Source organism: Pan paniscus, chromosome 18 (assembly GCF_029289425.2).
Source record: "Pan paniscus chromosome 18, NHGRI_mPanPan1-v2.0_pri, whole genome shotgun sequence".
NCBI classification, from domain to species: domain Eukaryota; kingdom Metazoa; phylum Chordata; class Mammalia; order Primates; family Hominidae; genus Pan; species Pan paniscus.
Genome location: NC_073267.2, coordinates 83875020 through 84016453, shown reverse-complemented (window position 1 = coordinate 84016453; position 141434 = coordinate 83875020). Strand labels below are relative to the sequence as shown.

The window sequence follows — 141434 nt, the reverse complement described above, 5'->3', positions numbered from 1 at the left end:
GCTGCGGCCTGCGCTGCGTGATGTGGGTCCTGCAGCCAAGTGCGTGCTTGCCATCCACAGCTGGATCTCACCTCGAATCCTGCTTTCCAGTCACACTGAGAGGTCTCCCACTCCCATATTTGCTCACTAAAATGCCTCCTGGCAGCCTTCCCCTGTGCTTGTGGAAAGTCGTGAATTGAGGATCACATGAACCCCCACTCCCCCAAGTTGTCCTGACAGAGACCTCCTGTCTTTCATTTGATTGATTGATTGAGATGGAGTTTTGTTCTTCTTGCTTAGGCTGCTGGAGTACAGTGGCGAGATCTCGGCTCACCACAACCTCCGCCTCCCAGGTTCAAGCAATTCTGCCTCAGCCTCCTGAGTAGCTGGGATAACAGGCATGCGCCACCATGCCTGGCTAATTTTGTATTTTTAGTAGAGACGAGGTTTCACTATGGTGGTCATTGGTCAGGCTGGTCTCGAACTCCTGACCTCAGGTGATCCACCCACCTCAGCCTCCCAAAGTGCTGGGATTACAGGCGTGAGCCACGGCGCCTGGCCCCTCCTGTCTTTCAAAAGCTCAGCCCAAGACCACCATCATTCCACAGTGGAGCCTTTCCTTCCCCAAGAGAATGGCCCCTTTGGGGTCCTCACACACCCGTTTCTGATGGGTCTTTATTTGGTTATCTGCCCTGCTCGTTCTGTAAGTCCCTCTGAGAAAGACTCGAATTCTCCCAAACTCCAACACCTCACGTGGTGTTTGGTGTTTAACAGATGATTAAATGAATGGGCAAAAAGTGGAGGGCAAAATCTTTAAAATGTCTTTTAAGATTTAAGGCTTTTAGGCCAGGTGCGGTGGCTCACACCTGTAATCCCAGCACTTTGGAATGCCGAGGCGGGCGGATCACCTGAGATTGGGAATTCGAGACCAGCCTGACCAACATGGAGAAACCTTGTCTCTACTAAAAATACAAAATTAGGCGTGGTAGCGCATGCCTGTAATCCCAGCTTCGCGGGAGGCTGAGGCAGGACAATCGCTTGAACTCAGGAGGTGGAGGTTGCAGTGAGCCGAGATCACGCCATTGCACTCCAGCCTGGGCAACAAGAACGAAACTCTGTCTCAAAAAGAAAAAGAGATTTAAGGATTTTAAATGTTTGATTTTTTTTTCTTTTTGAGATAGAGTCTTGCTTTGTCACCAGGCTGGAGTGTAGTGGCGTGATCTCGGCTCACTGCAACCTCTGACTCCCTGGTTCAAGGGATTCTCCCGCCTCAGCCTCCCGAGTAGCTGGGATTACAGGCACACGCCACCACGCCCAGCTAATTTTTTGTATTTTTAGTAGATACGGGGTTTCACCATGTTGACCAGCATGGTCTCGATCTCCTGACCTTATGATCTGCCCACCTCAGCCTCCCAAAGTGCTGGGATTACAGGCGTGAGCCACCGCGCCCGGCCTGAAAATTTTTAAATGATTGTTTGCCGACTTTACAACAGGACGATGTTGTTGTTCGCAGGCCAGTAGGTGGCGCTGTGGCACGTGATCTGAGCCTCCTGGATTCACACAACTGTTCATGTGGAGAACCCAGTGCCGGGACCCATTAGCACCCCAGTCAGGCTATGCGTCTCCTTCCCAAGGGTGCTCACCTGGTGTGGCCTTCATGGCACAGGGGGAGTGAGATGAGGCTCCTTTAGTACACCCTCCCTTGAGAAGAGCGACATGTGCTTACCCTCCAGTGGCTTGTTCTCATGAAAGGCTCCACAGTTAGGGACCTTCAGATGCTTAGATCTGGGGTGTCACCTGACTCAAGCCCCTCAGAATCCCAGATTGTTGTGGTGGGTCAAGGGCATGGGGCTTTGGGTTTACTGGCCTTGGTCTGAATGCCAGCATTGCCTCTTCCTTGGTGTATAGGACCTTGGGTGGTTACCTTTCCTAGGCCTCTGTTTGTTTTAAAATGGACAGTGATGCCTACTTTATAGGGTTGTTATGAAACTCAACTAATGAATATAAAATACTTGACCCAGACTGGCATGGTGGTTCACGCCTGTAATCCCAACACTGGGGGGCCAAGGTGGGAGGATCGCTTGAGCCCAGGAGTTCAAGACCAGCCTGGGCAACTTAGGGAGACCCCGTCTCTACCAAAAATAAAAAAATTAGCCAGGTATAGTGGTGTGTGCCTGTAGTACTAGCTACCCGGGAGGCAGAGGTGAAAGGATCGCTTCAGCCCAGAAGTTCAAGACTGCAATGAGCCGTGATCGTGCCACCGCACTCCAGCCTGGGTGACAGATCAAGGCCCTGTCTCAAAAAATAAATTAACAGGTCGGGCGCAGTGGCTCATGCCTGTAATCCCAGCACTTTGGGAGGCTGAGGCAGGAGGATCGCTTGAGCCCAGGAGTTCAAGACAAGCCTGGGCAACTTAGGGAGACCCCGTCTCTACCAAAAATAAAAAAATTAGCCAGGTAGAGTGGTACGTGCCTATAGTCCCAGTTACCCGGGAGGCTGAGGTGAAAGGATCGCTTCAGCCCAGAAGTTCAAGACTGCAATGAGCCATGATCGCGCCACTGCACTCCAGCCTGGGTGACAGATCAAGGCCCTGTCTCAAAAAATAATTAATTAAATACTTGACCCATTGCACGATCTTTCCATGCACGACAGCTGCTCTTCATTATTCTTCCAGGATGAACTGCACAGCCTGCCCCCTTGGGTTTCCAGGTTGTGGGAGATGAGCAAAACTCAATGACCTCAGTAGGCCAAGAGCAAAGGATGTGGGTCCGGACCTGGTGGCCAGTTGCTTGTGACAGGAGCTGGGCTGGAGTCCCCAAGTACCACTAGTGCTGACATCTTTTAACTGTGTTCATTGTGACTTGTTTATTTCTAAAAGTAACCACTGGCGCCTTGGTGCAGATGGAACTCCAGGTGCATGCGGTGAGTTAACCATGGTCTGGGGAGCTTTGTTTCCACGCCTAGGACATGCATCTCTGTGCATGGTATGTGAGCTGATATAGCCATGCCTCTGGTGATTTGAATGCCTGCGCTTCCCAGCTGCTTCAGGGCCCTGAACATCGCTGGATGTTTGTACTTCATTCCCTCCTCAGCCCAGCTGGTCCCACTCCGCAGCTGTGCTCTAGGCATTTCATCTCAACTGGGTGATATATTTGAATACAGCAATTATAAGAACAGCAACCTCAGAAGAACATCTGGCATCCAGACCTCCCCAGCCTAGTTCCACAAGGTACCAACTTCCGTAAGCCTTGAAGAGCTAAGTAAGTCATCCGGGCCGGGTGCGGTGGCTCCTGCCTGTAATCCCAGCACTTTGGAAGGCCAAGGCAGGCAGATCACTTGAGGTCAGGAGTTCAAAACCAGTCTGGCCAACATGGTGAAACGCCATCTCTACTAAAAATACAAAAATTAGCCGGGTGTGGTAGTGCATATCTATAATCCCAGCTACTTGAGAGGCTGAAGCAGGAGAATCTCTTGAACCCGGGAGGCAGAGGTTGCAGTGAGCCAAGACCGCACCACTGCACTCCAGCCTGGGCAACAGATCCCTTGGTATAGATACGGGGAGCTTGGGTGGTCTCATCACAGCAGAACCTCAGCTCTTGGCATGTTCTTTCCTTTGCTACCAGCTTTTGAAACTGAAGTGTAGCAGAGTCATGAACCAGACTTTGAAACATGAACCAGACAGAGAAACATTTTAAGAAGTAGCGGCTGACCAGGAGTTGGAGATTGCAGTGCACTATGATTGCACCTATGAATAGCCACTGCACTCCAGCCTGGGCAACATAGTGAGACCCCTATCTAAAAAAAAGAAAAAGAAGGGCCAGGCATGGTGGCTCATGATTGTAATCCCAGCACTTTGGGAGGCCAAGGCAGGTGGATCACAAGGTCAGATCAAGACCATCCTGGCTCACACAGTGAAACCCCATCTCTACTAAAGATACAAAAAATTAGCCAGGTGTGGTGATGGGCACCTGTAGTCCCAGCTACTCGGGAAGCTGAGGCAGGAGAATGGTGTAAACCCGGGAGGCGGAGCTTGCAGTGAGCCGAGATGGCGCCACTGCACTCCAGCCTGGGCGACAGAGCGATACTCCGTCTCAAAAAAAAGAAAAAAAAGAATAGGGCCGGGCGCGGTGGCTCACAACTGTAATGCCAGCGCTTTGGGAGGCCAAGGCAGGAGGATCGCTTGAGCCCAGGAGTTTTAGACCAGCCTAGACAACATGGCAAGACCCCGTCTCTACCAAAAATACAACTACCTGGGACGCTGAGGTGGGAGGATCACCTGAACCCCGGAGCCATGAGCACACCACTGTACTCCAGCCTGAGTGACAGAGTGAGACCCTGTCTGGAAAAAAAAAAAAGTAGCTGGGTATGGTGGCACGTGCCTATCGTCCTACCTGCTCAGGAGGCTGAGGCATGAGGATGGCTTGAGCCCAGGAATTCGAGGCTACTCAGAAATTATGGTACCACTGCACTCCAGCCTGGGTGACAAAGTGAGACCCTCAAATAAAACAAAATAAATTGGCCATAAATGTAAGTTTTTTCCTGTATTGTTCATTCTGTTCCCTTGATCTATATGTCTTGTCCTTTTTCCATAACTTATAGATGTGATTACTAGAAGTTTCATAGCAAGTTTTGAAATCAGGTAGTATACATTCTCCAGTTTTATTCTTTTTCAAATGTGTTTTGGTTATTCTAATTCCTTTGCCTTTCCATGCAAATTTTAAGATCCAGTTTTCAAATTTTTTTTGAGATGGATCTTGCTATATTGCCCAGGCTGGTCTCAAACTCCAGGGCTCAAGGGATCCTCTTGCCTCAGTCTCCCAAATAGCTGGGATTACAGGCACATGCCACCAAACCTGGCCTCTCAATTGCTTTAAAATAAACACAACAACAACAAAAATCTTTTGGAAGTTTGATGGGCATTGCATTGAATTAATAGACAAATTTGGGGAGAATTACCATCTATCTTAACAATATTGAGTCTTCCCCTGGCCAACATGGTGAAATCTGTCTCTACTAAAAATACAAAAATTGGCCAGGTGCAGTGGCTCATGCCTGTAATTTCAGCACTTTGGGAGGCCAAGGTGGGTGGCTCACTTGAGGTCAGGAGTTCAAGACCTGCCTGGCCAACATGGTGAAACCATGTCTCTACTAAAAATACAAAAAGTAGCCGGGTGTGGTGGCGGGCGCCTGTGATCCAAGCTACGTGGGAGGCTGAGGCAGGAGAATCACTTAAACCGATGGGGTGGAAGTTGCAGTGAGCCCAGATCGCGCCACTGCACTCCAGCCTCAGTGACAGAGTGAGACTCTGTCTCAAAAAAAAAAAAAAAGAAAAGAAAAGAAAAAAAAGAAATTAGCTGGACATGGTGGCAGGTGCTTGTAATCTCAGCTACACGGGAGGCTGAGGCAGGAGAATCACTGGAACCCAGGAGGCGGAGGTTGCAGTAGGAAGAGATCACACCACTGCACTCCAGCCTGGACGACAGAGCAAGACTCAGTCTCAAAAAACAAACAATAAAACAATATTGAGTCTTCTATTCCATGAATGTGAAATGTCTATGCATTTTTTTAGATCTTTAGTTTCTCTCAGCAATGTTGTTTTACAGTTTTATGTGTATGGATTTTTTTTTTTTTTTTTTTTTTTTTTTAAGAATGAGTCACTCTGTCGCCTAGTCTGGAGTGCAGTGGCACAATCTCGGCTCACTGTAACCTCCGCCTCCCGGGTTCAAGCAATTCTCCTGCCTCAGCCTCCTGAGTAGAGTAGCTGGGATTACAGTTGCCCACCACCACGCCTGGCTAATTTTTTGTATTTTTAGTAGAGATGAGGTTTCACCATGTTGGCCAGGCTGGTCTTGAACTCCTGACCTCAAGCAATCCATCTGCCTCGGTCTCGGAAAGTGCTGGGATTACAGATGTCAGCCACTGTGCCTGGCCATGTGTGGAACTGTTTCCTCAATTTAATTTTCGGATTGTTTATTGCCAATTTGTAGAAATGCAGTGGATTTTGGTATGTTAATTTTGTATTCTGAGACCTTTAGTCTAGTAGGGTTTTTTTTTTTATACATTCCTTCGGATTTTCTACAGTAGAATTATGTCATCTGCAAATGAAGATAGTTTTACTTCTTTCTTTTCAGTGTGGATGCCTTTAATGTCTTTTTCTTAACTTATTGCACAAATTGCGCATTCAATAGTACAATGTTTAGTGGGACCGGTGAGAAAAGACATCCTTGCCTTGTTTTGATCTTAGGGAGGAAAGTCTTTGGTCTCACTGTTAAGTGTGATATTAGCTGTACGTTTTGCGTAAGGGCTGTATTCGTTTGCTAGGACTGCCATACAAGGTACCACACACTGGGTGGCTTAAAAAACAGAATGTATTTTCTCAGAGTTCTGGAGGCATAAAGGCCAGGATCAAGGTGCCGGGGGGTTGGTTCCCTCTGAGGACCTCTCTCCTTGGCTTGTCTACAGTCGCCTTCTCCCTATGTCTTCACAGGATCTTCCCTCTGTGTGTCTCTTCTTATAACGAGGCCAGTCAGACTGGATCAGGACCCACCCCAGTGACCTCATTTAACTTTAATTACCTCTTTAAAGACCCTATCTCTAAATACAGTGACACGGAGGTAATGGAGGTAGGACTTCAACATTACTAATTTGGGGCTGGTTGTGGTGGCTCACGCCTATAATCCCAGCAGATGACTTGAGCTTTGAGACCAGCCTGGGCAACATGGTGAAGCCCCATCTCTACTAAAAATACAAAAATTACCTGGCATGGTGGCGCACACCCACAGTCCAGCTACTCAGGAGCTTGAGGTAGGAGGATGGCTTGAGCCTGGGATGTGGAGGTCAAAGCCCCAGAAGCAGAGGTCACAGTGAACCAAAATTGTGCCACTGCATTCCAGCTGGGCAACAGAGCCAGACTTCATCTCAAGAAAAATTTAAAAATCAAATAGACATGATTTTTTTTTTTAGACAGAGTCTCATTCTGTTGCCCAGGCTGGAGTGCAGTGGTGTGATCTCAGCTCACTGCAACCTCTGTCTCCTGGGCTCAAGTGTTTCTAATGCCTCAGCCTCCCAAGTAGCTGGGATTACAGGTGTGTGCCACCATACCCACCTAATTTTTGTATTTTTAGTAGAGACGGGATTTTGCCATGTTGGCCAGGCTGGTCTCAAACTTCTGACCTCAGGTGATCTGCCCACCTCGGCCTCCCAAAGTGCTGGTACTACAGGCATGAGCCACTGCACCTGGCCTAATTTTTTTTTTTTTTCTTGAGACAGAATCTTGGTCTGTTACCCAGGCTGGTGTGTAGTGGCACGATTACAGCTCACTGCAGCCTTGACCTCCCTGGCTCAGGCTATCCTCCCACCTCAGCCTCCCAGGTAGGTGGGACTATGGACACGTGCTACCACGCCCAGCTAATTTTTTGTATTTTTTTTAGAGACGGGGTTTCACCATGCTGCCCAGGCTGGTCTCAAACTCCTGAGATCAAGCAGTCCACCTAGCTTGGCCTCCCAAAGTGCTGGGATTATAGGTGTGAGTGAGCTACTATGCCTGGCCTGGACATGTAATTTTTAAAAGAAAATGTGGCCACAACTCTCCTAGAGTTAAATGTTGTTTTTTTGTTTGTTTGTTTGTTTTTTGAGACCATCAACAAGATTTCAAGGCTTTAAAGAAAGGAGCTGCTTCAGGAAGAGATAAAATGACTCGAACGCTATAACCTTCAAATGCAGACTGGGAGAAGTATCAGCTATGCATGAGCTGGAGAGGGGTGGGATAGATAGAGACACAGGTGATAAAGAAAAGTTAGCAAAATGTGAATCCTACAATCAGGGTGGTGGATGTAAACCCTGTAGTAGCCTCACCTGGGGAAAGCTGCCTTGCAAGAATGAGGCTGCCCATTCTCCAAACCCACCCCAGCCACCGAGCAGGCTCCACTAAAAAGTCTGAACCCAGGAGGGAGTACCATGGAAACCAAGTTGCAATGCCCTGGTTAGGGGCCCAGCAGAGGGGTCATCCCAGCTCTACGCCATTGGATACTGAGCTTCAGGAGTGGGAGTGCCATCCTCAGGGTCACACAGCGTGTCGGTTCCAGCCTAGGTCTTCCAGTGTCTCATTGATCTTTTATCCACTCAGCTTCTCTTCTGGCCCATGAACCTTGCTCTCCTGGGACTCTTTTTTTTTTTTTTGAGGGGTCGGGGGTGGGACAGAGTCTTGCTCTGTTGCCCAGGATGGAGTGCAGTGGTGCCATCTTGCTTCACTGCAACCTCCGCCTCCCAGATTCAAGCAATTCTCCTGCCTCAGCCTACCGAGTAGCTGGGACTACAGGCACCCACCACCCTGCCCAGCTAATTTTTGTATTTTTAGTAGAGACAGGATTTCACCATGTTGGCCAGGCTGGTCTCGAGCTCCTGACCTCAAGTGATCCGCCTGCCTTGGCCTCCCAAAGTTCTGGGATTACAGGCATTGAGCCATCACACCCGGCCTGGGACTCTTCTTGCAGTGAGCCAGGGCCATGGGACCCTTCAAAAGTTGCTCCACCCTAATCCCCAAAATATCTTTTTCTCCTGCCTGTCCCAAGTGCCTGGCATCATACTATATGGGTCAGCTGGCCGTGTTTGCCATGGAAGCCCAATTGTAGGAAGTGGGTCTTTTATCACCTGGCATAGCAGAGCTGTGGAAACTGCACTGGGAGAGATCAGGATGTGAATTAAAGCATTGGGAATGGGAAGGCAGAGACCTTGGATTAGCTGGGATGCTCCACGCACTCCCTGAGTGACCTTGGGCAAGCCTCTTAGACACCCTAAGCCCGTTTCCTCATCTACACGACGGGCATCCCATCTGCTACTGCACCAGGTTCTTGTGGCAATAACTTGAACTCACACATGCAAACAGGCTTTGTGAGCTCCATAAACACAGGTGGCTTGGCCAGGTGTGGTGGCTCATGCCTGCAACCCCAGCACTTTGGGAGGCCAAGGTGGGAAGATCCCTTGAGCCCAGGAGTTGGAGACCAGCCTGGGCAAGACGATGAAATCCTGTCTCTACCAAAAATAATAATAATAATTAGCCAGACATGGTGGCACACACCTGGTCCCAGCTACTTGGGAGGCTGAGGTGGGAGGATCACTTGGGCCCAAGAGGTCAAGGCTGCAGTGAGCTGAGATTATAACACTCCAACCTGAGTGGCAGAGTGAAACTGTCTAAAAAATAAAAATACAAATACATCAAAAAACAGGTAGCTATTAAGCATTGCTAGGACCCACACGCAGTGACCCTGAGGGTGCCGGGTTTCTGTTTGAGGGAGAAGAAACTCCTGAGCCCCTAGGTATTATGGGGGACACGCAGTTCCAGGCCGCCTTCATGGCCTGTATGCCTGGCCTCATCCCCATCCCTGGCACCCATGACGATAGCCACATTCCACTGGTGTTTCCCCAGGAAAGCCAACCCTACCTGCATCTCAGCAGAGCTTCCACGGAGTTGGAACCCTGCTCCGAGAGGGTATGGGCTCAGGGGCCAGGGGTCACACAAACTCCAGAAGGAGGATGTAGTTGGTTTGCAAGGCTGTCCTTTGCCCTGGTTGAATAACCTTCGGTCTGCCCCGAGAGGAACGTGAGCATTAGGCTGCAGCCCGCAGGAAGCCATGTATTTTCTGAGAAACTTGGCCCATGGTGCAGATCTGCTTCAGCTCACTCTGGTGGGATCACGCCAGCCACGGCCGGGCCACGGCACATCATGGCAACATGCTGCCCACCTGCTACGCCGCCTGTTTTTCTAGAGGCGGACGTGATCCCAGCAGGACTGGAGTCAGCCCAGGGCATCACATGCTCTGGTCCCCGCCTGCTTTGACTCCTCCTGCCTCACTCCCCCGCTGGCCTGTAGTCACGTGGGTGAGGGTGGTGGGCACCGGGGCTGGGCCCAGCCCCCGACCCTGCCCAGACAGACTTTCCTAAGGCACCCTTTTCCTCGTGCAGGTGCGGCCTCAGCCCGCCCCCCTTTGAGCCCACAGATTGCACCCCTCTGGTGTGCGGTTACCTCTTGCCTATGTTTAATTCATGGCTGGAGGGTTGGGATGAGCTTCCCAGGAAAGGAAAGAACTCCCCTGGGGTCTTGCCCAGTTCCTGCTCACCAGAAGGACCATAGCCGAGGTCCTCCTCCCAGGGCCCGGGGCTGGGGAGCAGAAGCCATCAGTGGGCTCGGAGGACACTGTCCCAGCCAGGACACAGCCATCGGTCACTAATCTGCAGCACTGGAATGTCCGCGGGCCAATCAGCGGGGTCTCTGGGAGCTCCCCAAGGGTGCTAATAATCCCACAATGATTAGCAGGGGCCGCGGGTCAGTGCACGCCACTCTGCCTGCTGTCGGGGGCGGGCTGGCCAGGCCGAGGCCGGAGCAGGCAGGCATCCCCCGGAGTTGTCTCTTTTCATGCCAGCGCCAACAGGAGGCTGTTTGGACACACTGATTACTCACTCACCAGTCTCCCTCTTTTGTCCACCAGCCCAGCCTGACTCCTGGAGATTGTGAATAGCTCCATCCAGCCTGAGAAACAAGCCGGGTGGCTGAGCCAGGCTGTGCACGGAGCGCCTGACGGGCCCAACAGACCCATGCTGCATCCAGAGACCTCCCCTGGCTGGGGGCATCTCCTGGCTGTGCTCCTGGCCCTCCTTGGCACCACCTGGGCAGAGGTGTGGCCACCCCAGCTGCAGGAGCAGGCTCCGATGGCCGGAGGTAAGGGACACCTGGTGAGGAGGTAGGTGGAGGCACCATTACGAGCTCTGAGGAGTGGGTGCTAGGAGACTTCTGGAAGCCCGGTCCCAGGCCTGAGCCCCAGGCCGTGCGGGTGGTTTAATGAGGAAGCCCTAGGACAGCCCGGGGGTGGTGAGGGGTGGATGCTGGACTGGGGAGGAAGGAGGAGGAAGGAGGGCCAGGGCTGGGGTCAAGGAGGAACGCCCGAGGAACGCTGTGGCTGGGGCCTGGAGAAACTCAGTGGCCCAGAGGAGCCCCAGACAGGGGCCTGCTGGGAGCCAGGGCTGGCCCCGCTACACCCAGCCCCCACCGCTGTTCCCTCCCACCACCCCAACCCCAGCACTCAGCCCACGCCTGCTGTACCTGGTCTCTCTCTCAGCCTCGCTCCATTGCTATGCCCCACGTTCCCTGCACCCACCACACTCCTCTCCCATCTTGTTTTCCAAGGGCAGGGACACATGCTTATTTTGTCGTGTGTTGGATTCAGGTCCCCCCATCCTCGGGCTGCCTGACCTTCTCTCTCCACCCCAGCCCTGAACAGGAAGGAGAGTTTCTTGCTCCTCTCCCTGCACAACCGCCTGCGCAGCTGGGTCCAGCCCCCTGCGGCTGACATGCGGAGGCTGGTGAGTACCCGACCCAGCTGGGCTCTGCCAGGGGGGTGGCCGGAGGCGCGGACCCCAGAGGGCGGCTCAGGAGGCCACGCCTGTCCAGGTGCCCTTCCACTTGACCAGGGTGGGCAGGCACAGCCAGCCACCTTGTCCCTGAGGGACGGAGGCCCTGGTTGCTGGGGGTCTCTGCAGTTTCTTAACCCCCCACCCTCAGTTCAGGAGGTCAGGCCCCTTGGCTCCCACTCGCCTGAAGGGCAGGACCTTGGGCCTTCCCTGGCATCTTGTTGCCACAGAGACCAGGAGCCACAGGAGGAGCCGGATCCCCTCCTCCAGGGAAGGGGAGCTTCACGAGGAGCCCTGCAGGATGGGCGGCCGGGCCAGGGAGGGAGAAGGTGGTGCTGGGCTGGGGAGGGGCTTCTGTGCGGCAAGGGCCCGGCGCCTCCTCCTGAGCTTATCTGAGCCACTAGGACGGGCCTTGCCCGTGTTCTCTGCTCACTCACTCGTCCACATTTTCCACATTTTCAGCAGGGGCCGGGGGTCGGGGGTATAGAGTTCCCCACCAGCCCGGCTGGGGCTGCGGGGTTGGGACTGTCATCTGGAGGCTCAGAAACGCTGCCCCCCATTGTCTGGGACCCCAGCAGCCCCAGCCCATGTTAGCAGGCCAGGGAGCCAGGGCAGGGTGGTGGGGGCTGGAGGGTTCCCCATGGCTGCTTCCCATGAACTCCTCCAAGGCAGGCGGCCACGGTGGCGACCTTGAGCACTCTAGGGTCAGTTTCCCAGGAGGTGGGGGTGGGGTGGCTAAATGCGGGGGGTCGCTTCTCCCCCATTCCCAGCCCTCAGTGGCTCTGCCTCTCCTCAGGCTCAGACCCTGGGCAACCAGGGGTGCTCCCAGCTGTGACCTCCGTGGTTGGGTACTCCTGCCTGGGACCCCAGGAGGGGTTGTGGTGGTCGTTGGCTGGCAGCTGGCACCCTTTCCAGGGCCCTTTTGTCAAAGTCCTAGAAAACTTCATTTCCGTAAAGGTGCAAATGGAGCTCCATGGCTCAGCCTCCCTCGTGGCCCGGCCCCGAGCACCCTCCGGGCCTCTAGGGCTCCAGGGCACCCCTTCTTTGGACACAGTGGAGACTGAAGGTCTTGTGGGGGTGGAGGGCTGCTGAGGGACCCCGGGGAGCCCCCAGCTCCTGGCCCCAGCCTTCATCAGAGGTAAAACCCCAATGGACATTAGTGCAGGATGAAGTTGGCTTGGGGTGCAGCCCCGAGGGGCCCCCCTCCCTGCATCCACTCAGTGCTTGTGAGTCCTATCCTGCAGGCACCTCCCTGCTCCGTTTACAGATGAGCTCAGGGAGTCTCGGGAGATCAGGGGACTGCACCAAGTCACCCAGGGGTGGTGATTGCCAGGCCCCTTGTTTAAGAAGAGGGAGGGGGCGGGGTCAGCTGTGCGTGGTGGGGAGCATATGAGGCCAGGCTCCTGGGGGCAGGAGACTAGGGCAGAGAGGCATGGCTGTAGGGCTTTTTGCATCACAGGAGGGCAGCATGGCCGGGTGGGAGCAGTGGAGCCTTTCTGACAATGGCCAGGGCCCAAACACGGAACCAGTCTGCAACGCGTGGGCACTGCTCACATGACCAGATGGGAGAAAGACAGCAGGAGCGGGTCCCACTGCCTGGGCAGGGCCGAAGGATGCCCACGACAGGATTTGGAGATGGAGGCTCAGTCGTGAGAGGAGCTGGGCTCCTCCTGGAGGGACATCAGACAACACCAGTGCTTCCTCCAGCAGGACTCCTCATCCGGTGCTCTCTTTGCCACCTGACCTGGCACCCGGTGGATGCTCAGAGATGGCAAGGGAGTTGAATCTTTGAGGCCTGGCCCAGCAGTCAAAGGCCTCCCACAGATGTCTGTTTGTGCTGCCCCCAGGACTGGAGTGACAGCCTGGCCCAACTGGCTCAAGCCAGGGCAGCCCTCTGTGGAACCCCAACCCCGAGCCTGGCGTCCGGCCTGTGGCGCACCCTGCAAGTGGGCTGGAACATGCAGCTGCTGCCCGCGGGCTTGGCGTCCTTTGTCGAAGTGGTCAGCCTATGGTTTGCAGAGGGGCAGCGGTACAGCCACGCGGCAGGAGAGTGTGCTCGCAACGCCACCTGCACCCACTACACGCAGGTGAGTGTGCTGCAGGTGAGGCCAGCGTGCCAGCTCCCAGATACAGACTTCCACTGGGCCATCTCAGAAGAGGCTACAGTTTGTCCTAAATGTTGGGATTCCTTTTCCTCCAATTGGTTTAGTTTTACTTTTTTTTTTTTTGATACGGAGTCTTGCTCTGTTGCGCAGGCTAGAGTGCAGTGGCGTGATCTTGGCTCACTGCAACCTCCGCCTCCTGGGCTCAAGTGATTCTTGTACTTCAGCCTCCTGACTAGCTGGGACTACAGGCATGTGCCACCAGGCCTGGCTAATGGCTTTATACTTTTAGTAGAGATGGGGTTTTACCATGTTGGCCAGGTTGGTCTTGAACTCCTGGCCTCAAGTGATCCACCCACCTCAGCCTCCCAAAGTGCTGGGATTACAGGCATGAGCCATTGTGCCTCGCCACATTTTTTCTTTTTTTGGAGACATGGTCTCACTCTGTCACCCCAGGCTGGAGTGCAGTGGTGTGATCTCAGCTCACTGCAACCTCCGTCTCCTAGATTCAAGCGATTCTTGTGCCTCAGCCTCACAAGTAGCTGGGATTACAGGTGTGCGCCTCTACACCCAGCTCATTTTTTTGTATTTTTAGTAGAGACAGGGTTTCACCATGTTGGCCAGGCTGGTCTCGAACTCCTGACCTCAAATGATCTGCCTGCCTCAGCCTCCCAAAGTGCTGGGATTACAGGCGTGAGCCACCATGCCTGGCCTAAGCCACTTTTTTCAATCTGAAATATAAATAATTACAAACATAAACGTATTTATTTATTTATTTGAGACGAAGTCTTGTTCTGTCACCCAGGATGGAGTTCAATGGCTTGATCTCAGTTCACTAGAACCTCTGCCCCCCAGATTCAAGTGACTGTCCTGCCTCAGCCTCCCAAGTAGCTGGGACTACAGGCACGAGCCACCACACCCCACTAATTTTTGTATTTTTAGTAGAGATAGGGTTTCACCATGTTGGCCAGGCTGGGTCTCAAACTCCTGACCTCAAGTGATCCACCTGCGTGGGCCTCCCAAAGTGCTGGGATTACACGTGTGAGACATCGCACCCAGCCTCAAACATAAATTTAAAACGGCCCCACTCTTACCCACTACCTAGGTTTAGAAGATGCTACTAAACTAAAGCCCTGCTCCTCCCCTTTTCCCGCTGTCCCTCCCTGGAGGGAATCTTCCCAAAGTTCAGGAGCATCACTGCCAAGCAAGTTTCCATTTTTTCTCTTCATTCAACAAATATTTGTTGAGGGTCTTCTACACACACCTGGCGCTCTTCAGATGCACTGAAAAACACGAGCAAAATCCCAGGAAATATTTAATACCTCCACTACCTGTGCAAGTGGGTTGTGCATGTTTAAATATTACACAAGGCTGGGTGCGGTGGCTCACGCCTGTAATCCCAGCACTTTGGGAGGCCAAGGTGGCAGGATTGCCTGAGCCCGGGAGTTCGAGACCAGCCTGGGCCACATGGCAAAAACCTGCCTCTACAAAAAAATACATAAATTACCCAGGTGTGATGGTGTGTACCTGTAGTTCCAGCTACTTGGGAGGCTGAGGTAGGAGAATTGCTCGAGCCTGGGAGGTGAAGATTGCAGTGAGCTGAGATTGCGCCATTGCACTCCAGCCTGGGCAGCAGGAGTAAAACCCTGGCTCAGAAAAAAAAGAACATGTGCCCCTACAACTAGGTGTTGCCAAAGTGCTTACACCAACTGTGCAGACCACCAAACCAGTTCCCACTTCCCGAAGATCTTCTGGCTCCTTAATTTTTTTTTTTTTTTTTTTTTTGAGACGGAGTCTTGCTCTGTCACGCAGGCTACTGTGCAGTGGCGCGATCTCGGCTCACTGCAAGCTCTGCCTCCTGGGTTCACACCATTCTCCTGCCTCAGCCTCCCTATTAGCTGGGACTGCAGGCACATGCCACCACACCTGGCTATTTTTTTGTATTTTGTTTAGTAGAGACAGGGTTTCACCATATTAGCCAGGGTGGTCTTGATCTCCTGACCTCCTGCCTCGGCCTCCCAGAGTGCTGGGATTACAGGTGTGAGCCACTGTGCCCAGCCTTGGTTCCTTAAGTTTTGTCAGACTCAAAGGTGTGAAAAACCTAACTCTGTTTTGTTGTTGGTGGTTGTTTTTTGTTTGTTTTGTTTTGTTTTTGTTTTTTTGATTCAGAGTCTTGCTCTGTTGCCCAGGCCAGAGTGCAGTGGTGCGATCACAGCTCACTACAACCTCCACCTCCCCAGTTCAAGAGATTCTCCTGCGTCAGCCTCCTGAGTAGCTGGGATTACAGGCGCCTGCCACCACACCTGGCTAATTTTTGTATTTTTAGTACTCCTGACGTCAGGTAATCCACCTGCCTCGGCCTCCCAAACTGTTGGGATTACAGGCTTGAGTCACCACGCCCAGCCTCTATTATTGTTTCTAATTTTCTTGATGTGAATGTTTAGATCATTAATTTTAAATCTTTTTTTGTTTCTACTATATACATTTAAAGCTATAAATTTCCCTTTAAACGATTTCAGCTGCATCCAATAAGTTTTGATGTTTTTTTCTATTTCCAATCATGATGTTGTTTTTGTTTGTTTTGAGACAGGGTCTGGCTCTATCGCCCAGGCTGGAGTGCAGTGGTGCGATCACAGCTCACTACAACCTCCACCTCCCCAGTTCAAGAGATTCTCCTGCGTCAGCCTCCTGAGTAGCTGGGATTACAGGCGCCTGCCACCACACCTGGCTAATTTTTGTATTTTTAGTACTCCTGACGTCAGGTAATCCACCTGCCTCGGCCTCCCAAACTGTTGGGATTACAGGCTTGAGTCACCACGCCCAGCCTCTATTATTGTTTCTAATTTTCTTGATGTGAATGTTTAGATCATTAATTTTAAATCTTTTTTTGTTTCTACTATATACATTTAAAGCTATAAATTTCCCTTTAAACGATTTCAGCTGCATCCAATAAGTTTTGATGTTTTTTTCTATTTCCAATCATGATGTTGTTTTTGTTTGTTTTGAGACAGGGTCTGGCTCTATCGCCCAGGCTGGAGTGCAGTGGTGCAATCTCAGCTCACTGCAGCCTCAATTTCCTGGGCTCAGGTGATCTTCTCACCTCAGGTCCAGAGTAGCTGGGACTACAGGTGTGTGCCACCATGCCTGGCTAATTTTTTGTATTTGTAATAGAGACGGGGTTTTGCCATGTTGGCCAGGCTGATCTTAAACTTCTGAACTCACATGATCCACCCAACTCAGCCTCCCAAAGTGCTGGGATTACAGATGTGAGCCACCACACCTGGCCATGATGTTGTTTTAGATTTTGAAGTGTATCTTTCAGTTTCTAAACTATGTTATCTTCTCTATTTACTTGTAAATTATTTACTTTAAATTTCATTGCATTGAATTCATAGAATGTGGCCTGTAGGATGTGCTGATTCTTTGCTATTTGTTGCAACTTGCTTAGTGGTCTAATGTGTGGTCCTCCTTTGTGGTTTGCAAAAGTCCCATGCATTCCTAAAAACGATACATATTCTTTAAGTGTTGGATACATGTATATGATCACATGTTCACATCTGCCTGCTACAAGCCAGTCTTGTACATGTCATTTTTAGTCTCTACTGGAGAGTTTGTTTCACTCTTCTTATATATTGCCCATTTGTGCTATTTCCAAACTGTTGCTGATTCTAAGACTTTAAACTGGTTTGCAGACCTGTATCCATTAGCTTTTATTGCATGACATACTACCCCAAAATTTAGCAGCTTACGATTCTGCAGGTCAGCCACTTGGGTTGGGCTCAGCAGGGAGGTTTTCTGGTCTTGGCTGGGCCCACTCATACACCTGCAATCAACTAGGGGGCTGGCTGGGAGCTGGCTGTGCAAAAAGGCCTCTAATGGTTCACCTCTGTTCCATGAGGCCTTCCAAACTCCATCAGGCTATACTGAGTTTGTTCATGTGGTGACTGAGCATGGTTCTATGAGAATGAGTGGAAATGGCAAGGTCTCTTAAGGCCTAGGTTCAAAATCGGCTCAGTATCACTTCTGTGGCATTCTGGTGGCCAAACCAGTTACAGAGCCAGCCAGATTCAAGGAGCAAGGAAAGAGACACCTCTCTTTGCTGCAAAAAGCTGCAGAGTCACATTTAAAGGAGTGGCCTAGTGCAAGAAATGAATGGTTGTGGTCACCATGCAGTCACAAGGCCCTTGATGTTCCAGTCTTTTTTTGGCTACTCCCCTCCACCCATCAACAATCTCCCCTCATTTCAGGTACCTCCCCTCTCCATCCCCCTCTCAACTAAGAAAGCCTTCCTAGGCCGGGCACGGTGGCTCACACCTATAATCCCAGCACTTTGGGAGGCCGAGGCAAGCAGTTCACCTGAGGTCGGGAGTTCAAGACCAGCCTGACCAACATGGAGAAGCCCTGTCTCTACTAAAAATACAAAAAAATTAACCGGGCATGGTGGCAGTCGCCTGTAATCCTAGCTACTCGGGAGGCTGAGGCAGGAGAATCACATGAACCCAGGAGGTAGAGGTTGTGGTGAGCCAAGATCAGGCCATTGCACTCCAGCCTGGGCAACAAGAGCAAAACTCCATCTCAAAAATAAATAAATAAATAAATAAATAAGCCTTCCTGAACTATTCCCACCCACGCTTCTACCCCTGCTCGGGACAGCTGCTGCTCCTGAGCCCTCGAGGAGGTAAGGGAGCCTTCTGTTCACCTGGATGATAGCGAAAGCTGTGTCCCCCTCCCCAGGGGTGGTTCACAATAGGGTTTCTGATCCCCTGTGTCTCCTGTAGCTCGTGTGGGCCACCTCAAGCCAGCTGGGCTGTGGGCGGCACCTGTGCTCTGCAGGCCAGACAGCGATAGAAGCCTTTGTCTGTGCCTACTCCCCCGGGTAAGCCCTGCTATACCCTCTGCTGGGATGTCTGGGAGACAGGGAGGGGTGCTTTCACCGAGGGTGAGATTCCCACACATCCACCCGAAAGTAGAGTCCCTGATGCCTTGCTCTGCACCCTTGGTGGGAGAGGGGAGGAGAGGAAAGGCAGAGGGTGCTAAAGATTCTGGCCACGCAGAAGGTGCTGCTCTGCGGATGTCCCTTCCTGGATACTGGTCCTGGTATCAGGGAGTTTGTCCAGGATTGGTTTGGAGGCCATCTCTTCTCTCCCAGGGAATCTCCCTATCTCACCCAGCTCCCTGACTCCCTGGCCTGGCCGCAGGAGCTGAAGGGGCCAGGGGGGCAGGCAGCAGGGCCCTGCCACTGCCTTGCCCAAGGCCAGGCCCTCCCACACCCTGTGGTGCCTGCTCGTCCTCACAGAGGCAACTGGGAGGTCAACGGGAAGACAATCGTCCCCTATAAGAAGGGTGCCTGGTGTTCGCTCTGCACAGCCAGTGTCTCAGGCTGCTTCAAAGCCTGGGACCATGCAGGGGGGCTCTGTGGTGAGTGCATGAGGGCTCAGTCTGGTGACCCTGGGGTGGGGGTGGTAGCATCCTACTGGGCTGTCCCAGAAGCCCTGGCCCTTAGCACCCAGGGAGGCTCCTGCCCGGCCTGCTGGGAGGAGACCCTTTTCTCAGAGTCCCCTCCTCCTCTGACCAGAGGTCCCCAGGAATCCTTGTCGCATGAGCTGCCAGAACCATGGACGTCTCAACATCAGCACCTGCCACTGCCACTGTCCCCCTGGCTACACGGGCAGATACTGCCAAGGTGAGGGCACTGGAGCCTGGGTGTGCCCAGCCCTGCTCTCGTGGCAGGTCCTAGGGCTGCTACACTTCCTGAGAGTCTCAAGGGTGTCAGAGGTGCTGACTGTGTACTCCCTGAGTCTGCCCACTGCATACATTCTTTCAACAAGCATTCACTGAGCACTAGCTGTTTGCCAGACCCTGAGCTGTGCAGGAGATTCAAAGTGAAATCAGGTTCAGCCCCTTAGGCTCTGGGAGGAGGACAGAATTAGGACCCAGAAGTGGATTCTTGCCCTACTGCCCCTCTACCCTAACCCACTCTGTGACCATGGGCAGGTCACCTCCCAAACTCCAATATGCCTCACTCTGCAATGGGGACCAAACCAAAGACACCAGGCGTGCCAGCAATCGGAAGCCTTGGTGGGTTCTGTCTCTGGGAGGGGTATTCTTGCTGTGGTTGGCATTCCCTGGATGTTCGAGGCCTTTGGGGGGCAGCATGGGGTCCAGAAGGCTGGGGGCTGAGCCTCTGCCCCACTGCCCTGCCCTGGCAGTGAGGTGCAGCCTGCAGTGTGTGCACGGCCGGTTCCGGGAGGAGGAGTGCTCGTGCGTCTGTGACATCGGCTACGGGGGAGCCCAGTGTGCCAGTGAGTCCTGCCCCAGGGCGCCCAAAGAGCCAGCTCCTCTCAAGACCCCCCTTCAATGGGGCATCAGCTCCCAGGAGCCTGCCGTGTGCCTCTCTTTCCAACTCATTCAGTGACAACACGTTGAGATCTTGAAACTGGCCACAGCATGGATATTTACACCAAAGAAATTGGCAAATGCTATAAACCATGGATTTTTTTTTCTTTTGAGAGAGAGCAAGCTCAATATTCCAACTTACCAGCTCACTCCTGACCCTCACCACCCACTCTTTTGGAGCAGGTGGCCAGAGGAAGGGGCACCCTGAGCTTAGCTCCCCGGCAGGGCAGGAAAGGGCAGGGATTCTGAAGTCCACACACAAACTCAGGCTCCCCTACCCCAGCCAAGGTGCATTTTCCCTTCCACACCTGTGACCTGAGGATCGACGGAGACTGCTTCATGGTGTCTTCAGAGGCAGACACCTATTACAGAGCCAGGATGAAATGTCAGGTGACAGTCACCCCTAGCTTCCTAGGAACCCCCTAGGGCCTCAAGTGAGGGTCTTAATGCAGGGACCCTGGAGTGAGAGGTGGTTCCTTCAATGTCTCTGACCTCACCCTATTCATCAGCATAAAGCAGGGGTCGTGGACTCCAAGGCTCATAGAAGCCAGGAGGTCACTTATTGACCTGAGGGGCCAAGGTCAAGACCAACCTCTATCTAAGGGAGTTCCAGCCACTGGTTGCCTTGCAGGAATGCAAGGTCAGGGTGGCCAGAGCTCGGGGTTGTTCAAGAAAACCAGCAACCCAGACTTCCACTGGCAACTCTCAAAACCACAATTAATTACTGGGGTTGGCAATCAACTCGGATATATTTAAGACACTGTGCAGGTGAAACAGAACCTCCTCAGGGGCCAGACCTTGCCTGGGCTTGTGGGCTGCTGGTCGCGCCCCTGTGCACAGGGAGAAGAGAAGCAGACGGGAGCAGAAGGGACCCCTGTTCTTGGAAGGGAGGCTGTGCGGGCTGGGGGTGATGATAGCCCGGCCAGCACACACACATGGCATCTTAGGCCATGGGCAGGGGTGGCAGGAAGGGGCAGCCTGGGCTCTGGGAGCCTTGCCTGTGTGACCCAGGGTGGGGTTACAGAGGAAAGGCGGGGTGCTGGCCCAGATCAAGAGCCAGAAAGTGCAGGACATCCTTGCCTTCTATCTGGGCCACCTGGAGACCACCAACGAGGTGATTGACAGTGACTTCGAGACCAGGAACTTCTGGATCGGTGAGTGCCCAGCTGATTGGGGGTATGGTGAGTAAGGGGTTGTGATGCCCCACCCTGCTGCAGGAACCCTGGGCCATGGCAGCTGCCAGCAGATGGCAAGGGTGTGTTGAGGGCCTGGAGCCCAGAGCGGGGCCAGCTGCTCACCCCCTTTCCTGGGGAGGGCACAGGTAGGGAGCACATGGGGACTGCCAGCGCTGGGAAGAGGGGCCAGAAAGGCAGCTGGCAGCAGACTCCAGGGTCTGAGTGGGCCAACCTTGACTACCCCGGCCCAGGGCTCACCTACAAGACCGCCAAGGACTCCTTCCGCTGGGCCACAGGGGAGCACCAGGCCTTCACCAGTTTTGCCTTTGGGCAGCCTGACAACCACGGGTAAGTGTGGGGTGCCTCCCTCCCCTGGGCCTCCTTCTCACTTGGGCCTGCCTGGTGGAGCCCCCCATCCCGCTGCCTGGCTGGGCCCTTTGAGGGTCTGATCCTTCCCTGGTGTCTGCCCAGGTGCCAGAGAGTTGTGGGCACAGCTGGTGTGGGCCGGTGGTGGGGTGAGGCAGATGCAAGCCGGAAGGCACGTCACGTGGGGGAGAGAGGGACCCAGGAAGCCTCCATCCATCTGTCCATCCCCAGTGTCCCCTGGCTGTGACTCCATCCCTCCAATTCTCATCCACTCACCCCTCCCTCTGCATGCCCTCTGCCTGCATCAGTTACACTGATGCCAGCATTCCTTAGCTGTCACCCACCTGCACTCATTCACAATACAACCCTGCACCTGCAGACCCACCAGCCATCCTGTAGCAAGAACCCTCTGGTCACGTGGCCCCACCCTGCTCTTCAAAGCCCAGCAATGCCCAGGGCCAGGGTGGAGGTGGTCCGGCTGCGAGGCCACCAAGGGCTCCAGCGATTTCAGCCAGCCCTCCTTGCCAACAGCCGGCCTGTGCCCCTGACCTGTTGCCTGGAGGAAGTCTGGGCCTTGTTGGGTTCCCAGGTGTACCTCTCAAGTGGGCTGTCTATTCCAGTCCCCACCATCCCCACAGGCTGGTGTGGCTGAGTGCTGCCATGGGGTAGGCAGAGCTGTTACCCCAGGAAGGGGCTTCCCTGAGAAGTGGAGCAGGGCTGGGGGCTTGGGGACGGGCCTGGCTCCCAGCAGCCCCATCGGCAGGTGGGGGCACTGGAGCCCCTGAGATGCAGGGTCCTGATGGGTGGAGGGCTTAGGCCTCTCCCAGATCCCTGACTTCACTCTTGCCTCCTGAGCGCCACACCCTGGCCTGCAGGTTTGGCAACTGCGTGGAGCTGCAGGCTTCAGCTGCCTTCAACTGGAACGACCAGCGCTGCAAAACCCGAAACCATTACATCTGCCAGTTTGGTGAGGGACTTCCTGAGGCTCCCCTTCTCTGATCCCTGACCTTGGGGGTGCTGCTGACCCGGTCCAGCCTGCAAGGGTATCTAGGTGGCAGGTTCAGGGTGGGTCTGGGCACACGGGGCCATAGAGGATGCCCTGTTGATGGCCTTGTACCTGTGGGCTCCTGAGCCCAGAGGGGCAACGACGGGCCCAGCTTCATATAGCAAGGCCATGCAGGAAGGACTAGAGCTACAGCTCTGCAGGGGATTTCTCCAAGGACCCTCTCCTGTCATGAAAGCTGCTGCCTGGGAACCTGTTGGGTTCCTTGGTGTTCCCGGGAGCCCCATGAACTGTGGTGGAGGCAGAGGTGAAAACTAGCATGGCACCAGCTCCCAGCAGCCTCTGCTAGGAAGGCCTGGAGCGCCACAGGGACCACGGCCATGGGCACTTCCAGACCGAGTGCAGCAGGGCTGCCATCTTGGGACTGCCTGGGCTGCCACCGAGCCCTGCTCTCTTCTGCTTCCTTCCAGCCCAGGAGCACATCTCCCGGTGGGGCCCAGGGTCCTGAGGCCTGACCACATGGCTCCCTCGCCTGCCCTGGGAGCACCGGCTCTGCTTACCTGTCTGCCCACCTGTCTGGAACAAGGGCCAGGTTAAGACCACATGCCTCATGTCCAAAGAAGTCTCAGACCTTGCACAATGCCAGAAGTTGGGCAGAGAGAGGCAGGGAGGCCAGTGAGGGCCAGGGAGTGAGTGTCAGAAGAAGCTGGGGCCCTTCGCCTGCTTTTGATTGGGAAGATGGGCTTCAATTAGATGCCGAAGGAGAGGACCCTGCCAGTGGTCCAAAAAGGCTGCTCTCTTCCACCTGGCCCAGACCCTGTGGGGCAGCGGAGCTTCCCTGTGGCATGAACCCCACAGGGTATTAAATTATGAATCAGCTGAACCTGTGCATGCTCATTTCAAAGGGAAATTCAGATGATCCAGGATGACCCTGGAGAGAACAGAGGGGGCCTGAGGCTTCACTGCAGCGGCCTCCACCCACCTATTCCCTTTCCTGGTCACCTTCATGGTCCAGGACACTCTGTGGAAGTTCTGGGTCTCCCCAGTAAGAGGAAGACCAGACTCTGCCTCAGTGAGGGGCAGTTCTCATGGCTGGGGCCCAGGCAGGCAGGGTATTAATAGAAGTTGCTCTGAATGTCTGGGAGACGACGCGTGTGTGTTGCCCCCACCGGCGGAGTGTCATCGCACCAGGGCCAATGGTAGTCACAGCCTGTGCAGTCCCGCTCCCTCACCCAGCTCCTCAGACATCACCCACAAGGGGTTATCACTATCCCAGTTTACAGCGGAAGAAATGAAGGCAGAGAGATTGAGTAACTTGCATAAGATCATACAGCTGGGAGTCAAACCCAGTGAGTCTGGCTGTCATTTATTTATTTTTTTTCTTTTCTTTTCTTTTCTTTTTTTTTTTTTTGAGACGGAGTGTCGCTCTGTCGCCCAGGCTGGAGTGCAGTGGCACGATCTCGGCTCCTTGCAAGCTCCGCCTCCCAGGTTCACGCCATTGTCCTGCCTCAGCCTCCCGAGTAGCTGGGACTACAGACGCCCGCCACCACGCCCGGCTAATTTTTTTTTTTTTGTATTTTTAGTAGAGACGGGGTTTCACCGTGTTACCCAGGATGGTATCGATCTCCCGACCTCGTGATCCACCCACCTCGGCCTCCCAAAGTGCTGGGATGACAGGCATGAACCACCGCGCCCGGCCCTATTTTTTTTCTTTTTTGAGACAGAGTCTCGCTTTGTCGTACAGGCTGGAGTGCAGGGGTGCAATCAGGGTTCACTGCAGCCTCGAACTCCCAGGCTCAAGCGATCCTCCTGCCTCAGCCTCCCAAGTAGCTGGAACCACAGGTCCGCACCACCACGCCCCGCTATTTTTTGTGTTTTTTGTAGGGACGGGGTTGCACCATGTTGCTCGGGCTGGTCTCGAACTCCGGTGCTCAAGCGATCCGCCATCCTGGGCCTCCCAAAGTGCTGGGGTTACAGGCATGCGGCCCCGCGCCGGCCCAGTCTTTCCCTCTCCCACTGCTTTCCAGGGCTTCGCCTGTCTAACCGGGCGCGGGCAGTTGTCCTGTGTCCTGGCTCAGCGCGGACCTACGCGGGGTGATCACACAGATGCCCCCAGCTCTCTCTACCTCCCGCGAAGGCGCTGAGCCCCCTGATCCCTGCCCGGGCACTGGCGCAAGGTCGCATGCGAGCGCCAGGCCTTCCTGCCCGGTGGGAGACGGGAGGGCCCTCTCTCCGGCTCGGTCTGGTTCCCGGGTCAGCCAGCAGCCGCGCCTCTTCCTCCCAGACCCGGGACCCGCCCCTTGGCCGGGGCCGCGGCCGCAGCGCCCGGAGGGGCCGCCCTGCGCATGCCCGCGGGAGGTGGGTGACCCGGGCGCGCGCTGCCCGAGGCCGGGGGGCGGTGGGGACAGCACAGGCGGGGCGGCCGAGCCGAGACCTTCCCACCCCGCCCCACGCCTGGTTGGGGACCTGACGCGCCGTCGTGAGTGGGGCGGGTGCAGGTGTCCCTGGGGGCCGGGGGCAGACACTGGTGCGGGACGACCTGCTCCCGAGGGGGTCCGCAGGCCACACCCAGAGAAACTGGGGCGCCTCCAGTCACCGCCGCGGTCCGCCCCGCCCGAGGCTTTGACCCCCTGAATCAGCGTCGGGGCAGGGATCCGCCTGGGGTGGAAGAGGCTGGGAAACTGGGGAGTCCCGGGCCTCCTCTGGAGCCGCCCGCCCTTGGCTGGCTGGTCCTTCTCTTCCGCGGCTCCCGCGGGGCTGGGCCCTGGGCCGCCCTCACTCCCTCCCCTCTGCAGCCTCCCTTGCGTTTGTCATTCACTCTGCCAGGCTCTCCTTCTGCCTCCGCATGCCCAACGATCCGGAGAAAAACACGGACCATGACATCAAAAGGCCTTGGCAAAGGAATCGTGATTATTGTGATACAAGATTCTGCACCTCAAAGGGGATCCCTGTAGTGAGTTTTGGAAAACGTACAAAGCCTGACTTACAATATGCCTGTTATCTGTGGCGTTTCATCTGGGGAACTTTCTTTTCCTTGATAGGGTAAACTATTCTCATCCAGAGTATGTCCCTCAGTCTGTAAAAGTCCATGGTGCCCTACAGCTATTAGGGGAGTGAGGAAGGGCAGTGGGCATTGGATCTGCTTCTTTGAAAGCCCCCACCTGTGTTTAGCTTCTGTTAGAGGCCTTTGAACCAGAGCAACTCCATCTTGAGTAGGCGCTGGGTAAAATGAGGCTGAGACCTACTGGGCTGTGTTCCCAGGCGGTTGAGACATTCTAAGTCACAGGATGAGATGAGAGGTCGGCACAAGCAGTAAAGAAGCCGCGGCCAAAACCCACCAAAACCAAGATGGTGATGCGAATGACCTCTGGTCGTCCTCACTGCTACACTCCCACCAGCGCCAAGACAGCTTACAAATGCCATGGCAACGCCAGAATGTTACCCTATATGGTCTAAAAAGGGGAGGCATGAATAATCCACCCCTTCTTTAGCATATAATCAATAAATAACCATAAAAATGAGCAACCAGCAGCCCTCGGGGCTGCTCTATGGAGTAGCCGTTGTTTTATTTCTTTACTTTTTTTTTTTTTTTGAGAGGGAGTCTTGCTCTTGCTCTTGCTCAGGCTGGAGTGCAGTGGCGTGATCTCGGCTCACTGCAATCTCCTTCTCCTGGGTTCAAGCGATTCTCCTGCCTCAGCTTTCGAGTGGCTGGGACTACAGGTGCCCACCACCATGCCGGCTTTTTTTTTTTTTTGTACTTTTAATAGAGACGGGTTTCACCACGATGGCCAGGGTGGTCTCGAACTCCTGTCCTCAGATGATCTGCCCGCCTTGGCCTCCCAAAGTGCTGGGATTATAGGCGTGAGCCACCGCGCCTAGCCCTATTCCTTTACTTTTTTTTTTGAGGTGGAGTCTCACACCTGGCCTCCAATATGTTTATTCATATTGCTGAAGCAGGGGATTGCTTGAGTCCAAGAGTTTGAGGTTGCAGTGAACCATGATCATAAGCTGTATTTCAGCGTGAGTGAGAGATTGAGACCTTGTCTCACAAAATAAAAGTTAAAAAGCCCTTATCTGGAGGTGAGAAAGCCAAATACAAAGGTCTTCTCAGTTGGTTCCCAATCTTCCCAGTCCAGCAGCCTCAGCATCACCAGGGAGCTGGTTAGGCAAATTCTCGGCCGCCCCAACCTACTGAATTGGACACCCTGAAGATGGGGCTATCTGAATTTTAACAAGGCCTCCAGGTTTGCATGCTCAAGATTGAGAACCACTGGCAAAAGCAAACAATTTGAATCTGAAGTCAGCCCACCTGCATTTGAATACAGGCCCTGCCGCTTAATAACTGTGATTTAGAGCAAGTTAGTTACTTAACAGCTAGGTTGACCAATTGTCCGAGTTTGCCTGGCACTGTCCTGATTTCAGCATTGAAAGTACTACATTATCGCTGTGGCTCACGCCTATAATCCCAGCTTCTCAAGCTGTCCCTGTGGAATCCTCAATATCGGTACATTCATCCCTATCTAGCATCCCCTTCCTCCCTCGCCCGTCCTGCACCCTCAGAATTCATTCTCAGATCAGCTTCCCAGATTTTTGCCAATATCAATTAAAAAAAATTTTTAGCCAACCATGTACTGTGAGTAAGCCAATATCAATTAGCAAAATCTTTAGTTTCTTTTGGTGATTCAGTATCTTCCCCCTGGAGTTTTTTGATGATTCAGTACCCTCCTAGATTTGGCCCCTGGGGCCTGCGGGGATGTGACTTGTCATTTAATTCTGGAGAAAATGAGGGGTAGGGCTTATAAGGAGACTCCTTCGGGGCAGGGTCATTACAGGGTGTGTTACATAGGGAAATGCTAGCTGCTGGCTAGCTCTCGCTCTTGAAAGGCTCTTCCTCCCTCAACTGAAATGGGGAAGGGGGAACCCCGGCCGACTGAGGTCCTGACATCTTTAGCACATGGCTTCTTAGGTCACCCAGGGCATCCAGGTTACCAGCTTGGGAAACAGGAGATGTAGGTTGGAGGAAGAGGCTACAGCCCACCCTGGAAATAACTGCCATCCGTCCCACCCACATGGTTAGGCTTTGTGTCCCCACCCAGATCTCATCTCGAATTACAATCCCCACGGGTTGAGGGATGGACCAGGTGGAGGTACTTGCATCATGGGGGCAGTTTCCCCCATGCTGTGCTCGTGACAGTGAGTGAGTTCTCACGAGATCTGATGGTTTTAAAGCGTGGCAGTTCCTCTTTCTCATGCTTACATCCTCGTAACCGTCCTGTGGAGAAGGTGTCTGCTTTCCCCTACCTCCATGGTTGTAAGTTTCCTGAAGCCTCCCCAGCCGTGTGGAACTGTGAGTCAATTAAACTTCTTTATAAGTTACCCAGTCTCGGTGTTTGTTTTTTTGAGATGGAGATTTGCTCTTGTTGCCCAGGTTGGAGTGCAATGGCGTGATCTCAGCTCTTTGCAACCTCTGCCTCTCGGGTTGAAGCTATTCTCCTGCCTCAGCCTCCCAAGTAGCTGGGATTACAGGCGTGAACCACCACACCCAGCTAGTTTTGTATTTTTAGTAGAGAGGGGGTTTCATTATGTTGGTCAGGCTGGTCTCGTGCTCCAAGCCTCAGGTGATCCGCCCACCTCGGCCTCCCAAAGTGCTGGGATTACAGGCATGAGCCACCGCACCCAACCTTGGATGTTTCTTTATAGCAGTGTAGAAACAGACTCAGCCGTCGCTGCAGGCCATACCTCAGCTACATAGAACACCTAACTGCCCGCAAGGGAGTTCCTGCTACTAGGATCTTCAGAGTGACAAAGAGGACGCTTTGGCTGGCAAGGGTGGTGGGGAGGGGAGGGGAGGGGCTAGGTACCTAAGGCTTCCCTATCTTTCCACACAGCCTAATTTTCATAGCCTCTGGTCTCCACATTTCACTCTTTCCCAAATAAAGACCTTTTAAGGTGTGGGTCCCCTTGGTCATTCTGGAACCATTGGATCAAGTTTTCAGTTTTTTCTGCTCTCTCAGCTGCAAAATAACACATTCGAGTTTTGGTTTTTTTTTTTTTTTTTGGAGACAAAGTCTCACTCTGTCGCCCAGGCTGGAGTGCAGTGGTGTGATCTCAGCTCACTGTAACCTCCGCCTCCTGGATATAAGCGATTCTCCTGCCTCAGCCTCCCAAGTACCTGGGATTACAGGCACCCGCCACCACACCTGGCTAATTTCTGTATTTTTAGTAGAGACGGGGTTTCGCCATTTTGGCCAGGCACACTCGGGTTTTCTAACCATACCTTGAGCCAAGAATTTGGATTCTGAGCTTGTCTTTTCATTTAAGCTATGTGGCACTGTTAACATGACCGCCCTGCCCAGCAGATCTCGACTTCAGTGTAATCTTTATTCTCTTCTATGGCAGGAGCCATTAGGTCCCCCAAAGCCTTGCCTTTGATGGGTACTTTGTTCCCGGGGACAATGGGATTAGCTGTCTTGCCAGGGCGTGCCATGGGGCTGCTGGTGTCCTGTCCCTTCATACCGGCTGGATTTTCACTGTCCTCTGGCCACTTTCCAGCCTTCAATTGCTCCTGTTTCCTTTGGGGCTTCTTGCTCTGTCCAGTCCTGGTCCTATTTTTGTGAGAATCAAGGTTCTTAGTTTTAACCAACAGAAACTAATTCTGGCAACTCTAAGCAGAAAGGGACTTGGTCAGAGGTACTGGCTAGTTGCCAGGAGCTCGAAAGGGTCAGAAAATCAAATCGGGAAGAGGCCATTGGGCAAAGCTGGCCAGGTGAAGACCCCACAGGCTCTGCTGGCACAGAAGCTACAATTGGCACCACCGAAGTGGGACAGAAGCTGCCACCTGTGCAAGCTAGATGTAGTCGCTGCCGCTGTCACCATCAATTTTTGAGATGATGCTTCTTTCTGCCTGCCACTTTAATTCAAAGCGAAGGCCAGGTGCAGTGGCTCATGCCTGTAATGCCAGCACTTTGGGAGGCCAAGGCAAGAGGATCGCTTGAGGACGGGAGTTTGAGATCAGCCTGGGCAACAGGGTGAGACCCCGTCTAGCCAAAAAATACAAAAAAAATAGCTGGGCAGAAAGAAAATGGCTCATGTCTGTAATCCCAGCACTTCAGGAGGCCGAGGCGGGTGGATCACCTGAGGTCAGAAGTTTGAGATTAGACTGGCCAACACGGTGAAACACTGTCTCTACTAAAAATACAAAAAATTAGTCAGGTGTGGTGGCACACGCCTGTAATCCCAGCTACTCAGGAGACTGAGGTAGGAGAATCGCTTGAACCCGGGAGGTGGAGGTTGTAGTGAGCTGAGATTTCACCATTGCACTCCCCGCTGGGTGACAGAGCAAGACTAGTCTCAAAAAAAAAAAAAAATAGGGGCCACGTCGATGGAAGGACAAGAATAAAGAAACTGAGGCCGGGAATTGTGGCTCACTCCTGTAATTCCAGCACTTTGGGAGTCCGAGGTGGGTGGATCACCTGAGGTCGGGAGTTCGAGACCAGCCTGACCAACACGGAGAAACCCTGTCTCTACTAAAAATACAAAAATTAGCCAGGCATGTTGGTGCATGCCTGTAATCCCAGCTATTGGGGAGGCTGAGGCATGAGAATCACTTAAACCTGGGAGGCGGAGGTTGTGGTGAGCCGAGATCGCACCATTGCACTCTAGCCTGGGCAACAAGAGCGGAACTGTGGCTCAAAAAATAAATAAATAAATAAATAAATAATAAAGACATTGGGCCAGGCACAGTGGCTCCTGCCTGTAATCCCAGCTCTTTGGAAGAATGAGGTAGGAGGATTGCTTGAGCCCAGGAGTCCGAGGGTGCAGTGATCACGTCATTAAACTCCCGCCTGAGTGACAGAGTGAGGAGCTGTCTCCCCACCCCCATCCCCCCAAAAAAGAAGGTAACTGGGCAAAGAAGTTATTTTTAGTAGAGACTGGCTTTCATCATATTGGCCAGGCTGGTCTTGAATTCCTGACGTCAGGTGATCCACCCACCTCGGCCTCCCAAAGCGCTGGGATTACAGGTGTGAGCCATGGTGCCCAACCTCCTCTTCTCATTTAATCCTCAAAATCATCTCACAAAGCAGGTGCTATTAATACCCGCGTCTTACAGAACAGTTAACAGATGTGTCCAGGGCCGCATGGAGAACACCTTGAGAGAGCAATGAGATCTCGCTCTCCTGCCTCATGACTGATACACTGTTTCAAGAAGTTAGATGACATCACAGATACTCAGGGCACCCAGCTCCAGGCCTTACTGCCTTCGCACAAGGCCGCTCTCTACTAGCTTCACCCCTCATGGAATGCAATGGTCAATGAGGCCCTGGTCAGATCATGGGACTGACAAAGCCAGCACTTGTAGGCTGAGTCTCAGATCACGTGGCTTGTTTGTTTGTTTTTGGGAGATGGAGTTTCACTCGTGTTGCCCAGGCTGGAGTGGAATAGCACCGTCTCAGCTCACTGCAACCTCCGCCTCCTTGTTCAAGCAATTCTCCTGTCTCAGCCTCCTGAGTAGCTGGGACTACAGGTGCGTGCCACCATGCCTGGCTAGTTTTTGTATTTTTAGTAGAGATGGGGTTTCATCACATTGGTCGGGCTGGTTTCAACCTCCTGACCTCAGGTGATCCACCCACCTTGGCCTCCCAAAGTGCTGGGATTACAGGCGTGAGCCACTGTGCCCGGCTGGCTTTTTTTTTTTTTTTTTTTTTGAGGAGTCGCACTCTGAAATCCAAGCTGGAGTGCAAAGATGTGATCTCCCACCATGCTAGTTGTGTTTGTTGTTGTTGTTTTTTCTTTAGTAGAGATGGAGTTTCTCCATGTTGGTGAGGCTGGTCTTGAGCTCCTGACCTCAGGTGATCCACCCACCTCGGCCTCCCAAAGTGCTAGGATTACAGGCGTGAGTCACCATGCCTGGCCCCAATTTCTTGAAAGACAAAGAAAAAAGACAAAAAGAAAAAGAGAAAGAAAAAGAAAATGAAAAAAGAAAAAGAGAAAGAGAACAAGAAAAAGAGAAAGAAAGCTCCATGGGTTTAAAGGCAAGAGTCAGCTTCAAGGAGGGCTGGGAAGTCAGGTGATGCCACCGCTGTGCTTCCCGCAGCCAGATCACCTGGTGGAGGTACGGTTGGTTTTGGGCCCCTCTCTCAGCACTTGCTACCAGAGAGGACAGCTCTACACCAGAGAGTGAGGGTGGGAACCTGCTCACTGCTGTCTGCTCAGGGCTGGGCATGAGGCAGGTGCTCAGTAGGGGTCTGGAGAATAAATGAACGAACCATCACGGGGCCAAGCACCTGGAAGCGGGCTGGACATGCTTGCTCTGGACTCCTGGCTCAGGAGTGGACTCCCCAGGTGGACTTCCTCCTGCATCGCCACAGCTGAGTGCATGGAGCATGGGTAGGGCAGCTAATGAGCAGGGTCATCATGAATGACAGCAGATGACACCAGGACAGGGGAGGTCAGTAGCCAGATGGGAAGAAAGCAGAATGAAACAGGTCGGCCGGGTGCAGTGGCTCATGCCTGTAATCCCAGCATTTCGGTAGGCCGAGGTAGGCAGATCACAAGGTCAGGAGATTGAGACCATCCTGGCTAACACGGTGAAACCCTGTCTCTGCTAAAAATACAAAAAATTAGCCAGACGTGGAGGCGGGTGCCTGTAGTCCCAGCTACTCGGGAGGCTGAGGCAGGAGAATGGCGTGAACCCGGGAGGCGGAGCTTGCAGTGAGCCGAGATCGCGCCACTGCACTCCAGCCTGGGCGACAGAGCGAGACAGTCTCAAAAAAAAAAAAAAAAAAAAAAGAGTTCTGGCGGAGAGTGTGGGTGAGCACTAGGGTACTGGAAAGCTTCCATGCCTGGGAATCATGCGTGGATTGATTACATCCCCACTTCTGGCAAAATGCTTCATGGCCTTGTGCAAGTTAACTTTGTCTCCCTGGGCCTCTGTTTACTCATCTGAGAAACGGGGTAAAGACATTTGCTCTTCTTAGGTCACAGGGCTCCTGTACACGATGTGAAAGGACTTTGGAAAGTATCTTCCACTGTGCAAATTTCTCTGAGAAGTGCTGCGGCTGTTTATCCTTAGACTGGAATGAGAAGGGGGAGATGTGACTTTTGTGACTTTCAGGGTGGGCCAGGTGTTGTAGGTGACAGGACAATCTCAGGCTGGTAGCAGTGGCTCATGCCTGTAATCCCAGCACTTTGGGAGGCCGAGGTGGGTGGATCACTTGAGGTCAGGAGTTTGAGACCAGCCTGGATAACATGGTTAAACTCCGTCTCTACTAAAAATACAAAAATTAGCCAGGTTGGGGTGGTGTGTGCCCGGAGTCCCAGCTACTCAGGAGGGTGAGGCAGGAGAATCCTTGAACCCGGGTGGCGAAGGCTGCAGTGAGCCAAGATTGCTCCGCTGCACCCCAGCCTCAGCAACAGAGTGAAACTCCATCTCAAAAAAACAAAGACAATCTCAGATGTGCAGTTCACACCCTGGGGCTCCCCGTGGGATCAGGCTGAGGGTCACATTTAACTGAAATCTTCAGGAGTTCAGCGTTGGGGTAGATATTCCCTGAGAAGCAGCTGAGAGGTAAAGCTTCCTCCGGGAAGTACTCACTTGCTCCTTGTTGATTTCATGGGGTCTCAGGTTTCAGGAGGAAAGTAAAGATGAAAAGCCCTTGCTCTGGCATCTTGGAGGACTTCTGGGTGACAGCCAGGAAGGGGAAGGCGTTTGGACTCATTGCCCTCCTAGGCCTGGAGTCTGATTTTCCTGCCTTGTCTGGTTTTGGAGGTGGAGGCTGCGAAGCCGAAGCAGCACTGGTCCTGCCAGCTCCTCTCCTGCCCTCTGCTTCCCTGGCCTTGCACAGGGACAAGGAGCTCCAAAGAGCAGCTCTGTCCTGTCTCAGCCTGGGAGGGAAGAGGGAGGTGGCATAGATGGTTCCGCAAACAGTTCAGTACATGCCAAAGGAGGGCCTGGGAAGCCCCAGGTCAGGAGAGGGTGCCTGCCTTTCCCGTGAAGGCCAGGGCTGAGCTGCTTCCTGCCAGCATCCAGTTTTGCTCAGAGCACCCAGAACGCCGTCTTGGAGGAACGGGGGCAGGCGCTGCCGCAGAACCCTGGAGCTGTGTCTCCTGCCTCCAGGGCTGGCCGCAGCTGCAAAGAACAGCTGGCAGGTGGAGGACTCAGGAAGACTCTCCCTGTGTTGGCCCTGCAGCCCCATGTCCCCTTCTCTGCTTCTTGGGAACAGGAGGCCTGTGTCTGCCTGTCCTGAGCATCTCAAAAGGAAACGCTATTCTAGGGATGATGAGAGGGAATCAGGGCCTGAGGCACTTGGAGGAACATTTGCTGAGCTCCCTGTACAACAGCCCATTCCAAGGCCAAGGTTGCAAAGGTGCCTTAGATGCTGTCCCTAAATGGCCATCGAGGTTCCAAGCCTGGCAGGAAGGGCTCGAGTGGTGGGGCCACAGCAGACACAAGGCCAAGCAGCCTGATTCTTGGGAGTGGAGGTTAATGAGCAGCGTTTGCACTTGGCTTTCTATAGGGTCAGGCTGTAGCGCAACATCCTGAGGTGCATGGCTGCCCACAGATGCTCAGCCAGCCCAGCCTCTGCCAAGGCAGACAGAGCCTGGGCTGGGTAGTGGGGGATCCCACTGCTTGGGGAGTCCCCTTTTCTTCTGCATAGTGGGGATGCCAGGAGCAGTGAACAAGCTCAGCAAAGAGTTCTCCAGCCCGACCCGAGGTTTCCTTCCTCCTGACTTTGTCACCTCACTGGGAGAATATACAGCTCTGTCTGAAACAAGTTTCCTGCGGGGCGCCCTGTGCAGGGGAAGCTCGGGCAGCCCAACCTACCAGATGGAAGGGAAAGATAGAGGCTGTGAGGTTCTTCTGGGCCTGTCTACAGCCTCTTCTACCTGGCTGCCCTTTGTTCAGAGTAAAGGATGCAGTTCCCAAGACATAAGCACCGCGGGCTTCAGAGTATGAAGGATCCTTCCAGGTCAGCCACTTTGGGCAACTGGTGAGCAAGGTGGGTGTGCAGGGCCGGCTACATCATTTGTGGGGCCTGGTACAAAATGAAAATGTGGGGCCCTTATTCAGAAGTTACTAAGAATTTTTTTTTTTTTTTTTGAGATGGAGTCTCACTCTGTTACCCCGGCGGGAGTGCAGTGGCACGATCTTGGCTCACTGCAACCTCTGCCTCCTGGGTTCAAGTGATTCTCCTGCCTCAGCCTCCCGAGTAGGTGGGATTCCAGGTGCCCACCACCACGTCTGGGTAATTTTTGTATTTTTAGTAGAGACAGGGTTTCTCCACCTGGCTGGTCTCGAACTCCTGACCTCAGGCGATCTACCTGCCTCGGCCTCCCAAAGTTCTAGGATTACAGGCATGTGCTAAAAATTTCAAGATGAGGACAGCAGAGCATAAATGAAGCTCAGGACCCTTGCAAGTGGGCCCGTCTGGGTGTGACTGCATTTGGGGAGAAGGGGATGGGGTCCTGCCTGTCCCTGCAGTCACAGCATACCACCAGTCCTGCGGCAGAGGAGCTTGGATTCAGGCCCTTGGTGCCCAGCAGTCCTGGCTCACGGACACCCCTTGTTCAGTAGCCAGGGGGTTCCTCACTGTGTCCCAGATGTCACTCTAAAGATTGCTTCAGAGGCTCCCTCCCTGAATCGTTGGAGGGACTCTGCCAGTTCCAATGACCAGCCAGCTGCCTTCAGGTCACAAAAGAATCTGGGGCTGGTCTGAGACCAGGTGTACCCCTAGACCCCATCATCTCTGTCCAGATCATGAGAGGGAGTCCAGGGTCCCCCGCCTCCCGCAGTTGGGCTTCACTGCATAGCTGGAACTCAGCCAGGCCTGTTCCGGGAAGCAGGGCTGTGAGTGTGAGCGGTCCAGGACCTTGGCATTTTGAACAAAGAATTGAACAAAACCCACAAAGTAACATAGCAATGAAACATGGGAAGGAAGCAGTGAAAGCAGGAAGTTATGAAATAGATAAAGCACTCTGCAGGGCGGGAGTGGGCCTAAGCAAGCGGCTCAAGAGCCTGGTTACAAAGTTTCCTAGGTGTTTTGTTAGTTTGTTTTTGTATTTTATTTTTTATTATTATTATTTTTGAGAAGTCTCTTACCCAGGCTGGAGCGCAGTGGCATGATCTTGGCTCATTGCAATCTCCGCCTCCTGAGTTCAAGTGATTCTCTGGCCTCAGCCTCCCAAGTAGCTGGGATTACAGGTAAGCACCCACCACGCCCGGCTGATTTTCATATTTTTTGTAGAGATGGGGTTTCACCATGTTGGACAGGCTGGTCTTGAACTCCTGACCTCGTTAATCGGCCCACCTCGGCCTCCCAAAGTGCTGGGATTACAGGCACGAGCCATGGCACCCAGCCTCCTGGGTTTTAAGTACTGCTTTTGAGGTTCTATTGGCTACCCCTTATCTGGATGAAGGATTTGGTCTGTGGCTCATAAAAGGCTAATGTGAACTGGCGCCCTATGCAGATGAAGGGATGACCCATGCTTGGCCTGTGGCTAATCCAGGACACTCTCCCTTCCCATCTGAGATGTGGTGGAGACAGGAGGGTGATAGGTTGTCTCTATATTAAACACACACACACACACACACACACACACAAAGGCAGCCAGACTATGCACTGGGAACTGCCCTGGGAATCCCGTTGCATTCTCACAACAATCCCATTTCACAGATGAAGAAACCAAGGCACAGAAATATTCAGTAACGTGTCCAGGTGCGGTGGCTCACGCCTGTAATCCCAGTACTTTGGGAGGCTGAGGCAGGCAGATCACAAGGTCAGGAGTTCGAGACCATCCTGGCCAACATGGTGAAACCCCGTCTCTACTAAAAATAGAAAAATTAGCTGGGTGTGGTGGCAGGTGCCTGTAATTCCAGCTACTCAGGAAGCTGAGGCAGGAGAATTGCTTGAACCCGGGAGGCGGAGGTTGCAGTGAGCCGAGATCACACCACTGCACTCCAGCCTGGGTGACAGAGCAAAACTCCGTCTGAAGAAAAAAAAAAAAAAAAAAAAAAGAAATACTAAGTAACTTGTCTGAGGCCACTTAGTTACCAAGACGTGGGAGCTGGGACTTGAACCCAGGCAGTCTGGCTGGATTCATGCCTGCAGCCTCTGCACTCCTGCTACTTACTGTGTGAGAAGCGCCTGTTCTGTGGAAGGTTGTGGGCTGAGATCTTTCCATGACTTCCACTCATTTACCCCCAAGGCTGTTCTTAAAGACGGGCATGACAGTTATGCCCATTTTACAGATTGGGGCCCTGAGGCTCACAAGGGCACGCCACTCACCCATTTCCACAAAGCTATAGCTCGTCAGCAGAGGGCAGAATTCGGCTGCCTCTCCCCTAGCTCGAAGGCTGTGATTGACACAGAGGTTTTTTTGTTGTTGTTGCTGTTGTTTGTTCCTTTTTCTTTTTTTTTTTTTGAGACAGGGTCTTGCTCTGTCATCCCGGCTGGAGTGCAGTGGTGCGATCTCAGCTCACTGCAAACTCTGCCTCCAAGATGCAAATGATTCTCGTGCCTCAGCCTCCCAAGTAGCTGGAATTACAGGTGTGCACTACCATGCCCAGCTGTTTTTTGTAGAGATGGGGTTTCACCATGGTCTCTACTAAACCCTGTCTCTACTAAAAATACAAAAATTACCCAGGCGTGGTGGCACATGCCTGTAGTCCCAGCTACTCAAGAGGCTGAGGCAGGAGAATCACTTGAACCTGGGAGGTGGAGGTTGCAGTGACCCAAAATCATGCACTCTAGCCTGGGGTCTCGCTTTTGCCCAGGTTAGAGTTCAGTGGCACAATCATAGTGGCTCACTGCAGCCTCAAACTCCTGGGCTGAAGGGAATCCTCCCACCTCAGCCTCCCAAGTAGCTAGGACTATAGGCATGTGCCATCATGGCGAGTTAATTTTTTGTGTGTTTTTATCATCTCGAGACAGAGTCTTGCTCTGTTGCTCAGGCTGGACTGCAATGGCGTGATGTTGGCTCACCGCAACCTCCACCTCCTGGGTTCAAGCGATTCTCCTGCCTCAGCCTCCCGAGTAGCTGGGATTACAGATGAGTGCCAGCATGCCTGGCTAATTTTGTATTTTTAGTAGAGACAGGGTTTCGCCATGTTGGTCAGGCTGCTTTCGAACTCCTGACCTCGTGATCCACCTGCCTCGGCCTCTCAAAGTGTTGGGATTACAGGCAGGAGCCACTGAGCCTGGCCTGGTGAGCTAATTTTTAAATTTGTTATAGAGACAAGAGAGACAAGAGTCTCTCTTATGTTGCCCAGGCTGGTCTCGACCCCCTGGCCTCAAGTGATCCTCCCACCTCAGCCTCCCAAAGTGCTGGGATTACAGATGGGTGTCACCGCACCTGGCCTCTGAGGAGGGTTTCATTATAAACCTGCCCTGAAGGGAGGGAATCCAATTTTACAAGAGGGTGTAGCCTGGTGAGGCCTGGGTGACCTCCGCAGGCAGGGGCTTGTGCCTGGGCTGAGGCCTAAGGGACAATGGGCAGACATGAAGTTGCCCCAGGCAGAGGGTACAGTGTGGGCAAAGTCAGGAAGTGGCAGGGCTTGGATCACTCCAGGAAGAGAGAGGAGTCACGTGTCACAGGAGCTCGAGACCCAGAGAGTGAGGCAGGCAGGCAGGCAGGGACCAAGCTTGGGCACAGCCAGGAAGGCAGGACAGGGCATGGTGGGGCCAATGGAATCATTACCCAAGACGGGCATTTTCAGGGAAACAGATAAGGCCAGGTGTACAGTAGCTCCCACCTGTGATCCCAGCATTTGGGGAGGCTGAGGTAGGAGGACTGCTTGAGCCTGGGAGTTCGAGACCAGCCTAGGCAACATAGTGAGACCCCATATCCACAAAAAATTTAAAAAAGGAGTTTGTGTTCCTGTAGTAGCAGACTTGGGAGGTTGAGGTGGCAGTATCACTTGAGCCCGGGAGTTCAAGGCTAAAGTGAGCTGATTGAGCCATTGCACTGCAGCCTGAGCGACAGAGAGATACGCTGTCTCAAAGGAAATACAAATTTAAAAACCAGCCGGGCATGCTGGCGTGTGCCTGTAGTCTCAGCTACTTGGGACACTGAAGTGGGAGGATCGCTTGAGCCCAGGAGTTCGAGGCTGCCGTGAGCTATGATTGTGCCTCTGCACTCCAGCCTGGGCGACACAGAAAGACCCTGTCTCTTAAAAAAAAAAAAAAAAACTTAGATAAGAGGATGCTGTGCCTCCCTGGGGGTCTTCAGTCACCCATGGTCCTGGCAAGAGAGGAGGGCCAGGAGAGAGCTTCACCCACCTGCTGTCCTGCCCATGTGACATCCGCAGGTGCTGCCATGGCCACGACTGTTGTTACACTCGAGCTGAGGAGGCCGGCTGCAGCCCCAAGACAGAGCGCTACTCCTGGCAGTGCGTCAATCAGAGCGTCCTGTGCGGTGAGTCCCCAGCAGCACCATGCCATGCACCCCGAGTATCCCCTGGGCACCCTGGCATAGCCAGATGACTTCCGTGCCCCTGTTGCAATAACCACTGCTTCTAAGTCTCTATAGACCATCCCTTAGGTATACCTCATGTAAGTGATATTTATTTTATATATTTTTTGAGTCAGAGTCTCGCTCTGTCACCCAGGCTAGAGTGTGCTGATATGATCTTGGCTCACTACAACCTCTGCCTCCTGGGTTCAAGCGATTCTCATGTCTCAGCCTCCCAAGTGGCTAGGACTACAGGCATGCACCGTCACGCCCAGCTAATTTTTGTATTTTTTTCAGTAGAGGTGGGGTTTCACCAAGTTGGCCGGGCTGGTCTCAAACTCCCCACCTCAAGTGCTCTGCCCTCCTCGGCCTCCCAAAGTGCTGGGATTACAGACATGAGCCGTGGTGTCTGGCCCTAATGTGAGTGATCTTTAACACTGAGCACTTGAAAAAGAAAACCCTGAAGAAACCTAATTATTTGATGTGTGGACGACAAGGAAGAAGATAGAAATGGCATCAGATAATAAACAGTGTAAATGTTTATCAGAAAGGGGCTGGTGGTCGGGACGAGTAGGAGGATCGCTTGAGTCCAGGAGAGCATCTCTACAAAAAAGTTAAAGGATTTTTTAACATTGGCCAGGCGAGGTGGCACACATTTGTGATCCCAGCTACCTGGGACGCTGAGGCAGGAGGATTGCTTGAAGCCCAGGAGGTTGAGGCTGCAGTGAGCTGTGATCAAGCCACTGCACTCCAGCCTGGGTGACACAGCAAAATCCAGTCTCAAAAAACAATAATAATATTTTACATAACCAACCGCTTCGGAAGATTAAAAAAACCCCCTATGATTAAAAACCTCAGGTCCCTCAGGCAATCATACCAGATATCGAAACAAAGCAATAACATAAGGACTGCAGTATTTATTTTATTTTTATATTATTTATTTATTCTTTGTTAGTTTGTTTTTGGAGTGTGGGTTTTGTTTTGTTTTGTTGATTTTTTTATTTTCTTCTACTCAGTTTTATTCTTATTGCTCAGGGTTGAGTGCAATGGCCTCTTCTCAGCTTACTCAACCTCCGCCTCTTGGGTTTGGGTGATGAAGGTTCCATGACAGCGGCCCTCCGCTTCTTCGGTTTGGGTGATGATGGTTTCACCTCAGTGGCCCTCTGCCTCTTGGGTTTCAGTGATGATGGTATCACCTCAGCGGCCCTCCACCTCTTGGGTTCGGATGAACGTTTCAGCTCAGCGGCCCTCCGCCTCTTCGATTTGGGTGATGATGGTTTCACCTCAGCGGCCCTCCGCCTCTTGGGTTTGGGTGATGATGGTTTCACCTCAGTGGCCCTCTGCCTCTTGGGTTTTGGTGATGATGGTTTCACCTCAGCAGCCCTCCGCCTCTTCGGTTTGGGTGATGATGGTTTCAGCTCAGCGGTCCTCCACCTCTTGGGTTCTGGTGATGAAGGTTCCACCGCAGTGGCCCTCCGCCTCTTGGGTTTGGTGATGATGGTTTCACCTCAGCGGCCCTACGACTCTTGGGTTTCGGTGATGGTTTCACCTCAGCGGTCCTCCGCCTCTTGGGTTTGGGTGAAGTTTCCGAGTCAGCGGCCCTCCGCCTCTTGGGTTTTGGTGATGAAGGTTGCACGACAGCGGCCCTCGGCCTCTTGGGTTTGGGTGATGATGGTTCAACCTCAGCGGCCCTCCGACTCTTGGGTTCGGGTGATGAAGATTCCGCGTCAGCGGCCCTCCGCCTGTTGGGTTTGGGTGATGATGCTTTCACCTCAGTGGTCCTTGGTTTGGGTGATGATGGTTTCACCTCAGTGGCCCTCCGCCTCTCGGGTTTGGGTGATGATGGTTCCACCTCAGCGGCCCTCCGCCTCTCGGGTTTGGTTGATGATGGTTCCACCTCAGCGGCCCTCCGCCTCTCGGGTTCGGGTGATGAAGGTTGCACGACAGCAGCCCTCCGCCTCTTGGGTTTGGGTGATGAAGGTTCCATGACAGCGACTCTCCGCCTCTTGGGTTTGGGTGATGATGGTTTCACCTCAGTGGCCCTCTGCCTCTTGGGTTTGGGTGATGATGGTTTCTCCTCAGCGGCACTCCGCCTCTTGGGTTTGGGTGACGATGGTTTCACCTCAGCGGCCCTCCGCCTCTTGGATTTGGGTGATGATGGTTTCACCTCAGCGTCCCTCCTCCTCTTGGGTTTCGGTGATGATGGTTTCACCTGAGCGGTCCTCCGCCCCTTGGGTTCGGGTGACGAAGATTCCACGTCAGCGGCCCTCCGCCTCTTGGGTTTGGGTGATGATGGTTTCACCTCAGCGGCCCTCCGCCTCTTGGGTTCGGGTGATTAAGATTCCACGTCAGGGGCCCTCCGCCTCTTGGGTTTGGGTGATGATGGTTTCACCTCAGCGGCCCTCCGCCTCTTGGGTTTGGGTGATGATGGTTTCACCTCAGCGGCCCTCCGCCTCTTGGGTTCGGGTGATGATGGTTTCACCTCAGCGGCCCTCCGCCTCTTGGGTTCGGGTGATGATGGTTTCACCTCAGCGGCCCTCCGCCTCTTGGGTTCGGGTGATGATGGTTTCACCTCAGCGGCCCTCCGCCTCTTGGGTTTGGGTGATGATGGTTTCACCTCAGCTGCCCTCCGCCTCTTGGGTTCGGGTGATGATGGTTTCACCTCAGCCGCCCTCCGCCTCTTGGGTTTGGGTGATGATGGTTTCACCTCAGCGGCCCTCCGCCTCTTGGGTTTGGGTGATGATGGTTTCACCTCAGCGGCCCTCCGCCTCTTGGGTTTGGGTGATGATGGTTTCACCTCAGCGGCCCTCTGCCTCTTGGGTTTGGGTGATGATGGTTTCACCTCAGCGGCCCTCCGCCTCTTCGGTTTGGGTGATGACGGTTTCACCTCAGCGGTCCTCCGCCTCTTGGGTTCGGGTGATGATGGTTTCACCTCAGTGGCCCTCCGCCTCTTGGGTTCGGGTGATGAAGATTCCACGTCAGCGGCCCTCCGCCTCTTGGGTTCAGGTGATGATGGTTTCACCTCAGCGACCCTCCTCCTCTTGGGTTCAGGTGATGATGGTTTCACCTCAGCGGCCCTCCACCTCGGGTTCGGGTGATGAAGATTCCACGTCAGCGGCCCTCCGCCTCTTGGGTTTCGGTGATGATGGTTTCACCTCAGCGGCCCTCCGCCTCTTGGGTTTGGGTGATGATGGTATCACCTCAGCGGCCCTCCGCCACTGGGGTTCGGGTGATGATGGTTTCACCTCAGCGGCCCTCCGCCTCTTGGGTTCGGGTGAACGTTTCACCTCAGCGGCCCTCCGTCTCCTAGGTTTGGGTGATGATGGTTTCACCTCAGCGGCCCTCCGCCTCTTGGGTTTGGGTGATGAAGGTTCCATGACAGCGGCTCTCCGCTTCTTCAGTTTGGGTGATGATGGTTTCACCTCAGTGGCCCTCTGCCTCTTGGGTTTGGGTGATGATGGTTTCACCTCAGCAGCCCTCCGCCTCTTCGGTTTGGGTGATGACGGTTTCACCTCAGCGGTCCTCCGCCTCTTGGGTTCGGGTGATGAAGATTCCACGTCAGCGGCCCTCCGCCTCTTGGGTTTGGTGATGATGCTTTCACCTCAGCGGCCCTCCGCCTCTTGGTTTTGGCTGATGATGGTTTCACCTCAGCGGCCCTCCGCCTCTTGGGGTCGGGTGATGAAGGTTGCACGACAGCGGCCCTCCTCCTCTTGGGGTCGGGTGATGAAGGTTCCGCGTCAGCGGCCCTCCGCCTCTTGGGTTTCAGTGATGATGGTATCACCTCAGCGGCCCTCCGCCACTTGGTTTCGGGTGATGATGGTTTCACCTCAGCAGCCCTCCGCCTCTTCGGTTCGGATGAACGTTTCACCTCAGCGGCCCTCCGCCTCTTGGATTTGGGTGATGATGGTTTCACCTCAGCAGCTCTCGGCCTCTTGGGTTTGGGTGATAATGGTTTCACCTCAGCGGCCCTCCGCCTCTTGGGTTCGGGTGATGAAGATTCCGCGTCAGCGGCCCTCCGCCTCTTCGGTTTGGGTGATGATGGTTTCACCTCAGTGGCCCTCTGCCTCTTGGGTTTGGGTGATGATGGTTTCACCTCAGCAGCCCTCCGCCTCTTCGGTTTGGGTGATGATGGTTTCAGCTCAGCGGTCCTCCACCTCTTGGGTTCTGGTGATGAAGGTTCCACGTCAGTGGCCCTCCGCCTCTTGGGTTTGGGTGATGATGGTTTCACCTCAGCGGTCCTCCGCCTCTTGGGTTCGGGTGAAGGTTCCGCGTCAGCCGCCCTCTGCCTCTTCGGTTTGGGTGATGATGGTTTCACCTCAGCGGCCCTCTGCCTCTTGGGTTCGGGTGATGAAGATTCCACGTCAGCGACCCTCCGCCTCTTGGGTTTGGGTGATGATGGTTTCACCTCAGCGGCCCTCCGCCTCTTGGGTTTGGGTGATGATGGTTTCACCTCAGCCGCCCTCCGCCTCTTGGGTTTGGGTGATGATGGTTTCACCTCAGGGGCCCTCCGCCTCTTGGGTTTGGGTGATGATGGTTTCACCTCAGCGGCCCTCTGCCTCTTGGGTTTGGGTGATGATGGTTTCACCTCAGCGGCCCTCCGCCTCTTGGGTTTGGGTGATGATGGTTTCACCTCAGTGGCCCTCCGCCTCTTGGGTTTGGGTGATGATGGTGTCACCTCAGTGGCCCTCCGCCTCTTGGGTTCAGGTGATGAAGATTCCACGTCAGCGGCCCTCCGCCTCTTGGGTTCAGGTGATGATGGTTTCACCTCAGTGGCCCTCCGCCTCTTGGGTCTGGGTGTTGATGGTTTCACCTCAGCGGCCCTCCGCCTCTTGGGTTCGGGTGATGAACGTTTCACCTCAGCGGCCCTCTGCCTCTTGGGTTTGGGTGATGATGTTTCCACGTCAGCGGCCCTCCGCCTCCTAGGTTTGGGTGATGATGGTTTCACCTCAGCGGCCCTCCGCCTCTTGGGTTTGGGTGATGAAGGTTCCATGACAGCGACTCTCCGCCTCTTGGGTTTGGGTGATGATGGTTTCACCTCAGTGGCCCTCTGCCTCTTGGGTTTGGGTGATGATGGTTTCTCCTCAGCGGCACTCCGCCTCTTGGGTTTGGGTGACGATGGTTTCACCTCAGCGGCCCTCCGCCTCTTGGATTTGGGTGATGATGGTTTCACCTCAGCGTCCCTCCTCCTCTTGGGTTTCGGTGATGATGGTTTCACCTGAGCGGTCCTCCGCCCCTTGGGTTCGGGTGACGAAGATTCCACGTCAGCGGCCCTCCGCCTCTTGGGTTTGGGTGATGATGGTTTCACCTCAGCGGCCCTCCGCCTCTTGGGTTCGGGTGATTAAGATTCCACGTCAGGGGCCCTCCGCCTCTTGGGTTTGGGTGATGATGGTTTCACCTCAGCGGCCCTCCGCCTCTTGGGTTTGGGTGATGATGGTTTCACCTCAGCGGCCCTCCGCCTCTTGGGTTCGGGTGATGATGGTTTCACCTCAGCGGCCCTCCGCCTCTTGGGTTTGGGTGGTTCTTCTGCCTCAGCCTCCTGAGTAGCTAAGGGAGGTGTCTGGTGGCCCATCCTGTTTGTTAAAGTTTCAGCTGTGAGGTAGCGCCAGTATGGCAATCCTGAAGAATGACGATGCTCCGCTGCCGCCATTCTGACCTGTAGGGCCAAAGGAGGCAATGTTTTCACACATATTCATTTGATGGACAAAATTACCGCCACCAACACAGTCTGCACCTTCTGTTGCTGGTGATAGATTTTTGCACCTTTCCATCCTCCAGGTTTCAAAATAGCAGTATCAGTGTCATAATATCACCCTTCCTCTGAGTACTGCCAATAGCTGGGGGGTAAAGAAAAGTCATTGGGACACACTGTTGTCTCCACATGCCACTGTGTCTGTCTGCAAATGTAGGCAGGCTGGGGTCCTGCCCCAGGGAAGACAGAGTCATAACAGAGCAATAAAGAAGCATGTTTGAGACACAGGAGTGTCTATGTCTATCCTCATTCCTCCCTCACAGCCATCACCAGAGCATGTTTCTTGCACCAGGTCAACAGACAGTAAGAGACAGTAAGAGAGGTATGAAAAGCCCATTGTCCACACATGTTGCAGCTTCTTTTTGGAGAATGTTTTCCAGGCCTTTTATGTTCTGTCTCTGATTCTCAGAACTCTGCAAGGTCAGTGTGACCACCCTGCTCCAAATCTAAGAAAACAGAGGTTTCCAGAGGAAGGAGAAATTGTGCCCAGGGTCACACAGCTTGCAAGAGGCAGAGTGGAAGTTGATTCCAGCTCTGCCTGCAGGCCCCTCTCATTTCCCCTCTGTTTCCCTTCTTGACAAAGGATCTTCTTCACTCTGGAGGTGCCACCCATGAGAACAAAGAGCTCTGGAGAGATGTGGATTCCTGAAGAGCTGCAGGGGAACTGGGAGAGGGTTTTCTGACAGAACAATCTTACCTCAAGAAGTCAGTTAGGCATGGCTGTAATATTTCTTTTCACTCCCTGGTAATACCAAATTGTAAGTGGACTAGGACATAAAGAATACTTTTGTCCATGGAAAAATGAGGTGGGAATTCTAAACAAAGCAAGTTTTAAAACTGTGTTTCACTTCAAGTGTACAAGTCCAATCGCGTGTAATCATAGGACTCGGCAGCTTTTGAAGGTACAGAGGCCACACAAGAACCAGCTTAGCTGAGCATCATTTAAGGCCGTCATTTGGAATTGTCCCTGTGGGTAATAAGTTACATTCACTCTTCACTAATTTACAGTCAGGGCCCATTTACTATTACAAATATGGAACCTCTGACACTTAGAATATTAGATCGGGGCCCCACTGGGTGGGGATGAAGGTGTTTTTGCGCAACACGGTTACCAATTGGGATGGGACTGTGATGCTTGTAGGCAGCCTTCCTCTCTGCCATCTCCCTCTGCAGGGCTTGAGCACAGAGCCGTAGGGAGAAAAATGTATCCATGTCCTGACCTGGCAGACTATGTCCAAAAGCAAGGAAAACAAGCAAACTTACCCAGTTGCAAAGAGGCTTTCTTGCAGAAGGGGTGATCTGAAAAAGCCAACACATGAGAAATTGAATGTTGAGAGAGTCTAAGGGCTGTGGCATCATCTGCATCAGCACTGAACTATCCTGCAACTGCGGGGAGGAAGCTCCTTACTTTGCATTTGTAGTAGTCCTCTGCCCGCCGCCGCAACTCTTGCGCCCGTTGAAACATTGCCCTATGGATTACAATCACTTTCATCAGATAAAGCACCACTTTCAGGATGATTTTAAATAATCTGCCATGTTTCTGTTATCCTCACAACTGTACCCTTCCACAATCTATCTCTACCTAGAAAACGTATTTCAGATGGCTATAAGAGTACAGTCTGAGCCGGTCACGGTGGCTGACGCCTGTAATCCCAGCACTCTGGGAGGGTGAGGCGGATGGATCACGAGGTCAGGAGATTTAGAGCATCCTGGCTAATACGGTGAAACCCCGTCTCTACTAAAAATACAAAAAATTAGCCGGGCGTGGTGGCAGGCACCTGTAATCCCAGCTACTTGGGAGGCTGAGGCAGGGGAATCACTTGAACCTGGGAGGTGGAGGCTGCAGTGAGCCAAGATCATGCCACTGCACTCTAGCCTGGGTGACAGAGTGAGACTCTGTCTCAAAAAAAAAAAAAAAAAAAAAAAAAAATTGGCCAAATGTGGTGGCACACACCTGTAATCCAAGCTACTCGGGAAGCTGAGGCAGAATTGCTTCAAACTGGGAGGCAGAGGTTGAGTGAGCCAAGATTGCACCATAGCACTCCAGCCTGGGTGACAGAGCGAGACTCTATCTCAAAATTGAAAAAGAAAAAAAAAAAAGGCTGACTGTGGTGGCTCACACCTCTAATCCCAGCACTTTGGGAGGCTGAGGCAGGTGGATTACCTGAGGTCAGAAGTTCGAGACCAGCCTGGACAACATGGTGAAACCCCATCTCTAGTAAAAATACAAAAATTAGCTGGGCGTGGTGGTGGGCACCTGTAATCCCAGCTACTTGGGAAGCTGAGGCAGGAGAATTGCTTGAACCCAAAAGGCAGTGAGCTGAGATTGTGCCATTGCACTACAGCCTGGGCAACAACAGCAAAGCTCCATCTCAGGAAAAAAAAAAAAAAAGAGAGAGAGAAAGGAAAACCAATGCCAGTAGCAGCAACTCCTGTTCCCCTGAAAAAATGACAAACAAGAATGTAGGAAGGGAAAGGAATTATACACCTTAAACTAATGAAGCAGAAAGGACAAACTCAATTTTGAACCCACTGAATTTGCCACAAATATTGTAGAAAATATTCTCAAGGACTTTACAGTTGTCTACTTTGATTGGCACATGGTTCATACAACAGTATTTGTGTCAAGGCACATCTTACTGTTTTTTGGCGGTCTTCCTCTTTCCATTGATTTTGGCATGATGGTTGATTTTCGTTGTCACCTTCATCTTATGGATTTTAGCTCTAACTTTTGTTTCCACATGTCTCCATAGAGTAATGACGTCTTTCAGGCCAATTTTATTTCCTGGAAAGGAAGAAACTCTTTTCTTTGTGTGCATACAAATGGACCTCAGCCCTTGGTGAGAGTGAGGAGAGGAGAAGGTGAGAAACCTCAGGGCAAGAAGCTGTTCTTTCCCTTTCCAGGGCAAACTCATTTCCACACTATGGGGACTCAAACAGAGCCATACCTTCCTGTCTACGGTGGTTGGACCTCCAGGCTCTCTGCTGTACATCTGTGGATCCATCATGTCCATTTTCAGACTGGAAGATAGTCTTCAGGAAAGACACCTAGGAAATAATAATATAAGAATGACGGCTGGGCACGGTGGCTCATGCGTATAATCCCAGTACTTTGGGAGGCCGAGGCAGGTGGATCACGGGGTCAGGAGTTCAAGACCAACCTGGCCAAGATGGTGAAACCCCGTCTCTACTAAAAATACAAAAATTAGCCGGGCATGGCAGCGGGCGCCTGTAATCTGAGCTACTCGGGAGGCTGAGGCAGAGAACCGTTTGAAGCTGGGAGGCGGAGTGCAGTGGCGCAATCTCGGCTCACTGCAACCTCCAGCTCCTGGGCTCAAGCCATTCTCCTCCCTCAGCCTCCCGAGTAGCTGAGATTACAGGTCTCTGCCACCATGCCCGACTAATTTTTGTATTTTTAGTAGAGATGAGGTTTCACCATGTTGGCCAGTCTGGCCTTGAACTCCTGACAGGCGATCTGCCTGCCTCGGCCTCCCAAAGTGCTGGGATTACAGGTGTGAGCCACCGTGCCCGGCCATTTTTTTGTTTTTGTTTTTGTTTGTTGTTTTTGAGATGGGGTCTCACTCTGTCACCCAGTCTGGAGTGCAGTGGTGTGCTCTCGGCTCACTGCAACCTCTGCCTCTCAGGTTCAAGTGATTCTCCTGCCTTAGCCTCCTGAGTAGCTGGGAGTACAGGTGCCTGACAGTGCACTCAGCAAATTTTTGTATTTTCTGTGGAGATCGGGTTTTGCCATGTTGGCCAGGGTGGTCTCGAACTCCTGACCTCAGGTAATCTGCCCGCCTCAGCCTCCCAAAGTGCTGGGATTACAGGCATGAGCCACTGTACCTGGCCAAAATCTCCTAATGTTTTAAGAAAGTTTACAAATTTGTGTTGAACTGCATTCAAAACTGTCCTGGGCTACATGCAGCCCGTCACTCATGGGTAAGACAAGCTAAGTATAAAGTAATTATCTTTTCTTTTTTGTTTTGAGACAAAGTTTTGCTCTGTCACCCAGGCTAGATTGCAGTGGCATGATCTCAGCTCACTGCAACCTCCGCCTCCCGGGTTCAAGCGATTCTCCTGCCTCAGCTACTGAGTAACTGGGATTACAGGCGCCTGCCACCACGCTCGGCTAATTTTTGTATTTTTAGTAGAAACAGGGTTTCACCATCTTGGCCAGGCTGGTCTCCAACTCCTGACCTCATGATCCACCTGCCTCGGCCTCCCAAAGTGCTGGGAATACAGGTGTGAGCCACTGCACCTGGCCAGTAGTTATCTTTTCTTTAAAGTTATTTACTTGTTTTTTAAATTGATGTATAGCATTGGATGCATTTATTATATATCACATGGTAAAAGAAGCCCTCTAAATAATACTTCTCTCTTGGATTATATGAATCTTTGTCATTTAAATGTCAGCATAAGTTAAAAAAAAAAACAACACAATGAAGAGATTACTTCATTCACAAATAAGTATCAAATTTTAGTGCTTAAAAATTAACAAGGTGGGCCGGGCGTGGTGGCTCACGCCTGCAATCCCAGCACTTTGGGAAGCCAAGGTGTGTGGACCACGAGATCAGGAGATTGAGACCATCCTAGCTAACACGGTGAAATCCATCTCTACTGAAAATACAAAAAATTAGCAGGGCATGGTGGCATGCGCTTATAGTTCCAGCTACTTGGGAGGCTGAGGCAGCAGAATCACTTGAACCCGGGAGGCAGAGGTTGCAGTGAGCCGAGATCGCACCACTGCACTTCAGCCTGGGTGACAGAGCGAGACTCTGTCTCAAAAAAAAAAAAAAAATTACCAAGGTGGAGATCATGAAAATGGCATGAATAGTGTGGGATTTCTCTAAGATTGTTGATATTAATTCCATTAGACTCTTATGTGAGTGAAGACGAAGACTTCCCCTGAGTAAGTTCAGACAGCTTGTGATAACATTTCTACATGGATTCCTCAGGATTTAACTATATATTCTTGAAAACATCTCAATTTTAAATGTTTCTTTCAAGATGGTGAATTAAACAGAGATAGCCCTTCAACAGGTTGAACTCAGCATATGCTGAGTCTGAAATGGAAATGATGGAGTTAGAGAACCATACAACAATGGTAATGATTTCAGAAACATGGTGTTGAGCAGAACAAAGCAGACACAAAAGAGTACCTATGGCATGGCATGAATCTGTATACGCGAAATTCCAGAATAAGCAAGCTAACCTATGATAAGAAAGAGACTGGCTGGGAAGAGTGAGAGTTCACTTTCTGGGGTGACATAATAGTGTAGATCTTGGCTGGGCACGGTGGTTCACGCCTGTAATCCCAACGCTTTGGGAGGCCGAGGCGGGCGGATCACCTGAGGTCGGGAGTTCAAAACCAGCCTGACCAACATGGAGAAACCCTATCTCTACTAAAAATACAAAATTAGCTGGGAGTGGTGGCACATGTCTGTAATCCCAGCCACTCAGGAGGCTGAGGCAGGAGAATCGCTCGAACCTGGGAAGCAGAGGTTGCAGTGAGCTGATATTGCCCCATTGCACTCCAGCCTGGGCAACAAGGGAGAAACTGTTTCAAAAAATAAATAAATAAATAAAATAATGTAGATCTTGAAAGGGGGTTGGTTTATGCTGGTGTATGTACTTTCCAAAGTTAGTAAACTTACACTTAAGGTTATATATTTTGGCCAGGCGCGGTGGCCCACGCCTGTAATCCCAGCACTGGGAGGCTGAGGCAGGCGGATCACGAGGTCAAGAGATGGAGACTATCCTGGCGAACATGGTGAAACCCCGTCTCTACTAAAAATACAAAAATTAGCCAGGCGTGGTGGTCTACTAAAAATACAAAAATTAGCCAGGCGTGGTGGTCTGCTAAAAATACAAAAATTAGCCAGGCGTTGTAATCTGAGCTACTCAGGAGGCTGAGGCAGGACACTTGCTTGAACCCCAGAAGCGGAGGTTGCAGTGAGCCGAGATCTTGCCACTGCACTCCAGCCTGGGCGACAGAGTGAGACTCTGTCTTAAAAAAAAAAAAAAAAAAAAAAGTCATCAAACCAGATGACACAAATCAAATGACATTTCACTTTGTTTTGGTCCATTTTGTTTGTTAGAGACAAGAGTGCAGCAGGGCCATCTCGGCTCACTGCAACGTCCAGCTCCTGGGCCCAAGCGATCCTCTCACCTCAGCCTCTCCAGTAACTGGGATAACAGGTACACACCACCAGGCCTAACTAATCTCTTTTGGAATTTTTTGTAGGGATGGGGCTTCGCTATGATGCCCTGGCTAGTCTTCAACTCCTGGACTCAAGTGATCTGCCCACCTCGGCCCCCTAAAGTGCTGGGATTACAGGCCTGAGCTGTGTAATTTCATGCCACGTGACACAGCCCAGTAAAAAGGAAGAAACCCCACGGGTCCAGCGTCTACTCACAGAGATGCACTGATGGCTGATAAATTCCAGCAGGAGCCAAAAGAGCATCCACCGCACCCACATGTCCTGGTCCTTTCAGGGTGCCCTGAGGCTGCCAGGACAGAGGTGGAGGTGGCTTAGGGCAGGGGGGAGGGAAGGGGACGGACCGGGCTGGGATCTGAGTTGGGGAGGGGGAGGGGGAGGGGAAGGGGAGGGGAAGGGGGGAAGTAAGGGAAGGGAAAAGAGGAGAAGGGGGCTGTTGGGCACCTGGAGGAGGTGGAGGAGGAGGAGGAGAAGAAGAAAGGGGTCTGGGAAAGGATCCAGTTCAAATTAAGTTCTCAAGCGCTGGTGGAAGGTTTAGCTACAGGTCACGGAGAAGATCAGGGAAGCAACAGGACACGCGGGGCAAGGGAGCGTGAGGCTTAGGAGCAATTAGAGGGAGACAAAAATGTTCTGCTATCCACCAAACCTTCTTCAGTCTGGGCCCTCCCTTAGCAACCCTGGGGCTTTATACTCCCTCTCCACCAATCCCTGATAACCCCTGTGGTGCCTCACAATGGACAATGCCAAGTAGCGCCCGCATCATTCCAATGACCCCTCCCCCATCTCAGCCCCATCTCAGTCTCCCACACTCCTCGCAAGGACAGGTCCTCTCTGGAACCTTCACAAACCTGATTTCTGGTCCTCCCCAACCAGCTCCCTGTCCCTGCTTCTGGGCGCTCCTTCCTTCCTGAGCTCCCAGGGTTCCTCAAGGTCACTTTTGGCGACAAAACATAAAAAACAAATGATGGCAGGATGGCAGGAAGAACCTCATACCCAAGCAGAGTGCCAGGTTTTACAGCCTCCGCTCAGCCATTCATATCCTAAGCAACAAAGCATCAGCAGGATACGGAAGGTCCCGATAGTAAACCATCTCCATCACATCCATGGAGCCATCCATCCATCAACCTGTATCTCAGGAACAAATGTAGATACATTCATTTTAAGCATGCATAGTACATTTACAAAAATTAACCTGACTTATTTTGTTCCAGCAAATCTCAATATATTTGAGAGCAATCAAATCACACAGCATGTTTCTGATCGTATAACTGTGCTAGAAGTCAATGATTAAAAGCTAATTCAAAATTATTATTTGCTTGGAAATTCAAAGTGCCCTTATAAGACATAAACATAAGAAAGAATCCAAAATGAAACAAGATTGCCTTTCAACTCAATGATAAGATCATAACATGGCAATAAAATGTCTCCCTCTGGCCTGGGAATTCCTCTTTGTGACACAAGGTTGTGTGATCTCAAATCACCCCTAACCCACCTAGACATTTTAACATCCGAAACCGAGTGATGATGTCCTTATCTATATCATCTTACTGCCCGTGTGTGTGGACTTTAAATTCTGAACCCAAATGAGGGGGAGAAAACCAAGTTGACTTTCATGATTGACCTCTCAGGGATGTCCAAGGAATCTGTGCATTTCAAGAAACAAAGTTCATCAGCTTCTCTCCTAAGGTATTTGCCTACAATACCCAGAGGGCTTGGCAGCATCATGTGTGATGGGTGGGGAGCTCCAAGCAGGTGGGCAGGACCCAGGGGCCTGGTGACCAGGACAGATCCCCACTGTCCATCACCTTTCCTGGCCCTGTCCTCAGCTAAACTTCCCACAGGCCTTCTGCCCGATCACACAGAGTGTGCCCAAACTCTCTCAGGCCTCTGGCAGCTGAAAACCACTGCTTTAAATCCCTTTACCATTTACTATGACATATGGTTATTGTAAACAGGAAATATTCTATTGATGCTACAAATGGAAAGCCAATGCCTTTACCATAAATAGAAAAACAACCCTAAGAAGCAAGCAAAACAAAAGCAAAACAGGGGCTGGGTGTGGTGGCTCACGCCTGTAATCCCACCACTTTGGGAGGCCGAGGTGGGCGGATCACAAGGTCAGGAGTTCCAGACCAGCCTGGCCAATATGGTGAAACCCTGTCTCTAATAAAATACAAAAATTAGCCGGGTGTGGTGGTGGGCGCCTGTAGTCCCACCTACTTGGGAGGCTGAGGCAGGAGAATAGTTTGAACCCGGGAGGCAGAGTCTGCAGTGAGCCGAGATTGCACCACTGCACTCCAGCCTAGGCGACAGAGCGAGACTCTCTCTCTAAAACAGCAACAACTACAAAAAAACAAAAAACAGGGTTAACAAAAGTATGGTATTCAATTCTTTTTATATGCTGCAGCCATGTTCCAGCCCTAGATTTGGCTGGGCATGGTGGCTCACGCCTGTAATCCCAGCTCTTTGGGAGGCTGAGGCAGGCGGATCACGAGGTTAGGAGTTGACACGAGCCTGGCCAATATGGTGAAACCCCATCTCTACTAAGAATACAAAAATTAGCTGGGCATGGTGGCGCACACCTGTAGTCCCCAGCTACTCAGAGGCTGAGGGAGAGGGATTGCTTGAACCCGGGAGACGGAGGTTGCAGTGAGCCAAGATTGTGAGATTGTGCCATTGCACTCCAGCCTGGGGGACAGAGTGAAACGCTGTCTCAAAAAAAAAATATATATATATATATATATATATATATGTGTGTGTGTGTGTGTGTGTCTGTGTGTGTATCTATATAAATCTCAAAAATAAAAGATCGTTTCTGAGATTATCATTTTAAAAGACAAGATAATGTTCAACTTAATGAATAATTTAATTATTACTATTGGACTTTTTGTAGACTGCACAGAGCATTCAAAACAAATGAAGGAGAATAAAAAATATGTATTACATGTTGTAAAATAAATATGATGTGGTTAATTCTTTTATTCAAAATTATAGAACATATATATGTACTATAGAATGTATTTCTTATTATGAGTCATGTTAAAAAGTAGTTTAGAAGCTGTTGATTTGAATTTCCTTTTCAAATTTTGCAGGATTTTTTTTTTTTTTTTTTGACAGAGTCTCGCTCTGTCACACAGTCTGGAGTGCAATGGCATGATCTCGGCCCACTAAAACCTCCACCTCCTGAATCTCAGCAATTCTCCTGTCTCAGCCTCCTGAGTAGCTGGGACTACAGGCTCACACCACCATGCCCGGCTAATTTTTGTATTTTTAGTAGGGACGAGGTTTTGCCATATTGGTCAGGCTGGTCTTGAAGTCCTGGCCTCTGGTGATCCACCAGCCTCAGCCTCCCAAAATGCTGGGATTACAGGCATGAGTCACCATGCCCAGCCTAAACTTGGCAAGATAATAAATAACCTTTTTAAGTGTCGTTGGGCACTTGTCTGGTTGTTTTTCTTTAGGTTAGCATGCCAGCAATGATTCCTTTTGAGTTTCTGACAGAAGATAGTGGTTTTCATCCAAATAAGTCAACTACTCTACCCCATCCCTAAGCCACTTGTATGGAAAGAAAAAGAGGAAGAAGCCAGTACTGAGACTGTGTAAGCTTCCCCCAGCATCACCCGCTATGAGATGTGTGGCAGCTGAGACCCAGGAACTGCTCAAGGGCACCAGGCCCCATCTGTCTGCACTCACTCACCTTCCTCAGGTACTCGCATGGGCATGTCACTGACTTTACGTGCTGCTGCAGCTCCTTGGTGAGCTGGCCCTGGTCATGGGACAGGAACTGTGGGGTCAGGACAATAGAGAGCTTCACCATTTGCAGAATGAGAACAGGGGCTCATCAAGAGTGCCAACCTATTAGACAATTTTAAAAAAAAAGTGTTGAATGTGTGGAAAAACAAGGTGATGTTTGAGTCTATAGTGGTCAAGGGCTTCAGAAAAGGACAGAACCAAGTTCAAATTCCTGTACTTTGAATTTCTACTTCATGCCATGCAAAATTACTTTACCCCTTTTAACCTCAGTTTTCTTCTGTGTGAAACAGGAACAATAGTTTCATTCGTCATTCAGTTTCTCTCAAGGTTTCACGAGATCATACCTACAAAACATCCAAGTCATTTAAATGTATCATCATTTCGGTCATAATTAGTGGGATCCATTTCACTATTATTGGATATACAGTTCTGTGCCTGAAACCTACAAGAAAAGAAAATGTTAAGTCTAAAAAGCATTAGTGATTTCTCATTTTTATATTACTAATTATAACCCTATTTAATCACACAAGGCCTTGTCCGTGGCAGGTGCTCAATAAACACTTGTCGAATCAATGCATGTGGGCTCCGGAGCCACACTGTTTAGATTCTATTCTGCCTCCACCACTTATCAGCTGTGTGATCTGGGTAAGATAATTCACCTCTTTATGTCTGCACTTCCTTCTCCATAAACTATATATAACGAGAATCCTTAGCTCATTCGGTTGTGGTGAGGGGTGAATGATTTGGCACACAGGAGGGGCTTGTTAAACATTAGCTGTGATGATCTCCTTCCAAATCTTCATTTTCAGAGCCACAGATGAGGCCATAGTGCAACCAGGTGACCTTACAGTGTAAGTACACATGATCGCCAGCTATGCTCTATCTCCACCATAGGTCCAAGACTGGGTAGTTCCGGCCTGGAGGCTTCTGCTGCATCTGCCTTCTCAGTGTTCACCTAAGGACTTTTGTATTTTCCTCCTCACATCCCCACAGATGGGGTTCAGGCTGCCGAACACAGCTGGGTGATGCCAGGGCAGTGGCCACCTGTGCCAGCCCCGTGAGGTAGCTGGAGGATCATTGTTCCTTCCTTCTCGGGCTCTGGGCAGATGCCAGGGCTGGGGTGACCCATGCCCTCAAGTTTCTTGCTTTGGAGGGCCACATTTTCCCTTGGCAAAGAGGGTAAAGGTCACAGGATGCCGGAGAGCTGTGACTTCTCTGTGCCCTGGGCCCAAACTATGAAGACCTGACACACTATGCTAAAAGTCCAAGGCTGGGTGCTCCCCAGAGCTTCTTGCCTCACCGCTTCAGCTGAGGGAGGAATGAATACTATGTCCTCCCAGAGCTTTGGGAGCTTGTAGCAAGCAGCCTCCCCAGCGCAAAATCTCTTGGAAACCTCTAACTGTGTCGGAAACATTAGTGCAAATGTTGCATCCTATTTCCCATATGTCCGCATGTTTTAGGAAAAAACCCTCAATTTCCTAAATATGCAAGAAAAATTGGTATTGTAGGACAATGTGACTTTTCTCTTACGTAACTCACATTCTTATATGATAATGATAAGGGTTAACATTAATTAAGCTGTCACTACGTGTCAGTCACGGTGCAGTCATTCTCACACATTATTACACTTAAACCTGGTAGCAAGCTTGCAAGGTAGTTAGTTGTTTTTCCTTTAAAAACTGAGTCTCAGAATGATGAAGCACTTTGTCCAATGTCACACAGCTAGTAAGTGTGGAGACCTTGCATCCAATCCATGCCCATCTCATTCTAAACACCACGTTATGTGTTCTCCAGCCCATGGAGAATAATTTTAACACAGTCAATGAAATTTCTACACAACAATGTTCTTGTCTCAAGTCCAAGAATGCCTCCTACACCTCCCATAATACTGGCTTTCTGGTGAGTAAAGATGCCATTCTCATGTGTAATCAGGTGGCAAATGGAGATATGACCAAAGTAACCATTTGCCTACACTCATAACCCTGTACACACTCTTCCTGTGTCGATTCAATTCAAGTACCCCTTTTGATCACTTAGCAAATCTGACCTTTAAAAGGGTTAAAGTTTTTATATCCATGTTAAGTTTCTGTATTGCTTTGGAAGTCTCTGGTTAAATGAATACCCTTTTAATAGTGACCTGTGATTCTGTTTTGATCAAGTGTTTTCAAACTTGACATCTTTGATGGGTTTCTCCAGTGTCAAAATCCTAAATCAGGTCTTTTTGGCTTAAAATTAACTTTGGGATTTTTCAGCTGCGTCCCTTCGGGAGTCTAAAGAATGTATCTCTCATCTTGTAGAGGTATTAAGTGATTCGATTTATTTGGTAGATTATATGGGCGGGCATTGTCAAATGTGGTGATACTGCATGGGAGGGCACTGTCAAGTGAGGTGACATTAGATCTCATCTCAGTTATATTTATGGGTATGTTGTTGATATACATGTTCCAAAAATTACATACATTTATACAAATTTAATGTTATGATTTGTAATTTTGATAGTTATACTAAATATTTGTTAAAGTTATATTTGTATAAACATGTTATGAATGGCTGGGCACCATCACTCATGCCTGTAATCCCAGCACTTTCGGAGACAAAGGCAGGTGGATCACCTGAGGTTGGGAGTTCGAGACCAGCCTGACTAATAGGGTGAAACCCTGTCTCCACTAAAAATACAAAAATTCGCCATGCCTGGTGGCACATGCCTGTAGTCTCAGCTACTCGGGAGGCTGAGACAGGAAAATTGCTTGAACACAGGAGGTGGAGGATGCAGTGAGTCGAGATCATGCCACTGCACTCCCACCTGGGCGACAGAGGTAGAATCTATCTAAAAAAAAGTTATTAATTATTTCTGAAGATTATATGAAATTTATAAAAGTCTGGTGGTCCTGATGTGATGCTGTCAGTCATGATTCTGATTACTGTCTTAAAATGCTGCACATAAGTAATTAAATTTCCTTGTGAACTGGGAAGTTTCATCAGACTTTTATCATAACTATTGTTTCCATCATCCACAGTTACTGTTTTGAATTCTTCTCTAAAAATATTTGTAATTGGCAATAGTCCAAATTTTCTTTTGTTTTCTTTCCTGTTTTTGAGACACAGTCTGGCTCTGTCGCCTAAGCTGGAGTGCAGTGGTGGGATCTTGGCTCACTGCAAGCTCTGCCTCCTGGGTTCACGCCATTCTCCTGCCTCACCCTCCCAAGTAGCTGGGACTACAGGCGCCTGCCACCACGCCCAGCTAATTTTTTGTATTTTTAGTAGAGACGGGGTTTCACTGTGTTAGTCAGGATGGTCTCAATCTCCTGACGTCGTGATCTGCCCGCCTCGGCCTCCCAAAGTGCTGTGATTAAAGATGTGAGCCACCGCGCCTGGCTTAATTTTTGCATTTTTAGTAGAGAAGAGGTTTCACCATGTTGGCCAGGATGGTCTCGATCTACTGACCTTGTAATCCGCCTGCCTCAGCCTCCCAAAGTGCTGGGATTACAGGCATGAGCCACTGCAACTGAATTTTTTTTTTTTTTTTTTTGAGACAGAGACTCACTCTGTCACCCAGGCTGGAGTGCAGTAGCATGATTTTGGCTCACTGCAACCCACCTCCTGAGTTCAAACAATTATCCTGCCTCATCCTTCGGAGTACCTGGGATTACAGGTGAGTGCCACCGTGCCCGGCTCATTTTTGTATTTTTACTAGATACGGCGTTTCATCATGTTGGCCAGGCTGGTCTCAAATCCTGGCCTCAACTGATCCACTCTCATTGGCCTTCCAAGGTGCTGGGATTATAGGCATGAGCCACCACACCTGGCTCAGTAAGTACATTTTTTATTATCAAAAAAGAGTAGTGTATGATTGGCAAATTCCGTGTAGAATGTATTTTATCGATGGCTTCTATTTTTATAATTTCTGAGTTAAGTACTTTTTAATGAATGCTTTTTAGTTTGGGGCAGATTCAGTTGACTAAAGCACCTCATTTCCCAGATACATGAAATAAAATATTTGGCTTCTTTTCCAATTTCACACTGATGTTATTTTGTGAAAATCAGTGCTTTAAGATAAATCTTTATACTTTAAGGTAAACATGAGAAACTTGATCTAATATTTAATATTTATTCAGTTCTACACTTTATTAACTTCTACACCAGCAGATTTAAAAATTATGTAACTATCTCAAGAAGTTTCACTTGGGTGTAACGGTTCACACTTGTAATCCCAGCACTTTGGGAGGCTGAGGTGGGAGGATTGCTTAAGGCAAGGAGTTTGAGACCAGCCTGGGCAATACGGCAAGATCCCATCTCTATTTTAAAGAAAAGTTTCACTTTGGGAGGCCAAGTCAGGCGGATCACAAGGTCAGGAGATCGAGACCATCCTGGCTAACATGGCAAAACCCCATCTCTACTAAAAATACAAAAAATTAGCCAGGCGTGGTGGTGGGCACCTGTAGTTCCAGCTACTCGGGAGGCTGAGGAAGAAGAATAGCGTGAACCCAGGAGGCGGAGTTTGCAGTGAGCTGAGATTGTGCCACTGCACTCCAGCCTGGGCGACAGAGCGACACTCCGTCTCAAAAAAAAAAAAAAAAAAGTTTCAGCAAATTCCACCTAAGAATTCCACCAGAGTTCTGTTGTCTCCAATGTCATCTTCAACAGATTTCAAGTTGTGAAGCCCTGAACTGTTAATTTATCTTGAGAATGTACATTTAAGCTTAATTTAAGACTATATACCTAAAAATTGAGCATATAATTTGTATAATTTGTTTATGTAAGTTTTTGTAAGTCATAAGTATGTAGTTTCCAAGTGTATAATTTATCTGAATGTAATAGGCATTAATATATTTTACATTATTGGGACCATAGTACAGAAATTTCCAAATGGTTTGTAAAATAACTTGTTATTTGCGTTGTTGTAAAAGTAGTTAATACAATGGAAAAACTCGTAATAAGAAGATACATTTTAACATCAAGAAGTTTACCCAAGGTAATTATGAATACTACCTGGCAAACTTTACAGAAGCTGTGGTATCACTTTTATGATAGAAGAATAGTGTTTGCATTTTGTGTAAAAGTACTTGGGGCTGGGCGTGGTGGCTCATGTCTATAATCCCAGTGCTTTGGGAGGCGAAGGCAGGAGGATCATCTGAGCCCAGGAGTTTGAGACCAGCCTAGGCAACATGGCAAGAGCCTGTCTCTCCAAAACCTATGAAAATTAGCCAAGCATGGTGGTGTGAGCCTGTAGTCCCAGCTACTTGGGAGACTCATGCAGGAGGATCTCTCGAGCCCAAGAGGCAGAAGATGAATAAATAAATGGATGCCACTGAATGAGATGAGGTCTCTCTTGAAGGAGAGAGAAAAAGAGATTTAAATAGTAACAATTATAATAAGGCTGGGCGCGGTGGCTCACGCTTGTAATCCCAGAACTTTGGGAGGCCAAGGCAGGAGGATCGGTTGAGGTCAGGAGTTTAAGACCAGCATGGCCAACACGGTGAAACCATGTCTCTATTAAAAATACAAAATTAGCCAGACATGGTAGTGTGTTGCCTGTGGTCTCAGCTACTCAGGTGGCTGAGACAGGAGAATTGCTTGAACCTGGGAGGAATAGGTTGTAGTGAGCCAATAAATATAAAAAGTATTAGAGTCCTAACAGAGGAAAGTTTCCACTGATCACCTTTTAGCTTTGAATAATGCAGAAGCATTTGCCCAGTTTACTTGTAATTAAAATTCATGCATCATTCACAATTTATCAGTCTTTTTTGTTTGTACAAAAACTAATATAAGTTATTCTCTTTTGTCTGTATTGTGACTGGTTTGGTGAGAGGGAATTAGGCCACTCGAGAGTTTGTGTGTGTTTAAAATTTTCTGGCCAGGCACGGTGGCTCATGCCTGTAATCCCAGCACATTCGGAGGCTGAGGCAGGGGTATCACCTGAGGTCAGGAGTTCTAGACCAGCCTGACCAACATGGAGAAACCCCCCGTCTCTACTAAAAATACAAAATTAGCCAGGTAGGCCACTCGAGAGTTTGTGTGTGTTTAAAATTTTCTGGCCAGGCACGGTGGCTCATGCCTGTAATCCCAGCACTTTGGGAGGCCAAGACGGGCAGATCACTTGAGCTCAGGAGTTCGAGACCAAACTGGGCAACATGGTGAAACCCTATCTCTACGAAAAATACAAAAATCAGCTGAGTGCCATGGCTTGCGCCTGTCCTCCCAGCTACTTGGGGGGCTGAGGCAGTAGGATCGCTCAAGCCCAGGAGGTGGAGGTTGCAGTGAGCCGAAATCACGCCACTGCACTCCAGGAAGGGCAACAGAGTAAGACTCTGTCTAAAAAAAAAAAAAGAAAGAAAAGAAAATTAACTTTGGTATTTCAGGTTGTACTTAAATGGGGACTTAACATGAACTATGTTCATAACAGTTGACCAAATTAAGTGTAGATCGTCTCTTTAATAAAGAGATCATCTGGAACTGCAATTTCTAACTCATACATCATTGCTACAAACCTTATTTGTTTACTGTTTCTCTTCCAAGGACCGTCAGTCATCCTTTAAAATTCATTTGAAGCTCTGAAAAGATATTTTTTGTTACATGGGCAATTTACTTTTAGTACAGTAAAATGTTATGTGAATTTCTACAGTATGTTTGCCAAAATGAATTATATCTAGAATACGCTTAACAATATATTCTGGAGGCAGCTTTCATTTGAAATTAGGTTCATCTTCTGAGAGTATGAAAAAGTTAATGGGTTTTTTGTGCCTGAAGATTTTGATGTTGCATTTAGCTACATTTAATCCACTTTCACCCATAAGGTTTAGCATCTAAAAAAATTAAATCACTGCTAATGCAATTAAAATGCATTATGAAATGCATTTCTGTCCAGGCTGGAGTGCAGTGGCACAATCTCAGCTCACTGCAAGCTCCGCCTCCCTGGTTCACACCATTCTCCTGCCTCAGCCTCCCTAGTAGCTGGGACTACATGTGCCTGCCACCACGCCCGGCTAATTTTTTTTTTTTTTTTAATGAGGCGGAGTCTCGCTCTGTTGACAAGGCTGGAGTGCAATGGCATGATCCTGGCTCACTGCAACCTCTGCTTCCTGGGTTCAAGTGATTCTTCTGCCTTGCTGGGATGACAGACGTGCACCACAACGTCCGGCTAATTTTGTATTTTTAGTAGAGACATGGCTTCACCATACTGGCCAGGCTGGTCTTGAACTTCTGACCTCAGGTGATCCCACCTTGGCCTCCCAAAGTGCTGGGATTACAGGCATGAGCCACTGTGCCCAGCTTAAGATCTCTGTTTGAATGTTAATGCTGGTCAGTTGTGTCTGGATTCCAGAGGGAGGAAGGTAGAATGAGGCATGTTCACACCTCCCCTTCCCATCATGGCCTAAGCTGGTCTTTTCAGTTTACTTTGGAATGTCCTTGGTCAACAGGAAGGGTCCATTCAGTCGGATTGGGTGGCTTAGAATTTTATTTTTGGTTTACATCTCAACTATCACAGCAGCCGGGCGCGGTGGCTTCACACCTGTAATCCCAGCACACTGGGAGGCTGAGGCAGGGGTATCACCTGAAGTCAGGAGTTCTAGACCAGCCTGACCAACATGGAGAAACCCCCCGTCTCTACTAAAAATACAAAATTAGCCAGGCATGGTGGTACATGCCTGTAATCCCAGCTACTCGGGAGGCTGAGGCAGAAGAATCGCTTGAACCTGGGAGGCGGAGGTTGTGGTGAGCTGAGATCGTGCCACTGCACTCCAGCCTGGGCAACAAGAGTGAAACTCTGTCTCAAATAAATAAATAAATAAATAAATAAATAAATAAACTATCACAGCATACAGTAGGAGGAATATTTCGTTACTGTCTAGTTAAACTGGTTAATGCAGAAAGGAAGTCTGGAAATTCCAGTTTTAAAGTAAAATTTTGGACATTGTAGGATTGATTATTTGGCATACTTGTGATGTTTGTTCCTGCATTATGGTTTTGTTGGCAGGGCAGCCTTTAAGGACTGGTATATTTTCTTCTAGACTCTATATATTCCCCGTGAGTATTAGTTGTATGGTCAAACTGGCAAATTTTACCATAGGTATAAATAATGGAGAATGTGGAAGAATAGTGAATAGTGTCAGAGATAGTTAAAAGTCCATACAATAGTAGAGAAGATAATAAGTTATAGTGGACTAAATATTTGTTGAATAAATGTTTTAAAAAACAGGCTACCTACAATTTGTGTTGAAGATATGAATGAATGAAGTTTCCACACCCTTATGTGGAGTCCTGATAAGTAAGCAACAATAAGGAAGGGTCCCCAGGTTGGGGAGAGCCCCAAGTTGAGAAAAATAATGAACAATTATTGTATGAACAATTGTTAGAGACAGCTAATCACAAACAACCTGCGGGCACAATGACCTCATTCCACACATAGCACCCTTCAGCAGGACCCTATAAAACTTTCCTCCAGCCCTTGCCTCTTTGCAGGTAGCCCCTTCTCTGCTGAGCTGCCCATTGCAACATATTTTCATAATTTCTCTAATAAATCTGCCCTTCTTTACCTACAACTATCTTGGTAAATAGCTTTACCACCTGCAAAACTGACCCTAGGTTGTTGCTACCCGATATGGTTTGGCTGCATCCCCACCAAAATTTCATCTTGAATTGTAGTTCCCATAATCCCCATGTGTAGTGGGAGGGACCTGGTAGGAGGTAATCGAATCATGGGGGCAGGTTTTTCCCATACTGTTCTCATGATAGTGAATACATCTCACTAAATCTGATGGTTTTATAAAGGGCAGTTTCCCTGCACGTGCTCTCTTGCCTGCTGCCATGTAAGACATACCTTTGCTCCTTCTTTGCCTTCCACCATGATTCTGAGGCCTCCCCAGCCTTGTGGAACTGTGAGTACATTAAACCTCTTTTTCTTTATAAATTACCCAGTTTTGAGTATTTCTTCATAGCAGTATGAAAAGTAACTAATACACTACCTGAGACACCTTAGGAGATTTGTAATAGCTGTAATGCCAGGTCCACCATATTTTTAGCATAAAGCAAATGTTTACGCATGATATGACTGCACAGGCTTTCTTTCAGCTGGAGCCATAGCAACTCAAGTAGTAACCCTATCTTAGTCTGATTAAAAGTAAGTATTAGTCTGGGCATGGTGGGACATGCCTGTAATCCCAGTACTTTGGGAGGCTGAGACAGAAGGATTGCTTGAGCCCAGGAGTTTGAGACCAGCCTGGGCAACATGGAAAAACACCGTCTCTACAAAAAATACAAAAATTAGCTAAGCGTGGTGGCACACAACTGTAGTCCCAGCACCTTGGGAGGGTGAGGCAGGAGGATCTCTTGAACCCAGGAGGTGGAGGCCGCAGTGAGCAGTGATCATGTCAGAGGTGTGTGAACCAGAGCAACTCCATCTTAAATAGGAGCTGGGAAAAATGAGGCTGAAACTACTGGGCTGCATTCCCTGATGGTTAAGGCATTCTAAGTCACAGGATGACATAGAAGGTCAGCACAAAATACCAGTCGTAAAGACCTTGCTGATGAAACAGGTTGCAGTGAAGGAGCTGGCCAAAACCCACCAAAACCAAAATAGTGACAAGAGTGACCTCCCATCATCCTCCCTGCTACACTCCTACAAGCACCATGACAGTTTACAAATGCCATGGCAACATCAGGAAGTTACCCTATATGGTCTAAAAAGAGGAGGCATGAAAAATCCACCCCTTGTTTAGCATATCATCAAGAAATAACCACAAAAATGGGCAACCAGCAGCCCTCACGGTTGCTCTATGGGGAAGCCATTCTTTTATTCCTTTACTTTCTCTTTTTTTTTTTTGGATTGGGGTCACCCTCTGTCACCCAGGCTGGAGTGCAGTGGCGTGATCTCGGCTTACTGCAAGCTTCGCCTCCCGGGTTCATCCCATTCTCCTGCCTCAGCCTCCAGAGTAGGTGGGACTACAGGCGCCCGCCACCACACTTGGCTAATTTTTTTGTATTTTTAGTAGACACGAGGTTTCACCATGTTAACCAGGATGGTCTTGATCTCCTGACCTCGTGATCCACCTGTCTCGGCCTCCGAAAGTGCTGGGATTACAGGTGTGAGCCACCGTGCCCCTCCTCCTTTACTTTCTTAATAAACTTGCTTTCACTTCACACTGTGGCATCACCCTGAATTCTTTCTTGCACAAGATCCAAGAACCCTCTCTTGGGGTCTGGATTGGGACCCCTTTCCTGTAACTATCATGCCACTGCACTCCAGCCTGGGCAACAGAGCAAGGCCCTGTCTCAAAAAAAAAAAAAAAAAGTAACGTGACTTAATACATTCATTTTGGAGGGTAAGTCTCTCAAAATAGGCCTTTCACTGGGGGAAAATGGTAAAAATACTCCCTGGTAATTCAAGAATTGGAGACTCCTGAGATGCTGCTCATATTAGCTGAACACTTATCAATATTTCACTTTTTTCCATATATACTCAAGGAACAAGTGCTATTTAAAGTGTTTCACTCCGCTCTGCTAGGTGCAAGACTATAAAGAGGTGTGACGATCAACACTTTTATGAAAACCAATGTCATTCTGAATATAGTTTCAGATGCTAGTGCAAAGGAAGCTCTTGGTATACGGAAAAAGTATTCAACAATAAATTAGGCATGGTTGCTTCCATTTTCTGCCTCACATACCTTTTTTTCATGGTTAAAGTGATATAAAGTCTATGATATTTTAGATTGGCAGTTGCAAACAAGTGGTCCTCAGCGTGCTTTTTATGACACCTACAAGGTTTGAAGACTTTGATTTCATATTAAAAATCTGGGTTTCAGGCTGGGTGTGGTGTTGCATGCCTGTAATCCCAGCACTTTGGAAGGCTGAGGCAGGAGAATCGCTTGAACCAGGGAGGTGGAGGTTGCAGTGAGCCAAGATCACGCCACTGCACTCAAGCTTAGGCAATAGAGCAAGACTCCATCTCAAAAAATGAATAAATAAATAAATAAAATCTGGGTTTCAGGCCAGGTGTGGTGGTGCACTCCTGCAATCCTAGCACTTTGGGAAGCTGAGATGGGCAGACAGCTTGAGCTCAGGAATTCCAGACTAGCCTGGGCAACGTGGCGAAAACCCATGTCTACAAATAATACAAAAAAATTAGCTGGGTGTAGTGAAGTGCGCCTGTAATCCCAGCAATGTGGGAGGCTGAAGTGAGAGGACTGCTTGAGCCTGGGAGGTTGAGGCTACAGTGAGCTGAGATCACCCTCCTACACTCCAACCTGGGCAACAGAGCCAGATCTTGTCTTAAAAAAAAAAAAAAAAATCTGGGTTTCTGGCATCTCAAAAAAAAAAAAAGGAAAGGTCAGGGCACATGGCTGCTACAGTCCTCTATTAAGCAATGTGCCACAGCAGGGGTCCCTGACCCCTGGGCCATGGACATGTACTGGTCTGTGGCATGTTAGGAACTGGGCCACAGAGCAGGAAGTGAATGGTGGGTAACAATTGAAGCTTCGTCTGTATTTCTGGCCGCTCCCCATTGCTTGCATTGCTGCCTGAGCTCTGCCTCCTGTCAGATCAGCAGCATCATTAGATTCTTACAGGAGCATGAACCCTGTTGTGAATTGCACACACGAGGAATCCAGGTTGCATATTCCTTATGAGAATCTAATTCCTGATGATTTGTGGTGGAACAGTTTCATCCCAAGACCATTACCATCCTGTGCCCCATCCCTTGCCGCCTGTGGAAAAATTGTCTTCCACAAAGCCGGTCCCTGGTGCCAAAAATGTTGGGGACTGCTTTGCTTTAGAATCTGCCATGAATCTGCAGCCTCTATTATATAGCTCTCTATAGACTTTGCTTCCTACCATCTTACATTCTGCCTTATAGGCATTTGAGTTTACAACCCTTGTTTTTGTTAGTATGCTACGCTGGTGACATTGACCAAATTGACCACACAATTAATTATAAGCTTAGTTGGTGATGACCTCAATGGAATAACGTGACATAAGTATTGTGACAATACTTCTTGCATGTATCTGCAGGTGGAATTGTAAACCTGGTGGTCCGAGATGGTCTAATTCGATCTTCCTATGTATCTCCTTATATTAATAGTGGTAACATTTGTGGTGGTGATTCAGCGTTTCAATGCCTCTTCTCATGGCAACAACAAACGTTTTCCTTCTGAATCAACATTAACCTAGATGTTACTGCAGATCAAAATTAGACTCTACATTTTCAACCACAGAAATATTGGGCAGTAAAAATTTTTCTTAATATTGATTGCCTACATAGGTTGTGTAATTAGCATATGTTTATAGTTCTATGATTTGTGCGTGGCTGCTACAGAGCTGGAGGGAGTAAAGCAACAGTGTTTTCTCAGTTGTGTGAGCAGCATTACATTATAATAAATAGGTAATATTAAACTGGGCTGATGAGAGTTGCAAAAGACTACTTTAATGTTCATATGGAACCAAAAAAGAGCCCGCATTGCCAAGACAATCCTGAACCCAATGAACAAAGTTGGAGGCATCATGCTACCTGACTTCAAACTATACTACAAGGCTACAGTAACCAAAACAGCATGGTACTGGTACCAAAACAGACATATAGACCAATGGAACAGAAGAGAGCCCTCAGAAATAATACCACACATCTAAAACCATCTGATCTTTGACAAACCTGACAAAAACAAGAAATGTGGAAAGGATTCCCTATTTAATAAATAGTGCTGGGAAAACTGGCTAGCCCTATGTAGAAAGCTGAAACTGGATCCCTTCCTTACACCTTATACAAAAATTAATTCAAGATGGATTAAAGACTTAAATGTTAGACCTAAAGCCATAAAAACCCTAGAAGAAAACCTAGGCAATACCATTCAGGACATAGGCATGGGCAAGGACTTCATGTCTAAAACACCAAAAGCAATGGCAACAGAAGCCAAAACTGACAAATGGGATCTAATTAAACTAAAGAGCTTCTGCATAGCAAAAGAAACTAGGATCAGTGTGAACAGGCAACCTAGAGAATGGGAGAAAATTTTTGCCATCTATTTATCTGACAAAAGGCTAATATCCAGAATCTACAAAGAACACCAACAAATTTACAAGAAAAAAACAAACCCCATCAAAAAGTGGGCAAAGGATATGAACAGACACTTCTCAAAAGAAGACATTTATGCAGCCAACAGACACATGAAAAAATGCTCATCATCACTGGCCATCAGAGAAATGCAAATCAAAACCACAATGAGATATCATCTCACACCAGTTAGAATGGCGATCATTAAAAAGTCAGGAAACAACAGGTGCTGGAGAGGATGTGGAGAAATAGGAACACTTTTACACTGTTGGTGGGACTGTAAACTGGTTCAACCATTGTGGAAGACAGTGTGGCGATTCCTCAGGGATCTAGAACTAGAAATACCATTTGACCCAGCCATCCCATTACTGAATATATACCCAAAGGATTATAAATCATGCTGCTATAAAGACACATGCACACATATGTTTATCGTGGCACTATTCACGATAGCGAAGACTTGGAACCAACACAAATGTCCATCAATGATAGACTGGATTAAGAAAATGTGGCACATATACACTATGCAGCCATAAAAAAGGATGAGTTCATATCCTTTGTAGAGACATGGATGAAGCTGGAAACGATCACTCTCAGCAAACTATCACAAGGACAAAAAACCAAACACCACATGTTCTCACTCACAGATGGAAATTGAACAATGAGAACACTTGGACACAGGAAGGGGAACATCACACACTGGGGCCTCTTGTGTGGTGGGGGAGGGGGAAGGGATAGCAGTAGGAGATACATCTAATGTAAATGACAAGTTAATGGGTACAGCACACCAACATGGCAAATGTGTACATATGTAACAAACCTGCACATTGTGCACATGTACCCTATAACTTAAAGTATAATTTAAAAAAATAAGTAAATAAATAAAAAAAGAAACAATTGCTGGCTTTGCAATTCTCTTTCCTCCAAAATCGCCAAGGCCTCAATTTACTCATTGCTGAAAAAGGACGACTGTATATTTTTAAATGAAGAGTGTTGTTTTTACCTAAATCAATCTGGCCTGGTATATGACAACACAAAAAAACTCAAGGATAGAGTCCAAAAACTTGCCAACCAAGCAAATAATTATGCTGAACCCCCTTGGGCACTCTCTTAATTGGATGTCCTGGGTCCTCCCAATTCTTAGTCCTTTAATACCTGTTTTTCTCCTTCTCTTATTCGGACCGTGTGTCTTCTGTTTAGTTTCTCAATTCATACAAAACCATATCCAGGCCATCACCAATAATTCTATATGACAAATGCTCCTTCTAACAACCCCACAGTATCAGCCCTTACCCCAAAATCTTTCTTCAGTTGAATCTCTCCCACTGTAGGTTCCCATGCCGCCCCTAATCCCGCTCAAAGCAGCCCTGAGAAACATTGCCCATCATCTCTCCATATCACCCCCAAAAATTTTCACCACCCCAACACTTTACCACTATTTTGTTTTACTTTTCTTATTAACATAAGAAGACAGGAATGTCAGGCCTCTGAGTCCAAGCTAAGCCATTAAGCCATCATATCCCAGTGACCTGCACGTATACATCCAGATGGCCTGAAGCAACTGAAGATCCACAGAAGTGAAAACAGCCTTAACTGAAGACATTCCACGATTGTGATTTGTTTCTGCCCCACCCTAACTGATCAATGTACTTTGTAATCTGCCCCACTCTTAAGAAGGTTCTTTATAATCTCCCCCACCTGTTTTATCATTCAGAAGGATACACACCTCTTCTTCTTTTTTTAGAGACAGGGTCTAGTGCTGTCACCCAGGCTGGAGCCCAGTGGCACAATCATAGCTTACTGTAACCTGAAACTCCTGGGCTCAAGTGATCCTCCTGCCTCAGCATCCCAAAGTGCTGGATTACAGGCATGAGTCACCATGCCTGGTCACACTTCTCATTCTTTAAACCAGACCTCATTTGTCCACCTCCCCCATCCCCCGCCCCACCCCACGGACTGTCCTATAATGCCCATACAACAGGTCACTGTTTAGAAAGTGCTACAAAGTTACAAACACAGTCCCTTCTGAGCCTCCCACCAATGTTGGTGGGTGCGAGGTCAACAAAAAAATCTCATCTATCTAAGGGGCATAGGAGACTTTTTAGTTAGAGGGCCCAATTTTAGTCCTCCTGAAAAGATGCCAAAAGTCCCCTTAAACACTTAGCAAAGATTCAAGAAAGATGAATCTCACATTCTTTGTATGGGAAATGAGGAACTTGACATCTTCAATATAATAGATTCCACTAAAATAAGATGACAATCAATAGGAACCAACTAAAAAAATACTTGACTAGCTGTTATTGAAAGGCTGAAATTCAGCTGACATAAGCAGTATTAATATTGAGCTAGAAAATAATTCGCATTGAATTCAGCCCAACTTTTGTTTTCTGATTTGGGTCTCTTCTAAATTTTTTTTTTCTTCTGGACATTGGGAACAATCCAGTCTGAAGGCTTCAATGCCCAAATCTACACTCGTTTTATTCTATATCCTTGGTTTCTTTTTTTTTTTTTTTGAGATGGAGTCTCACTCTGTCGCCCAGGCTGGAGTGCAGTGGCGTCATCTTGGCTCAATGCAAGATCTGCCTCCCGGGTTCATGCCATTCTCCTGCTGCAGCCTCCGGAGTAGTTGGGACTACAGATGTCCGCCCCCATGCCCGGCTAATTTTTTTGTATTTTTAGTAGAGACGGGGTTTCTCCATGTTATCCAGGATGGTCTCAATCTCCTGACCTCGTGATCCACCCGCCTCAGAATCTCAAAGTGCTGGGATTACAGGCGTTAGCCACCGTGCCTGGCCCACACCTGGGTGATTTTTAAAATTCTTCTAGTAGACACAGGGTCTCACTATGTCGGGTCGCCGTGTTTGATGTCAGTTTTCCCTGCCAGAATCTACAATCTCCTTGATTACCATTATATCCCAACGTAGAGCTCAGTACCTGGTACAAAGCACATTTGATCAATACTTGCTGAATAAAGAAATAAAAATGAAGAGGCATTCCAGCCTGGGCAACAGAGTGAGATGGTCTCAAAAAAAAAAAAAAACAACGACTGGAAAGGAGATGAGGGTACTTGTGAAGCCATATCATATGACATGCTCTGTGCTAGGACTTTTATATACCTTGTCTCATCTCTTCATCTCATATAATCCTTACAAGTATCTCAAAAGTGGGGAAATCCCCATATAACTGAAGAGGAAGGCAGTTCAGAAGTTCACTGATTTGCCCTAAGGTTCCTCAATTTGTAAACATCAGGCCAATGATCCAACCCCAGGTATGTTTGGCAGTGAAGGACCAGTTGAGTCATAGCTGCAAGTAACCACCCTGCAGTGGTCCCTATCTTGGCCGTTAGCTTACATTGACATTTAACACTCAAATTTACTCAGTAACACCAGCTATCATGTTTTCCACTAAAACTCCACAGCATTCTGGCAACTTTTCTATTTTAGAGCAAAAAAGTAAATTGTTAGCATCCCTTTGATATATAAATATTTCTACAAATAGTAATTCTGTAGCCATTCATTTGGAGTATTTAAAACTCAACATTCATAGCACATTTTACAAAGAACTTATGTTCAGAACACAAAAATAAGTCTTATGTCTTCATTAAAAACGGGTGAAGAATTTGAACAAACATTTGCAAACTAAAATACAAATGAAATACACTCAACATCATTAATCATCAAGAAAATAAAATTATGAGATAATCACTAATAATCACTACATATGCACCACAGTGATTAAAATTTTTTTAAGTTAAGCCACGTGACCCAACAAGGTGCATTCACTCAAGAAAAACGCAAATATATGTCCACTCAAAGACTTGCACATGAATGTTGAGAGCAGGTTTATACTGAATAGCGCAATGTGAAAAAACCCCAAAATCTAGCAAAGAATGAAGGGAGAAATAAACTGTGGTATATACATACAATAGAACACTACTCAATAATAAAAAGGATTGTATTCCTGATACATGCAATATGGGTGAACCTTAAAAATATCATGCTGAGCAAGAGAAGCCAAACACAAGAGAACATGTTGTTATGATTTCACGTACATGAAACTTTAGTAAAGACAAGTCTAATCCATAGTGACAGAAAGCAAATCAGTAACTGCTGACAGGGGCAAATGAGGAGATGATCCCAAGGGAACCTTCTGGGGTAAGACGGTGTTCTGTATCTCGATCGTATTGGTGGTCACACAAGTGAAGACATGTTAGAACTCATCAAACCATACACTTAGAATGTGTAATATAAACCTCAATAAAGCAAAATTTTTAAAAAAAACCTTTAATTTTCTCTTACAAAAAAAAAAAGGAAAACCACTTAACTTTAATTTTTCTCCAACAACTGATTCTGGTACATAGTATACCTTACTGCCTGCATCCATGGCCTCAAGTCATGCTGTTTACATGAACGTAAAGCTTCACCGAAGAGTGGAATAAGACAGTCCTGCCAGAGAAAAACCAAAATTACTCAACGTAAAACAGGCTGTTGATACGTTTGCAGATATATAGCAAGTCTTAAGTCCAAGACTGCAATATAGTTTGTCTACTTCAGATTGATTGCAGTAGTTTTATCTATTACACTATACCCTTACATCATTTATCTTCTACTCACAAGAGGCAAGCACACAGTAAGAGAAAGCCTTTTGTTTTGAAGGGAAATCTTCTTCAGAATATTAAGTCTAATTTATCAATATACTTAATAAAGCACATTACAAAAAAAAGTCACAGCACATTTACTATAAAGCAGACTACAGAAAAACATTACAACTAATGCTTTATAATGAAGTTCTCGAAGATCATCATTCGTTCAGAAGCCCCCATCTCTGGTTAAACTTTACCCCATTGAGGATGAAGAGGAGAGATCTTTGTTTGCAGCAAATCTAAAATTTACGTAATCCGCCTAAAGGAACTGTCTTTACATACACCACCTCCCACTCCAAAAATAGAAGAAAAAACTCAGCAATTTGCCATCCTTGTGATTATCTCAGGTTCTTCCATCTGCCCCATGTACTTACCAAATGAAAGACTGCCTGAAAACAGCATGTTAGATTTCTGGGTTTACCAGCTTGCCCAACTACAAATCCTATTTCAAAAAACTCAAAAAATAAGGTCTTTGTTCTACAGTAATGACCATTAATAGTCATAATAATGTGCTTGTAAAAATATACAGACCTCTGTTGAAAGTCTGTTAGAAACTGTGTTCTCCAAAGCAGGTGAGCAATACAGCTGCAAGGTACTTAGAACTGGCAAAGACTGTGAAACTGTTAAAGTAGAAAGTCTCAGAGGTCCAACAGCGATGCGGGATGTTTGCTTCAAGTACTTTACCACATTTCTGAAACAAAATATTTACTGTCAATTAATAAAAATTACAATTCATAACCACTCAAAGAATAAAGCAATTGATAAGATGCTATCAAACTGACATCCAAAGTTAGGGGGCAGTAACAGGAGCAGCCTGCTCTATAATAAAATGATATTAGCAAGTCAAGACATTTGCTTTTGGGGATTTTTACATTTTATTTCATTTCAACCTCAGTTTTTGTTGGCAAGCAGCATTCATATATCATATGACTTCTACAACTAAAGTGAAGCTATTAGCACTAGTATTTAGTAATCTAGTAACTCTCCTTCCAGCCCTCTTCACCCCATGTATGTTTATCACATGATATACACAATGTACATTTACCTCCGTAAGAGTAAACTTACTCAGTTATAGACTGCCACTTCTGATCTTGTTCTATCAGGTTTAAAGCAGTTGCCAAACAAACAGAACTTCTTAACAATTGAACTTCAATGGATTTCTGAGGTTCCCTTGGATCTGGACTTAACATGTTACGAAGCAGGTTTTTCATGTCTACAGAAGTTAAATGAAATGTCATTAATTAATGTGCTTTTATTATAAATTTTGATTTATGTTCGGCATTATTAAAAACTAATCACCAATGAACAGCTCCTTTAATATTTAAGGCAGTTAAACACTATAAGCATTACTGAGAGCTATATAAAAATCATACTTCATACAAAATTACTGTACCTCAGACCCCTAAAAAGCAGTTGCCTTCAAAGGCTCAAAAATCAGTAAGTCGAGGCCAGGCGTGGTGGCTCACGCCTGTAATCCCAGCACTTTGGGAGGCCAAGGTGGGTGGATCACGAAGTCAGGAGTTCAAGACCAGCCTGGCCAAAGATGATGAAACCCCGTCTCTACTAAAAATACAAAAAATTAGCTGGGCACGGTGGCAGACACCTGTAATCCCAGCTACTCAGGAGGCTGAGGCAGGAGAATCGCTTGAACTCAGAGGGTGGAGGTTGCAGTAAGCCGAAATCGTGCCACTGCACTCCAGCCTGGGCAACAGAGTGAGACTCTGTCTAAACAAAAAAGAAAATCAGTAAGTCAATCTACTATTTAAGGGAACAAATCTAGACCTGCATTAGCAAATCTTGCTCAATCCAGAATACTCATTAAACTTTTTAATAACATTTTATAAAGTGTTCCATTTGTGATAAAGAACTTAATTAATGAGCCACATCAAGATGAAAATCAAGAAAAATATTTAGCTGAAACACTACTTTGTCCTTTATCAAACAAAATGGCTAGATAAATCTCAAAGTATTAAGGTGGTCATTTTTTTTATCTGACTTAATTTTAAGTGCTTTTCATTTCCCAAATCAAACATAAATAGGGCAGCCCTAAATTTGTTGCTTCACATGTGATTCTGCCCCCCAAAAATGTAAAATAACTTCCAGATTTTCCAGTAAAATATACTAAGCCAAACATTTTGAGCAACTTGTCCACTAAAATAACTTTAAAACTATTTTCTCAAATACCTACCTATTTTTTCTTTTGATCCTCCAGCAAGTAGATTGATATTTTCTCCTGGTAACAATTCTAATTGCTCGGTACATTCAACAAATTTTCCAGACTCAAAGCTGCTTAATGATCTGTAATTAAAATATTGGTTAGCTTGTATTCCTACGCAGACTGTGGAACCATTAAAAAAAAACAAACAAAAACAGAACAAATCCTAGGAAGACAGCAAAGTACACAGCATTTTTCTGACAAAATTCCTTCCATGAGGATGCCATTATTTTGGTTTTTATGTTGAAGATGTGACTACCACTTAATTAGTACTCAAATTGGAGTGGCAAACCAGAAAGTCACAGCTACAGAGTTTCAGTGGAGCTGACTAGCCCCTGTGTCTCCTTCCTGTTTTAATGTATTGCAGCCTATTCTCTTCAGAGCCTAACACACTGACAGTAGACCTCTGCAGGATGACTTTGACACCCAGTTCTCTCCAAGCTGCCAGTGAGCTCCCTGTGCAGCCTCACTCCTCACCTATAGCATGAGCCCTTGCAGCTCTCCCAGCATCACAATCTTGTATCTCAGTCCTGGCTTCTTTCACTGCTGGCATCCCTCCATCTCTCCCTTTTTCACCTACTTTTCTTTTTTCAAAGAATTCTTCTCTTTCATCTGCTTTTATGAAAAATACTGACACCTCTGAAATTCTTTCCTGTAGTCCTGCAGCATCAATGCCAGGAAGACAGGCCTCATCCTCCCAGCTTCTATGCTGCTCCTTTCAGATCCCTTACCCTGTCCCCATTTTCATGACACAGGCTCTCCAGCCAGGAAGAAGACACTGTTTCTCACTCTCTCTCTTTTCCATCTTTGCCTGTCCCTCTCGCTGTGTAATTTCCCTTATAACTCAGCCTGAGGCCAGTGCTAGAAAGGCACATCACCTGACTTATTCTGTGCCTGATTCTACCTAGATCAGTGCAACCACTTGAGTACTGGGCACTGATGAACTGCTGCCAACACATTCATCATTTCTGTCATTAAAAGGTCCTAAGTCCTCTCCAGTGACAGGTTCCTCAAGTCCCCACTATGCTCTATAATGCCCTATGCTTTCAGCTAATGACTCAGTCCTCAGAAAAACAAACAAATAAACAAAAAAACACAGGCTTTAATTTCCTCTACCCCTACCCCCAATCCACCATACCCTGCCAAAATTCTGTCTATACCAACTTTGACTGCTTTCCTTGAGGCAGAGAAAAGGTGAGGGCCAGTTAATCTATCAATGTTCTTTCTCCTGTTTCTTCAACCTCTGCTTTCTAGTGGCTCCTTCCCCTTGGCCAAAAGAACATAATCTCTCCAACATTTAAAATAAACATCTCATATCTCCCTCCAGCAACAGCTTCCTATCCTCGACTTCAAGAAAAACTCACTGACCAAATAACTTACCTCAAGCTTTTCATTTTCAAATGTCTCTACCACTCAATAGTATTCAATCTAGCTTCTTCTGTCTCTCTACAAAACTCTTTTTCCTTATAATCCCTAGAGCATCTGACAAGGCTGACTACTCCCATCTGGATGTCCTATATCTAGGGCACTTCCCTTCTCAATGTCCCTGTATTTTTTTGAATGACTTCCTCTTCTATCCTTTCACAAAAATGCTAAACTAGGATTCTGACCCAGGCCTTCCTTCCTCTTCACTCACTATTCTCCAGAGGCTTCTCTCTGGTTTGGTTGCTTACAAAGGCTCTAGAGTATAGAGACTGAAAAGGAAACAGGGCCTTTTCTGTGTACTAATGATGTGCAAATCTCTCAAGCTTAGACTTTCTCTTTAGTTCAAAATCCAATTCTTAACAGCTTACCCAACAATCTCATCTGCACATTTCATTAGAAATCTTAAAACATGGCTTGTTCTCTGTGTGCTCCTACTCCAGTTAATAGCATTGTTTCTCTTCCCTCTACCATTGCCCCCACAAATTAATGGTCTCCATGCTTCCATACTTGCCCCTCACCTCCAGTCTCTTCACCATAGCAGAATGAACCACCAAGTCAGATCACAACACATCTCTGTTCAAATCCCACCTGAAATTTTCAGTCTTACTAGAATAACAGCCAAAGTTCTTTTCTCAGTTCCCAGCTACTTCTGTGCCCTTATATCCTACTGTTTAAGGCGCTCCTAAACACACAGGCCTCCCAGCTATTTCCAGAACACTCCAAGCCCATCATTCTCACATCAGGTCTAGGCCCAAAGGGCATCCTGATGGGCATGCCTTGACCTTGTGTCTTCCCTCCAAAGAAGGTCAGCTTTACCTAACTGCTTTCCTTATGGCACAGAAAAGGTGAGTGAGGTCCAATTAATCCTTCTATCAATAATCTTTATCTAATCTTTGCTTTAAAAGGTTGGAATTTGTGTCTGTTTTATGTGCTGCCTGGGTCATAGTACATGCTCAGTGAAGCAATTACACATTAACTCATTTAGCAGTAGAAAGCAAGGGTATCAGACAAAGTCTAACGACCTTTATCTTCCTAGCCAAGTGTCTGCAACAGAGTGAGTGCTCAGTTTTGAATTACAGAATTAATAAAAGCACAGAGGAATGAGAAGAAAGTTTAATTTACAGATGTTCACAAACTCTGTCCTCATTAGAATAAATGTTTTTGATATATTCAGACCTCATTTAGAAACAAAGCCATCAAATGTGATTCTTTCTAAAGCAGTATAAATTTTTCCTTATATTCACTCTGGCATAATCTTCAAACTCTATTAAGGTTTTAGAACGACAGGTTCTGAAAATTAATACCAAATGACTATCTCAGCAGTGTTTTCCCATTATACAAATACCTTCCCTCATCTCTGATGTCAGTTTCCTGTTGTCATTTTCATAATGGCAGTAAGTTAGAAATATAACCATTTTGTACTACTACATATGACCAATTTTAATATTTTTTTTGCCATAGGAAAAACATCATAGTTATTGGAAATTTGTTTTATAACTGGAAACAGAAAGCCTTACTTTATATAGTTGAAGTCAGCTTTCAGGTTGAGGGAAGTGCTACTGGTACTCTTTTTCAAGTCATGGATAGCATTCTGCCATTCCTGCACAGCAGCACAATCGGCAATTGAGATGTAGCACTCACATGCTTTATTTCCTAAATAATTTATAACCTCAGGGGAAGAGTCAGTCGGTTTGGACAGCACAGTTTTTCTGGATTCACCTGAAAGTATTTTATAAAATAAGAAGAGAGAGATTCAGATCAATTAGAAATATTTCAAAGAGCACAGAAACCTAAAAACATGATAAGATCATCAGTACGAAATATATTACTATAACTTTTGCTTCATTTAAAAATACTGAACGCTCACCATTCAGACAATGTTTCAGGCTGGCACTGTTACACCCAGCATTGGCTAAGGCGAGCAATGATTTGTCAAAGCTGGAGATGCAGCAATCAACACCTGTCATGGCACACAGGTGCTCCTGGTACTCCACAGAGGCCTTTTCAAACCTGAAAAGCAAATTGAAGCAGTCTTATTTCTTTATTTATCTACTTACTTACTTTTTTTTTTGAGATGAAGTTTTGCTCTTCTTGCCCAGGCTGGAATGCAATGGCACTGTCTCAGCTCAATGCAACCTCTGCCTCCTGGGTACAAGCGATTCTCCTGCCTCAGCCTCCTGAGTAGCTGGGATTACAGGTGCTCGCCACCATGCCCGGCTAATTTTCTTGTATTTTTAGTAGAGACGGGGTTTCACCATGTTGGCCAGGCTGGTCTTGAACTCCTGACCTCAGGTGATCCGCCTGCCTCGGCCTCCCGAAGTGCTGGGATTACAGGCATGAGCCACCGCACCTGGCCTTTACTTACTTACTTATTTTTTGAGACAGTCTTACTGTCACCCAGGCTGGAGGGCAGTGGCATGATCATGGCTCGCTGCAGCCTTGCCCTCCCAGGCTCATGCAATCCTCCAACCTCAGCCTCCCAAGTAGCTGGGACTATAGGCGCCCACCACCACACCTGGCTAAAACAAGGTTTTGCTCTGCTAGCCAGGGTGGTCTCAAACTCCTGGACTCAAGCGATCCGCTCACCTCAGTCTCCCCAAGTACTGGGATTTCAGGCGTGAGCCACCGTGCCCAGCCCCAAAGGAGGCTGTTATTTTAAACACACATATCTCATTTCCCCCCTCCCACAAAAAATGGTGCAAGAATAAACTGAGCTAAAACAGTGAGTTGACTATGGTGGGGGGAGGTATGATGTCTTCCTCACAACTATGAAACTAAATTTAAAAGTGGTTAAGTGTTTTTTAAAGAAACATAAGAGTATAAAAGAACTAGTGGAAAATATTGATAAGTAACTGATGTCAGTGTGTGGAAAGGCTTTGTAGAAGGATAAAATGCAAGAAAAGATGCACAAGTAACAGATCTGGATGCATAATGCTGAAATACAACACTAAACATTAAAAACAAATTATAAATCAAGAAATTGGATAGCATCAACAATCTTAGTATTTAATAAAATTTCACAGATTAACACAGGAAAAATTGAGAGGCCATGAAGACATGATCCATGTTTTAAAAAATCACAAAAGGTCACTACATGGGGCAACTTCTACTATTAGTCATTAATAAATATAGAAATGTAAAGTACAATAACTATTTTCGCTGATGGTGGTGGCAGCATTCTTGTTTCTCAGTGACTCTCAGTATCCACAAAGATGAAGGGAAGGGGGTACTCTATTATTAAGGGTATACACTGCAGCCATCTTTTCTGTAGAGTAACTTAGCAATAGAATATATCATAAGACTTATGGTTTGGCAGCCTTTCTTCTAGTAAATCAGTTTATGAGAATGGATTCCAAGAAAGTAATCAGAAATATAAGCAAAGATATTAAGTGCTATGGTACATTTAGTAAAAAAAAAAAAATCAGAAACAACCTTAATGCCCAACAGTAAGAAGTATTAAATTATGGTACACTCATAAATACAAACCTTTATTAAAAATAACACTGTAGAATATTTAACATGGCAATTTTTTTTTTTTTGAGACAGAGTTTTGCTTTTGTTGCCCAGGCTGGAGGGCAGTGGCACAACCTGGGCTCACAGCAACCTCCGCCTCCCGGGTTCAACCGATTCTCCTGCCTCAGCCTCCCAAGTAGCTGGGATTACAGGCATGTGCCACCACACCCCACTAATATGTTTTGTATTTTTAGTAGAGACGGGGTTTCACCATGTTAGGCTAGTCTCAAACTCCTGACCTCAGGTGATCCACCTGCCTCGGCCTCCCAAAGTGCTGGGAATACAGATGTAAGCCACCGAACCCAGCCTACCTAACATGGAAATTTTTTTTTTTTTAAATATTGAGTGGGAAAAACAGATCATAAAACCATGTGCCTATGTACGCTGATGTTTTGGTGAAGAATGGAGAAAACGACATGAAAGAAAAAAGAATTACAAAGCATATGGATATGGAAATATGGGACTACAAAAGGACACACAACAGAAGTTACTACAAAGATATGGAAGTATGAGCAGTTCTTTTATTTTCCTAAATTCGCAAGATTTCATTAAACTAACATAAATGGACACAGAATATTATGGTACAAGCTCCTCTACCTGGAGGAAGCAATGAGTCTGAATGTAGAGTTCACAGGACTAATGAGCAAATACTCTGACAATAAAGGGTAATTTGTATCAGACTCTGAGGGGGAAGGAGCTCAACTAGGGATCAAGTTCAAAAGCATTTATAAAACAACTGACAGGTCTTGTTTTACAGTGTGATTTGCCACTAATTCTTAAATAAGAAAGGCACTCCAGTATTGCTGCTAACTAAAGAACAAACTGAAGATGCCTCCTGGTGAAGTGATTTATAGCAAGCTTCAATGCTGAAAGCAAACAAAGCTGTTTTAAGATTTGGCTACAATGTCAGTGAGTAATACAAAGAATTTAAACATAAAGTAATTCTATCACCCATTTCCTTCCCTCCAACCTACCTCCCTTCAGCCTGTTGAGCCACTGAGTTAATCCACAGAAGATTTTTTCCAACAATAGATGATGACCAGACAGCAATTCCCTGTATAGCTTCAGGACAATGAAGTTCACATAGTGCTTCTACCACCATCATAATGGTTACTTCCAATTCATTCCCCTGAAAACGCATTCAGAGAAGTTAGTCACCCAATACCATTAAAACATAAATCCCTATAAAATTTACAACTGATCACAGTCTATGCCTGCTTAAAGCCAAATGTATTTAACAATTTTCACAGTTTTCACATTATTTAGCTCAGAATTCTTTAAAATGTTACATATAAAATAGCCACAAAGGGTGACTAACAGAACCTTAGCAGCACATGGATGTTTGTACCCTCACCCCAAAGTTACCCAAAAACATTTAACCTGTGACCTCTGTAGGAATAACACATGGAGTAAAAAGAAAGCAAAAATTAAATATAAATAAACAGGAATTAAGGAATGATTAACTTCATGTGTTTGAATACTGCTTGACATTACCTGAATTGCTAAACATTTTGTTATTTTTGGATTCCAGTTATTTATTGTGAGCCCACTTTCAAGCCAGGAATTACTCAAGCATTTGTCATACATTATAAAAACAATTTCTCCTGGCCAGGTGCAGTGGCTCATGCCTGTAATCCCAGCACTTTGGAAGGCCGAGGTGGGCAGATCACTTGTGGTCAGGAGTTCGAGACCAGCCTGGCCAACATGGTGAAACCCTGTCTCTACTAAAAATACAAAACCTAGCCAGGTATGGTGGTGGGTGCCTGTAATCCCAGGGACTGAGGCAAGAAGAGGCTTGAACCCGAGAGGCGGAGCTTAAAGTGAGCCGAGATCGCACAACTGTGCTCCAGCCTGGGCGACAGAGTGAAACTGTGTCTCAAAAAAATAAATAAATAAATAAAAAATTTCCCCCACAAACAAATTTTCAGAATTACCTTTAAAGTTCTAAACTTTGCACGTAAGAAATATAGTTTTAAGGTGTTCTAACATGAATATTGTTTTAACATGAACAAAAACATGAACATTATTTTAACTTCTAACACTGTTTTAACACGAATAAAATAGGTAACTCTGGCAGTTGTTGCTTTTACAAAATACAGGATCAAAACCTTTGAAAATGAATCCAAGCTTTAACTTATTTTATCCATAGATTAAATCATACCAAAGGAATTAAACCATGTTTTTCTTATTAACAGACTTAAAATGAATTTCAAACACACCACTTTACCTGAGATAGGCTGGTTGTTTTCATCTCTGTAAGCAAGTCAAAGCCATGTCTCACTGTCACTGCAGGCTGGCCTGCCAACAATCCTACCCTCATGAGGGAGAGTCAAATCCGCGTTAGCCAGTCCTGACAAGTTTGGCGACTGGTATAGAAAAAAGTTCTAATGACCTTTACGAAAAGAGAAAGAAAAGCTCAGGACTGGTTCAATTTGTAGGTAAGGATGTCTCACCTATATATAAACCAAATACACAAGTCTATTGTGATATCAGCTCTGCACATACTGCCAGCTGTGACCATTAAACTGCTATAAAACAACACTATCTCCCGGAAACCAACCTTGGGAGGTGAAGTTCATGCATTAGCACATCCCTCATATGCATTATACATTAATTTCTCCAGATTTTCCAGATACTGCAGAAGAAGAACAAGTCTAAGTTGGTTGTTACCATGGCCTTCATCATTGTCTGCAGTTGTCCACTGACTAACATCCTGATCAGGGTTTAATGTGTGAGCTGTGAGACTTCGAATGATACCTGAAAGCAAAGACAACATTCTGAATTTTTAAAAATCTTAAAGTTCCTAGAATAACTGTGAGTTTTTTAGGACAAATTCACATTTATCAAGTATCCTCTGTCTACTCATCATTTAAAAATAAAAAATCCCAACATGAAAGATCTTTCATTTTAGGGGAAAAAATATATATTTTTTTTCCACACAACTCCCATAAGTTTTGGAAAAAAAACAAACATATTTCCAATGCAATTATTCAATGAAAGCTTATTCTAACAAACATACCTGAAAATTATTGACTTTTTTTTCAAAAAAAATCATATACTCTCAAATCTTTAACAAAGATTTAAAAATCCATTATTTCTTAATAAGGCTTTGAAAGTATTCACATCACAAAGCTTGAGCGAGTTACCTTCAATTATCTGGAAGGTGTCTTGAGCTCTGCCCAGTGGGGTTCTCAGCTTAGAAAGAACAGTGAATTGTGCAGCTTCCCATATGGCCCACTGCCAAAGGATAGCATCTGTCTTCAGGAGATTGCGTGGAATTTTTGACTGGTCACGCTTATCCAGTCTCTGGCAGCTACAGAACAGTCTTTCCAACCAATTGTCCTTCCTGGGAAAAGTAGTTTCATATTTAACAGACAATGACAACTTCATTTTAATAATGAAAAAAAAATGCAAGGGGAATGGGAATAAGGAACTGTAATTTTCCCTACTCCAAAAAAAGGCAAAACCTATGAAATTGAGAAGCATTATGTCCCCCCCTCTCATTTTGAGGTCTTTTATAGTTAACAGGATGGGGTACAGTGTGGAAGGATGATTAGGGTAAACGGCTCATGCCAGTCCGGAATGAAACTCATTCAATGCAACTAAGCATCTCTAGAATATCTCCACCCCCACCCCATTCCCCAAAGTGTTAATGACATCACATCAGTTAATTGTTAACCACATTTCATTACTCAATTTCAAAGCCCATTTTTGTTTCTACAGATGCTATCTTCAAAGCAATTTTCCTATTGATGAAAACTGAAATAACCCATATGAGAAGAATGTTACTTGATACTCTGCCACCCCCAAACATATTTTCTCTTCAAAACTGCATGTAAAGTCAAGGGAATCTTAAAATTATCTTTCCCAGATAAAATAGTCAAAGAAATGCCTTACCCTGTTCTATGAGAGTTCCCATACAAAATAAAACTAATAACATCAGAGAAATCTTGGGGGGTGGAATGTATTACTTGGTGCTTTACTCATGTGACTTCTTAATGCTAAAGAAATTTCTTGAATTTCTGTGTGATTGTTATTGCTGTAGACAGAAAATAAAGTTGTTGTTATGCAAAATATTTTAGCTTAAAAGGTTAGCACATACTGTAAGTGGATTATTTACTTATTAACTCACTGGAGGTAAAAATATAGTAAAATAGAGACTTTAAAATGGATACAGAGATGTGATTACAACTTTAGATCCTTTTTTTATTCACCTCAGATGGGTAATGTGCCGACATCATAAGAGGATTTGAGGGAGGCATATCAAACATGTGAACATAAAAACCCAATCATTATGCTTATGTATTACAAAAGGATCAAGTTTAGGCTCTTAAAAGCTCCCAAATCAACTTGATCAAAAACAATGAAAGATTACTGTTTAGTTTTTCAAATATCTAAGCTACTAAGAAACATATTTTGGCACTACATGAGTTATTCTATACTAATTATTGTGAGCCTATAAAGCTCATTAAAAATTTTTAATTTTCTTGCAGACCTGCAAAATTTGATTATTTGACATCACTTCAATCACTGGCAAGCAGGGCCATAAAAGATGTGTCATTAATGCTCTAATAGGTGATCTGTCTTCTCCTAAAGTAGACAACCAGTAGAGGCTGTAAATATAACAGAATGTCTTTGCTCCAAAACAACTGTTATACCTTAGGACAACATCTAAAGGAATTGATTTCAACAGTTTTCCAAATGCTTGTCGAATACGAGTTCCACGGTGCACTAGTTGAACACGGCAAACAACACATCTATGAAAGAACGAAATAGACAAAGCAGGTGTGTTAACATTTCCAAGTTATTAGGGTTAATGTCAAAAGACATGATCTTAATTTCATACCTCTGTAAAAGATCATCTGGCAAGGAAGAGGACAGAGCGTGTAGACTGCTGCATGCCTGCAGACAGATATTCACATCTTCAACGAGAGCTATTAAACATTAAAAGACAGTTGCTTTCAGCTGGCCAAAAGAAATTATATCCCAGTTTGTCATAATTATCTGAATCCATTCATTCATTCAACAAAGAGTGAGTGCCTACTACAGACTAGGCACTGTTCTTGTCCAGAATCCTTATTGACTGTCACATTTGGAAAAATGACACATTCAACAAAACCCATATAATGTAACTGATGGGTCATCACACAAACCTTTTTCTGAGAGAAAATGTAAAAGTATATGCAAACTATAAACATTCACATAAGCTTAAAAATGTGACAATCACTTCAAAACATTTTTCTAATACTAAGAATGAAAAAAAATCAAGACTGTGTATCTGTCATTAAAATGAGGATTACACATCTTCAGGTCAGGAAAAGAGCTCGATTGATGACCATCTCCCATTACCAAAGACCCTTTTAAGGACTGATAAACAAAATAGAAAAAAAAAAAAACAGAGTCTTACTGTTGGCTAAAAGGCCTTTGCAAAATTTATGGAAAGACGGAAGACAGAATAAAGGTGCATATGTTTCGGACTTCTTCATTAAAACAGCTACTTCCAAAGCCCAAGTCATTAACAGTTTCCTGAAACACAAAATATACAGTTGCCTGTACATTTAAAAAAACAACAACAAAAACAAAAAAATGTTAAAAGCCTAGTCTTCTTACATCGGTTTTCTCTTGGTTTTTCAAACATCTCAAACAATAAAAAATAAAAATAAAAAATGAAACTATAGAAATTACTGTCAAAATTGTTGTGTGCCTTTTAGGAAAACCTCCCAACGCAGCATGATAATATCAAAGAGGCTGGGCGTGGTGGCTTACCTGAGGTCAGGAGTTCAAGACCAGCCTGGCCAACAACATGGTGAAACACCATCTCTACTAAAAATACAAAAATTAGCTGGGTGTGGTGGCGGGCACCTGTAATCACGGCTACTTGGGAGGCTGAGGCAGGAGAATTGCTTGAACCTGGGAGGCAGAGGTTGCAGTGAGCAAAACTCCACCTCAAAAAAAAAAAAAAAAGCATAGAATATTAAAAATCTATATATATTCTTCTATGAAACACTGGGGGTGAGGGATTGAGGTTTTTCATGTATTTCTTTTCAGAAAGAATAAGAAAGCCTAGATTAAATAATAAAACCAAATTATAAGGTGTTTGACAATAAAGAAGCTGCTCTACCTCACCTCTATAATCCACATTTTTTAAAATTTTTTGTAATCCGCATTTCTTATTCTCAAATTATAAAGGCAAATTAACAAAGTTAGGAATAGTTAATACTATATAATATGTGTTACCTCGTGTCCTGGTTAAGGTTATCTTTCTTAAGTAATATTCCCAGAAGATTTAATATAATTGAGAAATGTTTCTTTGTGGCCGTAGTTACAGTGCTAATCACAGCTCCATCAAACAAAGGAGAGGAAGAACTGAGGCTACTAGAGATAAAGTGATCATGCCTGAAAGACAAAGCATAGATTATCTTTTCATCTTTAATCAAAGAAAGCAAGCAAGTCCAAAGTTAAATCAACATACATCTTTAAAATCTATCCATTAAAAAAATAAAATGTTTTGTGGGGTTCTTTTCTTAAGAAAAATTTGTGAATACAGTACCTGGTACAATGAGAATACAATGTGTAGAGCACAGCATACTGAATGGCAGGGAAGTGAACAGCCAGGTCACTGTGCACAATCATCAGATTCTTACTCAGAAGTGCAAAGACTGTTGGAGATAGCGCCCACATCTGATCATGTACAAAACAAAGTAAGTTTATGGCTTCTCCAAAATAAGCACAAGCATACAGAGTTTATCCTTCAAAACAGGGGTATTTGGACATTTTTAAATTAAAATTACAGACTGGAAGGGATCTAGTACACTACACCTGGGACAAATACTCTTTTGTGAAGTCAGTAAAGCCTTTGCGTGCAATATAGCATCTCTATGCAATGCAGCAACTCCTCGTCTATCGCTACAGTAAGAAAACAGCCACAGGTCAGGTGTTGTGGCTCACACCTGTAATCCTAGCACTTTGGGAGGCTAAGGTGGGCAGATAACTTGAGCTCAGGAGTTTGAAACCAGCCTAGGCAACACAGCGGGACCGCATCTCTACTAAAATTACAAAAATTAGCTGGGCATGGTGGCGCACACTTGTAATCCCAGCTACTCAGGAGGCTGAGGCAGGAGAATCGCTTGAACCTGGGAGGCAGAGGTTGCAGTGACCCGAGATCATACCAATGCACTCCAGCCTAGATGACAAAGTTAAGACTCTCTCTCTCAAAACAAAACAAAACACCAGCCACATACAAAACACAGGAATGAGAGTACCTGTGTTCCAAGAAAACTTTCTTGAGTCGGAGTCTCTCGCTCTGTTGCCCAGGCTGGAGTGCAATGGGGCGATCTCAGCTCACTGCAACCTCTACCTCTGGGGTTCAAGCAATTCTCCCTGCCTCAGTCTCCCAAGTAGCTGGGATTACAGGTGCCCATCACCACGCCCTGCTAACTTTTGTATTTTTTTAGTAGAGATAGGGTTTCACCATGTTGGCCAGGCTGGTCTTGAACTCCTGAGCTCGGGTGATCTGCCTGTCTCAGTCTCCCGAGGGATTACAGGCGTGAACCACTGCGCCCAGCCCAAGAACTTTCTTTACAAAAACAGGCACTAGTGTTGTGATGGTTGTACACTTCTGTGAATATACTAAAAATCAGTGAATTATACACTTAAAATAACAAACAAAAAACAGGTGCTGGGCTGTATTTGGCCCACGGACCATAGTTTGCTGATCTCTGGTCTAAACAGAGACCTTTGTATGTGCCTTTTGTGGAAGTAGACTGTATTTCCTCAATTTTCCATATACTGCAAATGGCAAGGTGCCCTGTTCAATAAGGAAACAAAGGCACACCCTGCCACTCTACACCTTTTCCATCCATCTTTTTCCTTTACACTGCCAAGACACTCCATTCCACCTGACTGCCCCATCCCCACCCACTTTCTCCTTATTTCTAGAGTACAGGACATAAACATCTTTGAATCTGTAAATAATGTGAATAATTTTCCTCAAAAATCAAGCTTTCATGTTTGAAGAAGAGTTTATTGTGACTTCAAACATAAGCTGTAACTGGTAATAAGTGAAGCAGCTATGGAATTATACAAGGCAATCCAATCAAACAACACGGAGCACATTGAAGCGCAAACATCAAATTTTACCTTCTTCCTCCTAAAAACTTTATTCCCTAATTACATCCATTACTTTCTTTGTTTCTTTTTTTTTTTTTTCTTTTGAGACAGAGTCTGGTTCTGTAGCCCAGGCTGGAGTGCGGTGGTGTGATCTCAGCTCACTGCAACCTCCACTTCCTGGGTTCAAGCAATTCTCCTACCTCAGCCTCCAAAATAGCTAGGATTACAGCTGTGCACCACCACCCCTGGCTAATTTTTCTATTTTTAGTAGAGGCAAGCTTTCACCATGTTGGCCAGGCTGGTCTCAAACTCCTGACCACAAGTGATCAGCCTGACTTGGCCTCCCAGAGTGCTGGGTTTACAGGTGTCAGCAACCATGCCCAGCCTACACCTATTATTTTCTATTAAAAATAATGTTTTTCAACTCTGTGTGGTCCAATAGGAAGAAGAAATACACAAACCATAAACAATAAATACAAATCAAGAGCAGGGCCATGTCGAATTACTTAAAAAAACACACACACAGGCTGGGCGCGGTGGCTCATGCCTGTAATTCCAGCACTTTGGGAGGCTGAGGCAGGTGGATCACCTGAGGTCAGGAGTTTGAGACCAGCCTGGCCAACATGGTGAAACCAAGTCTCTACTAAAAATACAAAAATTAGCCCGTCATAGTGGCAGGTGTCTGTAATCTCAGCTACTCGGGAGGCTGAGGCAGGAGAATTGCTGGAACCCGGGAGGCAGAGGTGGCAGTGAGCCGAGATTGCACCACTGCACTCCAGCCCAGGTGACAACAGCATGACTCCGTCTCCAAAAAAAAAAAAAAAAAATCCCAAAAGAAAGACTACAGGTTGAGTATCCCTTATTCAAAATGCTTGGGACCAGAAGTCTTTCAGACTTTGTATATGTTTGGATTTGAGAATACCTGCATACATATAAAATGAGATATGTGGGGGATGGGACCCAAGTCTAAACACGAAATTCACTTATGTTTCATAGACACCTTCTATTCATAGCCTGAAGGTCATTTTATGCAATATTTTAAATAATTTTGTGCATACAACAGTTTGGACTCATCACATGAGGTCGGGTGTGAGGTTTTCCACTTGGGGCATCATACTGGTGCTCAAAAAGTTTCAAATTTTGGAGCATTTTAGATTTAGGATTTTCAGATTAGGGATGTTCACCAGTAAGTGTTATGAAAATACTCCAAAATCCAGCTGGGCATGGTGGTGCCCACCTGTAATCCCAGCATTTTGGGAGGCCAAGGCAGGTGGATCACCTGAGGTCAGGAGTTCACAATCAGCCTGGCTAACATGGTGAAAACCCATCTCTACTAAATACAAAAAAATTAGCCAGGCGTGGTGGCGCATGCCTGTAATCCGAGCTACTTGGGAGGCTGAAACAGGAGAATCGCTTGTACCTGGGAGGAGGAGGTTGCAGCGAGCCAAGATTGCACCATTGCACTCCAGCCTAGGCAACAAGAGTAAAACACTATCTCCAAAAAAAAAAAAAGTATTCAAAAATCCAAAATCAAAAACACTTCCAGTCCCAAGTATTTCAGATAAGGAATACTCAACCTGTATGAATGTTTCTAGGGAAAAAGAGACAGCCAAAATATAAGACCATGTATAAGAACTAACTTCAGTAGACAGAAAGAAAAAAGTACCAGGGGAAGAAGAAAGAGAGCGCGTTTTAAAACAACTATACAAATTTGAGCTGTAAGAAACACTGACATTTTCTATAAGCATGCTAGAGCAAATAGGAGAAATTCATAAGACATTTTCTAGAAAATAAAACTAATATAAAAAAACTTATCAAGATTTGTCAAGGAAAAAATAGAAAAGTTAAATATAATGGCAAGAAAACATTCCTACCAATTTTATTTATCCAGGCATGTCTTAAATATGGCTGTTTGTTACATACAGTGATTCTGCAGACATGTTGACATGACAGTGAAATACATAAATATGTAATGAGAAAAGGCTTAACTGTGGATAAAACAAAGTCATTACAATTAAAGACTCACCCCTATTAGTGAGTTTTTGGCATTTCCAATTGTAGTCAGGGCACTGAGGTCAAATTTAACTACAAATTTTGCATTGTCTACATTGAACACATGATTCTTAAAAGCCTCATGTTTTATTTCAGAACAGGCCTCAGGAAGTTGCAGACTGTGCAGGAGGTCATTTAGGGCACAAGTCATTTCTCCCAATATTAACTTATAGGCAGTCTCCAAAACAGGAATATTCTTCAAGCTGAGCACTGCTTGATAAACAGCATGGGCTACAGCAACAACCTGAAAAACAAAAAATTCAAGGAAGTGATAAATGGAAAATAAATCTTCTAAAATTATATGGAAAATAAATCACTATCTGTATTAGTGCTGATGATACAAATAAATTTAAAATTGATCAATTCACTGTCCGTAGCACTTAATATTTTAATTTTTTAAAAACCAATCAGAAAACTGACACAGATCAGTATGCTATTTCAAATCTATTAAGTTTTATCACAAATAAAGAGTACTATAAATGAAAACTGTCAATATGAAATTTCCGAAATGGCCGTTTTTTTTTTTTTTTAAATAATCAACATCAAAAGACATATGGAAACAGCAGTTTAAGACTGGGTTTCTTAAATCTACCAGGAAAGTCTGTGGTGGATTTGACTAGGGGGTGGTTGAAAAGCCAGTCATTTTTATTTACAAAATATACAGTACTTCTTAATTTATAACTTTATAAATGTGTCAACTTGTTTTACCCTTATGAAAATTTAATAAATTTAATAACAGCAAAAGATGCATAGTCTGAAAAGAGTATCTGGCACATCATTCATGAAAGTATTCAGTATGATTATCAAGAAATATAAATTTAAAAGAACAAATACAATCACTATATTCTAAATCAAACATTTCACATTTCACTCAATTTCACTTATATAGCCTGGTAAGCAACATTAGGTCCAACTCTTCAGTGACTCAAGTTGTCAAAATTCATTATCAATGTATTACTTACCTCTTTTTCTTTATGATAACGCAAGAATAGTAGTTTAGATGATGGTATAAACAGTTTTTCTACAAATGATGATGGCAGTTTTGTATTTATCTGTTCAACAATCTAAAAGAATAAAATTTTTTAAAAATGAGTTTCTCAAATTACAAAAAGACATGGAGAAACCTTAAATGCACACTGGTAAGTGAAAGAAGCCAATTGAAAAGGCTACATACTATATGACTCCAACTACATGGCATTCTGGAAAAGGCAAAATGATGGAGACAGTAAAAAGATCAGGGGTTGCCATGGGCTTAAGACGGAGGGAGGGAGGAGTGGAGAGAGGGAACGAGGAAGGAGTGGGTAGAACATAAAAGATTTTTAGGGAAGTGAAACTATCCTGTATGATACTGGTAATAGGGGATACATGTCATTACACATGTTAAAGTCCATAGAATACATAACACAAAGTAAATTATAAAATTAGTTAATAATAATATATCAATATTCACTCCTTTGTAATAAATGTACCACACTAACACAATATGTTAATGAGGGGGAAACTGTTGGGATGAAGAAGGTACATGGGAACTCATTGTTTTCTGCTCAATTTTCTGTATATCTAAAAAATAAAGTCTCTTAATTTAGAAAAATACATCTAAGCTATATTTTAAGGCCTTAATACTGTGACATTAAAGTGTTTAGACACCTAAATAGGACACACTTATTTTACAGTTATCATGGGCATTTTTTCACATTAGCAAAGAGAGGTGTAATTCTGGCAGAAATGCTCAGCAGAATGTCATCTAGAATTTGCTTTAAAATAAGCCAGTTGGAGATGAAAGGATAGCAAAGAGGCCTAGATGAAACCAGATGGGCCGTTTGCTTCTAATTATAGAAGCTGAGTGTTAAATATGTACACATTTATTATACTATGCTCCCTATTTTTATGTGCTTCAGAATGTCCATAATAAAAGTGGGGGGAGGATATTTATGGTTAAGAAATTAAAGGAGGCCAGCCGGGCGCGGTATCTCATGCCTGTAATCCCAGCACTTTGGGAGGCCAAGGCAGGCAGATCTCGAGGTCAGGAGATCGAGACCATCCTGGCTAACATGGTGAAACCCCGTCTCTACTAAAAATACAATTGTGCCACTGCACTCCAGCCTGGGCAAAAGAGTGAGACTCCGTCTCAAAAAAAAAAAAAAAAAAAAAAATTAAAGGAGGCCAGGCATGATTGCTCACACCTGTAATCCCAGCACTTTGGGAGGGCAAGGCAGGAGGATTACTTGAGACCAAGAATTTAAGCCCAGCCTAGTCAATGCAGTGAGACCCCTTCTCTCCAAAAAATACAAAGGTTAGCCAGGCATAGTGGCATGCATCTGTAGTCCCAGATAGTCGGGAGGCTGAGTGAGAGGATCACTTGAGCCCGGGAGTTTGAGGCTGCAGTGAGCTCTGATTGTACCGCTGCACTCCAGCCAGGGGAATACAGCAAGATCCTGTGACAAAAAAAAAAAAGAAAGAAAGAAAAGAAAAGCAAAAAACAAAGAATCTGGTGCGTTGAGCAATGTTTCCTCAGAAAAAACGAGTAAAGCTACACTGAGACTAGCTATCAACCACTAAAAATAGAGGCCTGCCAGAGTGGCTCATGCCTATAATCCCAGTAGTTTGGGAGGCCAAGGCAGGTGGATTGCTTGAGCCCAAGAATTCAAGACCAGCCTGGGCAACATGGCAAAACTCCATCTCTACAAAATAATATAAAAAATTAGCCAGGTGTGGTGGTGCACGCCTGTAGTCCTAGCTACCTGGGGGGCTGAGGTGGGAGGATCACCTGAACTCAAGAGGTCAAGGCTACAGTGAGCCAAAGTCATGCCACTGCACTTCATCCTGTGCAACAGAGTGAGACCCTGTCTCAAAAAAAAATTGCATTAAAAATAAAAGTAAATAGACACTAAAATGAAGGCATAGATTATAAGACTGATGAATGTACTCTAAAAAAATAATATAATAAAGCAAAGCCCTTATGTTTTTTCTTTTTTGGAGACAGGGCCTTTTTTGTCACCTTGGCTGAGTGCAGTGGCACAATCAGAGCTCACTTCAACCTCAAGTTCCTGGGCTTAATCGATCCTCCTCCCTCAGCCTCCCGAGTAGCTAGGACTGCAGGTGCACACCACTACACCAAGCTACTTTTTGACTTTTTGTACAGACGGGGTCTCACTACATTGCCCAAGCTGTGCCAGAATTCCTGGATGCAAGCAATCCTTCTGCTTTGGCCTCCCAAAGCGCTGGGATTACAAGCATGAGCCACCATACCCAGACAAAGCCCTTAATTTCTTACATATCGATTTAAGGGCCTGAATAAACCAACACATTAAAAAGGAAAAGAATAATTCACATACCAGCATGAGTAAATTCAAGACTGAGATGATATAATCGGTACCACAAGTCTGGCAATTCTCCAGTTGGTCTAATCCATATGTAATGACCATGTCACAATGTATAGTCATGCTAGGATCCAAGCTGCCGAGCAAAACACCAACACACTCATTAGCAGCTGTCAACACAGCCTCAGAAAAAAACACCTGGTTTGCAGCCGTCACACATCTCATTACTCTGTACAGAATCTGTAAATGGGGAAAACAAGCAGCTTTTTAAAAAAATTCACGTGCTTCCACAAAGCAAGAAAATACTTTTTATTTAATGCAATTTCAACTGAAAATTAACGGCTTGCCTTGCCAGCAGTCTCTTAATATTCTAGTTCTCAGTAGCTGAATAATAATGATACCTTTACTACAATATGTAAACATGATCTTGGCTAAAAAATCCTAAAGTGCTACTATGACAGGAAATGGAATCTGCCATCCTCTATTTCCCATATACCCAACTTCGTTTCTCCCAATGTCACTAAATGGCTGAAGCTCAGAATCTTTATCATGAAATACACCACGACAGTAATGGTATTGACAGCATGGGAATAGCCTGCCCACACATACTACAAGCTAGCTCTTGGGCTTTTGGGAATCAATCTTTCAAAACTGAACATACAAGTCACTTTAAGCTTATTAAACTTTCTATCTACTGATGGTCTCTTTTGAAAGATAAGCACTCTCATGCTTACCACATAGTATCTTCAAAAATCATATGATTTCCAATACACATACAAACAAAATCCCCCACTTAACTATAATGGCCAATAATTGTGTACTAAATTTCTAATAAAATACGGGAGAAAACAGAGCAAATGTTAAAAAATACTTCTATAATATTTAACAACCAATACATACAGGATTTTATTTAGTCTACCCATAGTTTTCATTAAAAGTATCCTTGGAGGTTGGGCATAGTGACTCACATCTATCATCCTAGCACTTTGAGAGGATTAGCTGGAAGGTTCTCTTGAGTCCAGGAGTTTAAGACCAGCCATGTCAACATAACAACACCTCATCTCTACCAAATTTGTTTTTAAATTAGTTGGGCGTGGTGGCTCACACCAGTAGTCCCACCAACTACTTGAGAGGCTGAGGTGGGAGGATCACTTAAGCCTGGGAGGTCAAGGCTGCAGTGAGCCAAGATCGTGCCACTGCACTCCAGCCTGGGCAACAGAGACCAGTGGCTCATGTCTATAATCCCAACACTTTGGGAGGCTGAGGTGGGAAGACTGCTTGAGGCCAAAAGTTCAAGACCAGCCTGGGAAACACTGAGACCCCATCTCTACAAAAATAAAAAATTAGCAGGAGCTATGGTGGGAGGATCACTTGAGCCCAAGAGATAGAGGCTGCACTGAGTCGTGATGGCACCACCCCACTTTAAAAAGAAAAAAAAAAGAGCTGGGTATGGTGACACCCGCTTGTAGGGCTGAGTGAGGTGGGAAGTTCACCTGGGCCCAAGAGTTCAAGACTACAGTGAGCTATGACTGCACTACTACACTCCAGCCTGGGTGACAGAGTGAGGCTCCAGCTCCAAAAATAAATAAAAAATAAATAAAAAAAATAAAAACCCCACCATTCTACCATTCTCAAAGGCCTAAAAGATCCTCATAAATCAGTATACACCTATCCTATAAATTATGTCCCTTTTATTTTATGTCTGAATTAACGGCTTTTTATTTCAACTCTGTACAGTCTTCAAACAACCACCTTTTAGACATTAAAAATGAAGCAAAGATATTAAACCGTTTTGAAACCATATTGGTTTAAAATACCGATATGCTGGTTTCATTTATCTTTAAGTTCTGACATTTCTGCTCAAGTACACAACTTACTATATAATCAATATCCTATTTCATTTAGCAACATGTTCAGCAAAAATATATGCTCCTAAAAGCGAGTTTTATCCTAATGGTAAAATTTTCATCAGTTAGATTAAGTTTTTTATGACTGTATCACACATGCTTCTTTCTCCTTATTCAAAGCAGAGTACAATGCCTGGGGTTCATTTCTTGTGTCTTTTCCACTGAACCCTCATTGGATGTGCTATATACAGTGCAGCTAATGTTTGAGGCTGCTGAAGTGTGGCAATCTAGCTACCTCATTTTTAATTTATATTCTTTGATATCAGGCTATCAAAGAATATAAAGATATACAAGTTTTCATGAGTTCCATCTTATGCTCAGAGAAGATTACTTTCTGAGGCTTCTCCTATAGTGTGCTATTCGTAATATGTTGAAAAACTAAAAGGAAACCCAATAATTTAAAAGTAAAATTATAAGAAATATTATTTAAAAATGAAAGAATAAGATTTAAAAATTCAGAGTGGCCTTTTGTCATGGGAGGGTAGGGGAGTTGGATGAAAGGAGGATGAGATATAAAAGGATTCCCTGCTTTTCTGGTTATTTAAGAAAGCAGTCAGACAATATATACATATACACATACATACATACATGCTAAACAAATGAAGGATTAATAACAGTTCACCTGGTAAACGGAAGCATTTACAATGTAAAACAATTTTATTTTTGAATGACACTTCAAATGCCCAAAAGCACTTACATCTGTTACGTATGCCTCAGTAATTGGAGGACCCGAATTGGGCTGAAGCGTTCCCCAATGCTCCTCACCACAGTACTAAATACCTGGAGAAGCGCAGTCAGCTTTGGTAATGACACTGATGGAGGAGGGACGTCTTCATCCACTGATTCCCCAGAGGCCACATGGCTGAGGTCCTAGATGTGAATTCACAGCATTCTTAATAAGTAGTACATTGTTTAAAAAAAAAAAAAAAACTCTAAAATATTTCAATCAATTCATTTTAGAATAGATTTTTAGGCTTTTAGAAAGAGAACTGTGGCCCATGAAAATATTCATGACTCTGAATATAAAAATGGGTTTTACCTAATTATTTCAAAAAGCCAACATTAAACCCAATAGACAACAAATTAAGGAAATAATCTCTTAAATCAACTCAGAAAGCTGTTGGGGAAAAATAAATTCTAGCACATATGCTCTAGTTATATGTAGGTATAAATGAAGACGGAAGCTTTTGCCACTCCTGAATTAGTTTTTGGCTAAAAATCTCATTCTAGGTATTCTTTGAGCCACTCAGCTCAACAGTTAGTCCTCCAAACCAAGAGCATGCACATGAAGAGCAAAGGGAGATTACAAGACCTGGTCTACAGATGTGTAACTGAAGAAGTACGATATATGAAAAGGACAAGATTCGCAAAAACTAGGATACTAGAACCAATCTATACATCTAGCTAAAATTAAGCACTAAAATAACAGAAGAGAATGAGATCTTAAGGATAACAAGGGGAAGCATCTCTACAAACTAGAATGTGTGGCTTATGAGAGGTAGATCAGCTTTAAACGTGGGCTGTGAAAAAAGACATTCTAGGTGTGGGGGCAAAGAAAAAACAACACAGAAGCAAAACATTTCTTTACTTTTCTAGGAAACAGTAAACACATCAGTACAGCTAAAGGTACTGAATTCCTGTTGACTACAAGCAGCAAAGATGAAAAAAACAAGATGAGGCCAAAATCTTTATGGGAGCCTTGATTGGTTGATCTGAATAGGGGAGAAACACAAAGAGATTCAGATAAGAGATGGCACAGAGTTAAGCCATGACAGTGGGGCCAGAAAAGCCAAGTACCAGTAACAGAGGCTTCAGCAGTGCTCTTAAAGCTCCTATGCTATATTCGTACAGCCACAAAAGCTGGCTGAAGCCAAGGCCTGTCCTCCAAAGTACGATTCAAGATCTCCTGTACATATGTAAGAGGAAAATCTTTAGGAGCTTTTGGTGTTTTGTGTTTTTTTATAACACAACATCAATTTGCTTTAAGACTCTGAAGACTGGGAACAAAAAATAAAAATAAATAACAAAAAATGTCTTTAGAAAAATACCAGCTACCAAGAGTATGTAAAGCTTTGTGAAATACGAAGCTTGCAACGTTTCTTTTAGTCTCTCCAGTAATTCTCCTGGTAACTTAAATACATCTGAAATAAATGTTTAAAATACTGACTGGGCACGGGGGCTCATGCCTATAATCCCAGCACTTTGGGAGGCCGACGCGGGTGGATCACCAGTGGTCAGACGCGGGTGGATCACCAGTGGTCAGGAGTTTGAGACCAGCCTGGCCAACATGGTGAAACCCCGTCTCTACTAAAAATACAAAAATTAGCTGGGCGTAGTGGCGGGCACCTGTAATTCCAGCTACTCAGGAGGCTGAGGCAGGAGAATCATTTGAACCCAGGAGGTGGAGGTTGCAGTGAGCTGAGATCGTGCCATTGCACTCCAGCCTGAGTGACAGAGCGAGACTCCGTCTCAAAAAAAAATTTTTTTTTCAAAATATTGCAATGGGCTTGTAATTTCTGCTTAAATGTCAGGAGGTCTGAGCCATTTTAAAATAAATCTAGCACAATTTAAGATTTTTTCTTAACCAAAATTTTAAGAAACAGCTTTCTATATACTCACCTCAGCATATGCTTCCATGTCTTCTAGAAACTGACCAAGAAGAGTCGTAGAAAATGCAAGATCAGCTACCCAAAATGGCTCCAAACTCTGCGACCACCCTTGGAATCGTATAAGAAATTGTGAAAGGGTAGGGGGGAGAAAAAACATCAAAAAATCCAAATTAAAAAAATATAAGAGGCTTGTTTTAAAAAGTATCTGGTTTTCAAGCAGCATACCCTAAAACATGTCCTATATCATAAAATTAAGACTGCTAAACATGCTGATCATGATTAACCAATACCTCTTTAAATAATACCTCTTTAATTTCTGCAGAAATTAACATGTAAATGTTATTTCCTTACTTTTTCAGTAAATTTCCTATCTATATTGTCACTACACATGACTTAAGACTAAAATGCCACAATCTACCATTGGCCTGGCTAATCCCAGGGCCACATCTAACCATTAAAGGTGTATACTTATCTCCTCAGTGAAAATGAAACAGACCACTATCACCTGAATATCCTATTTTCAAAAGTTTATTACACCAAGTAAGTTACGAGAAACTATGACACTTGAAACAAGCTGAAATGTGCAAATGAGCCACGCTAGTCATTCACTTAACTCCAAAAAAATGGGAAACAAAACCATTTCTCATTTATGACAATTCTCCAAATTAACCCTATTTCCTTTTTTAAAAAAATAACCAGAAAAACAATAAAATGTTACAAATAACTTGGATTTTCCATTGTCCACTTCAGGGTATTGCCACTGCAATATATTCTTACCATATACTTTTTCCTACCAGTACAAACTACAAATAACTTGGGTAAGTCCTGTCTGTACTTATTCTACCCACCTACTAGTAATTTCCTCTGAAAATATGTATTTAGCTAACAAGCAATGTTCATTTACAATAAAACATTTCTCTGAATTAGTTTTCTTGCATTATTAAAGAAATGGTATTGATAGATGGTCACTGGGGGACCACTGCTCCTCCCCGACAGTATTTAAATAACTGGTATAGGCTGCAAGACTTACCAAATACCTGCTGCGTGAGCGAAGGTTTCTGAGTATGATCTATATGCCATCCAACAAATATATCAACTGTATCCTTGATGGAAACAAAGAGAGAGGGGCCAATCATTTTAAGATATTACTGCCATTCACCTGTGGACCATTCCACAGCAAAAGATCCTAAAAGGAGCATCTATGTTCTACCTACTCAACATTCTAGAAACTTAGAAAGGGGAGAGGGGCAAGAAAATAAAAGAACTACATTTCTGACAATGACATAGTTTATTTTCTTCAAATATTTTAAGGTACGAACGTCAGAAATAAAAATGCGGCATTTAACCCTGGAACCTCAAATATCACTGATTATACTCAAAGGAGCAGAGGCATTGTTTTCCATCTGATTCCTCAGTTCCTCACACACACAACCATCCCCCTCACCCCATGATCTGAAAAGCGAAATGAGGAATTCACCCTAAAATTAGTGCGGAGAAAACAAGCAAATTAGGTTCATTATTTACTAAGTGACTACATAAAAAACTGAGTATGAGACCAAGAAAAATAGATTCTGTAGTTTTAGTTAAAAAAAAAAATTGACTTGTAAATCCCAACTACTCGGGAGGCTGAGACACAAGAATCGCTTGAACCCAGGAGGCAGAGGTTGCAGTGAGCTGAGATTGCACCGCTGCACTCCAGCCTGGACAATACAGCCAGACTCCATCTCAAAAAAAAATAATTAATAAATAAATAAAATAAATATATTGAAAATATTTCGCTCCACTAAGATGTTAAGCTAAAAACAAATACTGTTTTCTCTTCTTCAATGTTTGTTAATAGTAGTCCTTTGGCATCAGTTAACATTAGTCCTTAATAACATCTGTTTACAATATCCCTAAATGTTCTCTTTAAGATTCCACCTGTGATTAAATTTCAAATACAAAAAAGTAAAATGGATTTGGGAAACTTTTCTATAAAGTACAACAATTACTTTGCAATCCAAAATATAAAGCAAATTTTATATAATTTATGCTTTAGTATATTAGTACTTGCTTCATATTAAAATTAAAGAAGATCAGTATGGCACCACACATGAATAACATGCAGGCTCAGGTTACCATTATACATAAATTTTTAAAACAAATATATGGCAAAAATAATAATTATTTGTCATTCCATTGAAAGAATATTTATTTTGCAGCTGTTAAAAGACATTTTTCCCTAAAAAAAGAAAAGCTGTGCTTTACATAGCAATCTTATAAAAGAAATGCTAGAATCAGAAAACCATCATTTTAGGCTGGGTGCAGTGGCTCACACCTGTAATCCCAGCACTTTGGGAGGACGAGGCAGGTGGATCACTTGAGGTCAGGAGTTCAAGACCAGCCTGGCCAGCACGATGAAACTCCGTCTCTACTAAAAATATAAAAATTAGCAGAGCACAGTGGCACCTGCCTGTAATCCCAGCTACTCAGAAGGGTGAAGCAAGAGAACTGCTTGAACCTGGGAGGCAGAGGTTGCAGTGAGCCGAGATTGTGCCACTGCCCTCCAGCTTGGACAATAGAGCAAGATTTCGTCTCAAAAAAAAAGAGAAAAAGAAAACCATTATTTTGCAATAGCCAATGTTATAATCTACACAGGCACAGACTATCAATGCTAAAAATCATTTAAAAGACATCTTAGGGGTAATTACAGAAATTTGAATATAGAACACATATGTAATAAAATTCATTTTCTTAGGTATGATTACAATATTCTTGTTATACAGAAGAAAAACCTTATTCTTGGGAGATGCAAACTAAAACATGGGTTGAACTGTCATCATGTGTATGGTTTTCAGATGCTCAACAAAAGTGTGTGAGAAAATAAAACTGTGGCAAAATATTAGTAACTGGTAAATCTAGGTGAAGCATATATTATGAAATTATTATCGTATTTACAGGTATTTATTTTACTGGTGCATCTATCTTTCTATGAATGTGAGAATTTTCACAAGAGCTGGGAAAATGTTCATAATTATGCATGCAGAATAAGCCCAAGCTGGTGGCATTCTGTTCAGTTACAGGTAATTTTCTGAATCTTCCCTCAAATTTTTCTCAAACCTCTATAATGAAGGGGAAAAATGTTTTGTTTTGCTTTGCTTTTTTGAGATAGGGTTGCCTATAATGGAGTGCAGTAGCTTGACCATAGCTCACCGTAGCTTCAACCTCCCAGGCACAAGCGATCCTCCTGCCTCAGCCTTCAAGTAGCTGGGACTACAGGTGCATACCGCCATGCCTTTTTTTTTTTCCTTTTTTTTTTTTTTTTTTGATAGAAACAGGGTTTCACCATGTTGCCCAGGCTGGTCTCAAACTCCTGGACTCAGGCGATTCACCAGCCTCAACCTCCCACAGTGCTGGGGTTACAGGAGTGAGCCACCATGCCCAGTTAAAAATACATTTTTTATTTTTAAAAAAAAAGAACACTCCTTATATTTCCTTTATATTTTGTAAACTACATACCCAAAATAAAGCATATCAAAAACTGTTAAAAAAAAAAAAAAACCCTAATATCAGATATTCCAAACACAACAATACCATAATTTAATCACTTAAAATCTTACTCAAAACTAAATCAATGATCTTTTAGGCCAGGTGTGGTGGCTCATGATAGTAATCACAGTACTTTGGGAGGCCGAGGCAGGAGGATCACTTGAGGTCAGGAGTTCAAGACCAGCATGGCAACACAATGAAACTCCATCTCTACTAAAAATACAAAAATTAGCCAGGCTAATGGCACACTCCTGTAATACCAGCTACTTACGAGGCTGAGGCAGGAGAATCGCTTGAACCTGGGAGGCAGAGGTTGCAGTGAGCCGAGATCATGCCACTGCACTCCAGGCTGGACAACAGAGCAAGACTCCGCATCAAAAAAAAAAAAAAGATATTTTAATATATTCAGATACACAAATATGAAATAAAACTAAGTAGAGCTGGTATTCATTTACACATAATTATCTTACACCGTTTGGAATAAGAATTTGGGGCACGTTAGCAAACCAAAAGGCTCAGAAAGAAGTCGTGATATTTAGTTCTTGTCTCCCTCTACAAACGTGAAGCACTCTTCTATCCGGCATTCCTAGTGGAGTTCCTATTTTCAAATTTGCAAATCATTCTGGTCCTAAGCAATCTCAAAAAAAACATTTACTAAAAACCAAAGAGGAAAAAAATCTTATAACTTTGGGAGGCTGAGGCAGACGGATCACTGAGATCAGGAGTTTGAGACCAGCTTGGCCAACATGATGAAACCCCATCTTCTCTAAAAATACAAAAAGTTAGCTGGGTGTGGTGGCAGGTGCCTGTAGTCCCAGCTATTCCAGAGGCTGAGGCAGGAGAATCACTTGAACCTCTGAGGTGGAGGTTGCAGTGAGCTGAGATCGCGCCATTGCACTCCAGCCTGGGCAACAGAGTGAGACTCTGTCTCAAAAAATAAATATAAAAAAATAAAAAGCTGGTATGCTCCATTAATACCTGCAGGCCCGACAAAGGCAGCCTAGGAATTCTAGATGAATGGAATGAATACAACTTGCTGGAAGTTCTTAGGAAACAAAATGACTATTCACAGAACCAAATAAAAGCCTTCCACTAGAAACTAAAAATAATAATAATGGTTTTATATATATGCATACACAAGCAAAGCCAGAAGAGAATAAATAGCAAATGAATGAAAACTGGAAGCAAAAACAAATAAATAGGAAACCATCTCTAAATGTTTTTTACTCAATCGACCCTGAACGCTACAGCATTATCCAGGGCCGCAGAAAACACACATAATACTTTATTCCTGATAAACAATTCAATGTCCTTAAGTCCGCCAATATCACCGTACATTCTGTGCAATCAAGAAATTTACTCAGCTGGGCACAGTGGCTCACACCTGTAATTCCAGCACTTTGGGAGGCCAAGGCGGGTGGATCACCTGAGGTCAGGCATTCGAGAACAGCCTGGCCAACATGGCGAAACCCCATCTCTACTAAAAATACAAAAATTAGCCCGGTATGGAGGCATGTGCCTGTAATCCCAGCTACTTGGGAGGCTGAGGCAGGAGAATGGATTGAACCCAGGAGGCAGAGGTTGCAGTGAGCCAAGATCGCACCATTGCACTCCAGCCTGGGCAACAGAACAAGACTCCATCAAAAAAAAAAAAAAAGAAGAAGAAAGAAAGAAGAAAAGAAAATTAGCCAGGTGTGGTTGCATGCACCTGTAGTCCCAGCACTTTGGGAGGCCAAGGCAGGAGGATCAATCAAGGCTAGGAGTTTGAGACTGCAGAAAGAAACCCTGTCTCTAAAAAAAAGGTCCAGCTAAAATCAGGGTCCAGCTCCACCACAAGCGCAGCTCCAGGGGCTGTTGAGTTTTGCCTTTATCATTCCAAGTAGTCTCTGCTCCAGACCAAGTCCCACCATCTGGCAGTCAGGTCAGTCCAACCACAGTCATATCAGGGCCCTTCAAGGAATTCTCGACGCAGACTGGAGGCCGATGGCGCGGATCTTTTCGTGGACGGCGGCAGCACGGTCCTCGGCTTGCGTCCGTAGTTGCTCAGGCTTCTGGTTCAGGGCTGGGCGGCGGCGCCCCTGCGGCGGGCGGCCCGCACCAGGCTCTGCTGCAGCACGGGGTAGAGGCGCTGGCAGCCCTCGAGGCCCAGGCGTACGGCCTCCGCCCAGCTCTCGGTCAGGCCGCCCTCGCCGCTGCCCAGCAGCCCGGCCACCTGATTCAGCACAGGCATGAGCGCCACGGTGAGGCCGGCGGCGGCGCGCTCTTCCTCGAGCCGCGTGGGGTCCAGGAGCCAGGTGGGCGCGGGCCCCGGCGCGAGGCTGAGGCCGCAGCCCACCACCAGGTCGTACATCTCCACGCCCGCGTCGGCCAGGGCGAGAGCGGCGGCGGTGAGCGCGGCGGCCAGGGCCGAGCCACCGTCCTCCAGCAGCAGCGCCGACACCTCGAGCTGCGCGCGCGGGTAGCGGCCCAGGCGCACAGCCGGCTCCAGCGCCTCCTGCAGCGCCAGCGCCAGCTCACGCTCCTCGCAGCCGCCCGGGGGAGCGCGGCGCCGGCGGCCCGCGAAGGGTGCGCGGCGGAAGTCGCAGAGCAGGCGACCGCGCAGCGCGGCCGGGGCCTCGCCGCCTGCTCCGGCCGGGCCGCTGCCGCGCTCGCCGCCCTCGGCCTGTCGCGGGCCCGACACGGCACACAGCACCTTGGTGCCTCCCGCCTCCAGGTAGGCCGAGCCCTTGGCCTGGCTCAGCAGCCCGGCGCGCGCGTACACGGGCCGTAGCCGCGTTGGGTCGCGGGTGCCGGGCGCCTCCTCTTCGTCGGCCGCGTACAGCTGCGGCGGCTGCGATTCTTCAGGGCCGCGGATGCGGCGGTGATCCCCAGGCATGGCGGTTCTTGGCGTGCGAACCCCTTCCGCCCAACGCCCTGCCGCATCCACTGGTTCTTCCGTTGCTTAAAGACGCGCGGCTGCGCATGGGCTGTCGGGAGAGCGGCGGGAGGCACTACAGCGCCCCTGGAGGCCCGGAGGGAGAACGGCCCGGTCCCAGTTGTGCAGGGTAGCCGGATCCATCCATCTTGCTGGAAGGGAAGGGGGAGAGCAGCTCCAAGAAAGGCTTCTCTGCTTCCACTACCTCCACCCCTCATCTACTGAATTATGAACGCCTTGCTCCATGTCACCCCACCTATTTGGCCTCCACCTCCACAGACGTTTGAGGCAACCCTAGGGGCTGTTCCCAAAATTTTGGGTTCTGGGGCTGGACTAGGTGAACACCACAGCAGCCAGCGGGAGCCACAGCATTTATTCTACAGACGCCAAAGGCTGTCAAAAGACCCAGCCCCTATTGGGAAGAGGGATAGAGATAATGCGGCACTAAGTATTGCACGTGGTCCTTTTATTCTCTGCAGCAAAAACGATTCCTACTTGCTGACGCGGAAAGCTCAGGTCTGGAGAGCCGTTATCTATAGATGCGAGCGTGACGATCAACAGCAATGCGGGGTTAGTGGTTCTAGACCGATGGCACTGACGTGGAGGGCTCAGGGCAGAAATTTAAGGGGCACTGAGACATAGGACTGCTCTCAAGTGTGTTCCAGTTACTGCTGGGTTAGGAGGGGCTCTTTAAAGGTCCCAAGATTCAAATGTTCTTGTAGCAGATGAAGAGCTCTTGGCTGGACGGATGGATCCAGTGGGAGCCTCCTCCTTCCCCACTCAGTTCTTTACATCCCCGAGGCGCAGCTGGGCGAAGGAAGTGGCCAGCTGCAGCGCCTCCTGCAGGCAGCCAACGTTCTTGCCTGTGGCCTGTGCAGACACATCCTTGCCACCACCTTTACCGTCCATCAGGCCTGACACCTGCTGCACCCACTCGCTGGCTTTTAAGCCCCGATTGGCTGCATTCTAGAAGACAGGAAGGGAAGGGGGAGTCAGCACAGAAGATGGGATTGAGGGAGGAATGCAGGGAAAGAAAGGATGGAGGAGCCATCACCCACTCCTTGCCCTGGGTGATACTGCTGGAGGCCGAGACAGACTTTACGGCTGGTACAGGGGGCGGCCATGGCCACTGCCAGGACAGGACAGAGTGGCAAAGCCAGGTATCAACCAGATGTCTTCACCAATGAGGCGGCCTGGGTAAGGGGTACTGGCAAAGGTAACCAACCAGTGGGCAGAAAGGCTGTTTCGAATGCAGGCTGTACACACACAGGCCTCAGCCAACAACCTTAAGACCTAACACTTCCCACTGGTGCGAGGTGGTGCTGACCTGGGGGACTTGACACAGGCACGTGATCTTGCCAGCCTCATTGTCCACCGTGAAGAGCATGGCAGAAGTCTGAGGGGAGTGCATCTTGAAGAGCTTCAAGGCTTCATTCAGGGCCTGTGGGGAGGACCTGGCTCAGGCCACGGTGCTGGAGCAGGGACCCTCACTAGTGTGAGCATTTGCAGCCCTCAGAAGGCCTGCCACCCAACCCTACCCCTTCCCAGAGCAGGTGCTGTGCCCAGGGCCTGTGGGGAGGACCCCAGCGCCGGGCCCTGCCCCTACCCTGGCCCAGGTATGCCTCCCACATGCAGGGAGCTGCTGCTCCTCCCAATCTCAATCCCAGACCGTGGGCCCTTAGGCAACCACTTCGCTCAGAGCCACAGAGGCCACATGTCAGCCACCAGAGGGCTGATGAGCCCTAGGGGAGGGGACCCTGGCCCCTGGGTTGCCTTGGCTGAGGCGCCGCTCTCCATCTCCAGGATGACAAGGGGCTGGTTGGGGTTGCTGTCGATGAACTGCTTCGTCTTCTCTAACACCTGGAAGAAAAAAGTCCAGAAGAGCAGCTCAGACCAAAAGCCCAGGCCCCGAACCCCTGGCCGTACCCTGCCGGCCTATGCCTAGAAAACACTCTGGCCACTGGTGCTGCCAGGACTCACTCGTTTCTGGACATCGGCTTTGCTGGCTCGGTCCAAGTCATCCATGACCTTCTTGAGGGATTTGAGAGTCTCCCGCAATTCATCCTTCTGCCACTGGGGGATGACTGCAGTGGCCAGGGCCTGGAACCAATAGACGACCATCTCAAATCTGGGCCACAACTTGCTGGGATGTCAGGGTCCAGCCCACCCCACCCGAACCCAAGTCCTCCCTGACTAGTGTCCTGGAAAGGAAAGCAAGGAAAGCTGTGAGACCAGTCCCTTTAGGAGCAGCTGTGGCAGGTGAAACAAGCAGGGCTAGAGAGAAAGGAGCAGCAGAAAGCTGGGCTCCCAAATCAGGCCCGGTCCTTACCAGGCTGGGAACAGCCTGTGATAAGCTTCCTGGCAGCTTGAAATGCAAATAAATGCCAGGCAGGCTTGGAGGCAGGGGCCAGCCTTAGCCCCTTCCCCAAATCCCTCCACCCCAGTGCCCATACATGCTTGGGAAGAGCTCTCCTGCTAGCAGCACTGGGAGCAGCAGGGAATGTCCAGGGTCCAAGGACAGGATCCATGGGGTCCCTGCTACAAGGCTGCAGGACAACAGAAGTCAGCCCAAAGGCCCATTCCACCAAGAACCAGGGCCTGACTGACTACAGATGATTTCCTGAAGACGGGGCATGTCTCATGCACCAGGCCCTGAGGACGGAGGGAGGGAAGCCGCCCCTACCTCTCCAAGGTCAGCGATCTCCCTCTGCACATCCTTGTTTGGAGCAGTCTGAGCCTTCACTTTGGCTTCCATGACAGAGAGACATTTCTTCATGCTCTCTGCTTTCCTGAGGGCCTGGGAGGGGACACCGGGTCAACCCCAGGCAGGAGGTCTGAGTCAGACTCACTATCCTGTGTCTGAGCAGCTGCGGAAGCCCCGGCGGTAGGCCCTGCAGCAACATACCCCAACACCCCAAAAGTGTCTGTGGGGAGTAGGTGCTGGCAGCCCCAGGCCCCAGCAAGGAGCACAGTGCTCACAGGCCCACTGGCAAAGGCTGCACCCAACTCAGACTCAGGGGTGATCAAGCTCGAGAATCAGGAGCCCCTTCCCCCAGGAAGTGGCCACCCCTGGGGCTTTAGCACAAGTCAGACACACCAGTTCCCGTGAAAGAGCACCCATCCTCTACTGCACGGCCTCAGACTAAGCACGCCCCTAGGAGTACATGCATCAGCGCTGGGGGCCCCGATGCCACAGCGAATCTATGTCTTACCCTCCTCCACATGGAGACAGGAGGGGGTAGATGGCCAGATTCACTTTTTTTTTTTTTTTTTTTTGAGATGGAGTCTCGCCCCATCACCCAAGCTGGAACGCAGTGGTGCGATCTCGGCTCACTGCAACCTCTGCCTCCCAGGTTCAAGTGATTCTCCTGCCCCAGCCTCCCAAGTAGCTGGGATTACAGACGCGCGCCACTACACCCAGCTAATTTTTGTATTTTTAGTAGAGACGGGGTTTCAGTATGTTGGTCAGGCTGGTCTCGAACTCTTGACCTAGTGATCCACCCGCCTCGGCCTCCCAAAGTGCTGGGATTACAGGCGTGAGCCACTGCGTCCGGCCTGATTCACATATATTTTAAAAGACTAAACATAGGAAAGCCAGGAGATCTTGTGTGGTGGCAGGTTTCTTCTGCCACTCAGGGGTAGGACACTGGGGCAGGGGGAGTGGCCCAGCCTGTACTTTCACTCTGACTGCAGCAGCCACGCAGAGCAGTGTTTGCTCTATGGATTCGCAGACTGGGCTCCTCTTGCCTTCTTCAGATACGCCACACACCAGCCTGACCTGCTCACCTTCTGGGCTTCGGCACCTGTGACAGCCACAATCCTCCGAATACCCTTGGCAATGGCTTCTTCCGTCACGATCACAAAAGCTCCTGCGTGACTCGAGTTCCGCAGGTGCCTGAATGGCAGAACACAAAGTCCATAGTGAAAGAGGCCCTGGCAGCCCTTAGCTGGGGGGTCACACTAGCGGACAAGAGAAGCAGGAATGGGTTGACAGTCAGGGAAAGCCTGGGCTTGAGAGTATTCTGACACCAAGCGGGACACCAGCTCGCTGAGCCTGAGTGTTCTCAGTTCTCAAATGGGGATGATTCTCCCCACACAGTTGCTGTGAAAATCAAATGAGGTAAACATGAAAGTGCTTTGTGGTCCCTAATATCCAATACAGTCTTACCCTTAGGCTCTACATGACAGTTTTGGTCTTGTAGTGGAACTTAAGCTCCATTTTTGTATTCTGCTCACTAGGTGACAATTTTGGAGGATTACTTTTAAAATCTTACCACAACCCCTTAAACAGGCTTTATTTCTCAGTTCAGAGAACCTCAAATGTTCATTAATTCATCCTCATTCTTTGAAGATAGTATAGTTTTTTTTGTTTGTTTGTTTTGAGACAGAGTCCTGTTCTGTTGTTCAGGCTGGAGTGCAGTGGTGTGATCTTGGCTCACCACAACCTCTGCCTCCCAGTTTCAAATGATTCTCTTGCCTCAGCCACCCAAGTAGCTTGGATACAGGCGCCCGCCACCACTCCTAATTTTTGTATTTTTAGTACAGACAGGTTTTCCCCATGTTGCACAGGCTGGTCTTGAACTCCTGACCTCAAGTGATCTGCCTGCCTCAGCCTCCCTAGTGCTGGGATTAAAGGCATGAGGCAACGTACCCAACCCTTGGTATAAAGTTTTTGAAAGCTGTTTCCTGTAGTCTAAAGGGTATGAGCAAACAGGTAATCAGGCAAAGTGGGACTCGTTTGAAGGCCCAATTCAGCTGGGCAGAAAAGCCTTGAACTCAATCCCCCAGGCCCCTATCCTACCCTCTGCACATCCTACTTGCTCCCTGCCTGCCAGAGGCCTGCAGGAGACCCTGGAGGGTCTCAACCATGACATTAAGAATGTTCTTTTCGGCCGGGCGTGGTGGCTCACACCTGTAATCTCAGCACTTTGGGAGACTGAGGCGGGTGGGTCACCTGAGATCAGGAGTTCAAGACCAGCCTGCCCAACGTGGAGAAACCCCCTCTCTACTAAAAATACAAAATTAGGCCAGGCACGGTGGCTCACACCTGTAATCCCAGCACTTTGGGAGGCTGAGGTGGGTGGCTCACGAGGTCAGGAGATGGAGACCATCCTGGCTAACAGGGTGAAACCCCATCTCTACTAAAAATACAAAAAATTAGCTGGGCGTGGTGGTGTGTGCCTGTAGTCCCAGCTACTCGGGAGGCTGAGGTAGGAGACTCGCTTGAACCCTGGAGGTGGAGGTTGCAGTTAGCCAAGATTGCGCCATTGCACTCCAGCCTGGGCAATGAAACTCCGTCTCAAAAAAAAAAAAAAAGAATGTTCTCTTCATGGCTGGGCATGGGGGCACATGCCTATAGTCCCAGCTACTTGGGAGGCTGAGGCATGAGAATCGAAGCCAGGAGGTAGAGGTTGCAATGAGCCGAGACTGTGCCACTACACTCCACCCTGCGGGACAGAGCAAGACTCCACTTCAAAAAAACAAACAAAAAAAACCACAATTCTTTTCACAAGGCTTCATTTGGAAGCAGAAACTTTCCAGGCCACCATGACCTTCCCAAAAAGGCCCAGAGAGCTACAGAGGAATCCAAATTGGCAGAAGTGGCTATCCCAAGCCAAACTGAGCTGAGTCAACCACGTGGCCTGCTCAGGGGCTCTGAGACAATGGAGCTACATTCCCCAGATGCCGCCCAAGCTGTCAAAGGAAATTAGGTGAGATACCAGGAATGGGAAGGGCCAGGCCCACATCAAGAGCTCAACAAGCACTCCAGGCCTTGCTGAATCCCAAATTCATACAAGCCTTCTTGCTAGTTTCAGCCCAGCAAACAACAGGAAGCAACTGTGTGGTAAGTGTGAATACAATGTTTTCCCCCTTTTCCTCCTGGGAATGTTTCGTCAGGAAATGTTACCTTCAGATACAGGGATCTAATGAGCATGCTAGGATGCTGAGATTCTTGGGAACGCTATTTAGCAATGGCATTTCTGAGGACTTCACTTCAACCTTAGACAGACAAGAGTTGGTCCATCCTAAGACCTACATCCTCAGAGGATGAAGGTAGATGACCTGTCTACTCTGCCCCTCTGCAGTACTCACGTTCCCCCACAGAACTCAACAGAAGTCAGGGAGCCAGCAGGCCCAGAGGGGTCATCCAGCAACTCGGACACCGGGACCCCAATGGAGACGACTCGCACAGGGTCAGGATAGGTCTCATCAAACACAGCCCGTAGGCCCTGGATGGCTTTCGCTGCTGCCAGGGGGCAATCCTGGGTATAGACGGCCTGCCAGACCAAGAAGACAGAAAAGAGCTGGAAGGGATCCCTGGAGGTGCAGTACGACGAGGCAGGAAAGCATGGTCCTGCAGGCAGGACTCGGGTTCCAACCTGGCTTGGCCTAGCACGTGCCATGAGCTTCCTGAATCACACGCCACGTGCAAAGTCAAGGGCATCAATATGGGAATTTCCAACTATTTTGTTAAACTGTGGACCAAATCTCATATGTGAACAGACTTAACTAGAACAGCTCTGGTTCTCCTAAGGTGGGGTGGGACAAATGCCTCTCCCTCTCCCCTCCACCAACCACCACCACTGCCCCCTGCAAAAGCACAGATGGAGAATCACTGCTTTAAACAAACTTTTTTTTTTTTTGAGACGGAGTCTCGCTCTGTTTCCCAGGCTAGAGTGCAATGGCGCAATCTCGGCTCACTGCAAGCGCCACCTCCTGGGTTCACACCATTCTCCTGCCTCAGCCTCCTGAATAGCTGGGACTACAGGTGCCCGCCACCACGCCCGGCTAATTTTTTGTATTTTTAGCAGAGACAGGGTTAGCCAGGATGGTCTCGATCTCCTGACCTCGTGATCCGCCCGCCTCAGCCTCCCAAAGTGCTGGGATTACAGGCGTGAGCCACCGTGCCCAGCCTGCTTTAAGCAAATCTACGTGCAGGACGAATCTGGTACAACAGAGTGAGAGCACCGCACTGCTAAGACTGTGGACAGACAGTGACGGTGTGGGGAGGGGGGGCATTCAGCCGTCGCCCATCCTACCTTGGCTGCCTCAATCATCTCATTAGCAATCTCTTCAGCCTTCTTGATCTGTTGGGTGGACATGGCTCCCTTGGCAGTAAAGTCAAATCTGAGGCGGTCAGGAGCAACCAATGAGCCTTTCTGGTCAGCTTCCCCAAGCACTGAGCGCAGGGCGAAGTTCAGAATGTGCGTAGCTGTGTGGTTGCTCATGATGGGTCTTCGTCGGGGCTGGAAAGGGCAGAGGGGCTCATGGAGAGGTCTGTAATAGACTGCTAGTTATCTCCTGGTTATCTGCTCCCCAGAGTGCTACAATTTTTAGTTGGAAATATGGCTGTGCAGAATAAAGGTTACATTTCCCAGCTTCCCTATGGCTAAGTGTGTCCATGTGACTAAGTTCGGGTCAAAAGGTTTTGAACAGAAGTGATGTCTACCATTAAAGGGATGGGGCAGGTCCTCCCATTTCTTTTCCACCGCCTAGAACAGGAATTGCCAAACGACGGCCGATGGCTAAATCTACCCTGTCATCTGTCTTTTCATTTTTAGAGACAGGGTCTTGCTCTGTCACCCAGGATGGAGTGCAGCGGCGCGATTGTAGCTCAGTGCCACCTCAAACTCCTGGGCTCAAGTGATCCTCTTGCCTCAGCCTCCCAAGTAGCTGGGACTACAGGCACACACCACTACCCCCAACTAATATTTTTTATTTTTTTGTAGAGATGGGGTCTCATGTTGTTGCCCAGGCTGGTCTCAAACTCTTGGCCTCACGCAATCCTCCCACCTCAGCCTCCCCAAATGTATGTGTTTATAAATTGTTATAAACATTTTTTTTTTTGATAAGGAGTTTCGCTCTTGTTGCCCAGTCTGGAGTGCTATGGCGTGATCTCGGCTCACTGCAGCCTCCATCTCCCGAGTTCAAGCAATTCTCCTGCCTCAGCCTCCTGAGTAGCTGGGATTACAGGCATGCACCACCACACCCGGCTAATTTTGTATTTTTAGTAGAGACAGGGTTTCTCCATGTTGGTCAGGCTGGTCTCGAACTCCCGACCTCAGGTGATCTGCTCGCCTCGGCCTCCCAAAGTGCCGGGATTACAGGCATGAGCCACTGTGCCCAGCCATAAACAGGTTTATTGGAACACAGCCACACCTGTTCATTTACATATGGTCAATGGCTGCTTGAACACTCCAACTATAGAGCTGAGTACTCATCACCAGGAACATGTGGTCAGCAAAGCCAAAAATATTTAGTATCCAGTTATTTACACAAAGTTTGCCAACCCCTGGCCTAGACAATGGATCTGATAGCTATCCTCTGAACCAGGAAATCAAAGGCAATGCCCCAGGAAAGAAGGTGGAGTGACAGGTGAGGAGAAACCAGGCCCTCTGACTGTGGGGCAGAGCCTCTGTATCAGCTTGAGCTTTTTAGAACATACACTGCTATCCTGGTTTTACGCTACTCTTACTCTGGAGCTCTGTCACATGCCAGAGCCTACCTCTTCATTCTTCAGCATCCTTGGCTCCCAAAGAAGTAGGTGACGTTAGAAAAGCAATCCGTGAAAACAAGTCCACGGGATCTTAACTGAAATCACTGGTGAAATCACTGACTTGGGAACATACAGATTAACTCTTAGTTGCATCCCTCACAATCCACCAAATGCACCTAAATTAACCCCAGCGGTCTACTTACAATGTCACTAGGGAGTGATAACAGTGACAGGACAATTTTTTTTTTGAGGCGGAGTCTCGCTCTGTTGCCCAGGCTGGTGTGCAGTGGCGGGATCTTGGCTCACTGCAAGCTCCCCCTCCCGGGTTCACGCCATTCTCCTGCCTCAGCCTCCTGAGTAGCTGGGACTATAGGCGCCTGCCACCACGCCCAGCTCATTTTTTATATTTTTAGTAGAGACGGGGTTTCACCGTGTTAGCCAGGATGGTCTCGATCTCCTGACCTCATGATCCACCTGCCTCGGCCTCCCAAAGTGCTGGGATTACAAGTGTGAGCCACCACACCCGGCCCAACAGTGACAGGACAATTTAAAGCCAGAGGAGAAGATAATTACTAACCAGATCCAATGGGGGCCACAGTAACCCAACTCACCTCATCAATAAACAGCCAGACCTGATCCCCCACTTTCAGGTCACCGTAGATGGTTCCAATGTGTAGCACATACCCTCCTCGGACTTGAGCATTCTTCACTGTAAACTCTGTTTTCTAAGAGGGGTCAAGGAAGAGACCAATAAATAAATCCTTAAAAACATACAAATTTTCTTATATTTTCAATATAAACTTGTGTATATAACTTCTCTTTACATATGTAAATTGCACACACACACATACTCCATTAATATCATTAAATATAATTAAATAGGCCAGGTGCAGTGGCTCATGACTGTAATCCCAGCACTTTGGGAGGCTGAGGTGAGTAGATCACCTGAGGCCAGGAGTTCGAGACCAGCTTGGCCAACATGGTGAAATCCCATCTCTACTAAAAAAATACAAAAATTAGCCAGGCGTGAAGGCAAGTGCCTATAATTCCACCTACTCAGGAGGCAGAGGCAGGAGAATCGCTTGAACCCGGAAGGCAGAGGTTGCAGTGAGCCAAGATCATGCCACTGCACTCCAGCCTTGGCTACAGAGCGAGACTCCATCTCAAAAAAAAAAAAAAAAAATTAAATTAAATATATTTGTGCATACACACAGACACAACCAATATTAAGGAGCATCTTAGAATTTTTTTTTTTTTTTTTTTTTTTTTTTTTTTGAGACAGAGTCTCGCTCAGCCACCCAGGCTGGAGTGCAGTGGCGCAATCTCGGCTCACTGCAACCACCCTCTCCTGGGTTCAAGCGATTCTCCCCTCTCAGCTTCCCTAGCAGGTGGGATTACAGGCATCCACCACCATACCTGGCTAATTTTTGTATCTCAGTAGAGACAGGGTTTCACCATGTTGGCCAGGCTGGTCTTCAACTCCTGACCTCAGGCGATCCACCCGCCTTGGCCTCCCGAAGTGCTAGGATTATAGTCATGAGCCACCACACCCAGCCGCATCTTTGAATATCTAAAAGCCTCCATAAGGAACCTGAAGCCTAGGAAGACAAAGTAACTCATTCAGCAGCGGCAGAGCTCGAGGCTGAGTTTTCTACAAGGACATCTCCCCTTCAGAGTGTTGCCTCTCCTTTTTAATGTGCAAAGCTTGTAGGAAACTTGTACCCTGGCTGCAAAAATACTCCTACGAGGGTACCCGATGGCCAGGAAAGCAACAGGTACAAGCAGCAGCTCCCTCGGCTTCAGAAATACCATGGAACCCAACCCAAAGGTGTGTCAGGTCTGCTCCCAAGGCCTGGAGCACTGTGGGGCAAAAGCAGCTCCCCGGCTCCACGCCTGGCCCTCCTCGGCTAACAAGGAAGAACTGTTGACTCACATCTTCACTGCTGTCATCCACCTTCACCAGGTAGCCTTCGTCATAGATCTGGCCTCCTTGCTCAGCATAGAAACAGGTCTTGTCCAGCACCACTCCACACTCCTGGCCTGTGGACACCTCTTCCACGAACATCTTCTCCCTGCGCAGAGCCATCACCGTAGCCACTGTGTTCTCAAATACTGCTCAAGGGAAATGCATAGAAAGGGAACAGTGGGTCAATGACCTTTTCACTCCTTCTTAGCTGACTTTTGCTGGATTCTCTTTCGCAAACTCTTCTTAGCTCCTAATTGTCCAATTGTATTTTGGAAGCAAACTCATTAGACTCTATGAAAGGGCTTCGCGGCCGGGCGCGGTGGCTCCCCCTGTAATCCCAGCACTTTGGGAGGTCAAGGCAGGCGGATCATGAGGTCAAGAGATCGAGACCATCCTGGCTAACACGCTGAAACCCTGTCTCTACCAAAAATACAAAACATTAGCCGGGTGTGGTGGCGGGCGCCTATAGTCCCAGCTACTCAGGAGGCTGAGGCAGAAGAATGGCGTGAACCCAGGAGGCGGAGCTTGCAGTGAGCCGAGATTGTGCCACTCCACTCCAGCCTGGGTGACAAAGCAAGACTCGGTCTCAAAAAAAAAAAAAAAAAAAAAAGAAAGGGCTTCGCATGCTGGCTTTCCATCAAAGAATGCAACACTCTGTCGGGTGACCAACTGTCCCAATTTTTAGGACTGAGGGGTTTCCTGGGATGCAGGCTTCAGTGTTAAAACTGGGACAATGGGTTACCCTAACTCTGAGCTACTGAACAGAAACTTGGTGCATCAGATTAGTAGATCTTTAAGAGTAGTAATAAATTCCCTAGTCCAAGGTCAACTCACAAAGAATGTACTCATTTTGTAGGCTTGCTTGAATAGATTTAGGTGTAAGATTGTTCTCAGCCAGGCACGGTGGCTCACACCTGTCATCCTGGCACTTTGTGAGGCCGAGACGGGTGGATTACCCGAGCTCAGGAGTTTGAGACCAGCCTGGCCAACACGGTGAAACCCCGTGTCCACTACAATACAAAAATTAGCCGGGTGTGGTGGCACATGCCTGTAATCCCAGTTAATTGGGAGGCTGAGGCAGGAGAATCGCTTCAAGCTGGGAGGCAGAAGTTGCAGTGAGCCGAGATTGCGCCACTGCACTCTAGCCTGGGTGACAGAGCGAGACTCCATCTCAAAAAAAAAAAAAAAAGATTGTTCTCTACCAGGGCAAAAAAGCTGCAAAAACATGTATTGCCAATTTATGTTTTTTTTGAGACAGGGTCTTACTCTGTAGCCCAGGCTGGAGTGCAGTGGCACAAATATGGCTGACTGCAGCCTCAATCTCCCAGGCTCAAGTGATCCTCCTGCCTCAGCCCCACAAGTAGCTGGGACTACAGGCATGCGCCACCACACCTAGCTAATTTTTGTATTTCTGGTAGAGACAGGGTTTCGCCATGTTGCCCAGACTGGTCTCAAACACCAGAGCTCAAGTGATCAGCCCACCCTGGCATCCTGAAGTGCTGGGATTACAGGCATGAGTCATTGCACTGGCTTTGTTTCTTAACTTTAGAATACTATTATCCGGTCGGGCGAGATGGCTTACGCCTGTAATCCCAGCACTTTGGGAGGCCAAGGCAGGCAGATCATGAGGTCAGGAGTTTGAGACCTGCCTGGCAAACATGGTGAAACCCTGTCTCTACTAAAAACACAAAAATCAGCCGGGTGTGGTGGTGCGTGCCTGTAATCCCAGCTACTTGGGAGGCTGAGGCTGGAGAATCGCTTGAACCCAGGAGGTGGAAGTTGCAGTGAGCCGAGATCGCACTATTGCACTCCAGCCTGGGCAACAGAGGGAGATTCCATCTCAGAAAAAAAAAAAGAATGCTATTAGGATAATAGCATTCTAACAGCATTAGGATAATAGAATCCTAATAGCATTCTTTTTCTTTTTCCCCGAGACGGAATTTCACTCTTGTTGTCCAGGCTGGAGTGCAATGGCATGATCTTGGCTCACTGCAACCTCTGCCTCCCAGGTTCAGGCGATTCTCCTGCCTCAGCCTCCCGAGTAGCTGGGATTACAGGGGCACGCCACCACGCCCGGCTAATTTCCGTATTTTTAGTAGAGACGGGGTTTCATCATGTTGGTCAGGCTGGTCTCAAACTCCTGACCTTAGGTGATCCACCTGCCCCGGCCTCCCAAAGTGTTGGGATTACAGGTGTGAGGCACAGCGCCAGGCCCCTAATAGCATTCTGATAGTCACTGTGGATTGTATCAATGTCAATTGCCCAGTTTCCTGCATGTTGTTACAATTAGGGGAAACTGGATAAAAGGGTGTGAGACCCTTCCTACAAATTTTTTTTTTTTTTACAACTTCCTGTGACGATAATTATTTCAAAATAGAGTTAAGAAAACCTCCAGCCAAGGGTGCCTATGTGTATAAAAGTGCATAGCGTGACTGTACGGCACTCCAGGAGAGGGTGTCAGCAGTCTGCTGGAGAGCTAATCTTGAGAAACAATCTTTCAAATACCCCCCAGATATGGGGCAGAATGCTCAGATGTGGAAGGAGCACAGCAACATACCATAGCTACCACTGGAGTCCAAATGGTAATTGTACTTTGGGGAATCATCTGTGACCTCCAGACCCCGTGCCCGGAGCTCTTCGATAGCGTAAATGTCCAGCATAATGAGGTCTTCCCCACCAGCTCCCTTGCCCTGTGATTTCAGCTGTCAGCAAGAGAAACAAGCATAAGTTACCGTAAAGTAGGAGAAAAGGGACTCCAAAGGACTGGAACTTGCTAAACTATGCCCAGCAGAAACTGCCAGAACAGGGTTTTTCAATCCTGGCACTACTGACATTTGGGGCCAAATCATTCTCTGTTGTGGAAACTTCTCTTGCAGTGTGGGATGCTGAGGGGCACCCTGGCCTCTACCAAGTACGTGACAGCAGGATCTGCCCCTGGTTGTGAAAATCAAAAATGTCTTCAGACATTATCGCCAATTACCCGCTGGAAGGCAGACTCGCCCCCACTTGAGAACCACTGGTCTAGGGGAAAAAGCACTTCGAAGACTTTAATGGAAGGAAACTCATGCTCAGTCTGCAGCCAAGTGGTACTGGGTTGGAAGGTGTTGGGTTTCCTGCTCACTCCAAGTTCTTTACCTGGGCCAGTTTCCTCTCCTCTTCAAAGCCATCCATGTCTACCACCAGGCCCTTCTCTTCAGCAATCAGTCCAGTCAGATCCACTGGAAACCCATAGGTGTCATAGAGGAGCCAAGCAGTGTCTCCTACACAGCACAAAGGAGGTGTGTCAAAAAAAACAGACAGCCCCTTTTCCATGCCAAGCCCTCCAAAAGGATGCTGGGACTGGCAGAAGGAATTAAAAACACAAGGCCAGTCAGTATCGGCCCTGTGTGCCCATCAGAAAATCCAGCACATCTTTTTCAGTTAACCTGGGGGAAGCACAATGGATGTCCTGATACAATTCTGTTTTGTTTTGTTTTGTTTTTTAAACCTCACCTGGGCTGGGCACCGTGGCTCGCGCCTGTAATCCCAGCACTTTGAGAGGCCGAGGCGGGCGGATCATGAGGTCAGGAGATTGAGACCATCCTGACTAACATGGTGAAACCCCGTCTCTAGGAAAAATACAAAAATTTGGCCAGGCGCTGTGGCTCACGCCTGTAATCCCAGCACTTTGGGAGGCTGAGGCGGGCGGATCAGGAGGTCAGGAGATCGAGACCATCTTGGCCAATATGGTGAAACCCTGTCTCTACTAAAAATACAAAAAAATTAGCCGGGCGTGGTGGCGGGCGCCTGTAGTCCCAGCTACTCGGGAGGCTGAGGCAGGAGAATGGCGTGAACCCGGGAGGTGGAGCTTGCAGTGAGCCGAGATAGCGCCACTGCACTCCAGCCTGGGCGACAGAGCAAGACTCTGTCTCAAAAAAAAAAAAAAAAAAAAAAAAAAAAAAAAATTGCCAGGCGTGGTGGCGGGCACCTGTAGTCCCAGCTACTAGAGAGGCTGAGGCAGGAGAATGGCATGACCCTGGGAGGCGGAGCTTGCAGTGAGCTGAGATCACACCACTGCACTCCAGCCTGGGCAACAGAGTGAGACTCCGTCTCAAAAACAAAAACAACCTCACCTGGACAATTTTCTATTTCTTTTTTTTTGAGAGTCTCACTCTGTTGCCCAGGCTGGAGTGCAGTGGTGTGATCTCGGCTCATTGCACTCTCCAGCTCCAGGATTCAAGCGATTCTCCTGCTTCAGTCTCCCGAGTAGCTGGGATTATGGGTGCCCGCCATCATGCATGGCTAATTTTTGTATTTTTAGTAGAGATGGGGTTTTACCATGTTGGCCAGGCTGGTCTCAAATTCCTGACCTCAGGTGATCTGCCTGCCTCAGCCTCCCAAAGTGATGGGATTAAAGGTGTGAGCCACTGTGCCCAGCCTTACACATCTATTTCTTTTTCTTTTTCTTTTTGAGATGGTGTTTCGCTCTTGTTGCCCAGGCTGGAGTGCAGTGGCATGATTTTGGCTCAATGCAACCTCCGCCTCCCCGGTTCAAGCAATTCTCCTGTCTCAGCCTCCCAAGTAGCTGGGATTACAGGCGCATGCCACTACGCCCAGCTAATTTTTTGTATTTTTAGTAGAGACGGGGTTTTGCCATGTTGGGCAGGCTGGTCTTGAACTCATGACCTCGTGATCCGCCCGCCTCGGCATCCCAAAGTGCTAGGATTATAGGTGTGAGCCACCACACCCAGCTGACAAATCTATTTCTTGATCTGAACGTAAGTGTGTTCAATTTGTGAAAATTCATCAAGCTTTTCCCTTGTTCATTATACTTCAATAAAGAATCTTTGGAAACTGGGGAAAAAATCTTTGGAATTAATTTTCCCCAAATTGCAAAACAGTACATACCAAATATTCCCACTTTTGCTTGAAAAATACACACACACAAATATCTACATGTATTTGCATGCAAACAGAGAAGAATCCTGAAGAGTTCTACACCAAACCATTAAGAGTTGTTCCCTCTGAGAAATGAGTGTGGAAAAGAGGATTTTCATTTTCTGAACACTTTTGTATTCTGTATTGTTTGAATACTTTGGCCACAATGATGCATTACTTTTACCATTTTACTATAAATTCCAGTTTGCACCAAAAGCAGTTCAATCAAGCTATGTTCAGCCTCAGAGACATGAGAGCCCCCAGTCAGTCTGTCAGAAAGGGCTTGTCTTTCCCAGAAAGATCAAACGGCCAGGATGGAGAAGGGCAAAAACTGGTACCTACCGGGAATGGTCTTGCTGTCTCCCAGGCTCTGAATTTTCCTGTCCAGGATGCGACGCCCTCTGCTGAGAGTCTTGAGAAACTGCACCTCTTCTTCATTAATGATGTCCTTCACCATGTCTGGGTCCTTCTTCAGCTCAGGAAATGCATCTCCCTGACAAAGGGGAAGCAAGATGAGGGGCTGGATGAAGCCAGAGACTGTTCCCTGCCCCGTCTTAAAAAAGCTCCTTAGCTGGGTGCAGTGGCTCACGCCTGTAATCCTACCACTTTGGGAAGCCAAGGCAGGGGATTGCCTGAGCTCAGGAGTTCAAGACCAGCCTGGGCAACACGGTGAAACCCTGTCTCTACTAAAACAGAAAAAATTAGCCAGGCTTGGCGGTGTGCACCTGTAATCCCAGCTATTCGGGAGGCTGAGACAGGAGAATCGCTTGAACCCAGGAGACAGAGGTTGCAGTGAGCCAAGATCACTCTGTTGCACTCCAGCCTGGGTGACAGAGTGAGACTCCGTCTCAAAAAACAGCAACAAAAAGCTGCTTAACAGTATGCCCTCTCCCACTCCATCCCTCTTAACGGACTGCTTTAGCACGGAAGGGTAAGCAGAGAAATAAACCTACCAGGGACTGGACGACAACATCCACTAACGTAGCAAAGAAGCCCCTAATGGCATTGAGCTTTTCATGGGCGTATCGGACAGCTCGGCGGAGAATCCGTCTCAACACATATCTGTAAGAGGCAGAAACTAGTCCCCAACGTTCCCAGCTGAGGGTTTTGTCGTGAGTCCCTTGGAATCCTACCCAAAGCAACACCTCTTTCAGGAACTTTCTTTTATCCTAAGTCTGCTTCTTTCGCATTCCCCAAGGTCATTTATTTTAGCACAAGACTCAGTAACATACCCACAAATACCCGTCAAGGCTTGCCTAGGGTAAACGCTGGTTTGTTTTCCTTTCACATTCAGTTACCCATAGAGGGAGGCAAGATGGACAGACCAGATGTGTACTTGATGCCCGTGATCCCAGGTCCTGCCTGTCAGTAAGAGAGATTCCCAGGGCTGGTCAATACCTACCCTCACCCTGCCCCTGCCAATCTCCTATCAGGCAACTTTGAATACAATCCTTATCTGTACTCAGCAGCAGAGATTTAATATAGCAGCAACTCTGTGACACTAGCTGAAACTCCCTTCATCCCTTAAAAAAGGGGTGGGGGATTCTTCCAGCTGCCCAAGACAAGGAAACAATAACGAAAGATGGCTTTAAGTTTCATAAAGAGGCCGGGCATGGTGGCTCACACCTGTAATCCCATCACTTTGGGAGGCCGTAGCAGGTGGATCATCTGAGGTCAGGAGTTCGAGACCAGCCTGGCCAACATGGCAGAACCCCATCTCTGGCCGGGCACAGTGGCTCACGCCTGTAATCCCAGCACTTTGGGAGGCCAAGGCGGGCGGATCACCTGAGGTTGAGAGTTTGAGACCAGCCTGACCAACATGGAAGAAACCCCATCTTTACTAAAAATACAAAACTAGGCATGGTGGCTCATGCCTGTAATCCCATCTATTCGGGAGGCTGAGGGAAAAGAATTGCTTGAACTCAGGAGGTGGAGGTCGCGGTGAGCCGAGATCGGGCCATTGCACTCTAGCCCGGGCAACAAAAGCAAAATTCTGTCTCAGAAAAAAAAAAAAAAAACCATCTCTACCAAAAATACAAAAATTAGCCAGGCGTGGTGGTGTGCACCTATAATCCCAGCTATGTGGGAGGCTGAGGCAGAATCACTTGAACCCAGCAGGCAGAGGTTGCAGTGAGGCAAGATCACGTCATTGTACTCCACCCTGGGCAACAGAGCAACACTCAATCTCATACACAAAGAAAAGTTTCATAAAGAGTCACACATAGCACACGTGGTGCCGCTCCAACCACCACCCAGTGTGCAGCATACTTACCCACGCCCTGTGTTGTCAGGCCGGCCACCATCAGCCAGTGCCACAGTGATGGTCCGAGCGTGGTCAGCCAGCACCCGGTAGGCCATGTCAATCCCATCGGCATCCTCAGCACCAACTTTCCCAGTGTACGGTCGGGCACCTGTGCCCTATAGGTAAGAATCAGGAGGCAGCCCTTTAGGAAGCAGACTTTCTGGCGCTACCTTGCCCAAGGAGGTTCCTGGAGGATTGAGGAGCATTAGCAGAAAGGATGCCGGTCTTGCCAGATCCTATAACCCCAAGAACGTGACATTGGGGAAGTAGAGAGACTCCAGCCAGCCCCTACACTCAAAAATTATACTGTCTCAGGTCTAGAGCCTCACATTATTATTATTTTTTTTGTAGTCAGCTATTTAATTAGGTTCTTAAGACATTTAGAACACCAATTTGTGGAGCCTCACATTATTAACAATGAAGTAGGCAGATGGAAATGGGTACCCTTGGCTGGCAAAGCATATGGTCATTTTTTCTTTGACAGCACTGTTAAGAGTACAGCCTGGAAAACTCCACAGAAGTTTACAATGTTTGCAATAGCACCAGTACCTTCTGAATGGCTTCAAAGTAAGGGACAAAAAGGTCAGTATCATAGTTGGACATCTTATTCTGCAGCACAGATACCAGTCGCTCCAGGCCCATCCCTGTGTCAATGCTTTTCTTGGGAAGAGGTTTCAGAATGCCATCAGCTTCCCTGTATGATCCAGAAGAAGAGGAGGTTGAAGCAGAGACTCAAGCTGCCACCTCTCCAGTCCCTGCTGGTTAAAATTCATTTACAGAACAGTTTGCAGGCTGTGACCATCTGCCATTTGCCCGGTTTGGTGGGAAGAGGGAAGTGGAGGGAGAAAGGAAGGAGAAAGGAAGAGTTCATTCTTAAATGAACTCTGGGGTTCATTTAAGAGTGAGGCAAGGCCAGGCGCAGTGGCTCATGCCTGTAATCCCAGCACTTTGGGAGGCCAAGGTGGTGGACCATCTGAGGTTAGGAGCTCGAGACCAGCCTGCTCAACATGAAGAAACCCCATCTCTACTAAAAATACAAAATTAGCCGAGCATGGTGGCACATGCCTGTAATCCCAGCTACTTGGGAGGCTGAAGCAGGAGAATCGCTTGAACCCAGGAGGCGGAGGTTGTGGTGAGCTGAGATTTCGCCATTGCACTCCAGCCTGGGCAACAAGAGCAAAACTCCATCTCAAAAAAAAAAAAAAAAAAAAGAAAAACACTGGGCCTGGGCATGGTGGCTCACGCCTGTAATACCAGCATTTTGGGAGGCCAAGGTGGGCGGATCACTTGAGGTCAGGAGTTCGAGACCAGCCTGGCCAACATGATGAAACCCCATCCCTGCCAAAAATATTTAAAAAATTAGCCTGGCATGGTGGCATGCACCTGTAACCCCAGCTACTCAGGAGGCTGAGGCAGGAGAACTCAGGAGGCTGAGGCAGGAGAATCGCTTGAACCCAGCAGGCAAAGGTTGCAGTGGGCTGAGATCTTGCCACTGCACTCCAGCCTGGGTGACAGAGCAAGACTCCATCTCCAAAAACAAAAACAAAAACAAAACTGAGGCAAGCTTCAAGGAAATAGGCTTTAAAACAGCAGTCCAGTTCTGGCATGGTGGCTCACACCTATAATCCCAGCACTTTGGGAGGCTGAGGCAGGCAGATCACCTGAGGTTGGGAGTTCGAGACCAGCCTGACCAACATGGAGAAACCCCGTCTCCACTAAAAATACAAAATTAGCCGGGCGTGGTGGCACATGCCTGTAATCCCAGCTACTTGGAAGGCTGAGGCAGGAGAATCGCTTGAACCCAGGGCACAGATGTTGCAGTAAGCCAAGATCACACCATTGCACTCCAGCCTGGGTAACAAGAGGAAAACTCTGTCTCAAAAAAACAAAACAAAAAAAACGGCAGCCCAAAGTACATCAAGCATGACATTATAGGAATAGCTCGCAAGAAGCTATTACGTGCGATAAGGTTTAGTTCATGAAAGAACAGGCCCATCCTTGTTCCAGAGATCAGACAGGTAATCTGAGAAATAAAGAAATGAGCTTTTAGCTGAGAAGAGAGCCACACAGCTCCGAGTTCCTCCTCCCCTGCTCAGCTCAAGGAAAGGAATGGAGTAGGAACCCAAGGCCACCTGTTATACTGGATGAACACAAGGTTCCAGATCTCCAGCACATTAGGGTCGTCCTGGTTGACAAGGTGTGCGGCGTCCCGACCACCAATCCGGTCGTAGTGGATCTCACTGCAAGGACCACAGGGGCCCGTGTCACCCATCTCCCAGAAGTTATCCTTCATGTTGCCTGGGAGGATTTTGGTGTCATCCAGCCTGACAAAGGAGTAAAGATAAGTCCAGTTACAGCCCCTGACAAGAGTTCTGCCCAGACTTGCAACCACCGCAAAAGAAATTCTTAGGATTGGCCGGGCACAGTGGCTCATGTTACTACACTCCAGCCTAGACAACAGAGCGAGACTCTGTCTCAAAAAAGAAAAAAAAAAAATTCTTAGAATTTTTAATGAAGAAGTTCCAGCCTTCAGCAAGTACTAATGCTAAGCCTGCACATTAAACCTGCTAAAGAAGCTGGGCGTGGTGGCTCATGCCTGTAATCCCAGCATTTTGGGAGGCCGAGGCGGGCGGATCACCTGAGGTTGGGAGTTTGAGACCAGCCTCATCAACATGGAGAAACCTTGTCTCTACTAAAAATACAAAAAATTAACTGGGTGTGGTGGCGCATGCCTATAATCCCAGCTACTCGGGAGGCTGAGGCAGGAGAATCACTAGAACCCAGGAGGCAGAGGCTGCAGTGAGCCGGGATCGCGCCATTGCACTCCAGCCTGGGCAACGAGAGCAAAACTCCACCTCAAAAAAAAAAAAAAAAAAAAAAACCCGCTAAAGAAACAGAACATGACTCTTCTCAACAGTGCCTACAATAGAAGACAGTACAAAATATACACATGATATGATGGAAACTCAATGAAAATACACAAGGACATGAGTAAGGCCTAGAAAGGAACACATAATAATGAAAACGCTGGCCACGCGCATTGCTTGAGCTCAGGAGTTCGAGACCAGCCTGGGCAACATTGCGAAACCCCGTCTCTCTAAAAAATACAAAAAAAAATTAGCTGGGCGGGGTGATGCATACCTGTAGTCCCAGCTACTCGGGAGAGGATCACTTGAGCCCAGGAAGTTGAGGCTGCAGTGAGCTGTGATCATGCCACTGCACTCCAGCCTGGGTGACACACACACACACACACACACACACACACACACACACACACACACAAGATTGTGCTTGCTTATCTTTTAAAAGCTACACTTTTAAAGTGTAGATATACAGTACATGAAGTCAAGGTAAAAGAGGATTTTAAAAACCAGCGTCAAGATTAATATTTAATTTTTACAGGTGTCACTACCCAAAATTCCAACTACACTTAGACTACAGAGTCAACCGAATAGGAGTTTTAGATCAAGTAAAAGGGGAAGTTGGGTTGGAATAATATATCTAGAGTAAAAGTAATTTAAAAAACAGAGAAGCAGCCCTGTTTCCAAGTATAGTAAAAAGCTATGCACTAAAGGATGAAAGAATTAAGTAAAAGGAACAAGAAAATGAGGCAAACACATCATGGACAGCCCAGCTGTCTACAGAGGGCACACACCCCATGGTCAGATTCTCCTTGATGCAGCACTTCACAAATTCGACCAAGTTCACAGCACAGAACACATATAGCTCACCTACTGTCTTAGCTTTTATACTATGTGATTATACTTTAGAATTACATTATGCCAAAAAAACTGGCTAGGCACAGTGGCTCATATCTGTAATCCCAGCAATTTGAAAGGTCAAGGCAGGTAGATCACTTGAGCTCAGGAGTTCAAGATCAGCCTGGGCAACATAGCAAAACCCTGTCCCTACAAAATATACAAAAATTAGCCAGACAGGGCCGGGCGCAGTGGCTCACGCCTGTAATCCCAGCACTTTGGGAGGCCAAGGCAGGCCAATCATGAGGTCATGAGATCGAGACCATCCTGGCTAACACGGTGAAACCCCGTCTCTACTAAAAAATACAAAAAATTAGCTGGGCGTGGTGGTGGGCGCCTGTAGTCCCAGCTACTCAGGAGGCTGAGGCAGGAGAATGGCATGAACCCGGGAGGCGGAGCTTGCAGTGACCCGAGATCGCGCCACTGCACTCCAGCATGGGCGACAGAGCGGGATTCCGTCTCAAAAAAAAAAAATTAGCCAGGCAGGTGGCACATGCTTCTAGTCCTAGTTACTCGGGAGGCTGAGGTGGGACGATCGCCCGAGCTCAGGCAGTAAACTATGATTATGCCACTGCACTCCAGCCTGGGTGAGAGTGAGACCCTGTCTCAAAAAAACGAAACAAAAAAATTCCTTTTTCCAGCTTGGTGTGGTGGCTCATGCCTGTAATCCCAGCACTTTGGGAGGCCGAGGTGGGTGAATCACCTGAGGTCAGGAGTTCAAGACCAGCCTGACCAACATGGAGAAACCCGTCTCTACTAAGAAAAAAAAAAAAAAAAATTAGCTGGGTGTGGTGGCACGTGCCTGTAATCCCAGCTACTCAGGAGGCTGAGACAGGAGAATTGCTTGAACCTGGGAGGCGGAGGTTGCGGTGAGCCAAGATCGCACCATCGCACTCCAGCCTGGGCAACAAGAGCGAAACTCCATCTCAAAAAAAAAAAAAAAAAAATTTCCTTTCTCCTAGTCTATTTCATTTCCATAAGAAACAAACTGTTTCATATGAAGAATACAACTCTGTTGAAAAAGACAGACATGGCTGGGCACGGTGGCTCACACCTGTAATCCCAGCACTTTGGGAGGCCGAGGCGGGTGGATCACCAGGTCAGGAGTTCAAGACCAGCCTGGCCAACATGATGAAACCCCATCTCTACTAAAAATACAAAAATTAGCCAGGCGTGGTAGTGTGTGCCTATAATCCCAGGTACTCGGGAGGCTGAGGCAGGAGAATTGCTTGAACCCAGGAGGCAGAGGTTGCAGTGAGCTGAGATCGCGTCATTGCACTCCAGCTCTGGGTGACAGAGCAAGATTCCATCTCGGCGGGGGTGGGGGAGTGGAGTGGGGGTGGGGAAGGAAAAGATACAGGCATACACACAAGGTTACAGAACTATGAACAAGGCCAGGAAGACTAGATATGGGATATTAAACTATTAATGATGATTGAGGGAACTTCCACTTTCTATTTTCTATATAAGGTTTGAATTTTTACAACACACGTGTAACTTATAAAACTATATATATATAAAGTAAAAAAAAAAAGACTTGTTTTGGCTTTCAACAACAGAATGATTGGCTGGGCACAGTGGCTCACATCTGTAATCCTAGCACTTTGGGAGGCCAAAGCGGGGGGATCACCTGAAGTCAGGAGTTTGAGACTAGCCTGGCTAACATGGTGAAATCCCATCTCTACTAAAAATACAAAAATTAGCCAGGTGTGGTGGCGCGCACCTGTAGTCCCAGCTACTCAGGAGGCTGAGGCAGAAGAATCGCCTCAACCCGGGAGGCAGAGGTTACAGTGAGCCAAGATCGCACCACTGCACTCCAGCCTAGGTGACAGACTGAGACTCTGTCTCAAAAACAAACAAACAAACATAAACAACAGAATTATTGAACATATTAAGAAGCAACGAATGGATCTAAAGATATGGGCCAGGCGTGGTGACTCATGCCTGTAATCCCAGCACTTTGGGAGGCCGAGGCGGGCAGATCACGAGGTCAGGAGATCGAGATCATCCTGGCTAACACGGTGAAACCCAGTCTCTACTAAAAAATATATATATATAAAAAAAAATTGGCCGGGCGTGGTTCCTCACGCCTGTAATCCCAGCACTTTGGGAGGCCGAGGCAGGCGGATCACGAGGTCAGGAGATCGAGACCACCCTGGCTAACACGGTGAAACCCCGTCTCTACTAAAAAATACAAAAAATTAGCCGGGCGTGGTGGTGGGCGCCTGTAGTCCCAGCTACTCGGGAGGCTGAGGCAGGAGAATGGCGTGAACCTGGGAGGCGGAGCTTGCAGTGAGCTGAGATCGCGCCACTGCACTCCAGCCTGGGTGACAGAGCGAGACTCCAACAACAACAAAAAAATATATATATATATATTAGCTGGGTGTGGTGGCAGGCATCTGCAGTCCCAGCTACTCAGGAGGCTGAGGAAGGAGAATGGCATGAACCCAGGAAGCAGAGTTTGCAGTGAACTGAGATCATGCCACTGCACTCCAGTCTGGGAGACAGAGCAAGACTCCGTCTCAGAAAAAGAAAAAAAAAAAAAAAAAAAAAAACCATATGAATGCGGCCGGGCACGGTGGATTACCTGAGGTCAGGAGTTCGAGACCAGCCTGGCCAACATGATGAAACCCCGTCTCTACTAAAAAAAATACAAAAGTTAGCTGGGCGTGGTGGCACACGCCTGTAATCCCAGCTACTTGGGAGGCTGAGGCAGGAGAATTGCTTAAGCCCAGGAGACAGAGGTTGCAGTGAGCCGAGGTCGTGCCACTGCACTCCAGCCTAGCTGACAGAGCAAGACTCTGTCTCAAAAAATAATAATAATAATAATAAAAGATATGAATGCATCTAAAGATAATTACTCTGTCGCCCAGGCTGGAGTGCAGTGGAGTGATCTCAGGTTACTGCAACCTCCACCTCCTGGGTTCAAGCGATTCTCTAGCCTCACTCCTCCCCATGTGCATCTCAAAAGGAACCCTGAGATGCAAAATGACCACATATTCCAGGTCATAAAACCCCACTCTGGCACTGAGTGTCATTTCACTCCTCCATACTCTCAAGAAGTGATATGCATTCTTACCCCAAATTTTGCCAGATCTGTTTGCATTCCAGATCTGCTTCTAAGCCAGCTGCTTCATCCCCGCCAAAGTAAGTAACATAAAGTCTTTCAATGGGAATGCCAAACTCTTGGGTGAGGAGTTCCAGAGCCATCTTACATGCCAATTCCTACAAAAAGAACAGAGAGAAAGATATGGAACATTGCCAAACCAAAATCTATTTAGTATGAGACCAGATGCTAGGAACACAGATACAAAATCACAACATGTTCACTCTAAACTCAAATTCAAGATCAGTTTATGTAAGAAATCCAAATATATACTGAAATCACCAAATTATAGGTACTACTTCCAGGAAGTCTTAGAATTAATAAATGCCATTCATTCCTGAATCACCTAGATGATATTTCATATTTTAAAACATGCAAAATTAGAACCCAGTTCCCAGTGTGGAAAAGACCATTTTCCTCAAAACCCTAGTGGTTCTTCTGCTCTGAACTTACCTTAAAGTAATCTCCAAAAGACCAAGAGCCCAGCATCTCGAAGAAGGTGTGATGATAGACATCCTTGCCCACATCATCCAGGTCATTATGTTTGCCCCCAGCCCGGATGCATTTCTGGGTATTGGCAGCTCTGCTCAGCTTTGCCATGGGGTGAGATGGGTCAATTGTGTTCAGGAAGATGGGTTTAAACTAAAAGAGAAGGACAGCAGTTCAACTTTTAAAGGGTGCAAGTGATGTCAGGTGGCCACACACTAGCAGAAGAGACGACCACACACTAACTGTGCAGTTCATGATTAACATGCCTGGAATATAGACACTTGTCAGAACAGGTGGCCTGGTGGAGCCAAAGCAGAGGGTAGCCTCTCATGGAGCAGTTTCTCCTTGAACCTAGCTCCCTAACAGTCCCCACCACCACGAGTGACACCACCTGCAGAGGGGAAAGGCCTGCCAGATCTAACAGCCACAGGTTGATGTGGTAAAACGTGGGCTTCTTCACGAGTCTCTGATGTTCAGGGCTTATACCATCTTTCTGGAAGAACTTATCCTGAAAATTGGTATGTTCACTTGGCAGTAAATGTGAGGAAGAAGAAAAAAAAACTGACACATATTAAGGGAATAATATTAGCACACTGATGAATGATTGGATGTATCAGTCGTCTAGCTGGGACGGCCTTGCTCTGAGGATGTATCAGGTCATGCTTTGATGTATCATTGTTATTTGTTAACTTTGTTTTATTTTCCCCACTAGATCTGTTCAATTCACTGCTATCCAATTTGGTAGCCACTAGACACTTTTTTTTTTTTGAGATGGGTCACTGTCACCCAGGCTGGAGTACAGTGGCACAATCTCAGGTCACTGCAACCTCCATCTCCCGGGTTCAAGCGATTCTCTTGCCTCAGCCTCCCAAGTAGCTGAGATTACAGGCACGTACAGGTACACCTGGCTAATTTTTGTATTTTTAGTAGAGACAGGGTTTCGTCATGTTGGCCAGGCTGGTCTCGAACACCTAACCCCAAGTGATTTGCCCGCCTCAGCCTCCTAAAGTGCTGGGATTACAGGCATGAATGACTGCGCCAGGTCTTACCATTAGACACTTGTGACCATGTAAAACTGAATTAAAATTAGGCTGGGCAAGGTGGCTCACACCTGTAATCCCACCACTTTGGGAGGCCAAGAAGGGAGGATTCCTTCGAGCCCAGAGCTCAAGACCAGCCTGGGAAACATAAGGAGACCCCTTCTCTATCTTTATAAAAATAAAAAACTAAAATTAAATAATTAGTAATTAATATTTTTGAAAATTAGAAATTCTCAGCTGGGCGCAGTGGCTCATGCCTGTAATCCCCAGCACTTCAGGAGGCTGAGGTGGGCGGATCACCTGAGGTCGGGAGTTCGAGACCAGCCTGACCAACATGGAGAAACCCTGTCTCCACTAAAAATGCAAAATTAGCCAGCCATGGTGGTGCATGCCTGTAATTCCAGCTACTCAGGAGGCTGAGGCAAGAGAATCACTTGAACCCGGGAGGCAGAGGTTGCAGTGAGCCAAGATCGTGCCACTCTACTCCAGCCTGGGCTACAGAGTGAGACTCTGTCTCCAAAAAAAAAAAAAAAAAAAGAAAGAGAGAAAGAAAAAAATTAGAAATTCTGTTCCTCAGTCACACTAGCTCAATAATCACACGACTGATGGCTGCCATGTTGAGGAGAACATTTCTGTCACTGCAGAAAATTCTACTGGACAGTTCTGTATTAGATCACAAACTCCTTAAAAGCAAACACTCTCTCACTCATCTCTGTATCTTCGGCACCTAGCTGGGTGCCTAATATCATTTCAAATTGGGGGAAAAAAAAAGGCAAGGTATTTGCTGATCAAGAGGCAATATGGCACAAAGGTTAAGGAAGTGACTATCTGGGTTCAAGTCCACACTGGCACTTACCGACTATGTGAGCATGGACAACTGACTTGAGATCTCAGTGCCTCAGTAGGGATGGCAACAGAGTTCAGCGTAAATGAGTTATTGTACGCGAAGGACACAGAGCAGCGCCTGGCACACAGTAAGTGCTGCATGCAGGCTGACAGCTACTGTCAATAAGAAAATGTTTACAAGGCCGGGCGTGGTGGCTCACGCCTGTAATCCCAACACTTTGTGGGGCCGAACCAGGCAGATCACAAGGTCAGGAGTTCGAGACCAGCCTGGCTAAGATGGTGAAACCCCATCTCTACTAAAAATATAAAAATCAGACAGGCATGGTGGGGGGGTGCCTGTAGTCCCAGCTACTTGGGAGGCTGAGGCAGGAGAACTGCTTGAACCTGGGAGGCAGAGGTTGCAGTGAGCTGAGACTGCATCACTGAATTCCAGCTTGGGTGACAGGGCAAAACTTCATCTCAAAAAAAAAAAAAAAAGGACCAGGTGCAGTGGCTCACACCTGTAATCCCAGCACTTTGGGAGGCCGAGATGTGCGGATCACCTGAGGCCAGGAGTTCCAGACCAGCCTGGCCAACGTGGCGAAACTCTGTCTCTACTAAAAATATAAAAATTAGCCAGGTGTGGTGGCAGACACCTATAATCCTAGCCGCTCGGGAGGGTGAAGCAGGAGAATCGCTTGAATCCAGGAGGCGCAGGCTGCAGTGAGCCGAGATTTCACCATTGCACTCCAGCCTCGGCAACAAGAGCAAAACTCTGTCTCAAAAAAAAAAACAAAAAAAAAAAAAAAGAAAAGTTTACAAACACTGTACTCCCTGGTTCTTGTTCAGGCGGCTCACGTGGGAGGTGACAAAGCTTGCACCCAGGTATGTCTGAATAGAAACAGTAGCTTTCCAGTGTTCCAAAAGCCTATCCCATTGAATGAGACCACCTAAAATTAATGCCTCCAATTCTAGGTATATGCATAGGACTCACACATAACTGAAAATATTTTTCTTTTTTTTCCATTTTGAGACAGGGTCTTGCTCTGTCACCCTGGCTGGAGTCCAGTGGCACGATCACGGCTCACCTCAACTCCTGGGCTCAAGCAATACTCCCACCTCAGCCTCCCAAGAGGCTGGAACTACAGGTGTGAGCCACCACCAGCTAATTTTTCAATTTTTCTTTTGCTTTAATTTTTCTTTAATTTTTCTCTTTTCCTTTCAGACAGGGTCTTCCTATGTTGCCCAGGCTCCTCTCCAACTCTTAGGCTCAAGCAATCCTCTTACTTTGGCCTCCCAAAATGCTGGAATTACAGGCATGAACCACTGTGCCTGGCCCATAATTTTCTCTTTTTTGAGACGGAGTCACACTCTGTTGCCCAGGCTGGAGCGCAGTGCCGTGATCTCGGCTCACTGCAACCTCTGCCTCCCAGGTTCCAGCGATTCTCCTGCCTCAGCCTCCCAAGTAGCATAATTTTTTTTGGGAGACCAGTCTCACTGTGTTGCCCAAGCTGGTTTGTAATTCCAGGATCAAGTGATCCTCCCGTCTCAGCCTCCTGAGTAGATGTAATTACAGGCGCACTGTGCCCCATTTTTCATAATTTTATAGTTAATATTATAAGAGGCAGAATATGTCCCCATTGTTTCTAACTTTCCATGCCAGAAAAGACACCTAAGAGAAAAGAAAATGTCAACTCATCCCAGAGTAAGAAGCATCCTAAGGGCTGCAGACGCACTGGGTGAGCATGGCTCCAAGAGAACCATCACAGGAAAGCGCTGAGAGCACCATCTAACCTGAACCCCCTTCAGCCACGACCAGCCTGGGAAGTACTGTTTAGTGTCACAGACATGCTGACAAACTCCTCTTAAACTCCTTTATAAACTTGTCATGCTTTCATCATTTCAAGAGTTAACCCTTTTCTCTCACGATAAACCCTTCAAATGTCTTTTTCTTTTCTTTCCTTTTTTGAGACAGGGTCTCACTCTGTTGTGCAGGCTGAAGTGCAGTGGTATGATCAGGGATCACCATAGCCTTGACCTCCCAGGCTCAAGCAATCGTCCCGCCTCAGCCTCCCCAGAAGTTGGGACTACAGGCATGCACCACCACACCTGGCTAATTTTTTGTATTTTTAATAAGAGACAGGGTTTCACCATGTTGCGTAGGCTGGTCTCGAACTTCTGGATTCAAGTGACCTATCTGCCTCGGCCTCCCAGAGTGTTGGGATTACAAGTGTGAGCCACTGCGCCCAGCCTCAAATATATTTTTAATTCAACTTCCCCAAATAAACTGTACTAACTAATAAATTTTCTTCAGCAATGGATCCAAAATGGCACTGGTGGCAATAATTTCAAGAAAGGCATTAGGTGGGCTGGGCGTGGTAGCTCACACCTGTAATCACACCACTTTGGGCAGCTAAGGCAGGAGGATTACTTGAGGCCATGAGCTCGAGACCAGCCGGAACAACTTGGTGAGACCCCCATCTCTGCATATAAATAAATAAATTTAGGCCAGGCAAGGTGGCTCACGTCTATAATCCCAGCACTTTGGGAGGCTGAGGTGGGTGGATCACCTGAGGTCAGGAGTTCGAGAACAGCCTGGCCAACATGGTGAAACCCCGTCTCTACTAAAAATACAACAATTAGCCAGGCGTGGTGGCGCACGCTTGTAGTTCCAGCTACTTGGGAGGCCGAGGCAGGAGAATCGCTTGAACTCGGGAGGCGGAGATTGCAGTGAGCCAAGATCGTGCCACTGCACTCCAGTCTGGACAACAGCAAGACTCTGTCTCAAAACAATAAATAAATTAAAAAATAAATAAAATAATTTTAAAAGCTGACATGGTAGAGCATGCCTGTAGTCCTAGCTACTTGGAAGGCTGACATAAGAGGATCACTTAAGCCCAGGAGTCTGAGGCTACAGCATGCTAGGATCATGCCACTGCACTCCAGCAAGGGTGACAGAGTGAGACCCTCTCTCTAAAAAATAATAATAGCTGGCCGGGCGTGGTGGCTCATGCCTGTAATCCCAGCGCTTTGAGAGGCCGAGGCGGATGGATCACAAGGTCAGGAGATTGAGACCATCCTGGCTAACACGGTGAAACCCCATCTCTACTAAAAATACAAAAAAATTAGCCGTACGTGGTGGTGGGCACCTGTAGTCCCAGCTACTCGGGAGGCTGAGGCAGGAGAATGGCATGAACCTGGGGGGCGGAGCTTGCAGTGAGCACAGATCACGCCACTGCACTCCAGCCTGGGCAACAGAGCAAGACTCCGTCTCAAAAAAAAAATAATAATAATACAAAAACTTTGCCGGGCATGGTGGCGGGCACCTGTAGTCCCAGCTACTCGGGAGGCTGGGGCAGGAGAATGGCGTAAATCCAGAAGGCAGAACTTGCAGTGAGCCAAGATCGCGCCACTGCACTCCAGCCTGGATGACAGAGCGAGACTCTGTCTCAGGGAAAAAAAAATAAAAAAAAAAAAAGCTAATGTTTGAGTACCTACGTACTATGTGCGAAATGCCGTGCTAAACATTTTGTATGTGTTATCTTATTCGCTTCTCACTAATACCTACAGGCAGGCAATATTATTCCTCATTTCGCAAAGAAACTGAGGCCCATCACATAAAGTTCCACAAGATCACACAGGGAGTGACAGAACCAGAATCGGTCTGACCCCAGGGCTGTGCTTTTATCTGGGCTCTGCTGCCTCTTATGTGAACCAAAAGCCAAGAAAAAAGGAAAAACCCTTACCTGGTTCATGCCTGCATTGGCAAACAGCAAAGTGGGGTCATCCAATGGGATGGTGGCAGACGAGTGAACATACGTATGCTCGTTCCTCTTGAAGAAATCTATAAATCGCTGCCGGATTTCACTTGCTGTTAGAGTAGAGTCCATCTTGAAAGTCACCCCAAAGAACTAATCAAAGAAAAAAAAATGAAGGAAAATTAAGGGAATTGAAAGTCAAAGTACACATTACACAAGACTTCTGGCTTCTCAAGCCAAGTCAAAGCAGGACTCAGGTGAGCTGTTTGATCCTAAAACCTCTATGTTGTAATGTCCAAGGCTAAAATCATCATCAAAGCAACACCACAGCACCAGCAGACAGCAGCCCCATCTGTTCTTCCTTCCCATGCCAACCTCAAGAGGTTCAACACCCCAGCACACCAAGCATGTTTGTTCATTAAACAAATATGCATTGAGCATCTGCTCTGTGTCAGGCCCGAGACTAGGAATTAGAAAAAAAGAGGGACAGCCAGGCACGATGGCTCACGCCTGTAATCCCAACACTTTGGGAGGGCAAGGTGGGCAGATCACAAGGTCAGGAGTTCAAGACCAGCCTGGCCAACATGGTGAAATCCCATCTCTACTAAAAATACAAAAAGTAACTGGGCATGGTGGTGCGTGCCTGTAATCCCAGCTACTTGCGAGACTGAGGCAGGAGAATCGCTTGAACCCAGGAGGTGGAGGTTGCAGTGAGCCAAGACACGCCACTGCACTCCAGCCTGGCGACAGAGAGAGACTCCGTCTCAAAAAAACAAAAAAAGAAGGAAAAAAAAAAGAAAAAAAGGGGGAGAAAAACCCTCAGTTTAGTCCAACTGGGGAAGAGGGAGAGAGGCTCAGGAGACCGGGGTTTGAGTTCTAGCTTCAAGTCCTGAGGGAGTCACTTCACCAAAAAAAGGAGGGGTCCATATGAGATTATCTCTAAAGATCCCTTCAGCTCTGTGTTAATGTACACGCCTAGAACTCCAAAGTTCCACTAGCCCCAAAGTCAGGGTCTCTAGGTTTGGCCTGATGTCATGGTGAGGCGGCTGTCAGCAGCAATAGTCCTGGGGATGGGCCTATCTGTACAAGGGACCACCTGTATGTAGCAGGAATGTACCTACCTCTATGTAGCCTACATCCCCCAAGAACCCTAACAGTGAACGGCTGCCTTCCAGCCATTAGATTACCAGGGAGTGGGGATGTTGTAGCCCCACTTTGGAGGCACAGCTTACTGAAAGTGAAAGTACAAGGGAACTGGTGGAGAGAGAAACAACTTTATGACTTCAAAGCTCTTTCACAAGTTGGGCCCGGTGGCTCACGCCTGTAATCCCAGCACTTTGGGAGACCGAGGTGGCAGAATTGCTTGAGCCCTGGAGTTTGAGACCACCCTGGGCAACATAGCAAGATCTTGTCAGTACAAATAGTAAAAAAATTAGCCAGGTGGGTGGATCACGAGGTCAGGAGATCCAGAACATCCTGGCTAACATGGTGAAACACTGTCTCTACTAGAAAAAAATACAAAAAATTAGCCGGGCGTGGTGGCAGGCGCCTGTAGTCCCAGCTACTCGCAAGGCTGAGGCAGGAGAATGGCACGAACCCAGGAGGTGGAGGTTGCAGTCAGCCGAGATCGCGCCACTGCACTCCAGCCTGGGTGACAGAGCAAGACTCCGTCTCAAAAAAAACAAAAATGGCCGGGCGCGGTGGCTCACGCCTGTAATCCCAGCACTTTGGGAGGCCGAGGTGGGTGGATCACCTGAGGTCAGGAGTTGAAGACCAGCCTGGCCAATATGGTGAAACCCCATCTCTACTAAAATACAAAAATTAGCCGGGAATGATGGCGAGTGCCTGTAATCCCAGCTACTCAGAAGGCTGAGACGGGAGAATCGCTTGAACCTGGGAAATAGTGGTTGCAGTAAGCCGAAATTGCACCACTGCACTCCAGCCTGGGTGGCTGAGGGAGACTCCGTCTAAAAAAAAAAAAAAGGAAAACCTTGAAGGAACAGAATGGATAATATTACTTTTAAGTTGTTTAGCTGAAAGTTTTCTTCTTTTTTTCTGGTTCTGTCCAGACTGGAGTGCAGTGGGACAATCACTTAAGCAGCCTTAAACTCCGAGGCTCAGGTGATCCTCCTGCCTCAGCCTCCCAAGTAACTGGGACTACAGTTGCACACCAGCATGCCCAGTTAATTTCTTTTTTTTTCTTTTTTGAGACAGAGTCTCACTCTGTCGCCCAGGCTGGAGCGCTGTGGCGCAATCTCAGCTCACTGCAGCTTCCACCTCCCAAGTTCCTGCAATTCTCCTGCCTCAGCCTCCCAGGTAACTTGGATTACAGGTAAGTGCCACCACACCCAGCTAATGTTTGTATTTTTAATAGAGACAGGGTTTCACCATGTTCCTCAGCCTGGTCTCGAACTCCTGACCTCAGGTGATCTGCCAGCCTCAGCCTCCCAAAGTGCTAGGATTACAGGCATGAGCCACCGCGCCCAGCTAATTTCTGTTTTTGTTATAAATGGAATATTGCCATGCTGCCCACGCTGGTCTCGAACTCCTGGCCTCAATCTCCCAAGGTGTTGGGATGGCATGAGCCACCATGCCCAGCCAAAGTTTTCTCCTTATGAGGAAGATACAATAGAGATGTACAAAGTGAACAGGAGATCCTGACTCCAGCTACTTTCCAAAAGACACATGAATTTCTCATTTTTGCTTACTCATTCACCATAATGAATGCATACTATGTGCCAAGAATCAAAATGAATGACAGCCTATGTCCTTCCTGAGGAGACTATCATATGCAGAATTAACTGCAGTATTGTGTAAAAGGACTGAATATATTAACTATGAGTCTATGAAGGCTGGAACTATTAAAAGCTGTATCCCCACATTCATTTGTTTACCCCCATTTATTTATTCAATCTAAATTTATATTTATTCGATATAAATCCAATATATTTATTCAACATAAACTCATTGATTTATTCACTGGAGGGCTATATGGGATACAGAGGTAGCACAAAGACAGAACCTCAGGTTTCACTTACTAACAAGAGCTGTAAAGGTCTTGGGTGCCTTAAATCACGCTGTGGCTCCAGCTACTCCACAGGAATTTTTTTTTTTTTTTTTTTTTTTTTTTGAGACAGGGTCTCCCTCTCTGTCACCCAGGCTGGAGCGCAGGCAATGGTGCAATCACTTGGCCTTCCAGGCTCAGGTGTTCCTCCCACCTCAGCCTCCGGAGTAGCTAGGACTACAGTCATGTGCCACCAAACCCGACTAATTTTTTGTATTTAAAAAAAATTTTTGAGGCCGGGTACGGTGGCTCACGCCTATAATCCCAGTACTTTGGGAGGTTGAGGCGGGTGGATCACAAGGTCAGGAGATCAAGACCATCCTGGCTAACACGGTGAAACCCTGTCTCTACTAAAAATACAACAACGACAAAAAATTAGCGGGGTATGGTGGCACGCACCTGTGATCCCAGCTACTTGGGAGGCTGAGGCAGGAGAATCGCTTGAACCTGGGAGGCAGAGGTTGCAATGAGCCAAGATCAAGTGCACTCCAGCCTGGGCAACAGAAAATTTTCAGCCGGGTACAGTGGCTCACGCCTGTAATCCCAGCACTTTGGGGGGCCGAGGCGGGTGGATCACCTGAGGTCAGGAGTTCGAGAACAGCCTGGCCAACATGGTGAAACCCCATCTCTACTAAAAATACAAAAATTAGCTGGGCATGGTAGCGGGCGCCTGTAATCCCAGCTACTTGGGAGGCTGAGTCAGGAGAATTGCTTGAACCTGGGAGGCGGAGGCTGCAGCGAGCCGAGTTCATGCCATTGCACTCCAGCCTGGGTGACAAAGCGCGACCTGTTTCAACTTTTTTTTTGAGACAGGTCTCGCTCTGTCACCCAGGCTTTACACACAGGTCTCGCTCTGTCACTTTGGGAGGCTGAAACAGGAGGATTGCTTGAGGCCAGGAATTCAAGACCAGCCTGGGCAACATGGGAACACCTGAGCCTGGGAGGTCAATTTTTTTTTTAATTGGCCAGGTGTGGTGGTGTGCACCTGCAGACCCAGCTACTCGGGAGGCTGAGTCCAAAGGGTCGCTTGAGCACAGAAGTTTGAGGCTGCAGTGAGCTATGGTCACACCAAAACATTCCAGCCTAGGTAACAGGGTGAGACCCTGACTCAAACAACAACAAACGTAAAGACACTTTTTTTTTTTTTTTTTGAGACGGTGTTTCGCTCTTGTAGCCCACGCTGGAGTGCAATGGTGCGCAACCTCGGCTCACCGCAAGCTCCACCTCCCGGCTTCAAGCGATTCTCCTGCCTCAGCCTCCCGAGTAGCTGGGACTACGGGCGCCAGTCACCACGCCCGGCTATTTTTGTATATTTGGTAGAGATGGGGTTTCACCGTGTTAGCCAGGATGGTCTCGATCTCCTGACCTCGTGATCTGCCCACCTCGGCCTCCCAAAGTGCTGCGATTACAGGCGTGAGCCACCGCGCCCGGCCGCCTTCCCCTTCTTGATAAGGCTCCCCCTCTTTTACTGTCTCACAGCCTCAAGTGTTTCCCTTCATAATTTCCATACGCGCTTCATGGATTGTTTAATGTGCGCCTCCCCCATCAGGCTGTCAGTTCCATCCCAGCAGCAACGACTGTTCTGGGCTTTTTTTTTTTTTTTGAAACGGAGTCTCCCTCTGTCACCCAGGCTGGAGTGCAATGGCGTGATCTCAGCTCACTGCAACCTCCGCCTGCCGGGTTCAAGCGATTCTCATGCCTCAGCCTCCGGAGTGGCTGAGATTACAGGCGCGCGCCGCCACGCTCGGCTAATTTTTGTATTTTTAGTAGAAACGGGGTTTCACCATGTTGGCCAGGCTAGTCTCGAACTCCTGATCTCAGGTGATCCGCCCGCCTCGACCTCCCAAAGCGCTGGGATTACAGGCGTGAGCCTCCGCGCCTGGCCCTGGGCTATTACAGCACATCCTCAGCATCTAGTACAGTGGCTGCTAAATACGTACTTCGTGATCCGGTATACTAATCCTTTAACACCAAGTTCGGAATTAACTCACATGTTTCAAAGCACACCGAGAAATACAAACTGTTTTACAGAACAGCTGAAGATGACGGTCTAGGTGCGCCTGGACCGGCATCAGCTGTTTAGTTAATTTTAAGAAATCAAGGAATGGCTGGCTTACAGCAGGATTGCACCCAGCTGGCCCATCCTCCCTCCCGTGCCCCCACCCGCCCCTAGGGGATTAAAACCAAGGGAGCTAAAACCCCAGGTTGGCAACCGTGAGGTCTTGGTGCTCAGCAAATCCACCCGACGCCGCGACACTCGCAGCGCTCCCGGGGGCGAACGCAAGGCCACACTGTCCAGCTCCCGCTCCAGCCCAGACTGGGCTTCTCCAGGCCACGCGGGGCCTGATCCTGGGGCCCACTGCGGCTGCGGAGCTTTCCCCCCAGGCTGCGGGCCCAGCCGCTCTCCTAGCACCGCAGAGCTCTCCGAGGGCGGCCTACCTCTCCTAGGGTCGCCGTCCCCAGCTCCTCCCTCAGAGTCCCCCGCCAAGGGCCCGCTGCACCTATTCCTGCAGACGCGCAGCTGTACCGGCCTCAGACCACGACCTACCACAACCCGCCACGCTCCATCCAATCAGAGCGCGCCGACGGAAAGTGCCCCGCCGCGCCTTACCTCATGAGATATTATTGGTCAACCAACATGCCAGTCAAACTGAGGACGAATCCGTTCATTAGTGGATTCCTGGGAAGGCGTCTCTAACTTGGCTGATGCAACTGCGAGAAAAGGTGGGATGGGGTGCGTCACGTGATCGAGTTAGACCGCCCCCGCCCCCCGGCTCCCGGAGGTCGACATTTTGGTTTCCATAGGCAAAGTCCTAACACCACAATTGACATAGTTAAAAAGGGGAGACGGTAACGTGTTTGGTAGAGGTTACATATCTTGCTATAGTTGTTTATTTTAGTTGCTGAGTGATACGCAGCCCTCAAAGAGTCTGACATTGTGCCCATGGTTACACTTGTCCCGGGGAGACCTTGAATTTGGTGTGGAAGAAATAACATCAGTAGTTGAGGTACGATTGGATCAGCATCTGGTCCTCGATTTGCCTTTGGAAAAAAAAAAAGTTAATATTGATAGGCCTGGGGGAGGAGGGTGAATATATATATATATATATACATATACATGCCAGGTGCGGTGGCTCACGCCTATAATTGCAACACTTTGGGAGGCCAAGGTGGGAAGATCACCTGAACCCAGGAGTTGGAGACCAGCCTGGTCAACATAACTAGACCCTGTCTCTACGAAAAATTTTTTAAAAGGCCGGGCGCGGTGGCCCACACCTGTAATCCTAGCACTTTGGGAGGCTGAGGCCAACGGATGACGAGGTCAGGAGACCGAGAGCATCCTGGCCAACATGGTGAAACCCCGTCTCTACTAAAAACACAAAATTAGCCGGGCGCGCATCTGTAGTCCCAGCCACTCGGGAGGCTGAAGCAAGGGAATCGCTTGACCTCGGGAGGCGGAAGTTGCGGTGAGCCGAGATGGCGCCACTGCACTCCAGCCTGGCTACGGAGCAAGACTCCGTCTCAAAAAAAAAAAAAAAAAAAAATTAGCCAGTCATAGTGGCGCATGCTTGTAGTCCCAGCTACTTGGGAGGTTGAAGTGGGAGGATCACTTGAGCCTAGGAAGTTGAGGCTGCAGTGAGCCCTGATCGTGACACTGCATTCCTTGGGCGACAGAGCGAGGCCCTGTCTGAAAAATATGTATGTATTTATACGTGAGGCATTGCATCAAACATTTCACATGCTTATTTCATTTGATTTTTAAACTGTGTATGAGGTCAGCTGGAGTCCCCTTTTTACAAATGAGGAAATTACCTTGCACAAGTTCACACCCAATAGTAAGTTGTA

The 141434-nt window shown here is 47.4% G+C and overlaps 6 protein-coding genes and 1 non-coding gene across 19 annotated transcripts; 1 reads left to right on the top strand and 6 right to left on the bottom strand.

Moving 5' to 3' along the window:
- Nucleotides 1-10210: 10210 nt before the first annotated feature.
- On the top strand, nt 10211-31439 carry LOC117976165 (C-type lectin domain family 18 member A). Of its 6 annotated transcripts, XR_010110294.1 has the most exons (13): nt 10215-10693; nt 11243-11334; nt 13230-13469; nt 18263-18360; nt 18781-18902; nt 19060-19167; nt 19694-19786; nt 20164-20270; nt 20905-21034; nt 21307-21403; nt 22277-22388; nt 22895-24782; nt 25251-31439. XR_010110294.1 is itself a non-coding variant. In XM_063597757.1 (12 exons), exons 1-12 carry the CDS (start codon nt 10570-10572, stop codon nt 22937-22939), a joined length of 1290 nt encoding a protein of 429 aa, XP_063453827.1. In that variant the 5' UTR covers nt 10211-10569; the 3' UTR covers nt 22940-31439. The 6 variants fall into 6 exon arrangements, 5 of the variants coding, with proteins under 5 accessions (XP_063453827.1, XP_063453828.1, XP_063453829.1 ...); XM_063597757.1 differs by having other exon boundaries at nt 10211-10693; nt 20983-21034; nt 22895-31439; XM_063597755.1 differs by having other exon boundaries at nt 22895-31439.
- An 8350-nt stretch (nt 31440-39789) lies between these two features.
- LOC134729313 (nuclear pore complex-interacting protein family member B13-like) lies at nt 39790-42250 on the bottom strand. The gene is made up of 2 exons (XM_063597760.1): nt 42029-42250; nt 39790-41940 (listed from the first exon to the last, which is right to left on the bottom strand). Exons 1-2 carry the CDS (start codon nt 42248-42250, stop codon nt 41209-41211), a joined length of 954 nt encoding a protein of 317 aa, XP_063453830.1. The 3' UTR covers nt 39790-41208.
- Nucleotides 39790-61068, bottom strand: LOC117976294 (putative nuclear pore complex-interacting protein family member B2). Of its 8 annotated transcripts, none has more exons than XM_055099114.2 (8): nt 54938-61068; nt 54538-54695; nt 51689-51774; nt 47571-47670; nt 47263-47407; nt 46031-46091; nt 45886-45921; nt 39790-44526 (listed from the first exon to the last, which is right to left on the bottom strand). In XM_055099114.2, the coding sequence occupies exons 2-8, from the start codon at nt 54560-54562 to the stop codon at nt 44212-44214; spliced, it is 768 nt and encodes a 255-aa protein (XP_054955089.2). In that variant the 5' UTR covers nt 54563-54695; nt 54938-61068; the 3' UTR covers nt 39790-44211. The 8 variants fall into 8 exon arrangements, with proteins under 8 accessions (XP_054955089.2, XP_063453834.1, XP_063453835.1 ...); XM_063597764.1 differs by having other exon boundaries at nt 54538-54624; nt 54859-54939; XM_063597765.1 differs by lacking the exon at nt 54938-61068 and adding an exon at nt 54849-54937 and having other exon boundaries at nt 54538-54624.
- On the bottom strand, nt 54864-99760 carry LOC117976296 (serine/threonine-protein kinase SMG1). The gene is given in 24 exon segments (XM_063597742.1): nt 54864-54937; nt 71957-72077; nt 72806-72965; nt 73340-73487; nt 74463-74572; nt 77432-77633; nt 77782-77924; nt 80402-80556; nt 81655-81819; nt 81988-82184; nt 82574-82773; nt 83325-83383; nt 83385-83466; nt 84086-84184; nt 84274-84361; nt 84835-84953; nt 85665-85823; nt 85978-86108; nt 89563-89832; nt 90551-90652; nt 92924-93148; nt 95596-95685; nt 97435-97532; nt 98455-99760. Coding segments are annotated over 23 exon segments (3228 nt in total). The 5' UTR covers nt 98561-99760; the 3' UTR covers nt 54864-54937; nt 71957.
- Nucleotides 83641-83744, bottom strand: LOC117976384 (small nucleolar RNA U13). The gene has a single exon (XR_004667063.2). It is a non-coding gene; the product is annotated as a small nucleolar RNA U13 (small nucleolar RNA).
- Nucleotides 99761-102147: 2387 nt separating the features above from the next.
- Nucleotides 102148-103827, bottom strand: EXOSC6 (exosome component 6). Its single transcript, XM_034940697.3, has one exon. The coding sequence runs from the start codon at nt 103825-103827 to the stop codon at nt 103009-103011; it is 819 nt and encodes a 272-aa protein (XP_034796588.1). The 3' UTR covers nt 102148-103008.
- Nucleotides 103828-104315: 488 nt separating this feature from the next.
- Nucleotides 104316-140184, bottom strand: AARS1 (alanyl-tRNA synthetase 1). Its single transcript, XM_003811059.5, has 21 exons — nt 140028-140184; nt 134513-134677; nt 128866-129054; nt 128386-128531; nt 123681-123872; nt 122098-122242; nt 121519-121664; nt 120200-120308; nt 119589-119739; nt 117465-117589; nt 116887-117031; nt 114297-114475; nt 112975-113088; nt 110907-111113; nt 109960-110144; nt 107653-107761; nt 106550-106663; nt 105847-105966; nt 105640-105726; nt 105194-105307; nt 104316-104832 (listed from the first exon to the last, which is right to left on the bottom strand). Exons 2-21 carry the CDS (start codon nt 134654-134656, stop codon nt 104647-104649), a joined length of 2907 nt encoding a protein of 968 aa, XP_003811107.1. The 5' UTR covers nt 134657-134677; nt 140028-140184; the 3' UTR covers nt 104316-104646.
- Nucleotides 140185-141434: the final 1250 nt, after the last annotated feature.

Bases quoted from the DNA above. Each gene is read 5' to 3' on its own strand.
- LOC117976165 (XM_063597755.1), top strand. From the start codon at position 10,570: ATGCTGCATCCAGAGACCTCCCCTGGCTGGGGGCATCTCCTGGCTGTG. The intron at 21,035-21,306 runs GTGAGTGCCCAG...ACCCCGGCCCAG, and splicing joins GACCAGGAACTTCTGGATCG to GGCTCACCTACAAGACCGCC. The intron at 21,404-22,276 runs GTAAGTGTGGGG...TTGCCTCCTGAG, and splicing joins GGGCAGCCTGACAACCACGG to CGCCACACCCTGGCCTGCAG.
- LOC134729313 (XM_063597760.1), bottom strand. From the start codon at position 42,250: ATGGAACCTTCATCACCCAAACCCAAGAGGCGGAGGGCCGCTGAGGTG. The intron at 41,941-42,028 runs GTGAAACCATCA...AGGGCCGCTGAG, and splicing joins AGAGGCGGAGGGCCGCTGAG to GTGAAACCATCATCACCTGA.
- LOC117976294 (XM_063597761.1), bottom strand. From the start codon at position 54,905: ATGACGAATGAAACTATTGTTCCTGTTTCACACAGAAGAAAACTGAGG. The intron at 54,625-54,848 runs GTAAAGTAATTT...CTGACCCCACAG, and splicing joins GAAAACTGAGGTTAAAAGGG to TTCCTGTCCCATGACCAGGG. The intron at 46,092-47,262 runs GTAAGATGTGCC...TGTAATCCATAG, and splicing joins AGGAAGACCGCCAAAAAACA to GGCAATGTTTCAACGGGCGC.
- EXOSC6 (XM_034940697.3), bottom strand. From the start codon at position 103,827: ATGCCTGGGGATCACCGCCGCATCCGCGGCCCTGAAGAATCGCAGCCG.
- AARS1 (XM_003811059.5), bottom strand. From the start codon at position 134,656: ATGGACTCTACTCTAACAGCAAGTGAAATCCGGCAGCGATTTATAGAT. The intron at 114,476-116,886 runs GTATGTTGCTGT...TCCCTTGAGCAG, and splicing joins GGACTCCAGTGGTAGCTATG to TATTTGAGAACACAGTGGCT. The intron at 105,727-105,846 runs GTGAGTCCTGGC...TTTTTCTTCCAG, and splicing joins AAGCCGATGTCCAGAAACGA to GTGTTAGAGAAGACGAAGCA.